The sequence below is a fragment of the Betta splendens genome, chromosome 7 (genome assembly GCF_900634795.4).
Source record: "Betta splendens chromosome 7, fBetSpl5.4, whole genome shotgun sequence".
NCBI lineage: Eukaryota > Metazoa > Chordata > Actinopteri > Anabantiformes > Osphronemidae > Betta > Betta splendens.
In genome coordinates, this window is record NC_040887.2 from 11,407,799 (window position 1) to 11,529,694 (window position 121,896).

The 121,896-nt window shown below is 46.0% G+C and overlaps 9 protein-coding genes across 38 annotated transcripts in view; 4 read left to right on the forward strand and 5 right to left on the reverse strand.

Annotated features, from left to right (window-relative positions):
• Positions 1–23,464, forward strand: part of agrn (agrin) — a 169,615-nt gene extending 146,151 nt beyond the window's left edge. For 5 of the 12 annotated variants that reach the window (XM_029156133.3, XM_029156125.3, XM_029156127.3 and 2 more), the window contains 18 exons: positions 103–222; positions 396–839; positions 1,979–2,171; positions 3,354–3,569; positions 3,691–3,926; positions 5,454–5,588; positions 7,661–7,751; positions 8,053–8,217; positions 8,345–8,456; positions 9,865–9,876; positions 11,441–11,557; positions 12,338–12,521; positions 13,211–13,298; positions 14,251–14,274; positions 15,994–16,026; positions 17,756–17,980; positions 19,078–19,181; positions 20,723–23,464. In XM_029156133.3, coding sequence (XP_029011966.1) covers positions 103–222; positions 396–839; positions 1,979–2,171; positions 3,354–3,569; positions 3,691–3,926; positions 5,454–5,588; positions 7,661–7,751; positions 8,053–8,217; positions 8,345–8,456; positions 9,865–9,876; positions 11,441–11,557; positions 12,338–12,521; positions 13,211–13,298; positions 14,251–14,274; positions 15,994–16,026; positions 17,756–17,980; positions 19,078–19,181; positions 20,723–20,886 — 2,663 coding nt within the window. In that variant the 3' untranslated portion in view covers positions 20,887–23,464. The remainder of the gene's footprint in view (positions 1–102; positions 223–395; positions 840–1,978; positions 2,172–3,353; positions 3,570–3,690; positions 3,927–5,453; positions 5,589–7,660; positions 7,752–8,052; positions 8,218–8,344; positions 8,457–9,864; positions 9,877–11,440; positions 11,558–12,337; positions 12,522–13,210; positions 13,299–14,250; positions 14,275–15,993; positions 16,027–17,755; positions 17,981–19,077; positions 19,182–20,722) is intronic. The other 7 variants (XM_029156131.3, XM_029156134.3, XM_029156136.3 and 4 more) reach the window with 5 other exon arrangements.
• A 2,938-nt stretch (positions 23,465–26,402) lies between these two features.
• ptpn11b (protein tyrosine phosphatase non-receptor type 11b) lies at positions 26,403–48,112 on the forward strand. 6 transcript variants are annotated; one of them, XR_003786422.3, is made up of 17 exons: positions 26,403–26,561; positions 34,916–35,038; positions 38,896–39,090; positions 40,629–40,821; positions 40,899–41,018; positions 41,096–41,209; positions 41,955–42,051; positions 42,239–42,318; positions 42,455–42,610; positions 43,159–43,290; positions 43,495–43,652; positions 44,613–44,680; positions 44,768–44,919; positions 45,004–45,104; positions 45,255–45,376; positions 45,461–45,620; positions 46,034–48,112. XR_003786422.3 is itself a non-coding variant. In XM_029156323.3 (16 exons), the coding sequence occupies exons 1-15, from the start codon at positions 26,548–26,550 to the stop codon at positions 45,340–45,342; spliced, it is 1,791 nt and encodes a 596-aa protein (XP_029012156.1). In that variant the 5' UTR covers positions 26,403–26,547; the 3' UTR covers positions 45,343–45,376; positions 46,034–48,112. The 6 variants fall into 6 exon arrangements, 5 of the variants coding, with proteins under 5 accessions (XP_029012156.1, XP_029012158.1, XP_029012157.1 ...); XM_029156323.3 differs by lacking the exon at positions 45,461–45,620; XM_029156325.3 differs by lacking the exon at positions 45,461–45,620 and having other exon boundaries at positions 43,498–43,652.
• Positions 48,113–48,652: 540 nt separating this feature from the next.
• On the reverse strand, positions 48,653–52,452 carry LOC114858769 (RING finger protein 223). 2 transcript variants are annotated; one of them, XM_029156329.3, is made up of 2 exons: positions 52,123–52,452; positions 48,653–49,919 (listed from the first exon to the last, which is right to left on the reverse strand). In XM_029156329.3, the coding sequence occupies exon 2, from the start codon at positions 49,862–49,864 to the stop codon at positions 49,178–49,180; it is 687 nt and encodes a 228-aa protein (XP_029012162.1). In that variant the 5' UTR covers positions 49,865–49,919; positions 52,123–52,452; the 3' UTR covers positions 48,653–49,177. The 2 variants fall into 2 exon arrangements, with proteins under 2 accessions (XP_029012162.1, XP_055366302.1); XM_055510327.1 differs by lacking the exon at positions 52,123–52,452 and adding an exon at positions 51,251–51,879.
• A 4,897-nt stretch (positions 52,453–57,349) lies between these two features.
• dennd2c (DENN/MADD domain containing 2C) lies at positions 57,350–70,383 on the reverse strand. The gene is made up of 19 exons (XM_029156916.3): positions 70,063–70,383; positions 66,864–67,896; positions 65,457–65,581; positions 65,054–65,136; positions 64,769–64,915; positions 63,931–64,009; positions 63,718–63,762; positions 63,087–63,265; positions 62,527–62,636; positions 62,266–62,335; positions 61,700–61,777; positions 61,257–61,397; positions 60,729–60,877; positions 60,390–60,567; positions 60,250–60,291; positions 59,506–59,614; positions 58,424–58,666; positions 58,164–58,250; positions 57,350–58,081 (listed from the first exon to the last, which is right to left on the reverse strand). Exons 2-19 carry the CDS (start codon positions 67,667–67,669, stop codon positions 58,050–58,052), a joined length of 2,703 nt encoding a protein of 900 aa, XP_029012749.1. The 5' UTR covers positions 67,670–67,896; positions 70,063–70,383; the 3' UTR covers positions 57,350–58,049.
• A 905-nt stretch (positions 70,384–71,288) lies between these two features.
• ampd1 (adenosine monophosphate deaminase 1 (isoform M)) lies at positions 71,289–77,657 on the reverse strand. The gene is made up of 15 exons (XM_055510501.1): positions 77,505–77,657; positions 75,355–75,520; positions 75,119–75,272; positions 74,564–74,729; positions 74,263–74,482; positions 74,039–74,168; positions 73,648–73,842; positions 73,382–73,513; positions 73,071–73,234; positions 72,851–72,977; positions 72,582–72,745; positions 72,352–72,472; positions 72,096–72,269; positions 71,889–71,999; positions 71,289–71,643 (listed from the first exon to the last, which is right to left on the reverse strand). Exons 1-15 carry the CDS (start codon positions 77,524–77,526, stop codon positions 71,488–71,490), a joined length of 2,202 nt encoding a protein of 733 aa, XP_055366476.1. The 5' UTR covers positions 77,527–77,657; the 3' UTR covers positions 71,289–71,487.
• Positions 77,658–79,200: 1,543 nt separating this feature from the next.
• Positions 79,201–81,595, forward strand: rassf11 (Ras association domain family member 11). Its single transcript, XM_029155655.3, has 2 exons — positions 79,201–79,594; positions 79,675–81,595. Exons 1-2 carry the CDS (start codon positions 79,492–79,494, stop codon positions 80,946–80,948), a joined length of 1,377 nt encoding a protein of 458 aa, XP_029011488.1. The 5' UTR covers positions 79,201–79,491; the 3' UTR covers positions 80,949–81,595.
• On the reverse strand, positions 81,297–94,089 carry csde1 (cold shock domain containing E1, RNA-binding). Of its 12 annotated transcripts, none has more exons than XM_029155647.3 (24): positions 93,931–94,089; positions 91,123–91,764; positions 90,078–90,321; positions 88,830–89,018; positions 88,174–88,372; positions 87,930–88,039; positions 87,333–87,419; positions 87,037–87,134; positions 86,871–86,952; positions 86,597–86,725; positions 86,344–86,469; positions 86,019–86,234; positions 85,800–85,940; positions 85,543–85,707; positions 85,372–85,383; positions 85,120–85,137; positions 84,391–84,498; positions 84,134–84,312; positions 83,939–84,051; positions 83,728–83,847; positions 83,443–83,618; positions 83,161–83,324; positions 82,928–83,060; positions 81,297–82,740 (listed from the first exon to the last, which is right to left on the reverse strand). In XM_029155647.3, the coding sequence occupies exons 3-24, from the start codon at positions 90,201–90,203 to the stop codon at positions 82,693–82,695; spliced, it is 2,739 nt and encodes a 912-aa protein (XP_029011480.3). In that variant the 5' UTR covers positions 90,204–90,321; positions 91,123–91,764; positions 93,931–94,089; the 3' UTR covers positions 81,297–82,692. The 12 variants fall into 12 exon arrangements, with proteins under 12 accessions (XP_029011480.3, XP_055366204.1, XP_029011482.1 ...); XM_055510229.1 differs by having other exon boundaries at positions 87,873–88,039; XM_029155649.3 differs by lacking the exon at positions 90,078–90,321 and having other exon boundaries at positions 87,873–88,039.
• Positions 92,999–97,079, forward strand: sike1 (suppressor of IKBKE 1). Of its 2 annotated transcripts, XM_029155656.3 has the most exons (6): positions 92,999–93,682; positions 94,934–95,192; positions 95,309–95,414; positions 95,493–95,635; positions 95,717–95,830; positions 96,056–97,079. In XM_029155656.3, exons 2-6 carry the CDS (start codon positions 95,034–95,036, stop codon positions 96,167–96,169), a joined length of 636 nt encoding a protein of 211 aa, XP_029011489.1. In that variant the 5' UTR covers positions 92,999–93,682; positions 94,934–95,033; the 3' UTR covers positions 96,170–97,079. The 2 variants fall into 2 exon arrangements, with proteins under 2 accessions (XP_029011489.1, XP_055366210.1); XM_055510235.1 differs by lacking the exon at positions 92,999–93,682 and having other exon boundaries at positions 94,712–95,192.
• On the reverse strand, positions 97,014–100,998 carry LOC114858703 (uncharacterized). The gene is made up of 2 exons (XM_055510234.1): positions 100,444–100,998; positions 97,014–100,336 (listed from the first exon to the last, which is right to left on the reverse strand). The coding sequence occupies exons 1-2, from the start codon at positions 100,879–100,881 to the stop codon at positions 99,590–99,592; spliced, it is 1,185 nt and encodes a 394-aa protein (XP_055366209.1). The 5' UTR covers positions 100,882–100,998; the 3' UTR covers positions 97,014–99,589.
• Between the last annotated feature and the right edge of the window lie 20,898 nt (positions 100,999–121,896).

Genomic DNA, 121,896 nt, shown 5'->3' on the forward strand with positions numbered 1-121,896 from the left:
AAATATCCAGTGTACCTCGAAGGAGACTGGAGCTTTAAATGGTGTATTTGTTTTGGAGTGCTTCCTAGAGACCGTCCTGAGTAGCTGTACCTCTTGTTGTAGATACAACGTACACGGTGGAAGACATCCAAGGGTCCCTGCTGAAGCAGCTCAAGGCCTCCAAAGAGACCAGCATTTCCGTGAAGAAGCCAGAGGACAAGAATATTCACTTCACCAATTACGGTAATACAATGTGGACTTAACAAGAGTGTGTGGGGATTAATAAAGTGAAAAGGGGTTTTAAGATATTCATGGGGTGGTTTATCAAAGGTTTTACGGGTCTTGAATAGGATGTTTGAGAACCTGAGGCTCAACGTATTTCAATGTGTCCCTTTCTTTGTCTCTGGTTCTGTCAGGCCTCTCCTCCCTCCCCTTCTTCACCACAACTACCACCACGACGGCAATGGTCACCACAGCCGCTCCCACCACCATCACCACCACCACCACCACCACCACCACCACCACCACCACCAGGCGGCCGCCAACCTCGCCCTTCATCACCCGTCGGCCCCCGGGCACCACCCGCAGGCCCTTCAACAGCAGGCGCACCACCACGACCGCGGCGCCGCCCCCCACCACCCACACCCCCACCCCCCGGGCAGCGTTCACCGAGGCACCTGTCACCACCACGCCGCCGCCCCCCGCCACCACCGCCGCCCACGGCAGGGGCACGCTGCACCGCCTGCCGCAGAAGCCGTGCGACTCCCACCCCTGCATGCACGGCGGCACCTGCGAGGACGACGGCAGCGACTACAGCTGCAGGTGCCCCGCCGGGTGGGGCGGCTCCGTGTGCGAGAAGGGTGAGCCCAGGCTTTTCCATTTCAAGAGCTGTGCCTTATTATGCTTAAATCAACAGTTTCAAAGTCAGAGCTTAGTTCAAACTAATCTAAGAAAATTTGCTTGAAAAGACTTTCCCTATAATTTTAAACGGTTACAATTAGCAATCTCAAAGAAACCACCGAAGGCTGACGTTTACTCTGATTTCAGCAGCGACTCAAAAGGTTTTAGTCTCTGCTCTCCATTGTCCCAATCATGCCTTTAAGCTGCAAACCACGTCCCCAAGTACATTAATATACTGTATTTATGAAATAAAGGAAAAATTATAACATGAAAACATTGAAACATATTCCACATTTCTTCCTCATTGTAGTGTGAGTAATGACTTTGAGCTAGTGAGCTCAAATATTACGTGCTCAAAGTTAACGTGGCAGCAGCAGCCAGTGTCCGCTTCATGGAGTACTTTTTAAAAGGTCGAGGAAAAGAGTTCAACTGTGTCTTGTACTTCAAAAGTATGCACTTCACGCTGTTTGCCAGCTGGTTCAGGCAGGTTCAACTCTCGCCCAACGCAGCCGAGAAGCCAGTCAGCACCGCGAAGAAACTCATAAATCAAGGGGACCTTGTTGAGAACCAAATCTCCTTTGTTTCCTCCCTCTCACCCGACTTTGGGGATTTGGGGGGATGAGGAGTGACCTCACACAGCTGCATCTTAAGATAACTGACTCTAAGTGCTTTGATGGGGATTAGCTGAGAATCAGTGTGTGTCTTTGAGGTAGAGTGGCTAGCTGATGTCATGGCCACACACACACACACACATAGACAGGCACACACACGCACACACTTTCCCCAGATCAATCAAGTCATTAGAAAAGAGCCGGCTCATCAGCTGCCATTCTCCTCAGGGAGATGGACACAAAGACAGATGGACGGAGAGAAACGGAGCCAGAGGGAGAAAATGGATGATAATAATCATAATCGTCGAGTGGCCAAAAAACAAAGGTCTCCATCGTCAACCATCATTTTTTAAATGAACTGGTGTCATGAGCCAGGGAAACGCCACCGACGCTCACGCTTGATTATGCAAACGCCCTTAATGCCACAACTGAGCACGTCCCATAATATTGTAATGACAGGATTGGCTTCTTCTCTTCCCTCCTCACAGTGATCAAGTACTTCATCCCGTCATTCGGGGGCCAGTCCTACTTGGCCTTCGACACCATGAGCGCCTACCACACGGTCCGCATCACCATGGAGTTCAGGGCGTCGGAAATGACCGGGCTCCTGCTCTACAACGGCCAGGCCGGCAAGAAGGACTTCATCTCCCTGGCCCTCGTCAACGGCAGAGTGGAGCTCAGGTGACGGTTGGCTGAAATAACAGAGACGCCGCATTAACTGTCTCAGCCGATGAGCCCGATGAAAGTGTAACGATTCCCAGGACGAAACGGCAACATTCTAGTGGCAGCGTAGGGATGAAAATAAAATAATGAGGCAACAAACCTACTAATTATGGCAGGAACATGTTGAAAGCAGCCTTGCCAGAAAATAATTAAATATACAGAAGCTTCTTGACAGATTTGAGGGTTAAAACTGTACGGACGTGCTTTCAGAAATGTGTTCAAACTTGTAAATAAGCTGTTCATATTATCATTCATTTACAGATGGCACAAACATATGCACATAAATTTGCGCAAGGCGCCCAAAGTTGGCGTTTGTTTGTGATTTTTTATGCAGAGCTAAGTCTCGGCGCACAAACGCCCTGTCTGTGTTTACAGATGGAGACGGAGAAGCGAATCCGGGAACGCTCGTACAGCACTGTAGGTGCGGCGGCTCCTCCGCGGACGTACGTCAGAGCCGCAAAGTCACAGTCGCGCGTAGACGCATCTGGCGTGAGCGCGACGCCTTGTTCCGCTAGCTGTTTAGAAGAGATTTGGGGACCGGTTGTGCTGCCAGACACCTGCAGCACAAAGTGTTTGTCCTTTTCCCAACAGCAGAATGCTATGAATAGGGAATCATGCTGGGAGAGGATACGGGCTAATTAGAGGATCTGCGCTGTGTCTGTTTTGGACCTGTTTCTTCAAGCACCGGCCACATTCTTTATCTTTTGTGCCTCGTGTTTCATCCCGACCTCTCGAAGCCGCCTCGCGTTCGCCCCAACCTGGCCGCCCTACATTCTCCCATTCAAAGTGAAATCAATTGTAAACCAGAGGAGATCATTAGTCAAACCAGGCCCTGTCTCACTTCCAGAAATACAGCGATGAGATTACCTCCCACAGCTCCGCAAATCCAAGATGTGGGGAGGAGAATTATTCGTGGCAGATAATTGCTCTCAGGTTGTGCTAATGCTACCCAACGTGTGGGTGCACGCAACAGATTTTTTTTCCCGTGATGACATGGCCTTTTTCTTCCACAAATCTCATTATGTAAAAGCTAGAATTAAAAAGTGGGCGTGAAAGGTGTGAAACCGAAGCGTGCCATTCCGTATCGTGTGGTCTGAAACCTAAACTGACTGAGCGTTTCTTGTCGCCCCCTGCTCTCAGGTTCAACACCGGGTCCGGTACCGGCACCGTGGTCAGCGAAGTGCAAATCAGCCAGGGCCGCTGGCATCAGCTGGTGGTGAGTCGCAACCGGCGCAACGCCATGCTCAGCGTGGACAAGGAGCCGCACGTGCAGGGGGAGAGTCCCCGCGGCACCGACGGCCTCAACCTCGACACCAACCTGTTCATCGGAGGAGTGCCGGCGGACATGAAACTGGAGTAAGAGCCCTGTCGTCACGCAGACCTCCATTTAGTAAAGCTTTGTTGTGGTCAGTCCATCCACAAGTACACAACCCCCCCCCCCCACACACACACATAAAATGCCTCTTGTCGTCATCAGCGTGCGCGACAGGACGGCGGTGGAGACGGGGCTGGTGGGCTGCATCCGCCTGCTGGATGTCAACAACGGAGGGTACAAGCTGCAGAGCACTCAGAGCGGGGGCGACAGCCTGTCTGGCAGCGGCGTGGGGGAATGCGGCAACAACCCCTGCCAGCCAAACCCCTGCAAGAACGGGGGCGCGTGCCAGGTCAAGGAGGCCGAGATGTTCCACTGCAAGTGCAGCAAAGACTTCTGGGGTAAGACGCCAGCGCCGGGAAACTTCGGAGCTGTCTCTAAGGGTGATGCTGGGAATTCTGGAGAATCGTGTGGCTGGAAAGAGACTCGTTCCCAGACTTTTCCGACTGATTGTAGTTAATTTATGTTTATATGGCTGCTCTGCTTTTCCTTCTCCGCAGGGATTCGCTGTGGTCATGACTTACTCACAAATCCTAAGTAAGCCTGACAGCCTAATTTGACAGCGTAACTCGTGCCCCCAGCAGGAGCACTGGAAGATATTTTGTAAACACCAGCACCATCAAATCTGTGTGTCTAACGTCGAATTGAGAGATTAAACAGCAGCGGCGGCGGAGGAAACATGAAACCTCCACGAACGCTTAGCGATCGGCCTTTGGCCCGAATCTGCTTCCACCCCACTTCCTCCACTTTCCCTGCCTCCAGCAGATGCCAGCTAACAAGCAGCCATAACAGAATCCAGTCAGGAGCAGACAGCGTCAGCGCCCAGCCAAGCATGCCCCTCGCTGCTCGTACCACGGGCTACTGCAAAAAGTTTCACACCACAACCAAATTAATTGTCAGTTATCTTTTATGCTTGAATTGTAAAGGATTTTATCCGCGCATGGGGGCATCGTAGAGAAAACAGCTTTTAGGGCTTTAAGAGATGTTTTCCTTGAAACTCAACATGGATCAATAAGGTACAATACAACATTATTTTATCATAGGAGGCACTTTTATGCTTTGTTGTGTCTGCGAAGGCTGAAATGAAGTTAAGATGTGTCTCTGCTCTGAAGATGCCCTGATGTGATCAAAGTTGCGTCGGCGACGAGGCATGAAATGAATGGTGATAATGAGATTTGGACTGTTGCCTGCGGACCCACATTGGAGTTAATTTTGTCATCATGTCAATTTTGAAAGTGTCTAAGACTGGCGGTCTCCAGGGGAGGGATGGATCACAGAGAGCGCGGGGCGAGAATGAAGGGGTGGGGGAGCGTTGGTAGTTAGAGGCAGGAACGTGTGAGGACGGCTGGAGAGACGGGGGAGGCGAGAAGAGTATTAGAGGTAAAGAGACAGGAGAGGAGGAAGCGCTATCAAAAAAGAGCTGTGGTAGGGAAGAAGCGGGAGCGGAGGATAAAAGGCTGCTTCCAAAAGCGCGTGTGAGCAGAAAACGGGGGGGAACCCTGCGAGCTCAGCAGGGACGGGGTTCATTAAAGCGCTCCGCTCACCACAGGCCCCGACTACTAAAGTAATGATGGGTGAATTCAGATGGGCTGTGGCAGAGGGCAAAGCCATCACCCACCAGACGCTCGCGAGCCTTCCCCACAGTCGGTGTTGGCCCAGAAACATGGCGGCGTGGTGGGGAGGCTCTCCGCTGTTTAATCCGGACATGTGATATTTTCAAATCCTATTAGCAAACGACCTCTATTACAGAAAAATCCTCCCCATCCGCTCATGCCCCCTTTTATTCTCCCAGCCTCAGACGGAATCGAACGGCGAAGGGGCTGAAACGCTCCCGTTCTGATGGATTCGTGTGTCTGTGTGTTGCGCAGGTCCAACTTGCGCCGACGTCCAGGATCCGTGCGAGTCGAGCAGGTGTCATCCCTCGTCGCAGTGCCAGGCCCTGCCCGAGGGAGGCTACAAGTGCGATTGTCCCATGGGGCGTGAAGGAAAGCACTGCGAGAAAGGTAAATCGCTGCAGAGCCGTGCTTAATTATTGCCTTAATTGTTTTCAGAAGCACCTACAGTAGCTTAATGTCAGCCTCTGTCTTCTCTCATTATCTCGCCATCCATCTGGGTGAAACGGGAGGAGGCGGCGCTGCTTTCAGGCTGAGGGCACAGTTGAGTTAGTGGGTTGCAGGACTGAGGCGCTCGATTGGCCCCATCGGGCCGTTCACTCCACGGACTCAGCTATACTTGTTAGCGCGTAGAGGCAGACGCGGCCGCCCTCCTCGTGTGCCTCCCTGCCCACCCGCCCGCAGGTGATGTCTTCAAACGGGTTCGTTGCAGCTGAGCTCCGTTAGGAGGAAGCGGGACGCGGCCGGGGAAGAGACCGCCGCGCCGCTCGGCTGCGTTTGAAGCTCATCATTAGCACTCGGCGGTGTCGCATTCTCGAGTCTGCCCGTGTTTCTCACCACCTTGTCTTTGTTGCCGTGAAAGTTGATTTCTGCCACTGTGAACAAAGTCGCGTATATCATTATTGCACACACATGTAGAGAAGGGGAAAGACGCGGCCTCGTTCCTATTGGAGGCATATAGCCGTTTTCCAAAGCCCAAAATCCCAGCTAGCAGATGATTAAGATAAATTGAGGTGAACCAAAATCAATGTCGTGTGAGTGAAAGCACCTCCCATTCCAAAAGCCTGTTTTTGCACAGGAATCAATGGGATGACTAATCGCATCAGTCCTCCTTGCTCGCGGTGATTAATGAGTGCGTCAGTCAGCCGAAGTGTCAGCCTCCGACGGGAGCTCGCCCTCTGAGACAGGTAGCTTAGAGCCCACTCATCAGAGGCCTGAAGGTGAACCAGTCCTAATATTAAGTGCGTGTGTGTAAACTGTGGTTTCCATTTCAATTCCAGGGTTCATCAGTGCAGGTATCAAGGACTTTTCTCAAGGGTATTCCAGTATTGAATGGCTTTTGCTACAATATAGTTTAAATCATTTAGCGATGAAAGCAGGACATTTCTATTCCACACATTGCTTCATGTCGAGGACTACATGTGACAGAGAGCATGTGTCTGACTCACAGTAGAGGCTACTAAGCTAAACGATCATCGACGGGGTCGCTAGCTTGAGTCGCTAGCTTTGATCGCTAGCTTTGATCGCTCTTTCTATCCAGCAAAACGCTCATTCTCAGCTGCTTTGTTCTTCTCCCGCTTCATATTTTGATGAGTTTCATAGCAAGTACTAATTAGTGAGCGTTTCTCGAATCTCAGCAAGAATTACCTCAGAGCGCGGAATCGACCGAAGCAGTGCATGCGGCGGCTCCGCGCCGTTCGAGCCGAGCAATTAGACGTGGCCGGCTCCTCTCCCCTCCCTCGTGCATCATGTGTGATTTCCCGGTCACGCGGCTCCTACGCGCCGTGCTTCTGGACCCGTGGCCGCGCATCGATCGCGCCGTTTTTATTCTGAGCCGCTGAAAAACCACAGAAAGAGTGGAGTTCAGAGCTGTCCTCCCTCTCCCCGCCGCGGCGCGTGGCATCATCATTAGCGGTCGCCTGCACAATCGTTAATTAGCTTCCTCATCTCCGCCTGCCGTCCCCATCCTGACTCGACTCAGCTAATCCCAGCCAATTACAAATAAAAGCCTTCTTGCTGACTGCGTACTGTAGGTGTGAGCTGGTGCGAATTGCACGTTCCTCCCAATGATGATAACAACGCCGTAAACACGTCCCCCCCGAGTGACACTTGAGTGATTTTTAATGTCAAACCACTTGTTGGGAGGATGGCGCAGCGCCTGCCCTAATCACTGCAGACAGTTAGAACTGGGACAGGCGGACGTGGACCCGTCGCAGAGACACCGATTCGTAAAAACGCCTGCCAAAACACAATGGCCGCATTATTTCACGGGCCCCAGCTGTGCTGCTAAACTCTGCGTGTCTCCCATGGTTCTTTGTCGTAATGTGACGGGCTGTGTAATCAGCCTGGCAGAAGGCTTCTTGACATATTTTGTCTATATGTGTGTCTTAATCCTAAAGGCTATGAATTCATCTCTTTCCATAATATTGACAGGTTCTGTCTGTGTGGTGTTTTTTTTTTAGTTACTGAGCGTAGAGGAGCTTACATGCCGCTGTTCAATGGAGACTCGTACCTGCAGCTCAAGGGGCTCCATCTCTACGGGCACGATCTGCGGTAAGTCTCCGCGTGAAGCTGCCTCAGTCTTGTACAGTGTGTATTAGCGATCACCGGATATCAGTGGCGTTTTTATAAGCCGAGCTTGTTCGGCGCCCAAGGCAGAGCTGCCTTCCTAAAGCCTGCGCTGAATTGGCAATGAGGGTGTTCACAAACAGCGTGTTATCTGGGCTTTAGGATGTAGAATATCCAGCATCTCCCTGCGATTTCCATGTGGTTGAGAGTCGCAGGGAGCGCACTCCGCTCTGTCTCGACTGTGTTTATGAGTGGGTCCTCCGCTTTGCTTGTGTCGCGATTGCAGTCAGAAGCTCAGCATGACAGTGGTCCTCATGGCGAACGACTCCAACGGCTTGATCTTCTACAACGGCCAGAAATCGGACGGAAAGGGAGACTTCATCTCTCTGTCCCTCAATAACGGGATCCTGGAGTTCCGCTACGACCTGGGCAAGGGCCCCGCTATCATCAGGTTAGCTAGTTCCCTAAATGCTACACATACAGGTCACAGCAAGTGATTATACGACAACCAAACAGTAGGGCTGAGTGTTTGTTTCCTAAAGTACGACTCACTTGACGCCCGTGTGTCATATATTCAGGAGCAGGGAACCGGTCCAGCAGAACGCGTGGACCACCGTCAACCTGGAGCGCGCCAACCGCAAAGGAGAGATCACGGTGAACAAGAAGGACGCCGTCCGAGGAGAAGCGCCGGTGAGGGCGGTTGACCTCAGCATGCGCGGCTGACGGGCTTGTGCTTCGCTGAGCCCTGTGTTGTGTGCTACTGTAGACTGCGTTTGTTTGATCATCTGCATATTCTTATCGTGTCATCACCGCAACGTTGGGCATTAACGCAGCGTCGTGCGGATTAGCGCGCCTCTCCAGGCGCGGTACAACCAGTACCCCTCCCCCCTCCCCCCTTTATGTTTTTTTGCTTCATGCCACGTGTGCCTGTCGTTCCTTGCCGCTATCTCCCCACGCCCGTCAAGGTAAGAGGGAGAACTCCAGATGTAGAGGGCCAGTTTGACAGGCTGTCTTAATATTGGAAGCCTTCTAATTCCAGTTAAAAACCTCTCAGCCTTTCAGCTCGCTGACATGCTGTAGATAAAATCTATAGACAGCAAAATCAGCTTTTCACTGGCATGCAGACACTTTTAGAAACCCAGCCTTTGAAGTGGTGCGTGAGCAGGTGGAGACAGATGAAGGAGATACTGCAGGAGTAGCAGGAATGAAGCTCTTGAGCTCCGCATCCAGACCAATAAAGCAGGTACATGTTTCCAAATGAGGGCGATCTGATAGTTTGATCCAGCCTGGAAGTCATCTAATTATATTAAACAGTCTAATTTGTGATTATGAACATGCACCCTGTCAACTCTATCATCATCCTTGAAGACACGACGCACCCCCACCTCTTCCCCCCCCCCCGCTTCCCATCGTCTGTATGGTAATTGTGTTTTACTCCGGCTACGCAGGCAGAAAATCTTATTAAAAGAGGCGAGCGAGGGGGAAAGCGAGGATGGGCGGGGAATTGGACGCTCGCGAAGGATAAACCGAGACTAGTTATAGAGCTCGGCACAGATACCCCATTGAGTGTGGCTGTCAGCTAATTCTCTCCCACTCCTGCTTTTATAACTTGTGAGGAGTTATACTGCGCTTTGCTCAGAGACGCTTACGTCGTAAGAAAGGTGTGTGGATGAAGCTACCGTCAAAATGGCAATTATTCATTCGAGGAAATCAGCATCTCCAGAATCTACTGTACCTACCGGCAGCAGTGGTCACTACGCACCATCATCACTGCACAGCTTTGTCTATAGAAATGCACCAAATAGAGGTTTGACATCATGCATATTGCAGATTTCTGCCCACATTTTGTATTTTTAATGACTGCACTTATCTCAGTAGTAGCTGTGTTTGATGCTCTTGAAGATGTGCCTGTTGTGTGTGTGTGTTGTGTTAGACTTCTACATGCATATGTGTGTGTTGTGTGCTCTTGCACTTGCCTGCTGTGCTGTACTGTAGCTCCGCATGCCTCTCTCTGTGCACAGCCGTCCTAGTCTCCACCTAATAACGCTCTTCCTCCCTATTTTCTGTTCTTCTCAATGATGTGCTGTCTGGAAATAAGAAATCACGCAAGGTAATGAATCAAGTCACACTTTAGCTCATGTTTCATTTGAATCACTCACTGCCCCCTCTCACACCACACCCATGTCTTCATATACAACAGCACAGAGGGAAAAGGTGCCTCCGCAGAGCCGGGGGCAGCTTTTAGGAAAAACTTTGCCATCTTCATGAGCCCGAAGCCGCGCGATGCTCTTAAAGAACGTGGCTTGGCTTCACCTCGGCCCATCTGCTGTGGGGGCGGGCGAGGGTGGCGAGGTGGGCGGCGGGAGGGAGAGGACGCGGCCGCCTTTGTGACGGCCATTGTTTTAAGCAACAAAGACTCGTCTTCATTAGCCCGGCGTAGGTGGGGATATCGCGCCAGCAGCGCGCGGCTGTCGGAAAGTGAGAGCGAAGACGAGGGGGGGGGGGATAAACTGTAGGAGACGGCGAGGTGCCGAGCCAAGCCAGGCTGTTCTTTTGTCATCTGCTGTGGCTTCTTTTGCAAACGCGAACGCGTCCTGGGTAAGATCATCAAAGTTGCTCTCTCCTTCACCCACTCACGCCCCATAACACGAACAACACCCGCCGGGCACCGCGCTTTAGGACGCGCCGGTTTCAATGCACGACATCTCAGTTCGGGAGACGCAGAGCGAGGTGTGCATACTGTACAAGGACCCGAGTGGCTCCACTCAGACTTTGGACTGAGCCTAAAGGCATCGGCCGCAGCCAAGGTCCCCGCCCTGTCTCTGTTGGAAGCAGCTCAAGGTGTGGTGACTCCGCCTCGGGCTCCGGCCGAGTCGCTCCAAGTCCCATCCTAAATAATAGCCGAGCTGGTGCCAGCTTGCCTGCACAAAGCCTGTTTATTTGGCCCCTTCCATCATTATTCCTGCAATTAACTCCACTTTACCCCTCTGGCGATTACTGCCCTACATAAAATAAAGATCATTAATTCCTTCCTTCTGAAGTGGGCCGGCTCTTCCATGCAAAAGCAGGAAGTGGCACCTTGCTAATGCCAAGCAAATGTCCCACAGGTTTGGTGGAAAGAATCGCGTTTCATAGCTGTCTGCAGCACAAACGAATTGCAATTAATGTGTCTCCACGCTGAACCGTTTGAAAGGTCGGTGCTTATAATCAGCAGTTCATTTGAAACGTCTGTAAAGAATCATCCATATCTCAAGCCCAGCCTGCTCCTGATTTTTCTTTTTAGTGTCTTCTATGTCTCACAGATAGAGGATAATTGACCACTCTCTCTGAGAGGCATAGAAATCAATTATGCTGTAATGGATCAAGTGTATTGATGTGGAAGAAAGGCGAGAGAGTGCAGTTAAAACGTGCACCGGCCACAGTATGGATGAATCCTTGTTGTTAGAAGCAGCCGCGTCTGCAAACGCAATATGTTAACCTCGCTCTTTACGGCGCCCATCTAAGAAAATAAATATCTCCCTGCAGATAAACCCATAACTCAACGTACTAAAGTAAAACCAAAACCATTATTTGCTGAAAAGAAAAGTCCAGAGGGACAGAAACGACTTCATGGGGCTTTTTTGGGGGGTTTGTTCAGCTCAAGCTCGTCTGACGCCACTGCGTTGTCTCCTCAGAACGGCCACGTGGACCTCAACCTGAAGGAGTCGCTCTTTGTTGGCGGCGCTCCCGACTACAGCCGCCTGGCGAGGGTCGCCGCCATCACAGACGGCTTCAAGGGAACAATCCAAAAGGTAAATGTTTGCAGGCCGCCGCTCCTCAGAGCTCATTAGCTCTGCTCGTGGACTTCCATCGAGCACCGTTTACACTATGTTGTTTTACAGACTCTGGCCACTTAAGCTCTTCAGACATACAGTTAAAGTTAAATAATTTATTAGCTGTCCAGCTGTCATACGCAGACCCACCCCCACCCCCTTATTACTCATTTTCCATTATAAGCTCAAACTGTGATGGGCAGTGGCTCTGCTCATTTGGATTAGCACGCACTAATAATAGAATGCGCATTTTAAAGTCCCTCCATTCTGACGCTCTCGAATCTTCCCGTGACAGCTTTCCAGTTTTTACTTCACTTTCCAGCAAAAAAAAAAAAAAAAGCTCGTCTCCGCGTGCCAAAAATAACCCGGTAGAACAAAGGCAGGATGTTACTGTTTGCCTAAAGTTGTCACTAGTTCTCCTGTGCAAACTGTCCCCAGACGGTTCTGAGCAAATCAAAAGCTAAATGTGGCGTTTGTCTTGCTCGGCCTGTAGGGAATAGTTAATTATGAGGGAGATGGTGTGTGCTCTCGGTTTGATGTAATGTTTAATTTTACATCAAGCTTCTGAGGCTTCTCCCCGTGCAGTGGGACGGCGAAATTCATGTTTAGAGGCAGAACGCACGGTACGACATAATAAGCAGCTGACAACTACCTAGCGAACGTCCTGCACCAACCGGGGGGGTCAAAAGCACATGATCATGGGCTGGTGCTGTATCCTGAGCGCCGCGTCACCAGCTCACCTTGTCCTCCTGCTTCCAGATGGTGCTGATGGGCACGTCCATCCTGAAAGAGGAGAACGCGCTGCGCTCCACCAACGTGGCCATGTTCCAGGGCCACCCGTGCTCCCAGGAGCCCTGCCTCAACGGCGGACGCTGCAGCCCGCAGCTGGACTCCTACGAGTGCATCTGCCTCAGCGCCTTCTCCGGGAAGCAGTGTCAGAACAGTGAGTACGGCCTGTGAGCGCGCGTCCGACCCCCGGTGGAGATTTACAGTATGGATCCTCGTCTCGGCTCTGAATGCGCGTGCGCGTCGACGCTGCTCTTTCCACCTTCTACACCATTTGGGTTCCACTACGTGGAAATGTTTGGCTTCTTTGAAAGCCTGCAATCAGCGGTGCTTTATGTAACGCAGCTCATTCTTGGCTCGCCTCCGCGGAAGGTGAACCGCTAGGCTAATTCTCCCGCTCCTTTTTCCACCTCTTTCTCCCATTGTGCGCTAGCTAGGCGAGGCAATTACGCCGATATTAGACGTGTGACGTCTCTTTTATGGCGAGTGATGTATTGATTTAAAGCTCAAAAGGCCGCTGGAAAAACGATGAAATGTGTCTGCTGAATATTCATGGGACGCTCTCTTCAGGAGTTGCACATCCCTTTCATCATCTTCATGTCACGCCAGGCATATATTCGCTCTGGCCTGCTCTGTCTTACGCACCCCGTCAGTGTTTTTTGCCATTAACCTTGAGCTCGTGGCCAACTGTCCCTTTCACTTTGATTAAAACCAAGAACACGCCCACCGACCCCCCATCCTCCACCCCGCCCCCTTTGCTCCATTACGTCCAGCTCTGACAACTGAAGCCTCTGTCTCATTGATTGGTGTGATAACCCCCCCCCCTCTACTCCGCTTCCTTCGCAGCCATCTACGAGAAGTCCGCCGGAGAAACCGAGGCCATCGCCTTTGACGGGAGAACATTCATCGAGTACCACAATGCTGTTACAAAGAGGTAAGGAAGAGGACAAGGGGAACATCCTCATCATCCGACACCCCCCACCGTAATAGCTGTTAGCTAAATGACACCTCTGTCTATCCATCTCCTCTCTGGGTAAGCTGCCATGACAGTGTGTGATGATATCATCAGCGCCGGCGCTTTAGGGTGAACCCGGCGCTCGGCTAATAGCTCGTTCCCTCCGTCGACGCTAGCGCTTCTCCACTTCTGACAGGTTTCCACTAATTAGCGCGGCAGCTAACTATCACAGCGTTGCCCCAAGCGCGCTCAGTTTACGCGGCGGTCGACTGCCTAGCGCGCAGACACCGGACGACCGGCGCTCATGCACGAGTCGACTCTCTCTGCCGTTTTCGCTGCGCGTAAGTGACTGTTCTTCAAATTCTGGCACCCAGAGACACGTCGCCTTAAATGCTTTAACACTCCGTAAAAAGGAAAAAGATGGTGACGTAAGTGTAAAATGGTTTTGGGTACGGGTGTAAAAAAAAAAAAAAATCACAAAATCCTTCGCTTTAGGCAGCTTATGAGACATTTTTACTCTTCCATCCATCTACAAGGTTGGCAAGAGTGCGCCTCCAGGTTGGCATAAACAAAAATGTTTATGTGATGAACATGAAAAGACATCAAGCATACGGCTCTATATCTTCGTCTCGCAGCTCTTCGCGCAAACACTTGAAGGTGTAAAAACCGGGGCCAGAGCCTGCGGATCGTCACGATTCGCACGTGCTCGCGAGCAACTGGCTTGAGAACTGATGTCGAGTGTGTGTGTGTGTGTGTGTGTGTGTGTGTGTGTGTGTGTGTTCGTTCGTTCGTTCGTTCGTTCGTTCGTTCGTTTGTCCGTCCGTCCGTGAGCTCAGCGTTTCCCGGTCCCTGTCCTTTAAGTCTGACCTCCCTCTGTCTGTTTGTCCGCACATGCTTTGTCTCATGTAAATGTTTCTCCTTCTCACTCAAGCCAACTGACCAATGAGATCCCAGAGTAAGTAGACGCTTTAAACCGGGTACGTGCCCGGTTCCAAATTCAAGCCCGACTAACAACAGCAAGGGAGCCATGTTTGCTAGTTAACCCGGCTGGAGAGATTCAAGTACATTCAGTTTCCCGTCATAATTTCCACTCCGGAATCATCTTTACCCTCAAAAGTCAGATTTTACATTCAAGCCCATGTTCATAATTTCCTATAATTTGTCATTGGATCCTTTCTTTTGTTCCAGTGCAGAGGGAAGCATGAACGGGTGCATGTTAAGCATTGTGCTCCCCCCTCCCCCCCCAGACAAACACGCTGCATCTCTACTAAGAATGTGAAATATGTCATGCATGGCTGTTCATTAATAAACTGAATTGCCGTGCAGTTTAAGCCAAATGGCGTTGTCTGCTCTGTGAAAAATGAATGAGATCCCTTAAAAGCCATGAGAGAAGACATTAAACACCCCATGACCTTGTTCCTGGTACCTAAGGGGTCTCGGCCTGGGGAAGCCCTCAGTCATGACTTAATTATTAGAGGTTTCTCCTGCTCATTAGCTCGGTAAGTAAATCTAAACATGAAGCACAGTGCGTCTGAGTTTGGAGCGACTACATTTAGCCCAGAGTTCCAATCCACGCCGCGGCTTCTGTCATTTCGCTTTTGCCAGATCTTTAACTGTAATTGTGAATAATTACAGAGTCGGCCGTACAGAGAGGCAGTGACATGTTAATCACAGATTTGTCTCCCTTTGTAGATTAGACCTCCAATTGAGCTCGCGCGCTAGTGTGCAGCCAAGGGCATCAATCTCACTTAGCAGGAGGGGGACAGTGGTCCGTGGAGCCGAGCTGTCAAAAGTGTAATGGATGTCAGATTTACTAAGAGCCACAATCAGGGGGAGTCTAAGTAAACTGGATCCCTGGTGCCGCAGTCCGACGCCGTGCCGATCAATTCAGGACAATTTGATTTTGTAAAGGGAATGAATGCATTTCTCCAGAGGCCATTTAAAGGCTGGATGAGGCCAGAGCGCTCGCCTCGGGTTAATGTTTTTGTTACCATTTACATCACCTCACGTTCGCCCCCGTCCTCACGCCTCCGTCTGTATCTGAAAGCTCAGGTCAATTCGCTCGATCCCCATTATTTCGGCGACAAATCATTTCTGGCCGCGACGCGCGGCTCCTATGACAGTTGACCCCATTTTTTCCACAATTTGCTCGGTTTGCCTCATTCGCCGCTTTCATCTCCAGACAGCAGGTAATTGCCGGTGCACGCCGCAGCGCCGCGCCGTAAATAAAGGGAGCTGTTCAATAATTGGACACTGGCTTAAAGTTGCGCTGGTGTGGACAAAAACCGATTCGCTTAATCCCGATGCTGACTTTTTTTTATACTTTCAAACGCTGGAACCCGGGATCTTCTGGCGCATTAATGATCTATTCAGACCGGAGCGGTTCCCCTGAGAACCCCCTTCTACGCTTGTAGCGAGATCCGGGCTAAGCTACTCACTTCCTATGATCACACAACGGTTGTTATCGACTCCTGCCGTGGTCGATATTGTAGTCGAGTGGATAAGTTATGCTTTTTGCAGCCCCGGGTCTAAAGTAGACCCCTGTGAGTCACCCAGTGGGCTCACAGCATCGTACCCCTCCCCACCCCCCCTTCCCCACTCCCTCCTTTCTCCTTCCTTCTGGCCTCTTGCGCTCACACTGCATGCCCTTGACTCTCTCCCCTGCTCCCCTAAGTCCCGAGTCTCTGGAGAACCCGTCCGATCAGAGGTGAGTGTGCAAACCTTTTGGACTCGCCTCTCCCCACCCCCCATAATCCCCCCCTCCCCGCAGACAACCCCCTCCACGACTCCTCGAAAGGCTCGGCCCTTCTCTGCACAGGGAACGTTGCTTCCATTACTGAGATAGTTAATAATGGGAATCACAAAGAGCCTGCGCGTATGCTTCAATTAATTCCACAGTTTGAGGCTGTGATAACGGCACACACAGCCGAGGCCACAGCCTCTCTGCTGTATCTTCCAACCTCACTGTTGCCTCGTTATTCCAGCCACTACTGCCACCTAGAGGTGGAATGAAGGCACGCATTCAGACAGCCCCTCTGAAAAATGTAATACACACGGGAAGGAGATAAAATCCCTTCAAAATTACAGAAAGAAAATTACATTAGAAATCTGTGAAGGAAGTTCCCTGTATACCAGACATTGGACACTGTGTGGAAGTGCTGTTTTATTCATGATATATGCAGCACTTTTAATAACCTTGACCTTATCAATGAGAAGTTGCTCAGAAAGAGATTTATTGGGCCCTGAAGCTCTTCGAGCGGTTGCCAGGAGAAGGTTCTCTCATACGTTTTTTTTTGCCTCTGGGCAAAAAAAAACCCCAAAACAACTAAATTGATGTTTTTAAATCACTTTCAGTTCCCGTTTACCTCAGCAGATTGAGTTAATCAAGTTTAGGTGTGGTTAGACTTCAAACTGATGCTTGTTTTCCAAGGATAAAATCAGGTTTGATCCTTTAACTGTTCCCTCTTTCTGCTGAGATGAACCTGCATTGTTGTTGACCCCGGATGTCAGCGTTGCCTTAGGTCGGCAGTTAATAAACTCTTGCTCATCTTGAATAGAAAATTGTTGCGGGAAATGAGAAATAAACCCCTTTTAAGAAAAGTTTCTCTTCTCACTTTATCCCCTCCCATTCCCTGTCCTCTTTGTATTCCCATGAGCCCCTGTGTTTGCTATGCTGAGTCCTTTGTCTTGTCATCTGTCTTGTCTAATCTTTATCTCCAGCTCTCTGCTGCTGTTTTTTCTAATCCATGTGTCACTGGGTCTTTGTCATGTGTACCTTCACCTTGTCTTTGTGTTTGTGTTTAAATACCCTCTGAAGAAGAGGGAAGTACAGTCATTTGGAAGATGCACAGGCGCTGATTGAATATGTGCAAATACACTCACACAACCTAAAGGCAGGGCTCCACCGCACCTTCGCTGGCCTCAAGAGCAGAGGGACTTTGCGAAGTGTGTGTGTGTTGCAGGGACGGGTGTGTTTTGTCGCGACGCTGATGTTGAGCGCACACGTACAGTACGGCGCAGGCACGTCCCAGTGTGTGTGTGTGCTTCCCTCACACATCAGCAGCAGTGGCAGTGCAGCTTCTCAAAGATAAATGGAAGTCTGTGCTAGTGTGTGCATCCATATCACCCTCACAGCTGCAGGAGACTGGAGATCAGACAGCTGCACGCACAACCCACGTTCACAACACAGGAAGCCGCGAGCAGCAGTAGTTCGTGCTCAGTAGGATGTAGGAAAGCTAATAGCGAAGCAACCCCTGCTACTCCAGAACTCTGCCTGTATCAATCACTGTAACTACTTAATTAGGAGACTAGAAATGTGCCAGTGAACACACACTAGGACCACCTTGAGACAACAGAGGTCCCTTGCTTCACATGTTCAGCTGCAAATGACACAGGAAGCGAGGCTCCACTAACGGCTGTACTTCCTGTTTGTCTAGTGAGAAGGCTCTCCTGGTGAACAAGTTCGAGCTGAGCATCCGGACGGAGGCGACCCACGGACTGGTCCTGTGGAGCGGGAAGGGAGTGGAGCGCTCGGACTACATCGCTCTGGCCATCGTGGACGGACACGTCCAGATGACGTACGACCTGGGCTCCAAGCCCGTGGTGCTGCGCTCCTCGGTGCGCGTCAACACCAACCGCTGGACACGCATCAAGGCCAGCAGGTGAGGCGGCCGCCCGGGATCAGGAGGCGGAGCCAGGATCAGACTTAATCCATATTCTGCCTGTGTTGGTGCTAAGTGCCTGGCGTCCCGCATGAACCCTCCGCTTCACAGTGATCCCCTGCTCTGAAACGACTGTGATTAGTTTCAGATTAAGGATGTTGTCGTGCTCTGCACATCACGCTTGGGCACATAATGAATGTTTACAACGGAGGAGTACGCGGCAGCTTTCAAGCAAGTTCTGGCACATTATGCAAAAATTACTATGGAAATAAAGAAATAAATTAAATAAAAATCCTTTGTATCAAAACGCAATATACAGTAGGAATGGTTATGATATTATTGTATTTCCATTACATATGTGATTTTGAACATGCTCTTACCACCATGTATATTCAGAATAACCCACATGATGGGGCAGGGTTAGTCAAGCTGGTTTTAACAAGTGAAACTAATGACTCCTTTTTTTTTTAAATGGCCTCTTTTTAAAATGATCCACTTAAACACCTTTTCCTGCAGCCTGCGTCTTTATCGCGGCGCCGCGTTCGCTGCCTGTGAATGTATGGGGCGTAATTAGATTGGCTCCGGCGCGGAAGGCGGGAATAATCGATGGCTGGAAAAGCTGCTGCATCCATTTCAAACGGGGGGGGGATTTGGCCAAATTTCATCCCGGGCCTAACAGAGAGACCGCATGAGCTGCCGAAGATGACATAATTTGGACGGCGATGATGGCGCAAATGGTGCCACGCGCTCGCGCTCACGTAGCTGCCCGTGCGTTGCGGCTCGCCTCTAATGACACGCTCTCGGCTGGAGATCCACTCTGCGTTCAAATTAGCCCCGTCGTCACCATTCTTAAGTGCGCGCTAATGCATAGCACGGAGTCACCTCAAATGAGCAGCGCTGTTACGGCATCTGTTAGCCGGAGTCGGCCGCGTTTCGAACGCTGCTCGGCGGAGGCAGTTATGTGGGTGCTTAGTGTGCCGGCAGTAGGGCAATGTAGCCTTGATGCCTCCGATTAAATGAAACCGCAATTTACAGCTTTTCAGTGGGAGCCGCATGCATCAGGCTAACTTCCCTCTCTCCTCCTTTCTCCTCCTCAGAGCACTTAGAGACGGTTCGCTACAGGTCGGCAACGAGGCCGCGGTGACGGGGTCATCGCCCTTGGCAGCGACACAGCTGGACACAGACGGAGCACTCTGGTTGGGTAGGTACCCGCACGTCCGAAAAGAAAGGCGAGGAGAGGATGGCGGTGCGTTTCCATCTGCCTCGGGTAGAAGGTGGCCAAAAATGAGCAATAAACTCAGCGACATTGCAGAGGATCAGTAGGAAAAAAAGAGAGAAAGTTTGGCCAGAAAAGAAAGCGCCCAGGCCGATTCGGGTATTGAGTTGAGAAATGAAAGGCTATATGACTAATTCAGAAGTTGTCTGCTCACCTGAATCGAAAATGACCAGAGTCGGCCGCTTATCTACCACCAGTTCAATTTGGTCTGAAGTCGGCTCAGAGAAATCGCTTTTGAGCGAGTACACACGGCAGAACAGAACATTCTGAGGAAATAACACCGGGGACGGGTGGTGAAATAAACGCCGGGCTCTTCTTTAAAATGCAAAGCGCGCTGAGAGACAGGCGTGTTTGAGAGGAGAGTCCTCCAGTGACATTTAGACGCAGCGCATGTAGAGGGGCGCTCAGGTACATGTCTGCAAACACACACACACACACACACACACACACACACACACACACACGTGCACTCGGGGGGGCAGCGCAGTGGAACAGGTGCTGAGTGAGTCCTGCAGCAAGAATACATAATCCTCACACAGCCCTCCCATCGAGAGCTCTTCTCCCTTTTAAATCCCCCTTTCACTGTTCATCACTAATTCATCTGTAACTTGCATGAAATTAGCCCCGTCGATCCCCGGTTCGGAGGCCCGCGATCCGATTAAAGGGGCCAGGGACCGGGGATGTAAAGGGTTCCTGGGGGGAGGAGGGGGGTGAACTTAGCTTGAAAGAGAAAACGTGGAGGAGATGGAGTTGGTTTAGCATGAAATGAAGATGCAGGTGTAGGTACAGTAAGAGAGGGCGAAGGGGCGAGAGCGTGAGTGACGGCAAAAGCCGGGGTCAGTCGTGAGAACAGACCTCATGAAATGCAGACTTTCATAAGCGCTTGGAGTCTGCGGGCGAACAAACACAGTCGCCAGCGCCGCAATCAGGTCATCAGTTCTCCGGAAGGAAGATAATGAGAATGTTTAAAACACGGAAAGCGCGAGGGGCTGAAGTGTTTGTTTGAAATGCAAATCCACAATATGCTTTTATTAAATCTGTTCTTGGGTTTTCAGACTTTGTACAGCTGACAGACAGGAGCATCATAAGTGACCGATAGTTCTGCCCGTTGCAGGAGCATTTAAGAATTATTCATTGGAAACACTACACAGAACTGAACACACAAATAATATGGATTGATAGTAATAAATCTATAATCTGTCACTGCCTACATTCAGTCTGTGTCACATTCAAGGACCTCTCTTCAGTCTATGTAATGTAATCTGTTCCCATATCCAAACCAGGTATTTGTTGCTTCCTGGAAAACTGAGCCCTGTGCACAAAAGCTCTAATGGAGCCCTGCTGTGGGTTATTTAATTAGAGCACTACACACACAGTAAGCGTAGCTGCCGCTCTAGTGCACTGAGGAGGTTGTGAGTGAGTCATCGCCGTGCCGTCAGCTTCATATGGGTTCCGTCTCCCCTCAGGTGGTCTGGAGGAGCTGGCGGTGGCCCGTCGCCTGCCCAAAGCCTACAGCACCGGCTTCGTGGGCTGCATCAAGGACGTGGTGGTGGACGGCGTGGAGCTCCATCTGGTGGAGGACGCCTTAAACAGCCCCAAAATCTTACAGTGCGCCGCCGCCGCCGAGTAGCCCGGGCGCGACAAAACACTGAGACCCGCGGAAACATACGACCCCCCCCCCCCCTCCCCTCCACCCCGTCAACCGCTCCCTCCATCGCGCCCATGTCTCCTGCTGTAATTATTTTCTATTTTTGTATACTTTTCATTGCTTTTTATATGAAAAGAACAGAAAAATCATATGTTGATTTCATTTGGGTTCCTATACGTTTTATTGTTCATTTCCAGTCTGCACCTCCATTCACAGAACAAAAGCCTCCTCCTCTTCGCTGCCCCCGGCTCTTTTTTCATTCCGCTCGGCTTTGTTGTTTTAAAACAAGCGCCGGCGTGGATAGAAAAGCCTGCTCCTCTTCCTCGCTCATTACTTGAACAGTGGGGGACCTCGCCGATGACCCCCGGTTACTGCCTCGTCTTGGTGCCATATCTGTCACCCACATTCCCCCAAGCATGGCCTACACACGACCTGGTCGTCCCCCCCATGAGAAGCGGACCCTGTAGCCGAGCTGTGCCGCTCCTCGGCCGTCCACAGACTCTGCATTCAGCCCTTGTAGCCCGCTGTATTTTCCTAATGGGACTTTTCAGATATCTGTCAAGCTGCTACAGTGAGAAAGTACACAGTCTGAACCACTCGATCAACCCTCATCACACTGCGCCAAAAAAGAGAAAACAGAAAAAAGGAAAACTCTCCACTCAATCTGAATCCCATCAGAGCCTTTAGTTTTGAAATATGACTCACTAACAGCGCAAGCCGACATGATGGAGAGAGCGCAGCGTTCCACAATGACTCGCATATCATTAGTCATGAGTCAAGACATGAATCATAGACATTAATAAATGTTATAAATATAGAGTATATAAATAATACCTGAGACTGTGAATATGTAAGATGGGTTCTCTTTGGAGAATTGTGCTTCTCATGTACTATTGTGCGTTCTGTTTTACAATCAGCAGATGAACTAATGATCACCACTATAAATGCATGCACTTCTGCAGTGTTTCTTTATGATTCTTTTCCCTTTTCGTTCCAAAATAACTTCCTAATTTGAAAAATGTCATGTTTTTTTTTCTTCTCTACACGATTTCAGAACCGTGCGAGGTCAGATTCATGTTTGGGTTTTTTTTGCCTGTTCATTCCCTGTGTATTTCCTTTGGTCGGTGTGTTTTTCCTTGGGAGCAGTTTAGTTTTGCAGGATTTTGAAATGGTGCAATACGGGAGAAAATTGTAACCATATCTAACCTTAAGGAGGTGACGAGGGCAGAAGACTGAAGAGAAGGAGTGACAGAATGCAATCGAGGAGCGATTGTGTGATGGGGAGAGGTCCCACTCTGGGGAACGCACTATCAAACAACAGTCACCACGACAACAAAAGCTTCAAAATCCGCTGCCTGGGCTCCAATTTCCTTTTTTGCATTTCACTTAGAGCATTCCTGAAGGAGCCTTTTTTTTTGGCTGTTGCGCGAGACTGTGATGTTGTAACCTTCTGAAGCCATAACAGCCACACACACACACACACACACACACGCACACACACAAAACGGGGAGAGAAAAACAATTATTCCACAGCGCTCGCAAATTAAGAGAGCGACGCATGAACGTGCGTCGCTTGTGCAGATTGGCTGACGTTGAGTGAGCGGATGCAACACGGAGTCAACTGGGCTGAACCACAATAAGCTGAGTTGACTGACTTGAAGACGCTCGTTTTGATATGAGAACCTTGGCAATATTCCAAGCCAAAATCATGCCTGTTCGTGGTTGAGTGTCCAACGGTCTTGTACCTTTTTCTTTCTTTCTCTCTCTTCCTTATTGTGTTGTTTTTTTTTCCAATCATCCATATTTTTTTGTACAGTCCTGCAATTTATACATGTAAATTTAGCAAATGTGTGACGTGTGGAGGTTTGTGTTTATAGTAAGATACACTGGAACCACGTCTGACTTGTCTGTTCACCTACACGATGATGCGCTTGTTCGACGGGGGGGGCTGTAACTCTGTTGTGTGTAACCGAGCTCTCGAGCGTCGGCGTTTAAATTCCAGCATTCGCTCTGTTGACCTCAGACCGGTCGTCCTCCTGCCGCTGTTCTGCGGATCGGGCCCGTGCGGGACAGGATCCTGATCGAGAGCGGCGGAGACGCTCACGGTCTGCGGTTTGAGGGGAAACTTTGAATTGCCTTAAAAACTGGTCGCCTCAGCTTTGAGCAGGTGACAAAGACATCATCCATATAAATGTTTCCTTACTTTAGCCAGTGTAATAGCCTCATCCCCTTAATGTAAATGAGTAATACATAATAATAATGATAAGTATATTAGTAATAATGCTCATACACAAAAAAACCCAGGGGGCCTCTGCAAACATACCCTCTGGCTTTTTACAAAAAATCTTCTATTTACCGTTTTACGAATCTATTTTCTGTTTCTTATTTATGTCTACATGTGGAATACCCTCCATGTCTGGCCTCTGTAAACTACTGTCTGACTGCGCAAACCTCCTCGAAAGGCAGTGCACCAAGTAAGAGTGGCATGACCTGAACATTACTAACTTTATGACCTTTGTCTTGTGTTCCTACCACCATGAAATAAAATATCAACCAACCAGTGCCTGGTTTTGTCAGCTGCTTTGATTTTGATGATGATGTTTGAGCAGGTTTATAGTCATATACTGTATTAGCTATTTAAGTATATGAGACCCTCCTGCTGTAGTTTATCTCAAGAATGAGCTTGTGAGCAGTTTGGTTCAGAGAGTAAACTTAAGCATTCCCTGCGTCTGTCTTCTGTTCATTGTTAGTTTCCAGGCGCCTGCGTATATAGAAGCAATAACAAGTAAGATTTCAATCTGTGTTTCCACTCGCATTTTAATTGAAGCCTCCAAGAGAGAGAACACTATTTTCAAATCACAAGCGATTTCAATTTGAGCCACTGCTCTTGTAAACGGCGTCTCTGGCCACGCCGATATCCGCGTCTTATAATTCACGTCACCTCCCGCGTCTCTGTGTTCCCTGCTGCTAATTGAAAGCCTGGAATTCCAGCGGAAAGCGAGGCGACCGCTGCTCGGCTCCATGCATCATTCAGCAACGGCAGCCCACATTTGTCTCGCGTTTTCATTAAGGCCTGAGATTTAATGGGTTTAATTTATTCCGTGCTAATGACGGAGCGGGACGCTGCATCTTGTGTTGTGTTAATTAAAATTCTATGAACTGCTGTGAATGAAATAGTTTGGCCCAGTGAAGGATCCTTCTGGGGAAAGATGGTTAATAAGTGTAAGTAGTTTGATTAAAAGGTTTCGAGGACCTAAAATCGAGACTGAACGCAGCCTCTATACGACGCGTGCTGTAAATAAAGATCCAAATAAAGAGGAGCAGAGAGTTTAGGCTGTCGCACAGGATTCACCAGAGCCCACTCTGCTCCATCTGTCGAGCGGCTGATTTGCTTTTGCGAGAAGCAGCAGCTCGCAGGCAGACAGAAGTTTCCCACGTTTGGGAATGCACTTTGTTCCGATGTCAGCGTGGGTCTTTTTTTAATTATGCAACACGCCCTGGCCCCTCTCTGGGTTCGGTTTCGTCAAAGCCAATCTGAGCGAAACGCGGGCCCGGGGGACCGACCGACACCGCAAAACATGCGAAGACGTCTCCGGCGATGCAAGAAACTGAAAGATCTTCCAGGAATATTTTGAGAAACATTGAAGAGTTACACCCTTTAAATAAAACACCTCACCCGTTCCATACTACACTTCACCCCAATTTGAAATCTCCACTCACAGCTTTTTTTTTATGTCCAAATGGTTCTAAAAGTTCCTTCTATGTGACAGGGCTCCAGCTGTCCAGCTGCATCACCCTCCGTGTGAGCCCTCTTTGTCTCCCGTTCCAGATTTTTTCAGTCTTTGGACGGACAGATTTGCGAGTCTCAAGGCGATAAGGGTGAAAGGTCGTTGGCTCATGGAAGCAGCCACCTCAGGCTGGATGGGACATCCTGGTTTCCATTCCCTGGGGTGTGAAACTGGCCTTTGTGTTTTTGAGGTTGAGTTGCTCCCTGCAGACTGCACAGGACATCAGTCTGCATCGTGGTGATGCATCTGGTTACACTTGCGCCTTGCTGGACAAGATAATTATAAGAACTGGCACTGGTTAATGTTAATATAAGTATGTGTTGAAATGCATTTACACACAATAATAATTAGAAAGTGCCAGGATGACACCCAACCCAACTGAACCAAAGCCACATCAGAACTTCACCCCAAAGCACCAATAAGGCTGAAGTTGTGGTTAAAGTAATTGCACCGAGATTATTATTATTATTATAACTGAGGCCTCATTTGAGTGCAAGCATAATAAAACTCCTAACACAAGCACATGTTAGCTTTTAAAACACAGCTTTCTTTTTACTTTCAGAGAACTGGAAGTGAGCCAGTCGCCTCCAGTTATCTCTAAAACACGTGCCTGCAGGTGTGTGAGAAATATGTTCCCATCATCCTTTAGACGTACTCATAATATTTGAAGGCAGGTGCAACGACCCATTGATGGTAAATGCGTTGTTGTTTTTGTAAATCTGCCTTTAATTAATCACATTTAGTTTTAAATCAATTTCCGCTAGCAATCAGACATTTGCATGTTCTCACTGTGTAAGAGGTTCATTCTAACTGCAGACCAGAGCCGAACAATGAAGTCTATGTTCAAACTCATCGGTGCAGCCTGAAGCACAGCGCATCTGGCACTCTGACAACAGAGATTCCGCCGAGAAGAGAAATTCCCACTCCATCATCTCGGTGTCGGTAGGCTGCAGCGGCGCACTGGGTCAAACAGTGGAAAAGCAAATCCATAGATGTGGAGCCTGTGGGCTAACAGACAATTGCATAAGCCCATCTATCCCCCAGTAGATTAACCTCCACTGATAACCACAGGCTGGTGACGTCAATGCTGCTCTGCTGCTCCTACCGCCCCCCCTCCCTCCTTCCACCAATGCCAGCCTCCAGAGCCGGGAGGCCGTCCCATCATGACTTTGGGACTGCAGAGGAAGTGAGACCTCCCTTATCACTTACAGTACAATAGCACAGCTTCATAACTGCAACACTCGCCGTGTTCGTTCGCATTTGCTCACTGCTTAAAACTAATGGCTGGGTATAAACGGAGCATTTATTTCCAGCTAGTGTCCCATGAAGAGCAATATTGGACTGTTCTTTTGCAGCTAATCATTGTTGATCATTTGTATAATTAATAAATAGGGTTAGTCAGAACAGAACAGGAAGAGCTGGTGTCTGGTGTGATAATAACCTAGAGCCCAATGCATCTAATCAAACACATAAAAAAGTAACTTGATCAAATTTATAAAGCTGCATAACTCACTTTTTGATTACTCTCCTTATTGCCCGTGCAACAAAATAAAATACAGCAAAACAGCCTAGCTTATGTAGTATCGCTTCTTAAGGGTGCAAACGTCGCATAGTTGCAGCCCACTGCGAAAACAGCTAAAAGACCGCGCAAACATAAACGCTGCGCGTGGCTTGGCGCTAAACCTCCCGTCGCCTCCAAAGCGCCCGTCTTTATTTTGAAGGCGCCAACCGGAAGACGTGTCAGCCGCTGCGCGCGGCACGCGACGCGGACTCGCCCGCTCCGTCAGTGCTCGCGGCGGCTCGGCACAGGCGGCAGGGATCGTTTGAAGACGCTGCGCAGCTCTCACGCGCTGCTATGACATCTCGCAGGTAACGCGGAGCTCGGTCGCCGCGCCGTCGGTGGCGTCGCCGTCCCGTTCGGCCGCTCGGTGACTCCGGTACCGGCTCCGGGGCCGAGGGAGGCCGGGACGCGGGCGCGACGCAACTTTCCAATATCTGCCACAGACCTTTAAACGGAGACACTTGTGTTTTAGTTTTGCGGCTGCTTGGAAACTTTGTTGGAGTCGCGCTGAATTAATGTAACGGTCCGGTCTGTGATTTTTATTACACTCATGACGTCGCTGAGCTTCGACAGAGGTTGAAGTTTCTTTAATTTGTCCAGCTGCTGTTGGAACTAATAAAATTAGAGTAAACACGTCGTTGCGTTTTCACTTTTTTACCTTTATTTTAACCTATTTAATCTGCGTAAAGGATGTTATTAAGTCACGAAGTGCAACTAAAGCCAGACATAAAATTAAATACATTTCCTTTTAAACTTTTTTTTTTTCATATTAACTTATTTCATGCGCTCTTTTTTATTAATTTACCGCTGTGGGGCTTTTGAGTCTGTCCTGTGTCTCCTCTCTTTGTCTGCACATTTCAGGAAGTTTTTTAACGGCTTCCTGATCATCTAATCTGCACACAGAGCGTTAGAGTGAACGTACAGGCCCGCAGGTTTCATTTAGGAGGCGCTTTGCCGTTTCCACCGTTGCGTCAGGCTCGGGCCTCCACTAACACGCTGCGAATCAGCGCTCAACAGTTAAACAACGTGTGTAATTAGGAAGTGCAGCTTGAAAACCAGTGTAAACCTGTGGCCCGTTATTTATAAATATGTACACGTTCTTCCCACCAGCAATAACTCTACTGTGCTTATATTATTAACCAGACGCACCGTGCACTAATTATGTGTAGAGCTCAGGGACACGCTGCCTAGCTTTGTTTGTGCAGCAATGAGCGTGCTGAACGCTTTAATGGACAAATGTTGAACCAGTGGTTTGTATATAACGGGAATACAGCTTTTTATTATTAATTTTTTTTTTAATTTTGGCAGATCTGTCGCTCGTTGTTTGTCGAAGTTGTGCAGGCGTGTCTCTCCGTGCGTGTTTCCATGCCGAGTGACCTCTGAACACGTGACCCTCGTGTCTGACGTGATCTCAGGAAAGTGCAAAGTTGGCATTCAGGGTTTGTGTATGATACAGACGGTCTGCAGCTATATGGGTGGAAACGATGGCAAAAACGAGTTTAGTCCCGCTTCGCCATACACAAGCATGCTTATCTCCCCTCTGAAACAACACAGTTGATTTTTGATCATTTGTAATATAGTTTGTTTTTTGTTTGCTTTACAATTCAGTTTAGCTTTGTGAGGATGATGTGCATTTAAGGAACGTGGGAAATGCCAGGTGTCCTCAAATTATTTTTACAAATTTTGGTAGGGCATTTCCATATTTATAGAGGATTGCCGTTCTGTTTTACTCCAGTTTCCTCTTCATACACTGACACGAATCTGGATCTGTTTGCACATTGTACACAAATTTGTTTAGAGTGAAGCAGTGTGGCTCAGATTTACATGAGCCGTCAGGTAATATCCAAATGTTTGTGAACGTGCTGCGGTGGGTGGTTTCCTATCATTGAAAAGTCTTTTATGTTTATCATGCATGAGACCTGAATTTAAAACAAAAAAAAAAACTGCATAAACAATTCTAAATGGTTGGTGTCCCAGAGGTTCCTGAAGTATGTGGGTCATGTCTGCACAATAAAGCATCAGTCACTCGTCTAATACAGCAGAAATTTGTCGTAATCACCTTAAACTTCACTTTTATTTCCACTTCCAAATACCTTGGGATTACTGGATTAGACCAGACTGGGCTAAAAGCTGTCGCCAGTAGACACAATTGTAAAGGTGTTAAAATGTGGAAGGTCAGCGAGTTGCGTAACATACGGCACAGCACAGTATGTGGCAGCGGCGGTGCCATCGTTTGTTTATCGCTAGGCTTTTCCTCGGGGACCGAAGTCACAGGAGGCCGTGAGGAGCGATGGACTGAAAACACTGAGAAGAGCTAAAAAGGGGGTTTCAGCTGTTCTCCGGTCAGTTTCTCTGTGACCGTCCACCTTCTGATGTGGCAGACCTGCTATCGTGCCATAACGCTCAGGAGGGGTCGTTTCGCCGCGCTGCTGGTGTTTCCACATGTTGTCATTGTATTCGTGGTAAAGACTTGATCACAGAGGAACCGTTTGTCCTGTCCCTCGCTGTAACATGAGCGTCCATGTAACTGTGGCTTCACTGACTGTGAACCGGGGAAGTGCAATATCACCAAGGGTGATATTGCAGCGCTTCACTTTTGGGAACCACCTCTGCTCTGTGTTTATGGAACAGAGCTCATCTGTCACTGAGGCGCGTTTCGACCAGCGACTCCGTTTTCTCGATAAGTCGACAGGAAGAGAGCCCGCGTGGGGGAAGAAGATAACGCCGCCGCCGCTTCCAGAGGGCGCTGGGCAGACCAGCGGTGCATGTTTTACATTTCATTCATTGCATCAGATAGAAAGCGATGCACGTACGTGATAGGAGACATAGTTGAAATCTTTGTCAGCTTTGTCCAAATGGCTAATATTTTTAATTCTTAACAAGTTTCTCCACACGTATGTCAAATATTTAGTGTTTAGTCCAAGTTTTGCACAGTAATGACTCTACAAGCAGTGTTAAAAGTAATAGACAACTTATCCTACTGTTTGTATGTGTCACATTATTTTTATTCTTAAGCAATAAATAATATTAAACTTTTGCAATTGATAATTATTATAAAAAAATTGCCATTAAGTAAAATACAGTAGATGACTAAATATTTCACTTGTGGTTCTATAGTCTGACAAAACCCAATCGTCCTCCCTCTAAGCTGAGGTGACATTTAAAGTAGTATTTTTTTTTTAAGTCAGAGGAAAATCTTAACCTATTCTCATGAGTTGTTTTAATAATAAGATTGTGATCTGTAAGATTTTCCTGTCGGGGGGAACCCAACGCAGTCCTAGTCATCGTCTGTTGTTGAGGACATTTGCTTTGTCTGTGTTTTGGCTGGACATAAAAAAACAATGACACATTTCTTGTTAGTTTTACTACTGTCGACTATTTTCCTTCATTTTATTATTTAATATTACGCATACGTAAAGATCTTTCCCATGTTGGTGAAAGCAGTAAAATAAACCCCTTGTTGTGTGAGCGGCCGCCTGAACGTGTGCGTGGACATCCAGTCATTTATTAACCAGTAATGCCTGGATCCACTTCACCCGTGTGTTTGACCAACCACGAGCCATGGTTACGCTTCACGGTCAGCTGTCCTCCTCCTAAGAACATGCAGGATGAACGCTGGAGGCGGTTTTTGGCCCGTTTCTCAGGTGACTCAGCGTTTGGTGGATTCCGTGCTGCATGGACCCCAGTCATTCGGCCCATTCCACCGACCCGGCCGCCTGCTGGTACGCGGCGAGGTCAAGTATTCAGCCGTGGACGGGTCTGCGCGTGTCGCCCCTCATGTAAATACCCCGGGTCGTCAGCGGCGCTAAAAATATCTGCCACGTCGCCCAAATCCACCCCCCGGGCTCGTCTGGGACCAGTATAGCGCCAGCAGCAGCTTTCATGCTGCGCCCTGGACGCTAAGTATATCACCTTCTTGTCAGCAGGCCGAGACAGGCACACTTTAAATAGCCGACCAGGGCTAAATTGAACTTGAGACGTTATGTAAGTGGGCAGAGCAGAGTCTGGATGCACACGGGGCCTGTTTCCCCTCCACCAGCCAGAGGCCGAGGCTGCAGCAGCCTAAATTACGCCCAGCTTCTTCGCCCTTCTCGCTGCCGGCGTCCTGTCAGATAAAACCGGGCCATTTGGATTCCCCGTCTTTTTGTCTTCCCCCCCCTCTGTGCGTCTCGCTGCCCAAGGCCAGATGCAGGGAAACGGGGCGCCTGGTGCTCGTCAAAGGGAATCCTATTCTTGGAAAGCCGTGAGTCACTCCTGCTTCTGCAGTCGTGATCTGAGGAGGAGGAGGAGGGGGGATAATGGATAGGGCAGTAGAGGAGGATGATGTGGGCTGAACCACACAGACAAGGTGAAGGTAAAAGCAGCACATGGCTTTAGAGACATTAAAACTTTTTTTTTTGGTTTGCATAATTTTGAAAATTAAAATAATTTATACTGCGTCATTGCAATCCTGAAATTGAAACGCACCATTAACCCAGAGTTTGTTTAGAATTGGCTCCCTGCAGCCACGAGGGCAACAGGACACAAGGCAGTTTTTCAGTGAATCAATACTGGAAAAGTTAATGTGCGTTATTTTACACTGGAGCAAAGAATTATTACAAATGCACTAATGGCAAGCATCATATTTGCATGCAGCTCGTTTAAAACGACATTCTATTTCACAGTTTTATAATTATGAAGTCTGTTTCCACAAGCCTTAGTTGGTGACAGATGGCCTTAAAGGTAATCATTAAACGGAGCAGCACACACCGGAAGAGAAAGGGCAAACACGTTGGTCTGCACAGACAGCCAGATTACCAAATAATAGTGTCACTGAGGCTCACAGCGGCCTCCCACCAAAGCCATCGAGGGCCCCGCAGCCGGCCGCGCGTTAGTGACATTTGGGGGAAATGAGTTTCAGAATTAAAAATAAAATTTCTCATTTCGTTCGCCGTCTATGAAAGAGGACAGCGTTGGAGTTGCAGCCAAAATCAGGCTGTACTAGAGAAGTACTGTAATTTACCAACGTGTAAGAAGTCTGTCACCGCGTGGTTATTTGGTTCTGTAGAGATTCTCTTGGGGTGGGGGGGTCAATGCGTGGTGGGAACATGACATGATCCTCCCATCACGGGCGTAAAATAGTTCATTTTATTGTTTATTTTTTTGTATTTACCATATTTATTGTTCCAATGGAACTTAAGTAGATGAAATGAGACCGCGCCTGCCTTTGATGAGGGGGAGATGATGCTCACCTGCTGAATGGATAGCCTAATAGCACAGTGCTGAATTGGCTAGATTGGCGGCTTAGCCCGAGCTAACTATTATCCGGTGTAACTACGCCACGAGCGATTAGGTGTAATCCACATGCTCTGCTAACCAAGCTGTCGCAGTTGGCCCCGGACAGGGACCTAGCGATGCCAGCACCGGCCCGGCCCAGCCCGGACCGGCCGCCGCTCAGTGGGCTCTGGTGGCCGCTGACCTCCTGCAGCGGGTGAGGTGAGGCCGATGGAGGACCGTCTGCCAGCCCCCCCCCCGCAGCAGCAGGGCGCTGATAGCGGCGGCGAGCGCTGGTATCAGCGCCCGCTCACGCTGGTCCAAATCCCAGATTAAAAGGCCTCCGCCCCCTCGCTCGCCCCTGCACACTCTCTCTCTCGCTCTCTCTCTCTCTCTCTCTCTCTAACACTCTTACAAAGCACCCCCTTCGCTTCTCTATCGCTTCTGTCACTGTCTCTGTCTCACTCTATCTGACCCCCCACCCCCCGTCTCTATATCTCCCTCACTCCCTCCCACCCTCCCTTGTGTAACAGTGCCCAGTGGTGGATTACCAAGCTGAGGCTGCTGAAGCGAGGGGCTGAGGCAGGCTTTGACCAGAATGGTGAGGTAGGGCACACGCGATTCCATTCAAACCCACTTCTTTTTTTTTTTTTTTTTCTTTCTGCGTCAATGTTGAACCCCTCCTCTTAGAGTTTGCTTAGTTTAATAAACAGAGCCTTCTGAAAGGTCACGTGAACTAAAAGCAGTGTGTGCGTGGAGACCCGGCTGGAGAAGCAGTAGCAGCCGCTTCAGTCTCAGGCGGCGACGTGTGTGTGTGCTTTTTGTGCATCCACGGCACCGAGGAGAAAGTTCTGCTGCTTTCTGCTTCCTGTGAAGGGAAGAGTTGTGGCTGGAAACCGTCCCGGCGCTGGCATCTGCCTCCAGCCCGCCGCTATTGTCCTGATGATTTGACGAGGGACAGCAGCACTGACGCGGGATTAGATATGGATTAGTGACATAAGGCATTTTGCCCTGCTGTTATTATTTTTCCGTGTGACTGTGTGTAGGATTAAAAACAATACCACAAATAATCTGTCCACCATCTGACACCCGTGACCTATCAGTGGTTCCACAGCACGGCGTGTTGGCCCAGTGACATGCTTTTATTTTTTAAATTGAATCCAAATAGAGACAGTTGAGGTGAAGTATTGTGCTGAATGACGTGTCACCAGGATCCCGAGCCTCATGGATAATACTTTTATCACTCCTTCAGTGTCTTTGAGTCACTTCCTGTCAAGTCCCAAACAGACTTTCAGAGAACTCTCCTGCAGCACAGGCAGGACCGTGTCCACCCCAGCTCTTGGTCGTATTTATGACTAATCCACTTGTAATCAGTTACTATTTACTATGCGAAGATCCTCCACTCATCTGCTCCCGCCTCTTGGCTCTGAGAGAAAGTGCTGCTGATCCGTTCTGGGTCAGAGTTCTCTCCCCTCAGTGAAACCTATATAGAAAAAGAGCTGGCATTGGTGCCGCGACCCTCTGCATCGAGCGTCGCTACGGCGCCCGTCTCCGCGTCCTCCGCTCCCGCGTTTCCTCTCTGTCACAGCAGAGGCGGCGTCACTTTGATTCGCCCGCCGAACGGAACGCGGTGACAGTCGCCTCGTCCCCAAAAAGGCACGCACCGCGCGCCTGACATTTACATTTAGTTCCCGAAAAGCAATTTCGAGCGTTTTTTTCCTTTTTTAGTTTTATTAAATGTCACGTCGGCGTGTGCGCTGAACAAAGTCGCTCTTACGAACACAAAAACCCCGAGCTTCGCTGAGAGGAGCCGCGCGCCTCCGTCTCCTTATTACACAGCGATTATATGAGGAGTTTCCTGCAGAGGTGATTAGCTGGGAGCCGATCCCATCATTCGAACAGCATCCCGGTGTGTGTTCGCTGCGCTGAAGTGACACGAGATCTGCTGCGCTGACACACGAGTCTTATTTTTATCCCACGGTCATGGGTTTGTGTCATCCACCGCACCAAAACAGAAGCGGCTCAACGCTGGGCCGCTGCTGAAGCTTCCAGATATGATCTCCCCGGCTCCGCTGCCTGCTCTCTGGGCCGAGCCGGCGTCTGCTGATCAATATGAGCCTTTGTGGCGTGTGGAGGGGAGCGCTGGTAGAAAAGGCGCCGGTGGCGTGTGTGAAATGCATCATTTCCCCGGTTTGTTTTGATCCATGTGTCAAACAAGGCTGTTTTCCCGTTCTGGTTGAGTCGTTGACATTTACTCTCGTTTTACATTCAAAGTCGAGGGATTCAGCTAAAGGTTATTTTGGTGTTTGAATAATCTGTGGGCTCATTTTTAACTCATTTGTCAAACCAACTGTTGTTTTCTGATCTCTAACACTCTATAGAGCAAACTGAAGGTTTCGTTCTAGTGACAGCGTCTCAGGTTCAGGTCAGTGCCCGTGAGCTGCAGGTGGTTCGTGTTCCTGTCCAATCGGGATCATGCATGATTATATCATCTTTTATTTTGATATTATTGACATGATTATAGTACATACAGTGTTGGCAATTAGAAACCGCAGAACTGGCTAATTTTGCAGTCCCCGTGTGTAAAATCTCATTTGTGTCACTTAGCGTGCAGTCAGGGCTCGTGCACGTCAGTCCCGTCTTGACACAAAGAGGCCCTGAATGGCTAATGGTGCTCCGGATTAGCGAGCAGTGGCGCACGGTAGTTAGGGAGGTTTAACCCAATGATCCCTGCTTAAACATGAGCTCTAAATCCGTGCAGCTGACACAGCCATTGACTGGGCGGGTGCAGCCGCTCACCGCGTCTTTGGGGCTAATGCTGTCCCTCATACGTTAAGCACAGTTTTGACTCCACTCCTTTTTTTTTTTTTTTTTAATCTCTGGTTTGCGTCTTGTGACTGTTTGTGAGACGTCAGCGCAGGTTCTCTCATGTAAGCGGCGGCATTAGAAAACTGGTGTATAACCCAGATCCTGGATGAAGTGAGGGGATAAATATTTGACTGGAGTGTTTTGCAAGAGAGGAAGTAGCGTGCGTTTGTTAGCTTTGGCTTCGTGCTACAAGTACCTGAAGGTACTTCCCAGTCAAAACCGTGACACGCATGTACTTTAGTTTGTATACCAAACAGTGTTTTGTCACTTGGTTTTACTCACGGGAAGTACACAGTGTACCACCACAACCATCGTGACTAATACTCTGCAAATTGATTCTCATGCATGAGAGTGTGGTCACGCATCCACTACTTAATAACTAGTGGGTCTAAATAGTTGTCTCTAAACAAGAGAGAATCTGATGCTACACAAAATGAACCTCTAATATTCCCTCCATCCGGACCGATGCGTATGAAATGACCCAGTTCTGCTCTGTTGTGTAACAGGCCTCTCTCTGTTTTCCGTGTCCACTTCTTTTCAGGTGGTTCCACCCTAACATCACCGGCATCGAGGCAGAGCAGCTCCTGTTGACTCGGGGCGTCCACGGCAGCTTCCTGGCCCGGCCCAGCAAGAGCAACCCAGGGGACTTCACCCTGTCAGTCAGGTGGGTGCCTGGGTCCCCTGCACTGGCATCGTTACACACTGCAGTGGTCCCTCCAGCCATTAGACTGGGTTCATTAGCAGTGGCTGCGCTGTTTGACTAAAGTGGAAAGTTCAGGAGGGAAGGCCTCCGTCCGCACAGGTTCCGCTCTCGTTTCATGGAGTGATGTAACGTTTTCTCTGTGGGTGAACAGGTGCGTTTAAACAGAAGTCGTTTGTGCAAGTATTTCTAGGAACGCGTTGGCCGCCGCGCGGAAAGTGTGATTTTTAGTAGCGTTTTCGCACGAACGGGCTGGAGTAGCGCCGCTAGAAGAGCCCGGCGGCGGCGCCAAGGCCGCCACCGCGTCAAACCGCCGTTCGTTCTGTCCAGACGTGTCTCTCCATCCACCGAGTGCCTGCTGCAGAGGATGAGTGCGTGCTGGACATGTCGGCGGGTAGAGGCGCAGGAAGGGGAGTGTGTGTGTGTGTGTGTGTGTGTGTGTGTGTGTGTGTGTGTGTGTGTGTGTGTGTGTGTGTGTGTGTGTGTGTGTGTGTGTGTGTGTGTGTGTGTGTGTGTGTGTGTGTGTGTGTGAAGGGAAGTGGCTAAGTTATACTTTAGAGTGAGAGCGGTTGAGGCTTTGACCCTGTGTGTGTGTCCGCTGGGGTAAGCTGAAGCCACAGTTTGTGGATTTGACAGACTTAAACACACAGTGAGGTCAAGTGGGCAGAACCTCAGCACCTGCCACGCGAGGAGCGTCGCTTTGAACCGAACAGCGAGCGGAGCGCGGGGTCTGAAACCACAAGACGTCTCGCAGCGTCCTGCCACAGTGTTCAGCTTCACACCTTTCACACCTCGTACACCTTGAGGAACCTATTGAGATTCATTTGCCCTCCACCAAATAGTCCGGACAAGAAACTACAGAAGGTAATTACTGTGGAGGTTATTTTTAGTGGGGCCGTTATTCCACCTCCCCTCGTTCTCTATTACTCTTCACACACAGCGGGCGCGTGCAGATAGGCGGCGTTTTATCAGAACAGAGGGGAGGCTAATTAGCTCGTCATTAGCCAGGTTTCTCCTTTCCAAGGTTGTTATTAGCGAGACCGTCGCGGCGAATGTTCAGACTGCGACGGACGCCCGGGGACCCGGTCGGCGCTCGTTCTCTCCGTCTTATCTCCCCCTCTCGGCGGCTCCACTTCTTATCGGCGGCACCTCTCTGCTCCGCGAGGTGAGGGGGAGGAGGGGGGAGTCGGGCAGAGCTGCTGCTCAAAAGCATCTGAGGACTGAAGTCTGAGATGCTAATAAGAGCTGCTTTTTTTTTTTTTTTGCGGGTTTTGAAAAAGTAATCAACTCGGAGTTTCAGTCGGAAAAAGGGAAGTTGGAGAAAAAGTTTGCCTATAATTTATAACCAAGTCCAGCTTTGTTAAGAGGAGCAGTCTGAACGAGTTTCCCCGTCATTTTTCATGCTCTTTTATACACTTAACAGCCTGGTGAGGATTTTTAAGGGCGAGAGTTACGTGGGGAAAATTGCCAAATGAATTTTCTTCGTATTGAATAATGTCATGATTTACTTAAATGTATTTCCACTGCAGACATTCTATTGTCATCATTGTGGATACATTATTTATATAAATGCATCTGCTAATGGCATAAAAGCATGCGGCTTGTTGACTGCTCTCCCGTTCTGCTTCTTGGAAGTTCTCAGGCTTTTATTTGTCCAGCTCCGCCGACCCCTGACTGTCTGCAGGACTTCTAAACCCAGTTGTTTCTATTAATGCGTTGCCTGTTGCCTTTGAGCCTTTTGAGATGCTTTCGCTGCGCGTGAACACGTTTGTACAGCTGGAAGCACTCGTTCAAGCCGCTCAGCCTTCAGAAGGCAGCGCGTTGACGAAATGATGAACGCGGTCCAAAAAGGCTTTTTTAGCAGATGTCACACTCGGTCTGTGGCTGTTTTTCTTTCCGCGGCTGCTTGAAATGCCCAATGCACTGGCCTGACAGCACGTTTGAAAGGCTCTGTCAGGCTGTGGTGGTTTATTCATACAGCAGACACTTTTATCTGAAGGTTTTACCACTGCTCTTATGGGAGTTGGGTTGAAAAGCAGTCTAGCAGTATGTAGAAATGTAAAAAAAAAAGAGAAATGGAGGCCAGAACTTTATCAAACCGAGGTTGATAAGTCGACTGGAAGCTGTAAAAGGGATTTCTCAGTGGTTTCAGGCTGTTCTGACTCAAACATCTTGCTTGCAATAGCTCCAGGGCAAAACAAGCAATAATTTATACATTGTAGGTTTTGCACATACATATTAATGTGCTTTCTGAACAATATATTCCCCAGTTGTGCATGTGTATCTTAGCGGCGTGAGATTAAACACTGGCCACGGCTTTTTTTTCACAGTTTAATCATAGGAGGTATATGTGAGTATGAGGTTTTTGCTTTGGGTTTCTGTGACACAGTCACCACTGTACAAACAAATCCAAATTGATGTCTTTTAGCCTGTAATCATAAATATTATAATTGTCACAAACCTTTTGGTTTGTGTGTATTGCATTTTTTGGGGCCGTCTGTTATTGAATGTATGTCTAGTTAAAATGAAGCAGTTTCACTCCACCATATTAAGACATTTCATCAATGCTATAAAAGTATTGAGTAGTGTTACTCTGCTCTTCCGCTTTGCATTATTGACCCAGAGGTTGATCGTGGAAACCTGTGCACGGCAGTGAGCATGAGGTCATGAGGATAAATCAGTTGTGATGGCAAATTCCCCGGGAGGCGAATGATTTTTACTGTAAATGCTAGGAAATCATAACAAAAGACGGAGTGATGTCAAATGTTGTGCTGGAACACGAGGAGTGACTCAGAGCGGAGCTGATGCTGAACTTTCTTGAACTCTTATCTTGTATGGTGAAGTATCCATGGAGATGAGGGGTATCTGACACAGGCCGGGTCTGGATGAATGTAAATCTAATAGGACATGTTTGGCTCATTCCAGAGTTAATGGTGTTAAACTCTGAGGGGAAAACGGGGCTTTGGTCTGAGAGTTGAGGGGCCTTTAATGGGGCCAGAGACTGGTAGCCTCTAATAGAGCCATAAAGCAATAACCAGGAAACGCTGCGAGAGATGGATTATGGGACGGATAAGTACGAGAACAGAGCAAAGGATTTACAGTATGTAGAGTGTGAGGACGGACGCGAGCGAGGTGACATTTACGAGGGCCAGAAAGAGCGATGGAGGGAAACGGGATCCGTGGCGCTGCAGTCGAGCGTCGGCTGATCATCGCTTTGCAGAGCGAATTGGCCGACGGACTTTGAATATGCAAACCGGTACCAAATGCTGGCCGGCTTATCGGCGTCGGTTTCTGGTTCCGCTGTTCTGCACTCACGGCACACGGCGGATATGAAAACTACCCAGTGTCAAAAACACGGAGCAGATTGTTTTGTTTTTTTGTTTTTTTTCAAATCATTTGTTGGCACATATGAAAAAGGTTATTTGTTCTTCTGTTTCACCAACAGTTTAATTAATGCGAGGAAATAACAGGAGACGGACGACACGTGTCGACAGGTTGGATAAATCCTCCTTCATTACTTAAAGTTATATAGGAGCTGAGAGCAGATGGCCGGATGAGCCGGACGACGCCGTGTGTATGGTTTTCATTTAGTATTTGTGAGCGTACGTGCACGTGTGGGCGGCTTTTTGCGTCTGTGTGGGTTCAGCGCTCGGATATCTGCAGGGTGCAGGCGAACGACGCACACACACACACACACACACACACACACACACACACACACACACACACACACACACACACAAATCAGAGCGCTTCTTTGGAGCGAGTCCACCTCTGCTCACACATTTCCTCCTTCTTCTTCTTCTTTTTTTTTTTTCCAGGCGCAACGATGAGGTGACGCACATTAAGATCCAGAACTCGGGCGACTACTATGACCTGTACGGGGGGGAGAAGTTCGCGACGCTGGCAGAGCTGGTGCAGTATTACACGGAACAACAGGACCTGCTGCGCGAGCGCAACGGACATGTCATAGAGCTCAAGTACCCACTCAACTGCAAGGACCCCACGTCTGAGAGGTGCCGGCAGACTCACACAGCCACACGCTGAAATAGGCCGCAGGCTATTCCTGCACAGCACTGTGTGGGTAACACAAGTGGACTCATTGAAGGTCACCACAGTATATTGTTGTCTTATTTACTGTACATTTATTCGCAGTCCGTGAAAGTTTCCTCCACATTAGTTATTTTTATTCAGAGGAGCTCGGGGGTGTCGTCCTGTAAAGGTTCATCCCGCCTCGAGAAGCAGTAAACCACCTGAGAAATGCTATTAGCGGGACTCTCTGTGCACTTAGTGTGTCCTGCACGGCCTGATGCTTTTTCACGCTACAGATTGCGGAGCTCGGGGCACGAGTCTGTCCTTGTGATTTCTCGGTCTTGATTCGACTCCCGGCGATAGTTGAAAGCGCTGTTGTGATGCATGTTGAGCCCATTAGGGCCACAGGCAGCATTTGGAGCCGGTGGTAAAACTGCTGATGTCAGACAAAGGTGTGTAATTAACAAGAATCCTTCCCTCGTCTTGGACCACATCGGTGCATGACGGCACTAAGTCACTAACGAAGAGAAGTGTAAAGTCAGATGATAGTGTTGTTTTGTGCATTGCGTGTTAATACGCAACTCAAAGGAAACCTCACTTTTCGTATTTTACATTTACGGACACAAATAGTAGCATTTTCCCAAATGCTGTTCTTATTCATGCTCAAGCATCCACATGCCAACATTTGCACGCACAGATTAGACACAGACGTACACCTCCACACTTTAAAATGAAAGGCAGCAGCTGGTGTGTTAATACCAGGGGTCCGTGCGTGCTCTCGCTCAGAGGAAGCGCATTTGGAAGGCTCCGTTTAATAAAGCATCATTTCTCAGCCGTCCGCACACACAAACGCACCCGTTCTGAGCCAGTTATGTACTTTTTTTTTTTTCTTTTTTTCTAGACATCTGCACATCGAGCTGTGTGTATCTTAGCTTCTATTTAGGTCTTAGAACAACTTGATCTATGGTTTTGGTTCATGTGGTTTTTCCATTCTACATGCGTCTCTTGTCAGAGCCTCCTACATGCTCTTGCTCACCACACAGGAAAAAAAAAAAACAGCAGCAGCTGAGTGAGGCTGCAACAAAACAAGAGGCACTTTAGGTGTCTGTGCTCACAATCACAGGCAGTCATTAAGTTAAAGCATAAAGCTACATTATGGATTTTCCTCCCCTTCAGGCTGGAGGCATAAAGCTCATCTTCCCCCTCATTTGGTCAAGTGTTCGTCTTCGCACTCGTCTTGATAATTCTCTTGCCTTGAAACCTCATTTACCCTGAAGCTGAGCTTCGTATATATTACAGATTGTGATACTCTCAGAAAATGATTTTAACCCTGAATGTCAAACATAATTTAGAATAATGATTTTACCCAAGGCAGGGTCTGCAAACACAGCAAGGTGATTTCTGTAATTATGAGATGTTTAATATAATATACTTCAGTAAAACTTTTTGTACTGTATTGCTCCTCGAGTCATTTGTCATCAACGAGCCCTTTGTCCCTGTCTGCTGTTTCCCGTCCCACCAGGTGGTACCATGGGCACCTCTCTGGGCGAGACGCAGAGAAGCTGCTCACAGAGAAGGGCAAGGCCGGCAGCTTCCTGGTACGGGAGAGCCAAAGTAAGCCGGGCGACTTTGTCCTGTCGGTCCTCACCAACGAGGAGAAGCACGAGTACGTGGACCGCAAGACCAAGGTGACGCACGTCATGATCCGCTATCAGGTAGGAACGCGGGCCCTCGGCCTGTACGGAACCCTTAACCTGACTCCTCCGCTGGACTGAGGCCCGTTTGTCCGCAGCAGGACGGGAAGTACGACGTGGGCGGAGGCGAGCGCTTCGACACGCTGGCCGACCTGGTGGAGCACTACAAGAAGAACCCCATGGTGGAGAAGAGCGGCATCGTCGTGCATCTCAAGCAGGTACTGTACGGAGCGAGCCGCCGGGCGCCGCCGGGCGGAGCGGAGCCGTGCGTGAAGCTGTTTGTGATTCACCGCAGCCCTTCAACGCCACGAGGATCAACGCCGCCAATATCGAGAACCGGGTACGAGAGCTCAACAAAGTAGCGGACAACTCGGAGAAGCCCAAACAAGGCTTCTGGGAGGAATTTGAGGTACGTCGCCTCAGAGTTGTACGTTTCTTCCTTTTGCATTTTAAAAACTATGGGGACACTTACAGTCGGAACAATACGGTGAAGCCGCAATCAATTAGGAACATCTTGGTTTTTAAAGTGATTTTTTTTTTTTTTAAATGAGCCTTCACTGAACAAGTGGATGACTTGAGTCATATGTATGAGACATAATTAGGGAAATGTTGTTATGCAAATTATCATTAAGTGCCATTTTCCCCCATGATGCAGAATTTTTTCCATTGGTGTTTTTTTTTCTTTTACAAACAGATTACGATTCTAATGCCACAGTATTATCCTAAGTAAATACTATTTTCCGCAACAGTAGCTTGTCACATAGCTGCGATCTACAATCTCATCATGTAGGCCGGGCTTCTTAAAGCCTCTATTTATTCATCTGGTTGGCATCGCTTTGCGTAGGCTTACGTCTCTGTTGTTTCCAGTGGGAGAATTCACATTTATTTATGCTTGGTTAATCTTTGAATAATGATGCAGACCAAATCCTGTCCCCTGCTTATTTGTTTGTGTCCATCTGGCATGAATGGGAATAGTTTATATAGTTTTTGTGCATAATGCAAAATGTTTGGTGTTTACAAATACTTTTATGTGTGAGTGGTTATCAGAGCCATAAACCTGCTGACATAAAGCTGCTCTATATACATTACCTTCTTTTTTTTAACTTCCTGCGACTTCTTCTTACACACTTTTTTTTTTTTTTACATCTCATCAGGTACTTCAGCAACAAGAGTGCAAACTGCTGTATCCCCGGAAAGAAGGCCAGAAACCAGAAAACAAGAGTAAAAACCGATACAAGAATATCCTGCCCTGTGAGTCACGCAGCGACCTGCCATTTCCTGCCTCTCCAGCTTCCTGTGGAAACAGTGACATTAATGTACAACGCACAGCGTAGACTGAGCCTCAGAGCAGTGTCACAACTTACTCCACAAACCTGCATCCTCTCAGAAACGTGTCCACGTTACATTGTGCATTGATGATGGCTGATCTTGTTTTCAGTTGACACAACTCGCGTTGAGATCAGGGAAGCTGATCCAGATGTTCTCGGTTCAGATTACATCAATGCTAATTACATCAGGGTGAGTATTTTTAGCGCTGGACAAGATAACGCATCAGCATCATCAAGTACCTGTAATACACAACATGCAGTGTGTGTACTTTCACTGTTCATGGTCACAATGTTGAAACTGTGTGAATGTTTTCGGCCCCACACAGAGCATGCACGAGGAAGGGCGCCACGTGGAGGACGGGAAAGTGTTCATCGCCACCCAGGGCTGCCTCCAGAACACGGTCATCGACTTCTGGAAGATGGTCTATCAGGAGAACACACACGTGATCGTAATGACAACAAAGGAGATGGAGCGAGGACGGGTATAGTTCAGTAGTGTGAAGTGCTGCAGTTGCCTGCTATTAAGATAATTAAATGTTTTGTGTTTTTTGACCCTGTTTTATGTCTTGATTTTTATGCTTTTAAAGCATCCAGTTATTCTTGTTTAAATTTTTGCAGAGTCGACTCAAATTTGGTCTGGCTTTTGTTTCAAACGTTCAGTTTCTGGGTCTGATTGCTTTTTACAGAGCTCCATGAACTACAGGGTGTTCCCTGATTAGCTTCCCGAGGGTTCAGAGAGCGACACATCCTTAAACGTGTAGCAGCGTTCAAGTTGAGAGCAAATGATAAGCGGCACCAACGGCTGAGATTGAGTTTGCTATTTTCAGATGAAAGGACGGCACTTGATGGCATTAAGTGATTCCAAGAGAGCGGTGGATTTTCATAGGGATGTTGGTTCGCGTGGGAGGGGGCAGGCTAACGTGGATAGTATGACGGCTAAGCTGATTGGAAAGCTGCTTGAGAGGAGCTCGCTCCTCGGATTGTCTAACGCTCGCTGCCCTCCCTCCTCCGCTCTCTTCCTCCGGCTTAGAACAAGTGCGTCCGCTACTGGCCGGACCTCCATGCCACTAAAGAGTTCGGGAAGGTACTGGTGAGGAACGTGGACGAGCGGTCGGCACAAGATTATGTCCTGAGGAAGTTGGAGGTGACCCGTCTGGACCGGGTGGGAAGAGCTGATAGTCACACACACACAAACACACACACACACACACACACACACACACACACACACACACACACACACACACACACACACACACACACACACACACACACACACACACACACACACACACACACACAATGTCAAATCCGCTCCGTAAAAGCTAACGTCCTCTGACTGATCTGTTCCGCGGTGTCTTTCCAGCAGAAGGAGCGTCCCAGGTACATCTGGCACTACCAGTACCTGAGCTGGCCAGATCACGGGGTGCCCAACGAGCCCGGTGGCGTCCTCTGGTTCCTGGAGGAGGTCAACCGCACCCAGAGCAGCATTCCAGACACTGGGCCCATTGTCGTCCACTGCAGGTACAGTTCAAGTACAAGGAGACAGCAGAGGGGGTCCGTGTCACCAAGGGCACTGGAGAATGTCATTAGACGCCACTGACCATGCTGTAGTCAGGAAAGCACAGTGAAAGAACTGAGGGAATAATAGTTTAATCGCCTTTAGAATATCAAGTTACAGCACACGCGTCATGCGCTCACACATTTAGAATTTCAGGGGGTTTCCCATTCAACTTAATCTGTGTGTGGGTCATTGTGAGTCTGTGGTGTTTTATTTCGTGAATTTGTTTTCTCATCGGATGATAAAATTCACCAAGTATTCCATAAATTGGAAATTTAAACTGAATTTGACCACTTGGGTGCGCTATACTTAAGGTTATAAACTTGTACTGGACAGAGTCTGGCACCCGTTTGACTGTGAACCTACAAGCGAATGAATGGCACACTTTTTTGCTTCTGCATTAGTGGTTTAGCTTTTGCTGTTGAACTGGGACGACTGTGGCTCCACGCGTCCGCGTCCCCGGCCACAAGACGAGCGTTGGCAGATGGAGGTGACAAGTGTCGCTAAATAACATTCAGTAGCTGTGAACGCCAGTGTTTCAGATTTATCCCAGCGCTGGACAGATTTAGTTCATCATGAATAATTTCTTCCTGGACTGATAAGTGTCAACATATTTTTATATTTTATTCATCATTTGACGTGCTCTGCTCCCCAAGTCGACTACGACTCCATTAGAGCTTTGCAGATCAGGCTGCTGATAAATTATTGTTGTTGTTGTCTTTCAGCTCTTGGAGATCTAACAGCATTTTCTATGTGACACAGCTGCGATTCACGACCTTATGCTTTACAGCCCTCAGCGCTGAACTTATTAATGATTAACTGTATAAAAACAAATAATTTAGATTTTTCTCCTTGACGCTGATGCATAATTTCACCAGTGATTCACCTGCATGTCGTGACTTTCCACTTTGTCTTCCCTGCAGTGCAGGCATCGGCAGAACAGGCACCATCATCGTCATCGACATTCTCATCGACATTATTGGGCGCCAAGGTACGAGTCCGCTCTGTGTATTACTTCACGTCTTTGTACTGCCTCCTTATGTGTGTGTGTGTGTGTGTGTGTGTGTGTGTGTTCTAGGTCTAGACTGTGACATCGACATCCCTAAGACCATCCAGAGGGTGCGGCAGCAGAGGTCGGGCATGGTGCAGACGGAGGCCCAGTATAAGTTCATCTACATGGCTGTGCAGCAGTACATCGACACGGCTCAGAAGAGGCTGGAGGAGGAGCAGGTACCGTAGTCCGCTTCCGGGGGAGACGCGATGCCTCACGGGCTCCTCGAAACTGAGTCTGTTGTTCATGTTGACTCTTTGCAGAGGAATAAAATGAAGGAGAGGGAGTATTCCAATATTAAATATCCCCCGATGACCAACTCAAGGTCCAAACTGAACATGGCATCGTCGCGCTCCTCTTCTGTGTGAGTAGAAGCTCAAGGCGTCTGTTTTAAGTTCAGGTTTATATATTTACATATGGGGTCCTTTTGCTGAATGTGGAAGAATGTCTGATTTGTCAACTCTGTTGTACAAATGAGTCAAACTCAAGAGTGACATTTTCTGTGTTCTTGTAGGATGACGAATGATGACTCATCAAGTGTTTACGAGAACATAAACTTTAAAAGTCCGCAGACGTCATTCAGCAGCAACACAAGGAGGTAAAGCCGCTGGAGCTCCGCCTCTCTGCCTGCCCCTTGTGAGTACTGCCTTCAGTCACACTGCACTGTTTGAATTTGAAAAGGGTGAATAAGAGCGTCCTCCTGTTTGCCTCTGTTCTCAGAGACTGCTGTATTACAGCTGATCCATAAACAACACTGCATGTGTCGCAGCCCACTCAGACTCGGCCCTAAACCCACAGCTTGTGTGGATGGAATACGATTCTATAATAAGAAATACTACAAATGTGCTGATAAAACTTTTCCACACTTCAATTTCTTCCAGTGAGTTAAAATTCATTTTCCACATGTAAGTGGACGGCTGAAGTTCTCTTAAATTGCAGCGTGTCAGCGGCGCTTCCTTTTAAAAGACGCCGTACTGTAGCTCCCCTCAGCAACAAAAGATTCAATTTAGCCTGAAATTCTAATCAAACTGGATTCTCTCCGTCTCCTTGTTTCCTCTCTCCGAGCGATAATTAGAGCAGACGGGGACAAAAAGTGAGTGAATGATTCTGTACCTGTAGTTTGGGGTTATCGCCTAAAGCGTGAGCAGGGTTTTAATGAAAAGCATGTTAAAATAAATTCATATATGGGATCGCGCGTTCGTGTTCACCTTTATTTGTGTATATTTTATATTTTTCACGCGTAATCACGTCAGCTCTTCACACCAGCGTAACTCATCCTGTTTGTGTCGGCAGCTGCAGCGCTGTCACTTCATCGGCGCCTGACGGCCTCCCGCGGGAGGAAGCGGGTGCGCTGATCCCAGGTCAGCCCTCGCTGTCTGGGCCGATGGTGGCGAGTCGACCCCTCTGTCGCTGGCTTTTCCTGTCTGGAGCGAAACCTCGGTAGAGAGGAGCACCGTGCAGCATCGCGCCTGAGCTCAGGGTCTCTGTCCCGCCCTGCCTCTCCTTCCTCCCAGCCTCCAAAGCCTCTCCTGTTCTGAACCAGCACAAGTGCCTTGCCACGGGACGCGTCTCCGTTCCTGCTTTCCAGATCCTGGAAAACAACCGTTTTTGTTTTTAATTTCTATAGGGCGACAGATACTGAAGCCTGTCCTGCCCTGTGATGAACTGAACTGAATGGGACCTATCGAAGTCGAAGCTTGGCTGTTTGTCCGCTCGTTGCCAGAAATCACTCTGTTCGTCTCCGCTCGCCTTCGCTTTTACTTCCTCCTGTGTGTCCAGCTGTGGTCATTATATTGAATTTGGGGGATGGAAAGTTGTTATTTATAAGCAGTATAATAAAGAGAGAGAGTTACTTAATTTAAATAAAATAGTAACTGTCGGTGCTTATGTCACCGGGGAGGATTCCTGAATGGGTGTTTGCAGTCAGACGTGGTTTACTGCCCCCTCGCAGCGACCCGTGACCCGTCCTCCTGGTTCATCGGCAGGTCTGGCGCCGTCCAACATCCGTCGGAGGAGCCCGTCGCAGCGAGACGAGGGGGAGACGGGCCGATTACGGCGGGCCAGATGGCCATCTGCCCGAAATTGAAGAAAAGATTTGTCTCTAAAAAGTAATTTAGAAGATGGCTGTAATCCAGGCTTGATGATAGCGAGGCGAGTAAACTGACGTCGTTGATGCGATAAGCGAGGCTGCGGAGCACTGAGCCCTCGGCGCTGTCTGGCAGATTGTCGACTATTTTTAGCCTGCGGGATCAGCACCGCCCCATCGTGCTCGAATTCAAAATACACTGGTGAAATGTGACGTAGCTTGTTTAAAGCGTTAAAGGTGATTTTTATTTTTATTGGTTGCACAAGCTCCGATCGTCGTGACGCGTTCAGTCCAAAGCAAACAGTCACAGGCTCCACTCTCTTCAGTGGCTGCTGCAGTCTGAGAATGTTTAAAATGTGATATTATTCAGTTAGAATGAATAGTTATTGGCCCCCAGCAGTTTCCACAGAGTTTGTGTGAGCATCTATGCATTCTGGCCGTGAGTCGTTCCCATTGTAAGTTGCTGTCCTGTGTTTTAATGGTTGATTCTGAGTCAAAGCTGTTTTATGAACTGAGTAGTTGCTGGCCTGTGTCCTCGCAGGCCAAATTTGCTGCGCCACGTGATCTTTGAACGTCAGGGAGATTTGAATCCTCTGGTTTTTCCTTTTCTTTTTTTTCCGTTTGTCATCCGAACCGTGATCTTTGTTCGATGAATGAGAAATGACTTCTGCGTATTGTTTCTGAACTATATTGCACTGTGGATGATTCAGAATTATTATTATTTTTTTTGTATTTCACTTTGCCTATTTGGGTCAAATTGTGGATGATGTAGTGAAACATTAATACTTGAAAGTGTGAAACTGCTGAATCTCTGGCCTCAGGCTCTTCAGACGTCCACTGGGAGTGGAATTATTTTTGTTGGTGCACTAGATTTTCGCTATCAGTGTTCTATTTTATTGTTTTTTTTCTAGCTCAATTTTGTTCAAATTGTACATTTTTAATTAATAATTTGCATTGTGTTTTGTCCCATTATTATTGGTGTGACCTCACCATGGATGAGCGATGTGCACAGAGCTGTGCAGCATGAACATGATCACTTCTTTGTGCTTGTCCTTTACATTTACTTGAACACGTTTGGATTCGTTGCTCCCGCCGTTTGCAGGACGCCTGCAGTGACTTGTGCTGCAGAGTCCCCTCGTTGCTCAGTGGAGGTTCTCGCCCCTTCTTCTCTTTCTTGCACTGGCTCTGCCTTGTTGCTGTTGAGGCTGCACCTGCTGATACAATGAGCTGCCACGAATGGCATAAGAATGGTTTATTATATAGTTTAATAAAAGGTTATAACGTTACACATTTTGCCTCTCTTCATTGTGTTTGCCATTTGAAAATGAACTCAAAATGAAAACCGCTGAGAGTGGACCTGCTGGAGCTTGTTTATATTGTTCCAGGCTGTCGTACGTCCAATATAATAGTTCCCGAAGAGATGTTGGGAAGTGGGTCATGGAGGCTTTGTTTTACTTCAGGTAACTGTGACTGAGCATGCCTTTACTGACCGGTCAAAGGCAGCTTCGGGAAGCTGTGCTTTTATTGCAGCCACTCCTTAAAGATTTTAGAAATGTAACTGTCTTATCAGTTCAGGGAAAGCCACACACTCACTCCTCCTCAGTGCAACACACCTAATCCAGTCCGTGATCCATAAACAGACAACTTCCTGTCCAGACTTTGTTTTGGAAGTCAAGGGTTTAAGGTTCAGACGGAGCAAGTGACGAATAATGGTCAGTAAATGGCTTGATTGTTTTACAGCTCGGAATCTAAATACTTCAGGAGCAGTCAGGTATTTGGGCACACACGGGTTTAACGAGCAACTGCCAATGGAAAAAGGATGAACATGATGATTGACATTTTATTAGGCCTGTAAACAAAGCCAAACACAACAAGCGTTTCCTGTTGGCACACGGGCACATCATTTATTCTATTATCACAGACCTGTTACCAGTCAATCTGAACTGATCTGTTGTTTGTTAGATACTGGTAAGGCGTCGTTACCAAGAATTAACAGAAACACGTGATATGTACTCAGTCAAATAAAAGATTAGACTGTCCTGAATCAAACCACTGACGTGTGTTATCTGATCATCTCCAAACTATTCAAGCAAACCAGAACGACCAATTTTACACTGACAGTTGATTGAAGTTAATTAAAGTGCAAAAGCGTTGCTTCTGTCCATGTTTCAGATAAATAAGCCACAGTGTCTGTCAGAGTCCATGTCCCTTCATCAGGTGGATCCTGCTTCGATGGACCCAGTCCAGTAACCACATACTGTTTGTGTAAGAACATTGTAGGGTTGAAAAATTAACTTATTCCTGTTGTTCACTCCTTAACACGGTCGCCTGTCTGGTCAAGTTCACTACACTCAGCCTTGTAGTCCAGTTATAGTGGCGGGGGAGGCGGCGGTGGTGGGGGCGGGTTGCGATGGGTGCATACAGCGCAGGTTCCCGGTGCTGAACACGCACTGCAGCGGCCACAGCACCACCACGATCAGCAGCAGCATGAGCACCACGAACACCAGCACCCTCTTCCAGTGCGACAGGCGCCCCAGCAGGCCGTGCGCGCGGCCCCGCGTCTGGATGGGCGCGTCCAGCGACTTGCTGGAGCCGATGTCGATGCAGATGCAGAAGGGCGCGGGGCTGCTGACGGCGCCGGCGCCGCCCGGCCCGCGCCCCGCGCTCTTGTAGCACAGCTTCTCGCCCTCCAGCCACACCGGCTGCTCCTGCTGCTGGTGGCGCGGCAGCTTGCCCAGGAGCTCGCGGCTGGTGGCCAGCGCCGGGGGCCCCTCCTTGGGCAGGACGGTCAGGTGGCGGCAGAAGGGGCAGGAGAGGGAGGGGCCGGCGCCGGCGCCGGCGTCGGCGCCCTCCGGGTCGGCCGGCGCCAGCGCCATGAGGCGCGACAGGCACTCCAGGCAGAAGGTGTGCGTGCACTCCAGCAGCTTGGGCGTCTTGAAGACGTTGTCGTAGGTGTTGTAGCAGATGGAGCACTCGGGCTGGCTCACCACAGACACCTTCTTGTCCTGGACGTGCCAAATCTGCGGCGTCTGCTCCATGTTCAGCCTTGGACCGGCCTGCGTAAGACGCTCTTTCCTTTTTAATGTCGAGATCCTGAAAGAGATTTTAGGAAACGCGGAGATTAGTTTTTCCATCATCCCAACGAAGTCGCATGAGTTCATTCGGTGCACGTTTGATACAGAATGTGGGAAGGTGAGCTGTTTTTCGGAGCATGCATATTAATACACCCTTGACAAGATTTGGGTCAGTCAATGAGTAATTCAATCACAGGTCAGCTGCAGAAATGGGTCAAATGTGTGAGAGTGGATTTTTAAAAGTGGAGGAGCGAAAACAAACGTGCACACGTGTATAGATTTTAAGCAGCTGCAAACGATGAGTCTTTTACAAACGAGTACGATTTTCCTGTTGCTTTGTGAAGCTGAATGTACAGTACGTGACCCAACTCGATACCAACAGTGGCAGTACAGAAGCTACTACGCCAGGTTCCGGGTCTCTCTGGGTCACCTGAACCAGTCCGGCTTGTTTTAGGCCCGGCACAAACATTACACGTCTGTTAACGGCATTGGAGGCCGCCGACGTGAAGAGCACCGTGTGCGCAGGGGCACAAGGGACCGCTGGAGCACAGGTGTTCTCCTCTCTGCGCCCTCGGGGCCGGTGCTGCCCCGGTCCCTGCGCCCGCACAAAGTCCCCGCTTGTTCTGCGGCTAATCGCTCCATCTGCCCTTGGAAATTCCTGCACCGCCAGGTCTCGCTCTGCATCTCGGCTGAATTCGAACACGCTTTGGCGGGAGGGGGAACACATTTTTCTGTATAATTACACACCTTATCGGTTTAAAGCCTCCTTCCCACTGGCCGTGACTCAGTTTCCTTATTGCTGAGACTCATTATCAGTTGTGGTCACTTACTGGAACAAAAACACGCTTCGGCAAAATTAATTTCCAGGAGGGACATTTTTAGTCATGTAGCTTATTGTGTATAATAATAATAATAATATTAAGTGGAGCTTATAAAAATCTAAAGAATGACCTTAATACAGTATAATAGCTGCAGTATCTAGCATGATGACAGTTTGTCTTAATCGTCTCTTGTAGCTGCTTCGCTTCATAAACAAATGAACTGCGGTCTGGATCTCATCTACCGTCACGTCATTTTCTCTGGTATTATGATGGTTTTGTTGTCGTACTCAGTATTTACGCGACCCTCTCATGCGTGTAAATGCCTTTCACAGGTCAGAGGTCAATCTTAAGGCGCTCTCTTTTCCTGCGATGCTGCACTCAGCGTATTGTAATCAGTAATAACAGAGCTGCGCTCCACTTCCAACGGCGGCGTTGGTTCAGTGCCAGGGAAATAAAAGCTGTGTTTGTCCTTGCGCCGCCATCGGCCCGCGAAGAAGGAAGCGCTTTCTGAGGCCTCGGGCTACGTTACCTGTTACCGGCACTAAGTAAACAGCAAGCAGCTGAGCGACGAGCGGTTTCACGTTCCCAGCGGCCTCGCAGGCGAGAGGAGCCGTCCTTTGTTGTGCCCTTAATGATTCACGGAGCAGCCCTTGAGCAAACGCCAGGACCCGGCGTCTGGACAGAAACCGGGCCAGCGCCGAACGGTGTTTACTGCTCGTCCGCCTGAACTTTGTCTTACAAGGAAAGCGGTGAGATTAAATTTCAACCTCGAAACCCAGATCCAGTCCAGCCCACACGTGCTCAGCTGTAGCTTTCATCTCTGTCCAGCGACCCGGTTGAAACATTTAAATAAGGTCCAGGTTCGCAGTGCAGCGTGTGGCGGGTCCAGAAGAACCGGGGGGCAGAGGATGGAAAAGATCCTTTTACAAAGCGAATAAGCCGCTGGTTTATGGTGGTGTCTCAGTGGGTCACACCTCACCTGCCCCACTGCCCCCATTACTACACAAAGCAGCTGATTTGCCAGTCAAACGGCGCCTTCTGGCCCCTTTGTGCCTTTTGTCTATCGGTTAAACGGTCGCCTCAACCGCCGTCCGCGAATGCTGCCCTACCTGTTGAAACTGGATCTACGCGCTGTTTGGCTGCAGGGTGTGTGTGTGTGTGTGTGTGTGTATGTGTGTGTATGTGTGTAGGGGGTGCTGCTGCGGTGGCGAACCGTTTAACTGAAGCAGGCAGCACGTGTGTAAACACAGCAGACAATGCAGGCGAGCGTCCACAGCCGAACTGCAGGTGAGACAAAGGCGAGAGCCGCGTCGTCGCAGTTCGGTGCCTGCTGATGCTTCAGTAAAGACGTCCCGGCCTGAGACTGAACGGAGCAGCTTTCAGAGTACAGGTTCAGTTTACCTGTGAGCTGAAGGTGTCAGATGATCCTCCTCTTTATTCCTCCGGGTCCCGCTTCCTTCACTCCCTTTGCTCTTGAAGCTGCATTTTCTCCCTGATGTCGACTCGCAGTCCGGTCGGACGTGTGGGATCCCAGCGGGGGGCCGAGGGGTCTTCCTCCTCTGGAGCCACAGGTGTGTGTGAGTGTGTGTGTCAGAGCGCGCTGTGTCAGAGTCCTCCTCCCTCTGCGTCCGTTGGCCGGTATCACCTGCCCCGCTCTCGCTCCCTCTCTCTCTCTCTCTCTCTCTCTCTCTCTCAGCTCGCCTTAAAGTCCTTCATGCAAATGAAGTCATTCTGGGCCCCGGGGGGGGGGGGGCTGAAGCTTTCAAGGAGACTGATACACACTGGCCCTTCCCTGCCTCTTTATATGCTGATATCTTCCTTCTCACCTGTATTACAGTCAGTCTCGCCCCTCCCACAAAACACACACACACACACACACACACACACACACACACACACACACACACACACACACACACACACACACACACACACACACACTCAATGTAAATCCAGCAGGTTTTTGGTCAAACACATGCACATGAAGAACGAGCAAATGCAAACTGAAGACGTATGAAGCCGCAGAGCCGGATGTTAAACGTTAGGAACGATCTCCGCCACCGGTCAGCAGCTACGAGGAGGACTCATTTCCATTCAGCTGCTCGATAAGGCAGCAGGTGCTGATAGAGGTCTATGTTCCCACTGACGCAGCAGCAGGAGCCCGGCTGCTCCCACAAGCTTCACTTTAATTACTCACTGTGTCAAACCTTGTTAGATACACTTACACAACTTTGTTCCACCAAGTAAACTTGGCTATTAAAATAACATGGGGGTACTTTTATTCTAAGGAGGACATGACAGGACCATTATCTTTAAATACGTCACTCATCTCCCATGTGAATTGGAAAGAACACGTATCAGTATCAGGAAGAGGCCACTCTTATTAGATTACTTTCCTCATTTGTGGTCTTGACTAATATCTCCAGTCCATTAGCATAGCATGCGTCTGCAACGACAGCCGCCTGACTGACTCAGTTATTTAGTAACCCAACGGCAAATACGGCTCAATCGTATCAGCGCAGTCATTTATTGGCCGTGGAGTCGTGAGGGCTTTGAGGAGGAGACTGTACACGATCAAAGCTGTTTTACTCCCATGCCTGGAATAATAAACGTGAGTGATCCGGTGCTCGGCGAGGCCAAAGTAATAAGCTGCGGCAGGTTCTTGTAGAGGAGGCCCGGGTGGAGGCGATGGGGGGGGGGTCCAGACTAAAAGATGATGCTGATGCTCAAGCATTGGGGAGAGGAGCTCATATCCTCAAGTTGTGTTGTCAAATCACACCCGATGGCCAGCGTTGGGACGGGGTGTTTATGATGGAGGCGCTGGAGCAATAAAAGGATTAAGTCATGGACTGATTTTAAATCCGAAGACTGACGTGCGCGGAGGCTCGTGACACCCAGCCTTTTTTTTTTTACGAATGACTGGTTTCTCAACACACTTACTGCGTTGACCAACACTGGGAAATGTCTCCAGTCATTTACGACACTCCGTAAACTCCCTGTACCAATGACACGGGTGCACATCCATGATAACGCGACGGGCCGAGCACGTGCACTTATAAACCAACAACGTTGTCATTGTGTGGTTCTAGTTTACATCAGACGACGGATGTGTCGCATTTTACACCATCTCTGTATTCGCATGGGCCAAATACCCACTGTCGTGTTGTTTCCACGCTCGAAACCCCCGCTCTCAGCTGATCCAGGGACGGCGGAGTCGCCGTGAGGAAACCGGACACCTGCTGGTGCCCTTTCACCTTCTTTTTCAGCGCCCATCTGCTTCTCCACGCCTCGGCCCGCCACCGGCAGCATGACGTCACTCCTACCAGCATCGCAGGCGGAACGTGACGGCGGCGCAGGATTTGAAGCTCGAACGCGACAGTGTAGCGGCGCGTGATTATCGCACTTCCTGCCGGCGTCCGCTCTTTACTGTCAACAGGCGACGGGCCGGAGCTCTCATCCAGGTGGAAAGTTCAAATGATCTCACTAAAAAAAACAATATCATGTTTTTTACTGTAATTGTACAGACTATAAATAACTATTAGTGTTTTTTTAACCACCACTTCAAATCATTATTAGAAAAAAACGCGAACTAAAGCTGTGGGTAAAAAAACCTCCCGCTGCTGCCGATTCCGAGAACCGCTTCCCACAACAAAGATCTGAAGCGAGTTCAAGCAATATCCGTGTGTTTGGTGTGAGATTAGCATTTTCCAACACACCGACCTTCACTGTCAACACGTGGCTTTAATGGATGTGTTTACGCTGTGTCTATTATATTCATAAACACAAACCCTCGGAAAACGATGACGCGCCGTAAAAAAGCGCCTGTTGTCGCACTTCCACAGTCGCGGTGGGTGTAAAACCTCGGTGCCACGTCTGGAAGCCATTTATCATCTGTCAGTACGCGTTGACTTTAATAAAAATGTCACCCTTGACTTTCTTTCCTCAGAAATGAAAGTTTTGCCGTGACAGACGAGTTGTTAAAGGACAGGCTGACTATCGCACTGTTCTGTCCCACCGGAGGAGCTGGAGCAGAGCCACGGTGTTCTGCTTAAACACACACGGTGTTCAGGAGAAGTTAATTGGAGACTACGAGAATGCCACTCGGTCACTTATGCTGTAGATCTGTGGGCCTGAGACGGGAACGGGCCTTAGCTGAGGTTGAGGGACAACATGAGAACAATGCCTCGAGTCTCCTATGAACCTCTGAGCTCCTCACAGTGTTTTTGAACAGTCCATAAATTAATAATAACCACTGGGTCAAAGCGTGAAGCTTTCAGGCCGTGAGAATGATTGAATCTTGCAGTAAGGTCTCAGCAGGTCACGTGTGCGACGAGGCTCCAGGTTCCTCTGATGCTCTGACCTCAGGTGTGTTCAGGTGTTCGTGCCTCCCCAGTCGCAGCGTCTTCTTCATTTGCGTTTTCCTTCTTCACTGCTAAGTTACCATAGTTGTGCGAATTATGGTCTGCTTCACAGAGTTCGCTTTAAAGTGACCTGAACAATCTTGAAGGTTTCAAGCCTCTGCTTTGTAAAGAAAAACTTCCTGTAGGAGAAGTGGGATCTCTCTGAGACTAAATTAGAAATGGCTTCAAATTAACATCAGGCTTTTAAAGAGTTAATGCAACACTCATACTATGTTACGACCCCTTTATTCACTGCATAAGGCATATTTTCATCACGCACTTTACTAAAACAAACCAAATAAGGTTGCGTCATGTCAGAAGGACTTATTGTTTTTCAGTAGAAATGCTTCACCACCTATCCAGGTACTTTGGCTTGAGGCCACACATTAACTCACAGTGAGGTTTCACTTCTGACCCGTAAACCATGGGCTCGTTGTGTGAACAAAGGGCTGGGCGTAGTGAGTAGGCGTAAACTGTTAACTACTTGGGCCCTCTTCCACCATCACAAGGTTGTTGGGTGTTGGGTGTGTCCTTCGTGTTGGACTTGTGATGTGGCCTTGTGTTAGGATGTGCTGAAAACAAAGCCTTGATGAGAAATGTGCTTTGCTCTAGTATGTGATGAAAAGTATGCCTTAGAAAAGTATGTGGAGAAAAAATGTTGTTGATCATGGGGTCCTCAGCTTTTATAGTATGTGGTGAAAAATAGGCCTTAGTGTAGTATGTGTTGAAAATAGGTATAATATAGAATGTGATGAAAAAGTGTCATAGTGTGGTATGTGGTGAAAAATGGTCATATATATATATAATATAATATAACTCTGACCTCATCTAGGACAGAAAAATACTCATAAATGCACAGTAGTTTTTGTGACATTCAATCTGGGAAACCCGTTAACTGTTTTATTTAGTCTCTGGGTTTTTATATCCAACCTGGCTGTGGCTCACAGCGTCAGACCCAAGTCCCTATCGGGGATATTTTAAATGCCACAGACGGTTTCCAGCTGTGCATCAGTTCACACCCAGCACGTTTATCCTTAAACTGACGGACAAGTTTAGGTTTTTTATAACCGCTCACATGTGATCCTTTGGCAGTTTTATAGCTAACAATGTTACGTGATTTATTGTGGTGTACACATGAGGGCAAGAGTTTTCAACTGACAGGCACTTCTTCCAAAATAGTCGTTGTTTATAATGCAAGCATTACATCTGTGATGCTGATGTTGACGCATGAAACACTGATGTACAATAAAGACTAAACGCTTTGACGGTGAGCGGATTAACGTGGAAACAGCGCCCCCATGTGGACACAGTGCTGACACGCAGCTGTCTGCACAGAGCTGCTCAGCTCAGTCGATCTAAATTATTTAGGTAAAACCTTTTTGGTGTCTGTTAGTCTATGAACTGGAAATAATGAAAAGTAAATTACACTTCAATTGTAATGCAGTGAATGTCTCACACGCACCAAGACTTCTGACCAGAAATGTTTGTGTTGCAGAATCGTATTTAAATAGATAACGCTGACATTTTGTCCATCAATTTGGTAGCAACGTCGTATAAGGATAAATAATTTTGTAGGTTTTGCATATTCATATAAAAATAAATATTAGAAGTGTTTTCAGTGTCTGTTTTCTTGCACTGAATTAACTGGTCCTGATTTGACAGGAGCGAAGATAAAGCCACAAAAAGTCAGTACAAGTAAAAGTTAGTACAGAAACCAGCTGAGGGCCAAGAAACTCATGAATCTGCATGATAAGTGAGAGATTTTAGTTGTTTTTAATATATGTTTTCATGAAGTCAGTGTTTAAACTAAAAATGTAACTAAAATACAAATATTAATATTTTTATAATAGGGTACAATTCCAACAAAGGAAACAAATTGATTTTTAACATGGACATTCTCTCACGGCAAAAGAAACAGGAACGATTCCATAATCATAGATCATAGATTGTAAACATGTCAGGTGCTTCTGATCTGTCAGTCAGGTTCGGCTTGCTCTAACACTTCTTCCTGTCCAGACCTGCCATGAGCTTAATTCCGTTAAAGCCCACAGTTCACTGCATAAAACCTATTTGAACTACTTTTTACTAAAGAACTCTATCATCATTCACAGGGTCCATTTTGAGGTAGAATAAACAACAGCAACCTGTTACAGAGCTATGGGTGCCTGAATTATGTTTCAATGCAACAGAATCATGCAGCCTCTTTTATAAAGTCGCAAACAAAGTACTGTCCTGTAAACCCATTTATTTTAAAAAGTACAAAAGACATCATGCTTTAATACAAAAATATTCCCAATAGCGTACAAGAGTGACAAAGATTGTGCAAAATATAAAATGTACAACTCCAGTTAAGAGAGAAACAAAAGTTTTACAACATGTTAAATACTCATTTTAACCGAGGTTCAAACACTGATCACAGATCAGACGTTCTGATCAGAGTTGATAAACCTCAACTTAATTCTATATGCCAACACATAAAAGCACAGTAAACATTTTTTACAGTTTGACAAGATGTGATTTGTTTTAATATTCAAAATGTAAAACATGCATCAGGTTGCAACCTTATATTCAGTTAATACGAAACATTGAAATTTGACATAAAAATTGCACTGAATCCAACTTAGAAAATAATGTTTCTGTACAATAACAAACAGTTACATTGATACTGAGGTTAATTAGACGGAATGTATTCGATCTCTCCCCAACATGGCTCTTCTGTACATGTAAGTGTGTCCAGCTTTTATCCAATGAAACGTACGAACGTGGCTGGAAGACGAGACTGGTCTCGTGTCCGATTCTTCACCGTCTCATTCACATCCAGACACAAACGGACCTACATTCATTCCTCTGCCGCTGCGCAGCGACAAGTGTTCTGTTATTTATAAGTCAGTCTCTTATGGACGAGAGCAAGGACCGTTGGCGCGGTTTTCATTTCATTTGTAGGAGTTTCATCTTGTTTCCTTTAGAAACAGGGAGGGACAATCAGCTGCTGAGAATTCCGATTTAAAAGTGAAAGGTTTTGGCAATTAGAACGAAGCTTACCCAGTCCTTTAAGAAATTTGTTTACACCACTTGACTCCGGCTCCTGGTACGAGCCCAGATACTCGTTCACTCTGACTTCAAAAAGACCTGAGAGAAAAGAGCAAATGTTCCTTCACTCATCCAGAATATGTGCAGGAGCAGGAAAAACTGGTTTAATGTGCTCTACTGTGGAAATCTTTTCAATTGTCTTAATAGACTATGTTTAAAGAGAAAGGGGTTCCACTCAGCAGTAAATGTGATAGGCTGCCGTGTCTCGTTACCTCGGCCTCCTCCTTTTTGCAGCTCCTTGTCCTGGATGAAGCCGGCAAACATCTGGGTGTCCATGAAAAGCTGCAGGAACTGGCGCACGCCGCGGGACGGATGGCTTTTCCGGAAGTTGTCCCGCTGCAGCTCCTTGCTCCCGTTGGGAAACTCGACCATGTGGAAGGGGTAGTGGCCCACCAGCTCCACGAAGAAACGCACGAAGGCCTCCGACAGCAAGGCGCTCAGGTCGCTCTGCTGGCCTGGACGCAGAGATGGTGGAGGTAGAATGTTAATCCTAGCGCAGTGCGACAATAGGATCTGTTCATTTAACAACTAGTTCTACAGAAAACAAGGAGTGTTGCAACATGAACAGTTTGTTCCCAACCTGGTTTTACGGTGTAATTAGACTAGATTAATAAAAAGAATGTTACATGTTAAGAAAATCTAATGGCCAAAGGGTACATTTCAAAATGGACAGAAACCTTCAAGATAGAAATGTTTCAGTTTAGTGGGACTCCTGAAGCCTCAGGTCAACTGATACAGATGTGGAGACCGTGTCAATAAACCCTTTTTAATCTGCAACTTAACATTCTGGGGCAGTAATAAGAGAAGAGCTGAGAGTTCAGGAGTCCCACTGCCTCTCTCCAGTCACAGCTGTGAAGTCAATTTAACTTTCTTGGCACCGTTTAAACAATAACACATGCTCTGTAACACAGATGTTCTTCCTGCGGCGGCGGATGGAGCTACACCACAACTGTCTGCAAGCACGCAGCCACCAAGCGAGACAGTGAGAGGCAGTGCATGGTCCACTCAGCTGAGTAGGTCACTGGCTGCAAACTTTCCCATCACTGATTGTCTCTGACCTGTCGTGCCTTAGTCACTCAGGCTTTGAAACACTTCTTACCATTATTTGCTTCCATCTTTGTTGCCAGAAATATGTCAGATATGTAGCAAATACAGTAAGTACATACATGATGCTTTCTCCTTTTAAAACTGTGAATTTGGAGTGATAAATCCAAGAACAGGTAATGAGACTGATTCTGAAACACTAGACTAAAATATGGTCATTAGTTGTGTGCAACAGCTGTTTCATAGCAACCTCCACATCTGTCTCCAGCCTCCTGTTTCAGGATTTCTCCTCTCTCCTCCAAGATCTGCTGCAGGGCTGCTTGAAGTTTGCTGGGCAGGATGCAGTCCTCATCACCCAGCTGTCAAATATGATGATAGAAAAGGTCAGAAGCAGCCACGGTGCCATTCGTAAGCAGTTTCCTATTAATCTGTCCTCTGTGGCCTCGTTGGAGATGCTTGTCATAGCTGGGTCTAACAAATGTGCTTCTGACTGAAAGGTGATCAGTTGTCTATGCGCTGATGAATAAATCAACCCTGCTCCTCCAGGGCTCTAGACTGTGCCGCCCTCCATGCTGCTGTAGGCCTCATGTTTGGACAACAAGCAAGGCTGCGGCTCTGGAGGATCAGGGTTAGTCACCCTTGCCCTAGAGAGAAATGAACAAAGGCTTCGGCTGCCCACGCCCACGGGCCGCACTTTGTTACATACTGTACCATCGCGGTGAGTCAATTTCATGCAAAAATAGAACAGCAAATTGAAATCAAGTCAAACCTGAAGATTAGTCAGCTGCAGCACAGCCTTAAGTTTACAGCATGACTTGAAGGCACCTTCCCTCCTAAACCGTGTAACATCTGCTGTGCATGTCTGTTTAACTACACTGTGCTGATATTAAGGACACAAACAACAGTCTCTTGCAAATAAGTGACAAGTGTGGGCAAAGCCATCTCTCCCACTGAGGCCACGCCTGTCATTCCCAATCTGGCTATGTGTACAAACCTGAATGACAAACTTGTCGGCACACAAATCCACTATGAGCACCTGAGAAGACAGGGAGAAGAAACGGTGACAGTTACTGCCTGTTTCGCAACCAACCGCGAGCTGCTTCCACAGACTCCTCTGATAGAACCCGTGCTGACCTCCTCGATGGGCAGCTCCAGCAGCTGTGGCAGGCAGGGGGCCAGCACCCCGATGAGGAAGGGCGTGGGGGAGCAGCTGACGTCCAGCATGCTGGCTGGCAGCACGGGCACGAACGTGTGCTGCCAGGTGAAAGGGTAGAGCAGCGCCAGTGCTGCGTGGCCACAGCGAGACAAGACGCTGCGGCGCCGACAGCAGGACAGACAAAAAACAGTTCAGTTCTCACACAGATCGGATGACAGCGTTCAATCGTGACGCTTGTCGTTTATCAGCAGACGTTGTTACTGTACCTGTGAAGTCGAAGCGACTTTTAACCGCTTAGTGTAGTGAGTGTTTTGTACCTGAGCTTATCGGCGATGAAGATGACTCTTCTCTCCAGTAAAAGGGAGGCGAACACCTGCAGGAGCTTCCCGACACTGAGACACTGCAGGAGACTGTCAAAGTCCACATGCTCCAATCTGGAGTCCACGGGTCGACACAGAGTGAGCACCTGTTGGCAGCAGAGGAGGGCGGGTGTCATTTACCCCTTGAAGCTCAGCAAAAACACAAGCTGGTTACATGCACTGATGTAAATGTTGCTGAAGAAGGACATAAAAAAATGTAAAAAACGTACAAGTGAAACCCTGAGAAGGAACCAATCACTTCGGAGCATTTCCTCTGAAGTTTTATGGGAGGGGTAATTACTTTACTTATCTGGTGCCGGTAAACAGCAATGCAATGATTGAACTGATGACTGTTACAACAGGCAGCATACAGCTGTCCTAACATGAACCCTTCAAAGCTGGAGCAGACAAGCCCCGTCTGTGGAAAGCACTGCTTAGGAGGAACCAAACTACTCATTAACGTTTCCTCTTTGTTTCCAGGGTTACCTCATTCCCAGAGCCGGGGAGGAAGGTTTTGATAGTGACTGTCCGTCCCGGGGCTGGAAACGGGGCCTCCATCACGCTACGCATGAAAGGGTAAACCAGCGCCGTGGAAATCTCCCTGCGCCTCTCAACCTCCTCCAGAATCTGCACATATGAAGCAACATCTGTGTGTCCTGAATGAACTTACGCTGATCGCAGTCCGAACAGTAGAGCAGAGGCAGCTCTGTATGTAAATGCACTTCTCCTCCTGGACCTATTCACACTTAACTTGGCTGACTGTAAAACGGGTGGGTCCCTGCTACATGAATTCAACTTCACCCGGTGAAGATTATCTTTAAGTGGAGCCTCATTCCATCCAGCGGTACAGGAGGATTAGCGCTGCGTCTTAGTAAACCCAACTCATTCCTTTCATGTCCCTATAATAGAGGTCGGTGTGGTTACCTTACCTTTGCAAACAGGTTGAAACAGCCCAGCTTGCTGACAATACAGTGCACCTCGGGAAGCCTCTTCCCCTTTCCACTGGGCTTGAAAGCGAGCACAGTTTCATATGTCACACACAAGTAACAACAGAGGTGACGCCATTAAATACTGTAATACATAATACTGCACACACAAAACATTTAAAATGCTTTTATATGATTACATTGGCCAGAGTCTAAAGTTCATACTGAACAGCTTATCTATCAAATAAATGGGCTCTGGCCAAGTACCACAGGACAACAATGACACAAACACAAACAAAACATGCAGATATGGATCATAACTAAAACCTAGAAAGTGTGTTGTAAATAAAAGATCTGAGGCAGCGCTCCCTGTGAGGCCAAAGAAAGGGGGGAGAAGGAAAACCATGACATTCTTGCTGCGCTCTGTCACAGAATCTGAAGTGGTATGGTCTGTGAGTCACATCTCCTCAGAGATGTTGAGTAAGCACGTGGCCAGCTGCCATGTCGTCACGCACACAAACACAAGCTCTCCAGTAAGTGACTCAAATGTTTGACTTGTCCACACTCACCAGGATCTTACGGCAATAACAAAACCACCGGCTGCCGTCTTCTCCCGTCAGGACGAAGGAGAAGGTCTCACTGTCATCCAGAGCGATGCAGAGGAGAGCACGCGGCATTTAAACAGAAAAATCCACCGTTACTGTCAGTTTCGGGCAGCTGATGTCTGCTGAACAGCATCCAACCAAATTAAATCTATCTCTAGATAACCTATGAAACAATTTTACAACTGATTTGAGGAACAAATCGAAAAATGTATATATTTCACTGACCTTGGCATGTGTGCGGTAGGCCTCCAGTCCTCTGAGTCGGGGAAACAGAACCTTGGAATGACCTTAAGCTGATCCTCAGCTTCTCTGGAGAGACGGGAGGACTTCTCAAACTGAAAAAGTGGGACTCTAGCTAAGTAAAGCAACCGTTCTCCAACTGGCATTCTTTAATGGTTCCAACAAACCCAGCTGCAATAACTGATGCTTCAATTGCTTTTAAATACAAATCTGTACTAATATAATTTCCCACAACCACCTCATAATAAGACAAACAATATTTGTCATAGACTTTCTTTTTTTTTTTTTTTTTTTTCAAAAAAGCTGAATTCTTTACATCGGATTAGTAGGTTCTTAGTTATACTGTAATTACACAATATTATAGTCTCTGAATAATAGAAATACATGAAAAATATATATAATACTGTGAAAAGCCTTGTATATGTCCAGCTATACATGATGGTAATCAAGTTCCTTTAACATCGTTAAATTAGATTAACTTAAATCCACAGCCTTAGAGTGGAGTTAGGAAAGGAGCTATGTTGACTGCACAGCGTGTGTCTCACCATTTTGGGAAACTGCTGTGTAATTTCTGGGGAATACGTGTTTCCTGATGAGCCTTTTCTCAGCGACACCACTACGAAGATCTGCAGGAGCTGCTGCTGCTGCAGCTGGATCAGGTCTCTCTCTAGGGTGCGGTAGCCCGGTCGGCGCTTGAGCGTGGACTGGATGTAAACTGATCTGCCTGTTGGACCACAAACAGCGAGATGAGACACGGCTTGACAATAAGCGTTAGCAGAATAAACATCTGAGTAGCCTGATGACGAACGTTACTAATAGCTGAACCCGTCACCCTCCACTAGCACCATCAATAAGTTTTAGAGGGCATTATTTCAATCCTGTGGTCTTGTTTCAATCATTACATTGTTTTTAAAATATTATAATTGTGTTCCCTTTTGTTGATTTTGTCTGATTTAAATTATAGAAAAAGATAAACAAAGTCACAACTCATCAGGGCCGTTGTAGCTGTATGTCACATGATTACACAGAAATATATGAGAAACAGGTGCACAGAAGATCATTTACGCTTCAGGGCTGCTATATATTCCTGTTTGCCTTTCTGCCATGCAGCTCTGTGTTGTTTAACCTCAGACATAACATGAGACATTACAGATGGTTCTAACTTCAGATCAATACCTTTGGTGTTGTCCTCTGGGTCACTTTCGGTCCCACTGGTCTCCTCTGATATGAATTAGGGGGAATCAGAAGAATGAAAGCAGACAGTCAGTCTTTGTTTCATGCTTTATGGAGCTAGCCTTGTGTGTAGCATCAGAAGCTGGGTATTTCCACCAAGAGGCTAAACTTAATCCTACTGACGTGTTGATGTGTGTTTGTGTGTGTGTGTTTTACCTCGAGCTGACAATCCCTGGTTCTTTGCTCTCTTCCTCCCAAGCTTGTCGTCGAAGACGCTTTCAATCTTGTTAACATACTGCATTGTACAACACACAATTGTCAGCGCCATACTTTAATATCTATTACATAATCAGGAATACAGGTTCGTAACAGCCGATAAGCAGATAATTGTGTCATATTTTCAGCCGTTTTAACCCTCACATTCCTTTGTTCTGCTAGAATATCTGACAGGAGGATAATCAGGAAGCCCAGGCTTATCTTTAAGAGACACACAAACTATTTCTGCTAAGAAAATACTACTGCCACTAACTAGACATACATAATGAGGTGTTATGCCTGTGACGACTTTAATGAGCTACTGTGTCCAAGTTTAAGTCAAACGTTAACAAGACAACTTGTTGAACTACAGTCTAAAAATACACTCCACTGGTATTTGTTAATGCTGTGAGCAGATACTGTACAAGCATTAGGTGTCAATAAGCCAGTTTGGTTACTGTACCTTATTGGTAAAGTTCCTCCCTGTCCAAATTCCCACTGCCATTTATTTTTATTTTAAATTCATGCGATTCGTCTCAGCTCTCAAGAAACTGTTGTACATGTTGCGCTGCCACTATCATTTTTTTTCCGGTGTCCTCTTTCCTGCTCAACAAGTCACCGCCTCCTTAAGTTCCAACGTAACGCACAACAGTGCATTTACATAAGCTCTACCTGGACGTAGCCGTCATGTCAACACTGAGCATGAAATGATTTCTCTGTGCTGGGTCAGTCCTGACTGTACATCACACTGGCTCCAGATGATGATCTTTGAAAACAAATGACGCTCTCCATCATATACCTGGGGTGTCTTCTGAATGCTGGCGCGCCGGGGTGCCGCTGGCTTGGACGCATCGGCTAGCGTGAATCTCGAAGGTGTGAGGGACTGGAATCTCTTCCTCTCCCCTTTGCTAGCGTAGCCGTGCAACGTTTGAGGTTTAGGAGACAGCTGCAAAGGAAAAGTGGAGGAGTTATAGATTATCAATTAAATGGATGTCTGCAATATCAGCTTTGGGCTTAAATAACTTTGATCATATTTTTATAGTAGTAAATAAAGGAGGTCCATAAATGACATATCCTTGATTACCTTCAGGACCTGAGGCCTGGAAATTGGGAGGCACATGGGCGACAGCTTAACGTCCTCGTAGGGGCTGTCTCTGCTCGCCTCACCTCAGGAATGAGAGGAAGAGGGGAACGTTCAGACCAGGGATGGTTTATACCGTGTACACAGGGTAAACTTTATACTACAGCCCGAAGCCTTTTACCTGGGGTAACACCAGATAAGTGGGGTGTAATTATTTACTTTTAAACATAGATATTATACTATAACTATTAATTGTCCACATTATATCAGGAAGTGTTTTTCCCTTACTGCACTTACATGATGATACACACCAGCCATTAACATTAGTTCATGTTTCTAAAGCTAATGCTTATGTAATGCTGGGGGATGAAGTCAGCTTTTTTATGATGATGGAAATTCGACTTACAGACGATGTCCTCATAAATATTATCATCAGAGTACGCATGGTACAGCCCCGAGTCCCCGGCCTCGCCACCGGAAGGGTCTTCCTTCACTGTGAGACGCGCCGCATCCTCGTACTCAAAAGATTTCCTGCAGCAGTGAGGGAGGAGAAAGCAGTAAGGCTGCCGTCCTAAAGATAGCTACCATCACTTATTTTTTTTCATTCTATTGTCTCGAGTTGAGTCCACAAGTCACCACAAAATTCCTCATGTTGGTCTCAAACACATGGGCAGAGAGAGGCCGATTGCCATGAAAGGAAATGACTGAGCATTTTAACACAGACACTAAAAAACATGGAGCGTGACAGAAGCTATGACAATGTTTGTCACAGCAAAGATGAAGTTAACGTGACGCTTTCCTCCTCTGAAGGCCTAAAAAAGGAAGCTGCACCTATTATCTAGTTTTCCACTTAACAGATAAGTCGAACAATGAGACGAGTTTCTGTTTTTAAACAGGCACTTGATTTGATTAGCTTCCAAAATGCTTGCAACGAACAGAAACTGTGGAGTCACAATATGTGTGATGTCATGACACGGAGGAATTTCATAATGCACAAGAATGATTGACGGTAAATAAAGTCCTCTGAAGGAGCCTCGAGCAAGTATGTTATCTGTGTGGCAATCTGACAGAATATGAACAGTAACTGTCTGCACAGGCGACGTACAGCATGGAACGTTAGCTTAGACACATCCCACTACTACAGGATAACAGCACAGGAAGCCCAGCCCAACCCAATTAATATCCTGTGTTTGGTACAATGAGTTAAAATCATTATTTACTGTGACCTCTGACATGTCACAGATCTAACTACACCACAAGAAAGCAAGTGGAAGTTGAGCATCAGACCTGAGAAAATAAGCCACTATAAAACTGATCATGACCCACACAAAGGGGTGAAGCTACTAGAACTACGCATCTGAGTATTATGTAGATTTCCCCTTCACCCTGTAAGTGAGAACCATGTCAGCTCACTGGTCGAAGGCTGAATATGTGCAGGACCACAGTTGTGTCTTGTTTTGTTTGGCCTTGAGTAAATGGGACAGGGAGTGTGTGTGCATGCCTGTAGCTCATGACCCCGGACCCCCGGCCGCTGAGGAACTAGGCCATGTCCAGACAATGGAGAACAATACGAACAGATGTCATGTGACATTGCAACTGGGCCCCGGCCAACAATTAGAACCAGTGCCCTCCCCAAAACCGCCCTAAATACATTTCAGGTTACAATGCGTGTATTTAGGGCGATTTGAAGCAGGAGACATTAATCGCATCCAATCATTTAGATGAAGGGAAGCAATAAGCTTCTGATTTCCAACTCTGGGACTGATAAATACAGTTTTAACCCCTAAAGTGCCCAGTGCTCACATCTTCCTACCTGTTCTTGTTGTGTCTTGACAGCCCCTGGCTCTTTCCAACCGGACATGGAGGAGGTGGGAAACTGGGAGGGTGGGCCCTTCTGCTTTTCCCGGTGGAGTGGTTGGTATGAGGAGACTTGCCCTCCCACTGCACGCTGCCTCCCCGGTACTGAAATGTGCGCTGAGGCTTGGGGGGCGGCTGAGCGTCACCCGAGGACCCCCTGCCCTTCTCCCAGAGCAGCCGGTCCCCCTCAAGCTTTCGCCAGAAACCCCGCGAGGTGTAGAAGTTCCCAGCAGGCATGTCTTCGTGGTCATCGTCCGATAGAGGTAGAGGCTTAAAGAAGATGTCACCGGACACGATGCGATTAGGTTTTTGGTCACCGTTGGCGGTGGAGTTCTGTGCTGCAGGTTTATTTTCTGAAGACTGGGCTGAGAATTCAGTGGAATATGTCTGCAAAGGTTCTGACTTTCTACCACCCGTGCCGTGTGCAGTTTTTCCAGGAGATTGCTGTAAATCTATGCTGTGGCCATTGGCCTTTGTGAGCTTGGCTTTTGTGTGAAGTCCTCCTCTCGCCGCATCATCGGAGCATGCCCTGCTCAAGAGGTCCCCGGACAGAGTACGGGATACGGTCGGGGGGTGTGCTTTCACGCCGGCATCCTGACTGCGACCTTCCCACTGGGAGATTTTCTCCCTGATGCTAAGACTCTGCTCGTGAGAAGGCGGCCTCCCCGGCTGCCGACGCTGCCAGGCCACGCTGGGCCCTTTCTGCAGGCGATCGATCTCACCACCCCCTCGCCTGCCCTGCTCCACCGTCAGAGCCAGCATTCTGAGAGGGGGCAAGTACCAGCTCTGCCTCAGTCCTCCATCAATACATGCAACGGTGAGCTCCTTTCAAAGATGAACAGAAAAATCCACACGATCCCTGGTATTAATAAATCCGCAGATGATCAGCAAAAACGGCGGCACCACAGTGCTTCTCCCTAAATCTGCCTTGGTCCGTGTCCACGTGGCAGCAGAGTGTCATTTCCACCTCTCTTCCTGCTGTAAACAACCTGAAAGAAGACAAAACACAAAAAATGCTCATCAGCCATTCTGCATTGGTGAGCATGAACGGACTGCATGCTTGGACAGAGAGATGCTCAGGAAGGACAGGCTTCTGTCAATAAAAAGGAATCACTGACAGATAACAGCTTAGTGCAGCCTTTTGCTGCTCTGTACTGTGTTTGTGATTAAATAAATTACCAATAATGCAAAACAGCTTCACATACTCTACAATGTTGTGTTCTTGTAGAAGCATCCTTCTACTACTATGCTGCAGTACATCGGAACGCCCAGTCACTGCTCCAACACTGACCAACTTCATTAAATCAGGTTAAATTCTGCAGCAGCTTCTACGCGTACTCCCCGAGTCGATCGATGCAGTGACTGTGCACTCTGCAACAGCAACTCCTGGGGACACCGTGCACATCAGGGCCGGAGGCTCTGAAGAATCTGGACCCGGACAGACATAGTAAAATTCCACTGCACAGCTCAAGATTCTAATAACTCTGCATTCCTACAGAGCAGTATAAAGAGGGGGGGGGTGTTTAACCAGAGACAGAGACTTTTGTTTGGTTTGACCTCAATCAAATGTGTCCTAATGTGAAGTGGAACGCTGCTCAATGGCACAGCCACCACGCTGTGACGATGCCACTGCCAAACGCACCCACTGGCATTGTCTGTGTGCGCTACGTCGTACAGGAAGGCATGAGTTGCGTTTCCTGAGCTGCAGGAAGACGGATCAGCAGACTGTCCATAATTATGGTGCAGAGAGATTTGCTGCAACCACTGATTTAAACTATGTATAGATGAACTAGATTCAACCTCACTTATGGCAATTCAAACGGCCCCTTAGAAATATAGCAAATTCAAAAATATGCCCCCAACATTTAAAAAGAGATGCAAAACCGTCAGCTCCGTCTGTGTACGGTACAGTTAAAATTATATGCTGTTGTTGCAAGTGACGCAAACTGTGAGGCGTTGCAATATCAAGTGACGACGCCGGGAGAGCCGCAGTAAACCCCAACAAGGTTCCTTTGGGCCGTCAGCTATGGAGGAACGCATCATTTTGAGTGAAAAGTCGGGGGATCAGGCCTCTAGAATCTAGACGGACAGGCTGTGAATCTAGTTCTTGGCAGCAACATTAAATTACACAACAAACCGCCCTCTGAGCAAAGTGTGCGACATGACACAACACGTTGTACCGTAGGTGAGGTATACCCCTGTGGTTAGTCATCAAAAGTGACAGTTGAAGCCATGATAAAGGAAAATTGTGGGTTTGGTAAAAGCCAGAATAAAGGGATGAACACTAAAATGAGCCATTAAACAACTGGTGCATCATCAGCCACGTCTGGAGCCATCAATTTACAGAGATATAGTGAAGTAGTGACAGCAGGTTTCATCATTCGGTGTAATTTACGGTTGGGGGAGTTGGGAATGAAAAGGGCTTCACCAACTAATGCAATGATTCCATTTGTTTTGAACCCGACACTAAATGTATTAAACTCCTTTTGCTCCTGGTGTGAATGTGACTGGGAATTATCGTTTGAGTTGTAGTGCAGTTACTCATTAACTCGGCTGCTTTCTGCTCACGTTGATAAAACCCCGTTTCCTTGATGGACTATAATAAACGGACATGTGAGAAGCTCGGTGTGATATGACGAAAACATTCTGCTAAACTCACATAGGTGTTGGTTTAGGCGTAATTAACCGTTTCAGTGACTAACGCTGAGTAACACGCACGTCAATCCCACGGAGATTTATTCATCTGAGAGTCCACGAACTACTCTTTAATTCGGCTCTGACAAAATGCCTAAATAAGATAAAGCAGCTGTTTTGTCCCCACAACGAAACGTCTTTTATCGTACCGTAACGCAGAAGAAGAACGGTGAAGCTAACCGAACGTTAGCCAGGCTACAGGTTGGCTGTTAAAGTTAATACTGGTCCGCAAAGCATCGTAAAGTTAAATGAGTGTGCGCCGATTTGAAGAACTGAAATTGATAATACGGAAATAAGTTTTATTCTCTTATAAAAGCGTCAAAATAGTTGCTCTTATTAAAGTGAGTCTAAACTGCTTATATTGTCGCTTCAGTTTGGCGGTGGTTTTTCACGCAATTTAAACAAGATACCGTTTGAATAACACAGAGAAAGGGCCACAGTCCACGCTTCTCGTGACTCACCCCTCGTAGTTTCAGACGGTGACACAGATTCATGATCGCTCCCCGTGGTCCTTCAGATAAAGTGGAAAAACACAGATTAAGTCCGAATCCGCTCAGATCATCGTTCCGTCTGGAGAAGTTAGCGGTTAGGCAAAAAAGTTTAAGATAACGCCAATTCACCCAATGTAGCAAGTTGCTAAACTGTTAAAACAACCACGATGCATGGTGCAAAAATGTGTTGTCTATTTTGATAAGTGCACACAACATCAACAAAGAAAAGAGACCAAAGGACGGCGCAGCGGCAGCCCTCGTCCTCTCTATCTGGACGATGAACGTCAAGATCGACAAAAAAACATCACTTCCGGTGTGATCTTCCAAAGTAAAGCTGTCGTTATCCACCTCAATTTTTGGCGTTCACAGTATTTAGTATCACACCTTTAGTTACAAACTAAATACCAACATTTTCATTTTAAGTGATAATGAATGAGGGCTGGAGGTTAAATACTAATAATACATTATTAATTTGTAGTATCTAGCAGTTTCTCTTGATTGCTAATAACCATTTGCGTATGTTTTTGTGAGATTCAACATTGTTCTAAAAGACAGAGCATTTTTTTACTTATATGGAGATGGAGAAATGTTGTAATTGCCAACAACGCAACCTAAAACCATTTACTGCGTGAATCACGTCCGGTTACACACTGGCGTTTTTTGCCGAACTTGGCGAATCCGCGACTGTGAGAAAATTTCGCGATCCAGCGAGGGTGACGTCATCGCACCGACTGCTGCAGCTGTCAACGGTGAATAAACGCTGTTGTCTTCAAGTGTCCTGGGAAATATGGCCACCGCGTTATGAGCTGCACCTGCGCCACTGCACGAGTGGCGCAACCGAGGGGTGTATGTGCTAGATATCTTCGAAATTGATATGAAAACACATGGAATAATAACAATATGTTTATAAAGATGTGTATTTTTAGGTACCACTTCTAAATGAACATCAGACTATATATATATTATGTAAACTCTGCCATAAACTGGTTGTGGATCAACTTGGGATAATCCTAATTAAATTTGCATGAGTAATTTACACTTTTCAGTTGACTAAGTCAATTGTGCAAAAAGTCAGTTAAGATAAACTGGACAGAAGCATAGCTCTACAAGATTCTACTGTCAATTAAAAGCCATAGCAATGAGGAACATTTTAAATGAGAAATTAATGTGTTAAGCAGCTTAAAGCAGAAAAGGAAACTTGTTAACATTGTCTTTATTGTCATTCTTATACACGATGCTTCCCCACATTTAAATACAATGATCAAATATTTTTAGTTTGTAGAGAGGACATCAGTGTCTGAAAAGGCTTCTATATTATTCACTCGTTTACGCGTTACCATGAAAACAAATGTAGGAACACGTCTTTGACACAAGTTACGCTGGACTTGAGTGTGTTCAGTCAATCTTCATTCCGTCCTTGATGAGATTGAGCTCATAGCACAGCGTCTCGCAGCGATACGCCATTCGGATTTGGGCCAAATTGGTCTTGCGGATGTCGTTGCCCTCCGGACCCTCCTTCAGGTAGTCTTTACCCAGGAAGTGGACCTTCTCCTGGTGCACAGAGAGTCAGCAGCATTTAGTTAGTGTGAGTTTAAAGGACCTCTGCTTCTTCCACGACGCATAATCATTACGATCGAGAGAACAGAAATACATCAGAGCGCAAAACGAACTTCCAACAGCTCCCAGAGGGAAACTGATTACGCATTTATTACAGTCTATCAGGATGCATTCCTGTAACGATGCACGTGCAACTCCTGAGCCAATCTGGACTTGATTTATCAGTGTTCTCCGCTCACCTCATGAGACAGGCCGCTCTGCAGCACGCTGTTCCTGGCGATCTCACACATGTCACAGGTGCTGAGCTTGAAGACCTGCGCTGCAATAGCGTACTCCTCCATCAGAGGTTCCTGTGGTCGGCAGGGACAGGAATTAGATGCTCTCAAGAGAAACAGTTGTACAAAAACTAATTGTTTTAATTATACTTCTAATTAAATAACGCAGACCTTAGTGTAGTGGAACTGCATGGGGTCGTCAGTGGACAGAGAAACCACCAGGCCTTTCTTATGGAACTCCAGCAGCGGGTTCTTGGCGTACTCCAGGAACAGGCTGTTATTGCTGAGGGGGGACATGGCGATGGGGATCTGGGTCAGGAAATACAGGTACTGCAGCACGGGGCCCTGAATCAAACAGAATCAGACTCTGAGACCACGCGTTCTACCCCGGTGGTGACGTGTTACACATGCAGGACGATGCTCTGACCTTCTTGAGGTTGAGGCCGTGAGAAATGTTGTCGGCGGTCATGAAGCAGGCCAGCAGATGCGTGATGGCGCCGGCCTCGCCGCAGTGAGGCCTGAACAGGAACGTGTTCATTCCTCTCTGTCTAGAGCGCAGAAGACAAGACAAGTCTCGGGACTTGTTCTAGAGAAGGTCCGAAGAAACGCCGGCAACGTTCAACATTCATGCACCTGTATTTAAAGAGCACGACTCACTTTCGGAGCTGGTTGAGGACAGCGATGTTGGCATACATGTAGTAGATGTAGTACGTGTAGGACGGGTTCTTGGCAATGTCCCACTCCTCGGGTTTGGGGCTCTTAGTGGAGAACATGTGACCACTGTGCTTGGACTCGTCGTCCACACTGTCGAAACCTGTCACCTACACATAAAGTGGGAAGGATTTTCATTCATCTGGTTTCTTCAGCACTTTATCATTTATAATAGATTAATAGTGTCTGTTGGAAACTTGTAGTTTGGGACCCACATGCTTGAGGAAGATGCTGAGATCTGGGTTGGACTGTGGGTCGATGGTGGCCTGGAATATGGGAAGGAAAATGTTCTCCAGCATCTTTCCAAAGTGTGGCACAAAGTTCCTTCCTCTAAAGATGTCACTGAGGCACGAGAGGGACAAGAAGCATTCAGTTACACCCAAACTTTAGCCAGCGTTTTTTTCACGTTGTAGATACAGGAACTCAAACACCTACTAGATCCTGGGAACTTGAATCATCCATTTGAGGTTCGGGGAGAAGACCCTGTGCTTGACAAACCAGCTGGACAGCTTGTTCCACTCGTTGGCGTTGCAGCCGTAGATGGACAGACGAGGCTCCGCGTACTGATACTTGGCATCCTCCAGGTCACTGGCTACTTCCTGGTGCACAATTCAGTACAGAATCGCATGACAGGAAGTACAGATTAAAGAATACTGATCTTCTGCTGCAGAATAATACATAATATATTAACTATTTCTAACTATTTTTACTCCAATGTTTTCCTGACCTGTTTTCATGAGACAAACCTTGATGATAGTGGCAAAGTACTCTCCATTGATATGGTTCTCTGTTTTCAGGTACAGGTCACGCAGCTCACTGGCTCCCACAGGATTGTACTTGGCGTTGAACTTATCAAAGCGCTGGAAGGTTTGTCTACCCTGGAGAGAAACACCAGAGAAACAGGAAACGAGAGACTGAGTGAAATTGAAAAATTAGCCAATGGGGCGTTTGTTTCTGTGCTGTATTCAAACTGAGACTGTAACTTCGCAGATCTGGCGTTTTGGTAACATACAGCGTGCACGTCCAGTGAGTCCACGGTGAGGTCATATGGGTGCAGGTTGAGGGACTCAAAGAGCTCCTTCATGGTGACCTCACGACCCTTGAGGTTGTGCACGACCCGGTCGGCGTCCACGCGGTACGACTTCTTGATGAAGCGAAGCAGGTGCTTCTGGTTCATGCAGGCGGCCGCGTGGATGTGAGTGTCCACCTGGAAAAAGAGGATTTAGTGAATGTGATGTAGTAACGTGACCTGACCACCAGAGGGGGATAAAGACAGGGACTCAACAAAGAAATTAAAATGTGTACGTTACCAAAGATGATGTAATTTATAAATAAATGATGATAACACGACTACTGTCAAAACCGGAAATCCACTTTTAAGAGTATCTGTATGTGAACGTTACCTTCCTACAGTTGTAGAAGTCCCTGTGGGGATTCATCTTCAGCTCCTTCAGCTCCTCCATCTCATTCAGCATCTCATGCACGTTGAACTTGGACATGAGGAACTTCAGACGGCGATGAGTGTAGGTTTTACTGCAAAGGACCACATGCTTAAAGATAAGATATAATTCAGGATTATTGCGATTATTAGTCATGTAGGTATTTAGGTAGAATCGAAAACCCTCACGTTGGGCCCTGTGCGATGAGAGCGATGAGGAAGTTCATGTCGTCGATGAAGGTGGCGTAGTCGGGGCAGGGCAGGTCCTTGGGCTGGTGCTTGTCGGCGGCGGCGGCGTCGTTGTACACGTAGATGACCCCGTCCTTCATGCGAGCCACGTAGCCCAGATTCTTTGGCAGGTCCTTGGCATCAAAGGGGTCTTCCCCGCTCTTCGGAGGAGGTGTGAAAACTGGGGATAGGTGCAAAATAACATCAGAGAAACCAAGCGGGGCGTTTGGACTTCAAGGCAATCGCCCGCCTCCCTCCTCACCCGGCTGCAGCTGATCCTCGGGTTTGAAGGTCCCGCCCTCGATCTCGCGCAGGTACTGTGAGGCGGTGCGCGGGAAGCGCTGGTAGGCCAGCCTCATGTACTTCTCCCTGATGGTCAGGGCGCGGTACAGGCCTTTGCAGGACAGCTCGAAGTCATCCATGGTCACCTGGGTGGACATGGACACCGGCAGGACATGTAGGTGCCTCCAACGTGCAAAACGTCCTAAGTACAGGACTAAATATGGCTTACATCCTTTTTTTTTGCATTACATAAGTAGTTCATTTTAGTTTGGGTATGCTTTTTTAGGCATTTTGATAGGAAGTTAACTGTGGCATAATCTGTAATGCATTCATAAAATGTGAGGTTATACAGTGAGTAAACAGAGAGAAACAGCTGAGAGAGAGCTCCCCTGCTTATATAAATGTCAAACCGTCGGCGGTGAAACCTAAACCCCGGCCTCTGTTAGCGAGTGACGGGGAGTCCTGGGCTCCTGAGCCACAGACGCCTCCAGTGCAAAGCAAACCCAGAGTCTGGTTCTCAGACCGGCCTCTTTACCCCGGCGGCGTAGTCTCCGACGATGGCCACTCTCTGGAAGTCGGGCACTTCCAGGTACGTGGGGGTGTCCACCTCCACGGACACCACGGGGGCCGCGGCCACCTGGACGGCGGCCGTGGGCACGGTCATGGTGCGGCAGCGCAGGTGCCGCTTGCTGTGGAGTGGACAAGACGGCCGGTATGTGTTAACGAGGGGATTTCACCGCAGCGCGAGATCACGCGTGACATCATCCCCACCGTCGCTCGGCATCATCCTCCGTGTGCAGGTGATGGGCCATCTCATGGTGGAGGATGGGGCAGTCCTCAGCCACGTCAAAGATGGAGATCTCGTCCCGGATGTTCTCATCTTTGGTCTCGGATGCGAAGACCTTTTCCGCGAAGGCACGTATCTTATCATCGGTCTCTGTGGTGTGAGACGAAGAATATTTTGTAGGTGATGATGCGAGCAGGGCTTTCTGAGTTCTACTTCACACTGCATGAACGCGTTCTGGTTCGTACATGGTCCACGTCCAGGATGGTGCATGAGCGACATACTAAACATGAACCTTAACCAGCCTGATGTGCACAGACGCCAACACATGCACATGACCACAGAGAGACTCAGCCACTGCAGGTCTGCAGCCCTGACCTCCAGTTTGGGCTGCAAACACAAGGTCCCATGCACAGATACAATATATAAAAGAGACATTCAGCCGACTCAGCTTTTCGGGATCACTTTTCTTGTCACCTTTCATTGTCTGTGTCACGTTTATTCATTATTTGTGTGTGAAAATGAGCCAATTCTGATCACGCCCCTCAAGTTTAGGCTGCAAAGAATGACAGGAAAAGAGTGAATGGAGCCGTAAAGCAAGCCGCCGCCAACTACAGGGACGTGTCACAATCAACAGAACGGCTGCCTGCAGACACGCTGTCCCTTCGTACTTACTCTGCGGACCTGATGATGCAGCAAGAGGGAAGCAACATCCAGAGTAAAACCCCAAAAGGAAAAGTTACAGGGAAACAAGGGTTAAAACATTATATGAGCTACTAGATTCATTAGATTGTACAGATTGAGTTGGAAGTCCATACTATTATAAAATACACAGAGAATATTTGTGCACTCGCAGATGTTGCAAATATATGAAAGATATGAAATGAATGAACCAATGCAAACACATAACAGTAGAGTGATAAGTGGGATAAAGGAAACCGACACTGTGAGGGAGGATGATGACAGAAGAGTTAAAGTTAAAGTACAAAGTGGTGGTGACGGCATCTTCATGACAGACGTGGGGAGTTTCTGGCCTAAAGCATGTAGGAAGTCCAAGATATTAAATGTTCCATCCCTGTGCATATGAAGATGCATTAAACGTGTCTCATTCAACCTACTGGTACATCAAACAAGTCTAAGGGGCTTTTTGGGCTCTGGGACCCGGAAGAAGACATTTATTAATTCAAATGTTCACTTTCAGTTCAGCTTTAAATCCTGTATATCGACTTTATTTTAGAAAATCTCCGTATCGAACTGACTTTGAATGTGAACAGTCTATTAATAAATGGTGTCTGTTTCCACAGTTCATTGCACATTATTCATCTACCAGGACCCTGATGCTTGGGTTGCATTCAGGTGCATGTCAAGGACATACAGTATACTGGCTGATGTGACTGACTCACATCTGCCCTGTAAACCATGCTGTGTCAATGCTTCACATCCTCCACAAGCGCCTACGGTGTGTCCCAGCTCCATACTTACTTCCACCCTCAGCTGCGTTAGCATAAAGTTCCCAGTCAGGGTGGGACGGTCCGGGATGGAGGGAAACAAGACAGGTGCGGTTATGTGTCAAAGAACAGTTGGAATCCCGTGACCTGATGACATAAGCTGGAAGCTGAAACTAAAACCAGCCGTGTGGTCAGATACTTTTTGAAGCGAGGACGTTACTTGTGCTTCTGACAGCTCACTGCTCCCACTAATGCAGAAAGTCACAACCGAGTGCAAACACTCCCGGACCGTACCTGCGAAATGTTCACAACCCGATCTATCAGTCAGCAGCCGGATGCTATTTTTCACCCTCTTAAGGCGTAACGAGACTTGCCAGTGGATGGAGGCTATAATTAGCAACCATTAAACAGCATTTGGAGCTCGAAAGACGGGAGCCGCTGAAGCAAAGCGGCCGATCGACGTCGGGCTCGAACCCGGGGAATCTGCTGGCGGGTTCTGTTGCCATGGTAACCCGCTGAAGCTGAACCGCAGGGAAAAAGCTGTTTGCGCGGATGAGTTTTAATCATGCCGGCTGCGAGGCTTCGGCGCAGGTCAGCGGCTCAGGCCTTCGCACAGTTAAACACTGTCAGAGCAAATCCATCCCCACTGTCTGTCTATTCTCAGGCCCAGAGTCAGTGGCCAAACTCACCTGGCACTAAGGTTTTAGGCATGGTGACGCTCTCCTAGCACAACGCTCCCAGGACCGGAACAGCCACTGGACCAGTGTAGTGGACGAGAGTGGAGCCCTGAGCTCGGCCTGTGTAATATTAAGCCCCTGCCGCCTCACGTGTAACCAAATCTGCTGGGTCCACGCGGACATGCATAGACGTAGGAGCTCATGCGTGTCCAGCTCTATTTTAGGGGTTTGTACCGACGGCCACGGTGTTTAGACAAACACAACTGACAGTTGTGTGAAGTTCTTTCTGCGCGTCGGAAGCGACTGCTGGTGGTGTCGGTGGGTCGATCACGGTGAACTCACTAAATCGAACGTTTCTGATCAGACAACAGGCGAGTCCTGCAGAAAAAACAAGCCTTCGACCTTTTGTCGAGCAGGAGAGACCCACATTCTGTCATGTATAAGCTGTGTAGGTTGGACACAGTCTCTGCCTCGGTACCAGGACACTGGGCAGTGAGAACGCGCATCTATTTTTAGGGAACGTGACCCTAAATGTCAGCGTTCCTCCTGAGGAGCCACCGGTTCAACCGATCGGGTTAGAAAATGCAGCAAGTCAGTTCATTCCTGACATAAAAAAGGCCAACGACGACTGAGTTTCTGAAAGGTTTGAAAAGAGAGACATTTGTAAACATCCTACATCCTACAAACTGAGCTTTCTGACAAATGAACCTGAAGCCGCTTGTTACACAAGAATCTCACACTGGATCTTCTGATCGTCATAAATATTAAATGTGGTGTCAATAAACATTAATGTAAGATTTCTTCTTCATGAACCCATCTGACTATTTCTAACCTCTAACCTCTAACTGGTGGTTTACACGGGCGTGTGGGGACAGAAAGTCCAAGTTTCCCTGTCTCATATTACTCCTGTCATCATTACTTGAACTGTCAGACTCTACCGAATTACAACAGGTGTCGCCCCGTCCGGCTCCAAGCCCGGGTCTAGTTGGGCTAGTTGGTCGGAGGCTTTGGAGCAGCAGACGGAGCAATGAGGCGCTGTGAGCTCCACGCTGCCCAGTTCACCGTGTTTACATGTTCTGACTGTAATCTGTCTTCCTGTTGCAAAGATTAGGAGGAACACCCAGATCTAAAAACAGCACGGCTGCAGAGTCCACTGCCGTCTGCACAGAGAGCTTGCCTTTATGTCAAATAGGGGGAAACTGTGGAGTTACAGACATTGTGCGCTGCCTCAAATAGCAAAGGAATATACTGCTAAATGTATTTTAAAAGTTAAGTAAACTGATTTGTTCTGATTCTTTACACCCTTCCACATATAACAGATTTGTCTCAGTGTTGGTGTAATTTTGTTGTTACAGCTGAGATTAGACATGAACTCAATATTAGCAATTAGTTCAAGGCTCCTTTTTGAATTTTAAATTACCCAACATAAAAAATAACTAGTTTCAAATGGATCCACTATTTACCATTTCCCAATTTCACTGATTTTCTAACCGAACCTTCCAAACAGCCCAGTTCCCTGTAACATAGTGGAACGTTGCCAGTTTGAGTAAAACTTTTCTTTCTCTTCTGTCATATCTACTGTACGTTGCTGTTTATTCAGGCAAAATGGAAGGAATGCACGCTGGGCGGGCTCATGAACCGTCCTCCAGTGGTGGATGCCTCCAGGAATTTTAATTGGACTCAATTGCTCCACTGTTCCTTTCAACCACAGAAGACACATTTGAACATTTGTACAACAGAGAAAAAAAAGCTACGTCCTATAAATATATAGCAACGAATATTCTTCAGTAAAAGCTGTTCTTAAGGTTCATCTCTCTGTTGAGCCTTTGTCGGATGAATATTCAGACATGGTTAACTGCCCCCTGGCTTGTGCCACACAAACAGATTACAGAGATAATGATAAAAGGCTATTTAGCTGTCTGCTTCACTTCCGCTTACAGAGACAGCGAGAGCCCCTTCACAGCGCACTCCATCTCACTCTCAACACAGACTGGGTGCGATGGAGGTGAAGGTGTTTGTGGACGAGGTCCCACGCGTGGTCTGTGGTGTTACAGAGGACACAACCTGCCAAGAAGTGGTCATAGCGCTGGCTCAGGCTCTGGGTATGTGCTGTACTCGGCTCTATGATAAATAAAACTATGTCCTGATCTGAAAGGGAGCTCACCCTCTTATGTCTCTCCAGGCCAGTCCGGACGCTACACATTACGGGAGAAATTCAAGGACTTTGAACGATGCATGACTCCCAGCGAACACCTCCTGGAGACTCTGGAGAGGTACGGCGAGCAGGCTAAGGAGGTTCAGCTCACCCTCATCCACAACGGGCCCTCGGTCTGTGATGAGATGAGCAGGACCAAAGTAGGCAGGTACCAGCCGTGCCCCCCGCTGAGAAGGAAAGACGCAGGCCCTCGACTGTGGCGGGGCAGCAGCTCACGAAGTCTGCATCGCCAGAGCCTGCCACCTCTGTCCTGCTCCAGGCAAGAGGCAGAGCGGCAGAAAGATGACCTGAAGAAACCCAAAAGGAAGTCTCTGACCCTGATGGAGGAGGCCCGGGAGTGGCTGGAGAGCCTGGGGAAAGGCAACGTCTATAGCACCGCCTCGGAGAAAGAAGGCAGCAAGAAGGCCGAGAAAAGGAACCGTACCTCTTTGAACGTTTGTCTCAGTGTGGATAAAGGTACAACAGGTCGGAGCAACAAAGGCAAAGCAAGAGGAAGAGAGAAAACCCCCAAGTCAGACTTAGACCATCAAACGTCGTGCTGCATTGGGAATCAGACAAAAGACAAAGGAAGCAAACACAAGAACAGTCAGGAGGCGAATCCTGACGACCTGATGTGTTCAAAGTGTTCTTTAACTGAGGAGGAGAAAAACAGACTGAGAGCCACTATAATGCATCAGCTGAGTTGCTTGCAGGATTTACAGGCCCAGATCGCAGCCATGGACACACAGATTTCTGAGCTCGAAGAAAAGCAGAGAGCCCACGAAGCTGAGCAGGAAGAGCAACAGAGAAAGGTCGAAGAGGAAATGGAACAAATGAGGTTTTGGGAAAATGAACTAAAGGGAGAGGAAGGTTACGAGAAAGAGTTGCAACGACAGTTCCTGGAGATGAGGACGAAGGCAGCGGAGTGTAAGGCGCAGCTGGAGGTTTACATCAGCAAAAAGCACGTCGCTCATGACAGTTCAAAGGTGGGCGCAAGCGTTGGCGTGAACGCTGCTACCGAGATCACGACAAAGGATGCGAATCAAGGACCCGATCCAGAGGACGTAAGTGTTGGCAGGCAGCCTCCTCCTCAGGCTCTGGTGCCTCCACAGCAGCTCAAGGAGCGGAGGCTGACCGGACCCACTGAGCTGAGGGAGTGGTGGACACGCTGGTCCGAAGCCCAGAGGTGCCAGTCACAGACCAGAGCCAAGGTGGTTCACCGCTCGGAGCTTACGATATATCTGGGAAGCAGCAGGGTTTAAATTTGAATCATGTCAAAGTATGTTCTTTGTGTAATTCAATAAAAGTCTTAAAAAACGTGGTCAGCAGCCGGGAAACGAGAGAAGAAATCAGCTGAGGACGTCAAACTGGCTTCGTTTTTACATGCCACCAGATGCCAGACAGTTTAACCTTTGATAGTTTATAATGTACAGGACATAAAACCTATTTATACGTATATGAATAACTGTTATTGACTGTAAAGTTTCCTAATCACAGTTGATGTACATATTGTAACAACTTTTTCCTGCTCGTTTTTTATGCCTTGAACCCTTTTACACCAAGTCTCAACACAGACTTGCAGACTGCCATTGAATTAAATACCAAACAGCTTGTGATTTTCATAAAACTTTAATTCAATTGTTTCATTCAAGACCATTAACAAAAGTACATGAGAACCTCTGTACGTGGTTCAACTGAAACCCGGTGATCCAAAGTTGAAATAATGTTGACTGTAACTTAATGTGCAGAGGCACAACAGCTCATCCACCAGTTCTCCATAACACTGGAAGTGATGTTGAGTCTTAATGCATGTTTTTAAACAGAATTATTGTTACATTACCTTTTTTTCATTCTTTAAGTTTTTTTTTTATTATATCTGAGATTCGGACTTTCACTAAGAAAAAGAAAGCACACATACATTATACAGTATAATTCAGTTCAACCCACAGGTCTGGGATGCATATCAGTATTATTTCTATTAGAAAAAGCCACCATAGGATTGTTCAGTATTTCGGTGGTTGGCTGAAAACAGGATTCATTTAATTTGTTGACCCACCCCCTTTTATTTTCGTTGTAGCTTTTTAGGCACCTTATTCTTACTTCAATATTAGCAGATTGCGTTTCAATGGAAAAACAAAAGAGCAAAGTTGTGTGCAAGGGAAAAAAAACAATATAAAAAGAACTGCAGATTTAAGATGCCACAAGGAATTCTGCACCTGGGAAAATTGCTTACATGGAGCGTGCGAATACCAAAAAGGTATCTAAAGGCTCCAGATTGGGAAATCCCATTAGAATAACTACTTTGACATTCACATCACACACCATGCTTCCACTTCAGCGCTTCAATAAAGCATTTTAAAACTGCTCAAAAAACCGAGCAGAGAAGAATCCTCAGTTTAAGCTTGCACATGAGAAATATGATCCTCCTTATGGAGGGAACTTTGCTTTATGCGTTTTGTAGGAAAGCATACGGTCGTGGAAACTTAGCTGTGAAATCATTTTCAGTTTCCAAGGATAAAGGAGCAAATATGAGGAAAGAAAGAGCAGAAAGCTCAGAGACATGCTAACAGTCACACTCATTCACCCAGGCAAACTACTGGACAGGTTACAGGTGCAGAATTCCAGTCAAAGCAGATTCAAAAGAAACGACGTAGACAACCACACAGTCACTCATTTAGAGGAACATGGTCCTCAGAAACAATTACCTCAGTACATACTATAGTCACTTCTAGATACATGACACACGCACACACGCTCAGAGATCCCATGTTCCTTAAAGTGTGAAACTTTAGCACATGGGAGGCAGAAAACTGTGGAATGGTGGAAAAGTTCCCTTTCCATGTATTAACAGGGACGAAGATTCCACATGTCAAATACTGTACGTGTGCACATGTTTTAATGTATGAGCTTGTGTTAACAAGCATGTGTCATATCTAATTCCCTTTTCCCCTGCTCTCGTATTCTGGGACATCTCACGAACACCAAATGGGGCAGACTCTGTATTGCTCAGTCAATGACGCCAGGTTGACGAGTCTTGCGCTCCACACTGAAGCCCTATGGAGGAAAAGACAAACTTTAGCTTCATGCTGCTGTGGGCTGCTTGTTTAAGGGCATATGTGTCTTAGGTAGAAGTGAAGAAGGCTGGGTGTAGCAACGTTTACATCTCAAAGAGAGAAAGCACTTTCATACACAACATAAACCAGTAAATAATCCCAAACCGTCATTTGAAAATCAGTTGCACCTTTGTATTGTCGGGACCGCGAGGCTGTCTTAGAACAACCAAGCGAGGAGCACTGGCGTCGTCAAGAGTGATGCTCTTCAGTCGGTTCACCAGACGGTCAGGACGAGGAGTCGCCACAGGTTTGGGTCCCTCGCTGTAAAGGTCCAGCCAGAATAAAAACACAGCAAATGTTTACATCTACGCCACCTTAAACGGACAGATTTTCAGTCCATGTGATTAACTAGAGTCTGTACCTGACTCTGCGTACGTTGCAGGCACTACATTTTCCTGTGCGTTGATTGAGAACAACCGAGAACTCCACCTCATCCCCAGTCTGGAGCTCCAAGCCATCTTGCACTTCTTTTACATGGAAGAACAGTTTCTTGCTCTCACCAACTTCATATGTTATAAAACCAAACTGGGGAAAACAAAAAAATATTTCAAATTGAGAAGGCAAATCCCTCCTGCTAATATGGCATAAATATAACAGCTGTCATGTATTAAGAGTTAAAATGTTGACAAAAACTGATTCCTACCTGGTCTTTGACACACTCCACCATAGCTCTACGCTGAGGAACTACATTATACGCCATCTTCTGTCCAGTTTGAGCTATTGTGCAAACCTGAAACTTCACAAGTTCTCCTTTCTGTAGACAGTCTGCCTTATTTGACATACCCATGATGCCAAAAGGATATGTCTGGCCTTTACCACCTGAAAAAAATAAAAGAATAAGATACTGTCATCCTAACCCACAGCGAGGAGTCAATAAGGTTTAAAAGATGAGGAAAAAGGGGAAGGCCTATAATAACCCAGTACCAACCTTCCTCTGTCAGCTCAATAAGCCCTTGGTATTCAGTTTGTGAGGGGTCCACACTGCGTAAGGGACGAATGACTTTCCCCATGATCACCGTTGTACTGATATCCTCTGCAATGTTATTTACTAGAAGTAGAAAAAAGTGGCATCACTTCAAGAAATGTTTACATGTTTTCTAAATGAGATTAAAAGACAAAAAAAGTCACTTAGACGCTACCTGCCGCCACTTTGGTAACCTTCTCAGCGCTGACTTTGTTTCCTTTACCCTTAGACAGCGTGTACTCCACAGTGTCTCCCAGCTCAAAGTTGTCCAGGTCCCCACACGCTTCACTGAAGGGAAAACATACACTTATGCGTAAGCTGTAAGACATTAACCCATCCTCAAAGGTTACTGCAGAACATGATGCTCTACCTGTAATGAAAGAAAATCTCCTGGTCATGATTTGCAGTCTCAATGAAGCCGAAGTTGTCCTTAAGTGTAGCAACAAATCCATGCAGTCTTTTGGGGTTGGAGATGTTACGATTGAGAAGCCTGATAGAGACTGCACTCTGCTGGCCAGTTCGCTTCACCTCACTGATTGAGAACTCCACCTGGCAGAACAATGTTTCTTTATATTGACTGTGCCTGTGCTCTGTCTAACTTTAAGCAGAGTGAAGACATTCACATACCTTGTCCCCGACCTGTGGGTGAGACGCTCCCTCCAGATCCTTGATGTAGTATGGCACAGTGAGCTTCTCTCCACAGTCTTCATATGCAATCACACCTTCCTCACATTCCTGCAGAGACGACAACAGTCACAAAATAAATTCAGTCACCACAACTACCAAGAGAAAAGGTAGGATGCCAGGCATCACTCTGCATTTGTTAGCATTAACCTAGACTACAGTAGCAGCTGTGAGTTACAGCCCATTTCTACCCAACCTATTGTTTGTTCTGCGGTTTAAACTATTTGAGAACAGCTCTGTAATACAAATACTTACTGTAATTGATTAGATAAAGCAATTTGAAAATAATTAAACGGTCTGACTCTAATTGAATAAGTTCAATTAGTTCAATTAATAAGTTTGCTTCATAATCTGAAAAAAGTCAGTTGTTTTGAGGAGGAAGAACATGACACAAATAGCACAAGCAAAACCTCATTGATTCCATCTCGTTTAATGAAATTGAATCAAATTTATTACATGTCCATGTTTGTCTTATGGACATAATCCATTATATACCATTATTAAAGATGGTCAACAGGCTGTTCTCAATGATATTAGTAATTGGGATTAGTTTTTCGTCACTAGATGTGCAGCGCTACTACTGATACGTTTCTATATTCAAGGGTCAACTGGTGACCACCTCAAAAGATGTAATCAAGGCAATCAGTGGATCAGCAGCCTGCAAGCACTAACCTTTCCTACAACTTTACCCTTGAAAAATAAAAGAGAAAGATTCCCATTAGTCAGAGGAGCTTCTCCGTTAAATCACGTCAAGTCGTACGCTGAAATATCTGCCAATTGTCTAACATTGGAAATATAATAGATATAATAAGGAATAATAAATTCCTTGCTCAATAATTTGTTAGTGACATCTATGTGCTATTGTAAAATAGAAAATAATTTGTGAGCCACTCATGTGCTTCATGCAGTAGGTCTTACTCCTACCTTGTCTTTTTTCTAACCAAAAGGAGCATAACCAGGAGGTGGTCATTGGAAAAGAAGGCAAAGATAATAATTAGAACTAAAAAACCTTTGGAAGAGGGAATCGATTGGATCGGCTAGGGCTAGTATTACTTTTCTAAAGGGGGTGGATTTGTATTGTGTTTGGTGGCCTACCTTCTCTTTGCCCTTGGTAGGACTTGCATTCTTTGTATTGACTGACACAATTTCCTTCTCCACCACACCCATAAAGCGTTGCTCAGACTGCGTATGGAAACACACTGTGCCCTTGGGAAGCTTCTTGATGCGCACTGCATGATTTCTCTGCGCCGACAGCATATCCTAGCATAAAAAACATTTGGCATTAACAACTGAAATGTACAATTACATGACGGCCATATATTTTTTTTTATAAAACATTTTAGAGAACCTACAGGTACGACCGTAAATTCCACTTCATCTGAGATGTGCAGTTGGCTCTCCTCTAGTACTTCACTGAAGTGAAAGAACATCCTAGCATCTCGATCAACACACTTAATGAAGCCAAACCCATCGCGCATCGCTGCAATCACCCCCTGAAAGAAGAGAAGTATCTGAATGCCTAATTCACTGCATCGCATCACATCACTGACGCGTGCTTTTGCAACACTCACCATTTCACGAGTCTCCTTGGTGAAGTTGAACGTGTCTGGTAGGAGGTCGATGTTGGTAGCCCTCTCTAGCTTGTCTCTGCGGTCCGTGGAAATGTTAAACTGAATGTGGTCTCCCTCCAAAAGGGTCACCTTGGACTTCGTGTCCTTTTCACCAAATGGCAGATCCTTGTCGGCGAAACCAATGCGGGCACTGATACGGCCTGGTAGAGGGTCATTCTGTGAAAGTGAGAAGCAAAGGTTTTGTTAGCGATTACTAAGATACTTGATTGTTGATTTAAAGACACTCACTTAAAGCCTACAGTAATGCTGTGGTTGTAAAACTTGCCTGGTTTTTGGTGGGAACCTTGGGAATGACTTTGATGACAGTGCCTTCGAACTGCTCAATGCTGATGTCCTCAAAAATGACAGTTCCTTGGGGGAGAAGCCTCACGTCTGTGGCTACTTCTTTACCCTGGAAAACGTATAGAAGCAGAACATGTCTCACACACAAAAGTGGCATCACAGGTCTTATCAAAGAAATCTATCCACTGCTTAGTGCTCAGTTAGCTGTTTAAGGAGGATACGCTCAAAACACTTACATTTCTATCTCTGATGGTGAACTCAACATCATCTCCAGCCTGCAGAGCTTCCAGGTCACCCTTGAACTCACTGTAGTGAAAGAATATCTCTTTCACAACGTCAGCCCTTTCAATGAATCCAAAGGCCTCCTGAAATCAATGGCATATGCAGACGCAGTTAACAACTTTTAGTTAGGTAGTTCGTTGGAAATGATGACCCATCATTTTGTCAATATTCTGGATAAAAAGGTTAGATCACTAGCAGACTTTCTCAAAATTAAACAATTGACCTTACCTTTGTAGCACACACAACACCCTGGCACCTCGTCTGCTTTTTCTTCACAAGTTGAATGTTCCGAGCGCTGACGGCACCAGTACTAAAACACAACAGTGACACCTTTTGTTACAAACGCCAAATGGGGAACTGTTATGCAATACTGACATTGTGTTTGGAGCCTTACTGCTTGTTAGTTTCCATGTAAAAGGTGACTTTGTCACCCGTGTCCAGGTGGATATTACCCTCCACATCATCAGGAGTATAGGTAAGGTAGAAGACTTCCTGTAAAAATGTCAAACCAGTGGTAAAGGTTTAATGTTTAACTGTGTTAACTCAAAAAGCGGACAGGCAGACACATGGACACGCTGAGGCTTTCACATCACTGACATTATGTTATAATAAAATTAGAGGTAGCTATGAACAGACATTTTACACACACACTTCAGTGTAGAATGAATGCTGTAAGAAAAGCTTCCTTACCCCGTTCCTTTCATAACAAACGCTGCCAGTAGGCATCTGGCCGGGAGCACTCTTTCCATCCAAATGTAGTGGTATGGATGACACAACCTACAGAAAAGGAGGAAATTACAGGAAGGTATTAGTAGACGCTTGTACAGCACTTGTTTTCATACAGTATAATTATTATTATTTCACAACATGTGATGAATGGAATGGCTGAATTTAAATTTTCACAGAGAGGTATGTATACCAAGGTTCACGTGGCAACTGAGCAACCAGTTACCAGTTGCATGTACATGATTGTTCTGTGTCAAGTAAGCCAACACAATCATATAAATTACTGAGTGTATATTAAACAGAGGCAACAGATGTAATCCTTCCACTGGAGAACTACACTGATGCATGCATACATGCACATTACCAACACCTTATTCAAGCCTATGTATAGACTATGCATCAAGTTAGAAGAGAGAACTCTGAATATGAAAACACACAGCGGGCATATAAAACGTTACTTTGACAAACAAGGACAGAACCAAAAATAAAATGGTATTCCTTAACTGGATGAATATAACCATGCAGCACAGTAAAGGGATAGGCGTGCAGGTCTGGCCCCACCTGGCCCGAGATGCGCTCCTCTGGCAGCACCTCTGGCTTTATCTTAAGCAGCTTCACTGCTATGGGCTTGCCAGTGCGCCTGTCAGAGGATACCTCAAACTCTACATCATCTGTGGAGCAAAGCAAAGAAAACTGTCAACATTATAAAAAAAAATAAAATTTACTTCGTTTTTCACTTTTTTTTTTTTTTTTTTAAACTAAGGGGTTCAACATTTGTGCTGTGCATTTGTATCCAAGGCCTCACCTCCTATTTTAAGCTCCTGCAGGTTGCCATTGTACTGGGAGCAGTGGAAGAAGAGACGAGCCTGACGTTCAGAGCACTGGATGAACCCATAGGAAGTCAGAAGTTTTTCTACCACACCAGTCTCTCGGATACCAGGCCCTGTGCCGTTGGCATATGCAGTGTGGCCATTGTTATGGAGCATGCCTGGGTCAAAACTCATCTGGAGAGGAGATTGAGCACATGTTAAAATCCATCTTTTGGTCACAATAAAGCAAAAAAATAAATAAAATAATTAAACAAACAAACATGCATGCAGATAGAAGCACACTTCTGAGGTAGTGGGGTAGGAAAAAAAGCAAAGTAAAAAGTAAAGTAGTGTCCCAGGGCTACTTGGGCATCAAACGCTCATACTCTACAAGCCCTCAATACAGTTCTTGACAAATGACTGATGATTTGAGCCAATATTTCATGCAATTGTTTTTATTCTCCCAACAGATCAGCTCCTACCAACCAAACCTGTGACTTTAGTGGAACAACCACAGTAACTGCCAATACACCGTTGTTAAATTTGTATTTCCGAGGTGAATGCACACCATGCGGTTAGCAGTGACATGACCAAACAGCATCCCACTGGGCTGGTTAGGTCAGTATGGGCACAACTGAACATGCCCTCTTACGGATCTCTGATACAAGGGGGTTCGCTTGTGTTTTTTACTTCCTGGGTGGACACGGCAAGACAAAGAAGAGGAGCGGGGGATAGGCATGGAACCGGTGGAGGCAGATGGGGCAGAGCCAGTGCTGCGAGCCACTGGAGGTTCAGAGGAGCCCCGTTCCATTTTTGACACTGGGGATATGGCTTGGATGTGCTGTGGGAGGAGGCAACAACTTTGACAACGAGCAGTCATGGACAGTGTTACCTTTATTCAGAGGTTTTAGGATGTTACGCAAACCAGTTATTCAGCAATAAGGTGTATTGTATGTTCTGACGCTGAAAGTCTGATTTTTTTTTCCTTTTAATACATCAGGTTAGGTGACAAGACTAAAGACGTCTCCAAAGCCACATTGTTATACTTTATCACATCCACCACTAAAACTCCAGACCTGTAGGAAAACCTGACAAACGATCTACCACCAAACCAATGTCACAGCATGAATAAAGAGCAATAAAAGGCCAAAAAAGGAAATAAACTGTGCATTCCAACAGAAATGGGAGTGCAGAGAACACAGACTTAACACTAAAAGAAACCAAATGCTTTAAAACAGCCGGGTACAGTGGAAGGGGGGGGCTACTGAAAGTAGATAATCAGGAGACGCAGAGACAGGTCAAATAGCGGTGCAGTGAACAGAGGTGATGGTTATGAGAGGGATCCCAGGGCAGCCTCTTTCTCTGTGTTCTGTACTGCACATCCTAATGAGCTAGTCTTTTCACCCAATAATAAACACCTGAGAACAGAATAATCAGTCAAGTTCTATATAATGATGCAGTATTATTGATAACTGACATTCTAGGTCTTGAACCAATGTTTAAGTATTTTATAATACCAATCTTCCTATCATTTTCATTCATCTCGTGTCCTTTTGCATTGACATGGGAAATAATGTTGGAAAGCTTGTGCCCACCCAATTAACCCACCCAACTTTGAAACAAAGTTCAAATGGGGGGAGTCCCTAAAGGATTTCTCAAAAAACAAACAAAAAAAAAACAAAAAAAACAAAACCAAAAACGCAGATTTAATTTTCGCAAGTTACTTCTCAGAACACCCCACACCCTGCAGTGATAAAATCAAGTAGAGGCTAGTCTCAGGAGCCCGTAAAAGGATGAAAGAGGTTAGGCCATTCACAGCAGAGAAATGCAGGGCAGAGTGGGTGGATGGGTGTTCGATGGGGTGGGGCACGTAGAAAGGAGGCGGGATGGTGAAACTTACGGATCGGCCATATGGTGACAGGCTGAGTCCGACAGGGGAGGTGCTGCTCAGGTCAGCGCTAACAAACGCGGTGGGTGGCGACGCAGGCAAGGTAAATTCAACAAAGCCTTTCCAGGGGCTGCCCATATTTTCCCAAAAACCCGGAGCACACTTGCTTGAGCACTTGCTGAACTTGATTAATATGTTTCTGCTTGATTTTTAATGACTATTCTATGCAACAACCCAATGATACACCGCTGGAGGTCTGCAAGGGTGGAGAAAGGAACAAACATAACGGGTAAGGCAAACAGGTCAGCCAGTGTGCCGTGTGTCACAAACAAAGGAAAATAGCAGTGGGCTCTAATTTCCAGGGAGTGAGCTGAAAAGACAAACATAGTGGGGGGTGGGCTCGAAAAATCAAGAGTGGCTAAAAAGGTGTGGGCTGGGTGTGAAAAGGAAACAACTAAAACAACCAATTCCACTTTTTGGAGGTGGTGGCTTAAGAGCTACTTTATCAAACTGCAACAGAAAGGTCATTGACGTGACAACACAGTATCACATCCTCGACAGTCATTCCACATTATGTAGGCGTTCAAGATTGTGAAGAGAGTGAATTGTCTAACCGAGCTGTTTCCACTGGTTAGAGGTTTTGTAACCGGCAAAGACAGCAGCTTCATTTAATTGGTAATAGTAACCATGTAGGCCACATATCCAGATATAGAAGCATCAGGAATACACTTTTCTTTTCCAAATTCTTCAACACTTTCAGGAAACATTTCCAATTGCAAGAAACCCTCTGCATTGCTGCCCATGATCAGTGATGCTAGCCAGACTAAATCAGAACCAAGTTAGACAGCCAGCACATGCACATCAGGTCATTGTATAACGTGCAAATTTACCATTTACACTCTGATTGAATCCAACTTATAGCTTAGCTTCTTGAACCATTTCAGCATTCTAGGAATAGGAAGTTCTTTCAAACACATGAAAGAAAGTGACCTAAATATGAAAGGGCAGTTTCTGTTAACCACATAGGTCATATATTTGAACTACAACTGAGACCCACCTTTATTTGCAGTCTTGAATGTTTTCTGAATCTCTGCTTATGCAGATCTTGTAGTTCTCTTCACGCGCGCACACACACACCTGTTACAGGTTTCTGGCACAACTTCTAGATGGTTGCATAAAAGGAAAAAAACGGGGACAAAACTAGCGCAAAAAGGCAAATGCAGGTGTAAATACGCTGCTTGGAAAAAAGCTACAATGAAAACAGTGGGGCGAGAATAGGTGAGGGGACTATGGGGAGGAACAACTAGCAGATAGCAGCCCACTCCACACCCCAGTGGTGAGTCAGTGGTGTGGTGAGGATGAGGAGGGCTAGGAGCAGCGTTGGGACGTGTGCTTTGTCAAAGCTGTTGAGTAGGCACAAACTTCTGGTTTCAGATCAGTTGACTTCTCCGAATATGCTTGGGCATAGAATTGCTTCTTGTCGGTGTTTCAATAGGGTAGATGTGCGTCGTCTTTGGTCGTTTGAGGATTTGGTTACTTCTTGCGTTTTAAACTCTTGAAGTTATCCTTTTTTCTCCCCCACACATCTTCAGTGTTGCAACGTTGCTTGTTTTGGAATCTTATCTTCAGTTTCTTTGTTATGATCTGAACTTGAAGCAGTTGCGGATGGTACAAAAATTGAGTTCCGTTTCACTTCATACTGTAGGCGGAAACAAAGATTTGGTTGGTTAGGCAAACCTTAGCACTTCACCTTACAGAAAATGGATCAGGAGACAAAAGCAGTTATACAATAAGTTAAATAAATTGCAGACAAGTATCAAAACAAAAAGAAAAACAGTAATGTCTAAACCAGTGACATGATGTTTTGAGAACACTGGATACTTTAGTCCCAGAGTCACAGTATAAAAATAGGCTTTCCTCAAATGCCTCTAGATACAGTCCACGATGTCAAGCAGCTGACTAGCAAACAAGGGCTGTGGATCAACAAATCCTTCTGCATACCTTCAGCTCAGGCTATGATATTTATGGAACAACTGCTGACCAGGGCCCTGTGTTTTGTCATTCAAATAACTGTTGAGGTGAGGCTTGCCTTATAAACAAGATGAATACCACTTGTGTTTGAAAGTATATACACAAGAGAGTCCTTTTAGAAGCTCAGAAAGTGATCTCTATCTGCAGGTTAGAGCACAGTGTTGTTGACCTAAATACACTGGTTTCAAAACAAGCTTGGTGAGCCAGCCTAGGGACACATGATATCTATTCTGCTGTGGCTGTGTTGCAATGACTTCGTGATTCCTGGAAGGTTAATTTATAACATTGGGCCTATTTTTTTTCTTCCATTTTTCAGAACAAGGTTTTCCTTAAAAAAATAAATAAAAAAAATGAGATGCACCTCACTCACAAACGTCAAGTGTAGATTACAACAACAGGGTGCTGTATGTATACCAGAACTACAGGAAATAGAGCTGTAGAAATAAAAAAGGGGATTTTGCTAAAGGAACTGGATAAGTGGGTTAGAGGTGAAGAGCAATGGCTGACATTAAACAATTCTTGAGGCGTTTGTAACAATATTGCCTAACAAGCAGCTGTTTAGTAGAACCTTTGCACTTTCAGGACTGTTATTAGACAAAATAGAAAAAACAGAACACAGTTCAAATACAGCTCTGTCCTAGAAGCTTTAGCCACATGGGGCTAGCCTGGTGTGGGCCCGAACAACAACCATTCTGAGCAGACCATGTGACTTCCTAGCAATCCACCATCCTCAGCTGGAATAACTAATAAGGCCTGATACGCGTTGCGTACTCAATGCAAGGCCACGTCAGATGTACCCCCCCCCAAAAAAAAAAATCGCACGTGGGCTACGATTCTGATTTTACAGCATATTTTATACCGAACCGCCATAATAGAAGGTAGCTATACAATTAACTCAACCTAATGACCCTGTGTTGACACATCTGGCGAAGCAAACCAACAGCGCCGATGCATGTCCGGCACTGGAAATTGCGATTGAATAATTCACAAGACAGCTCAAATAGTTAGCACATTAAATGTTTAGAGCTATTTGAGAAACTTGACCGAAAGTAAGAGCTAAGCATCGGAATTAATCTGCTCCTAGGCAAACTCCGTTCGTAAAACTGAGTGTGACTTCGAGTGTTTATTTGTCTGTATAAACTTGTGTGTTCTTACAACAGTTCCTTTTGTCGACAAATTGGGTGATCAGTATTTAATATGTTTTAAAAGTGGATTCCTGCCTATTGCTAACGCTATGCTAATAAATTGAACCGTCTGGTGGTTCTAAAATTAGGTGGAGATGGAAACACGTTACGATAACAACTTACAAATTCATTTAATTTAGTAGAAGAGTAAATTTGTTCGTTTCATAACGGCAGGTTAACGTTTTGAGCTAACGGCACGCGGATGAGATAACAAAGAAGCTAACTGTTAGCCACGCACAACAAGCTTTCGTGTGCTACAGCGCAGATCTACTCAATTATCGCGTCCTCCGTTTTGTTCTACACAACAGTTTCACACAAGTGCCAAGTACTTGTACACCAGGACCCGTTTTGGAAAGACAGTGCTGTTGTTTTATCAGGCGCCAATGTAGCAAGGACGTTGCGGTGAGTACGGCAAGTTGCTATGAGCCGCTACGTTTAGCTAGCATGCTGCTTAGTGCTTGTGTGGTGATTTACGATGAGAAAAAACACGGCTGCCCCCACCCAGGCCCGAGCTCTGCGTACGACCAAGCGTTGATTAAAGCGTGAACTTCTACAAAGCCACCGGATGGATAAAATAATATGTCCTAATCTTACATTACATAAAAATGGTCGAATTGTGATATAAATGAAGGAAAATATTAAAAACTCACCCCAACAGCTTTCAGCACTGTCACCAGCGCCGCTAGAAGCAGCACGGCACATTACGTAGTGAATAGGGAGGCGGCTATCGCGAGATTTGACGTCACGTTAAGCGTCTAAATAAAACAGTATCCCGCTGTGTAACCGTACAGTTGGACCCGCGGTGAGAGACCTTGTAAACAGTTGCGTAATAGCTCTTTCTTTACCAACAATTTTATTACCCGACCTAGAAACGAGCAATCATAAAAGTCAGGAAGTTCAAGACAAATGAACACGTCACGTGGCCGTCGTTACATTTCGCCACTTCTTGTCACCAGTGTCCAGAAGTCAGACAATATGGTCTGAAGGTCTTTAAATACACAACACAGTCACACAGTCATTGTTGTTAGGTGCTGCTGTGACATAGAAGACCAAACATCAACATGAACTGTTGATACATACTGGAGATAGCGATAGACTTGAGCTTTGCCAAATCCATCATGGCAAAAGCCTAGACAGCAAGGCTGATGACTGGCCTTTTTTGTATTAACTTAAGGCAATTTCAAGATACTAGCTGTTATTGTTTCTTCTTGATTTCTTATTTCTCTTTTGTAGTGCTGGATAAGTACAACTACATAAATCCTCTATATAAAGTAATCCATCTTCCATTAAAAAACAATTTTCTATTTTCTCTTTCTTCTTGCTTTAAACTACATTTCACAGACAGAACAATGATAACATCGATTACAGCGTAATCATACGACTTGATATATAATTTACAAGGTAACCAAAAAAATAAAATAAAATAAATAGAAGTTCTCCAGTAGGGGGCGTTAAAAGCAAACGTGTTTTACATTGAGAAGAAGAAGAAGATGCGGAAGCGACGTCATGAACTGTCTCATACGGAAGTGATAGGCTTGATAACAACATTTTGTGTTCTTCTAATTGTATCTTTTAAACAGTAGATCTAAAGCCTCACACTAGTATGTGCACTTTGTTTTAAATGTGACGTTGGATCTGTCTTGGCTGTTTAAGGTTAAATAACCCGTGTAACCTAACAGTGCGAGGCCTTTTGGCTAGCTGCTACAGTGGGGTATCGTCTACGTTGCATACCGGGGTCGTCAGCTCACCGTAAATGGCCTGCACTTTAGAGAAAGTATTGGGCGACGCTCTGACCCTCCTCGAGAGGCTTAAAGAGCACGATGCGGCCGCCGAGGGACTCATAGAGCAAACCGGGGCCCTCGGTCAGAGAGTACAGAGCATGAGAGAGGTGGGGAATGCCCTCCCAGACAAGGTAGGAGCACCTGAACACGTTTACAGACAAATTGAATGCATATAAACTGGTGTTAATGCTGGTGGATTTACTTACTTACATTTATGTCCCTTTGTCATTTCTCTTTGTCCCTTTAGCATATAGAAGACAGCTCTGAGATTCATGAGCTAACCAAATACAAACCTCATGTCCTCTTGACCCAAGAAAACACTCAAATCAAGGAGCTACAGCATGAGAACAAAGGTTTAATACAGCTTAGTTAATTCTGTTAATTGTATGATTAGTGTTCTATCTCTAATTCACCTTTTACTGGCTTTGCAGAGCTATGGTTATCTCTTGAAGAACACCAGTACACACTAGAGCTGATCATGGGCCGATACCGCAAGCAGATGCTCCAACTGATGATGGCGAAAAAAGAGATGGACACCAAACCTGTGCTTACCCTCCACGAAGACCATGCAAAAGTACGCTAGTCATTAACATTTTTTTAAACATTTCAATTAGTCATTTATGGGGCACGATAACGGTGATTTGCTTTGTTGTAGGAAGTGCAGAGCCAGTTGGAGCGGATATGCGAGATGGGCCAGGTGATGAGAAGAGCGGTGCAGGTAGATGATCAACGCTACTGCACTGTTCAAGAGAGGCTTGCTCAACTAGAGGTGAAAATTACAGTTGTTTTTTTTAAACTATTCCATGATTCTGAAATTTGTTTCTGAAAATTGCATGCTATATATATGTGTGTGTGTGTGTGTGTGTGTGTGTGTGTGTGTGTGTGTGTGTGTGTGTGTGTGTGTGTGTACGTACACTGGTATAACCTTGCAGCTTACCATTCTGATTTACAACTGAACACTACCCTAAATGTGTAACTATGCTGTCACGTACAGACTGAGAATAAAGAGCTTCGAGACCTCCTGGCCATCAGCAAGAGCTCCGTGAGGACAGTGAGAGAAGAAACAAACTACCCAGCAACAGCAGCGCAGTCAGGGTCTAATGAATGATCAGAACAGTGTCGGAGTGAACTATGATGGGGATACAAGTCCACCAGGACCAGAGGACAGGGTTGATGATCTCTTCAGCTGTGTTGACCACATCACTCTTTTTTTACGAGGTTGAATGCAGTCAGGCCACAGCATAGTTTTGTAGCAAAGATCACTTAAAAACAGCATCATGGCTGTCACGCTGTACTTGTCCATATTTCTTGATGGTAACTGTTTTATGCTTCATATGTACAATCTATGTAACACCACTTCTACTGAGCTGGAGTGACTTCAGCATAAGTCGTTTTAATGAGGTGTATGGGAAATCACTGAGTAATTCAGTGGGTGCTAAGGTGTATATGTGTACTGTTGTAAAGAAAGCGAAGCAAAGGGGATTAATTTTGATTTTGGCCAAAGATATTGCTCTTTAATTACACAGTTGCTACCTCTTTGGTTCATCTTTGCTGTTCACTTACACTCAATGTGTCGTAACCACCCCAGATAAGAGTTCATCTGAAGTCTATTAACAATATTGTAGGCTACAACACATCATGTTCAATCACTTTGCCAATGTAATGAGTGTGTCTGTTTCACCCAATTTGTCTGCTGTGAAGTGGCGATAGATCAATTTTATGTTAATACCACTGAAAATGTGATTGTTGTACAATCCATGTATAGCAATTTCCACATTTACTAGGTTTTAGATATGTTCTGGATGTAGAGTCAATTATTCCAGCCGAAGTTACACCATCCGTTAATGTCAATATGCCAAGTTTTGTGTGTAAATGTTTGCAAACTGTTAGCTCTCAGAAATTATATATTGTCATCTCAGGAAAGCAGTGTTAACTTCATGGCAGTGTATTGATTTGAGTCAAACAAATTTTAATTCAGCACTTGAAAAATACTTTCTCAATAAAACTATTAAAACTCATTGAACGAATGTTCAGTTTTACTATTTTTTACCACACGATGGAGACGTTGAGCCGCGTTGCGTTTGTCGGTTTATAAGTGGCTGCTAAAGTTCCCATTATCGCTTGACTTGGTGTTTTTCCTTCTAAACACTGAGCAGCGCGGATCCTCCATTTCATGATCGTAATGGGCTCTACAGATCCGTGCTGGAGCTAAGCCCAACACGAGCAGGAATTTCCACCGCTTCCTCGGTCCTCACAGACCAGGAGACCAGACGAACTCCATCACGTGCGCTGAGACAGCAGCTTCCTACTTCCCGATCAGCTGCTTCCGGACCTGCTCCATCTGCGGGATGTGTTCTGCCCTCAACGTTCTCCGCAACCCAGGAGGGTCTCCGCCACATACAGTAGCAGCAGGAGGCTCGTCCCACTGTGACCACGGTGCTGAGGAAACCTTATATTACTGCTGAAGTGGCTGCAAATTTTGTTGTATTTCTTGGTGACTTTCCACTTGGTATTTTACCTTCTTCCTGTGATATTATGATATATTCAACACTAGAATTAAAACTATTCTTGACACTGTAGCCCCAATAAAACAAAGTAGAGCTACTGCAAATATAATAACACAAAACTAAAGTGAAGAAACTAAAAAGCGAAAAAGAAAGCAAATAACAGAAAAATAAAGGAGAAGTAAACTGATTTTACTTTTTCATGTAAGAAAACACTAGAGAGATTTGTCCTGGTTGATGCTGAGATGCTTTTTAGTTGACAATGTTGTTAATATTGTAAAATATTCTCTTCAGACAAGTGTTCATTCCTGCTGCACTTAAAACTGCGGTGGTTGAGCCCCTCCTGAAGAGAAATAATTTAGATGCCTCACTCCCCAGTAACTAAGGACCAGTGTCCAACCTGACATTTTTACATTAAATTTCAAAAAAGATTGTTTTCAACCAACTATATAATATTATGATTTTAAATAATATCTTTAAACCATACCAGTCTGGATTTCGGGCTGGTCACAGTACAAAGACAGGTCTGTTGAGGGTTTTAAATGATCTTGAAGAAAATCTGTTCTAGTTTTATTGGATCTTACTGCTGCCTTTGACACAGTAGATTACAGAATTCTTTTAGGCAGACAGTCAAGCGTGTTGGCCTCGCTGAAACTGTTTTCAATTGGTTCAAATCAAACCTGTTAGACACAACTTTCTCTATAAGAATGGATGAATGCTCATCATAAAACTATAAGGTAGAATGTGGAGTGCCTCAAGGTTTAATGTTGGGTCCGACGCTTTTTAATCTTTACATGCTCCTGCTTGATGATGACATCATGGAGATGCAGCATTAGCTTTCATAGCAGTGCTACTCAACTTTACACTGGCGTGTCTCATGATGACCCAGGACCCATCGACACACTGTTAAAATCATAGATATCACAGCATGGATGTCAGAGAACTTCTTCAGCTAAACCAGGACAAAACCAAAGTCTTAATCATTGGTCCTAAGACACAGAAAGAGAAATTAATGTCACAACTTCAAACATTTTTAGTAAATCACAGCAAATGTGTAAAAAAACTACCCCCCTTAAAAACATTGCAAGAGTTTGCCCATTTTTCTCCTGCATTAATTACCAGCAGAGTTGACCACTGCAATGCTCTTTTTTGTGGTTTTCCCAAGAAGAACATTTTGCAGGTCATTTACATCTGCTACAAAACTCAGCAGCCAGAGTATTGGCAAAGACCAGAAAGAGAGAACACCTCACTCCAGTTTCAAAGTCTCTGCATTGACTGCTGTGTAAGAAGTTAGTTTGTCACTTAATCCGTTTGGCTGACTTGCCAATATTAGCTGGTTGTGCCATCAGCTTGCTTGCTACATAGTAGTGAACTTTAACTGGGCAGACACTAAATTAAAAGAGTTTTTGGTGGACGTCACTGTTGCCTCACAGCCTGAATGTTGTGGATTTATTGACAAATACTCGCTTATCAAAATAATCGTAAGTTATAGCTTTAGTGTTTTTATGTATTTTCTCATTTCTCACTTTATAACCTTTTTTTAGCCTTTTTTTCCTTTTAACCATTGGGAGGGAGTTTGTTTTACCATTGTTTTAGTTACAGTTCAGACAGGAAGGAACAGACTACAGATAACATATGAATTATACAAAAAGAAGTTTCAGTGAGTGGGAGGAGAACCAGGCACGAGTCCTCATCACAGACACTGTGGAACCTGTGTTAAATAAATGTTACATCTTACACATTCAGGGCAGAGCCCACAAGTACAGAGGGACTTTGGGAACCAAGCGTGGTTGGGAGCATGTGGAGCCATGAGGTTTTTAAAATTGATTCCTTTTTTAATGAAATGTGGTTTTCCATGATAGGAATGAGAAGCAATTGAATAAAAGAAGTAACAAACACATTCATAGACTGATTGTTACAGTGTGTTCTGTAATATAAGATATTAAATCTTGATGCTCAGTCACAGTTGAATCATCCAAAAACATTGATCATATTTACTGTCAAACTCCAGCCCTTCTCCCCTTTCACCCCTCCCTCCCTGCTTCTCCTCCAATCTGCTCTCCATCTCCTCCTCCTCCTCCTTCTCCAACACTCCCTCTATCTCCTTCTCTTTCTCCAACCCCGATTCTATCGCAGTCTCCTCCTCCTCCAACCATCCCTCCATCTCCTCCTTCAGCCCTCTCTCCATCTCCTCCTTCTCCCCCCTCTCCTCTTTTTCCTTCACATCTTCCTTCTCCATCCAGTTTTGGTTTTTTTTGTTCCTTTATCAGACTTTTAGCAACATCAAAACATTCAGTCCATTGTTCACCACAGATTTTTCCCTTGATTCCTTCAGTCAACTGACTCTTTGATGACTCTCTCAGTATCTCTTTTAGTACCTTTTCCTCCTCTTTCAATATCATTTTGTAATATATATTTTTGTTTCTTGAGGAGATTGATTCTTCTTTTTTACAACAATTTGATCCTTCTCTGTAACAGCAAATTAATTTCTCAAAGCGTTGAGATCCTTCTGCATTAGAGCATTTAGATCCTTCTGTGTTACAGCATTTTGACCCTTCTGTGTTACAGCATTTAGATCCTTCGGTTTCACTGCATTTTGATCCTTCTGTCTTGCAGCATTTTGATCCTTCTGTGTTACAGCATTTTGATGGTAGACAGCATCCTTCTCTTTTACGTTTTGGTGCTTCCCTTTGACATAATCTACGCCATTCAAACCAAGACATTATAGCTGCTAGACCAACTATGGCAGCCAACAAACTAATTCCAAGGATCTGAAAAATAAATCATCCATATAATTTTGTTATTACACTTCACTGTAATCTGTTGTTTCCTATAGTCTAGTTTATAGAATGTTTTTAAAGCAGAAATAAACACTCACCCTGGATTTATTTTTCAGTTCAGCAATGATGACTCTGTCTTCATACGTCAGGTCTGCCGGTGTTTTGCAGGACAGCTGTGCCTGTTGTGTGGAGTGATCATTCCAACAGCAGACATACCAGTCTCCATCAATCAATACAAAAGCGACCCACAGCAGACCAATGAGCAGTGACTTAAAAATGTCTTTACACAAAAAACAAAAAAACTTGCAGCAGTAGCACTTTCTGCAGATCTGCAGAAAAGTCTTTCGTGTCCAGAGCATTAAGACCCAGATTAGACAACCTGGGACAAACAGGTATACATAACACAGATTGTCTTGCTGTTTACAGGTGCAGTCAATGTCCCGGTCCAGCAAAATACTGTAGGTAAACATCACAACAATGGCCCCAAATGTGCCAAGGTTCTGTGGAATAAGTTGTTTGCTTAGTAGCTTCTCCATCTTCAGCTGAAATTCCTGACAAGCTGCAGCTTGAATCCTCCGCCTGTAATTTATACCCCACAAAACTGTACTTCTGTTTTTGATTCAAGGTGGTGATGAATGATTCTATACTGTTTTTAAACCGTCTTGGCCTGCGGTGATGGGACATGGCAGGGTTGGTTTGGTTAATGGGAGGGGCTGTCCTGGTTGCGGTTAGGTCTATCCGGGTTTGTGCACAGTATGTGTATAAGACAGAGCGGAAGACACGGAGCGAGCACGAGCACGAGCACGAGCACAAGCACGAGCACGAGCACGAGCACGCTTGAGTGAGAGAACGTGCATGTGTGACAGAGGAGGGAGGGTGGTTCTGGCTGCGCTGCTTGTGATGTCCCAGGCAGTAGTGGTCCCTGAGTCGTGCTGGTCTGTTTCTGTCTGGGGCTGGCAGGGGGTGGTGAGATGGGTAGAGGAGCTAGTCTGGAACCCCGGTGTATTGCTTCCCAACTACATTGCTCCATACGTCCTAGTGGTGGAGGGACTGGGGAGCTACTGGGAAGAGGTTTCGCCCCTGTCCCTCCCAAAGTAATATGCTCCTCAGTTTTAACTGCATTAGTCATAAACACCCATCCAGGACTCTGGAGGCTGTCTCCCTGGGGGACCAGTGGATAGAATCCTCGCTTTGATGACTCTGTCTGCTGGACCACTCAGGGAACTGGTGACCTTCCAAAGCTCCTCATACCTAAGAACATACACATACATTTAGGGCCTGGGAGTGGACTGTTTCACTGGGGCCTGGAGGTGGGGGCCAGCTTGCATCACCCACTTGCCCCGATATAGAGGATCACCACCCAGTTTTAACTACATTATAGAGTTGGGGGCCACTGTTCAGGAAGCAAGCCGTCAGACAGCGGTTGTGCCCCTGGAATTCTCCCCCTTCAGTGCCATTACATTAGGTAAATATCCCCAAGCCCTAAGCGCAAGGCGACGTTATTACGTTAAATAACGGTGAAGTATGCAATTTATTTTTTATTTATTATGTTACAATTTTATTACCAATCTTATAGATTTGCCAATAAAATGACTCTGTCTGAGAATACATCACTTTTATATGAATACCATTATCAATTTAAAATGTTTGCCAGTTCGTTTGTAGAATTCATTTAAATTACAGATTTTTTTTAAACGATTTTTATGATTCTGAAATTTGATTCTGAAAATTAAATGCTATATATCTGTGTGTGTGTGTGTGTGTGTGTGTGTGTGTGTGTGTGTGTGTGTGTGTGTGTGTGTGTGTGTGTGTACGTACACTGGTATAACCTTGCAGCTTACCATTCTGATTTACAACTGAACACTACCCTAAATGTGTAATTATGCTGTCACGTACAGACTGAGAATAAAGAGCTTCGGCCCAGCAACAGCAGCGCAGTCAGGGTCTAATGAGTGATCAGTACAGTGTCGGAGTGAACTGTGATGGGGATACAAGTCCACCAGGACCAGAAGACAGGGTTGATGATCTCTTCAGCTGTGTTCACCACATCACTCTTTTTTTACGAGGTTGAATGCAGTCAGGCCACAGCATAGTTTTGTAGCAAAGGTCACTTAAACACAGCATCATGGCTGTCACGCTGTACTTGTCCATATTTCTTGATGGTAACTGTTTTATGCTTCATATGTACAATATATGTAACACCACTTCTACTGAGCTGGAGTGACTTCAGCATAAGTCGTTTTAATGAGGTGTATGGGAAATCACTGAGTAATTCAGTGGGTGCTAAGGTGTATATGTGTACTGTTGTAAAGAAAGCGAAGCAAAGGGGATTAATTTTGATTTTGGCCAAAGATATTGCTCTTTAATTACACAGTTGCTACCTCTTTGGTTCATCTTTGCTGTTCACTTACACTCAATGTGTCGTAACCACCCCAGATAAGAGTTCATCTGAAGTCTATTAACAATATTGTAGGCTACAACACATCATGTTCAATCACTTTGCCAATGTAATGAGTGTGTCTGTTTCACCCAAATTGTCTGCTGTGAAGTGACGATAGATCAATTTTATGTTAATACCACTGAAAATGTGATTGTTGTACAATCCATGTATAGCAATTTCCACATTTACTAGGTTTTAGATATGTTCTGGATGTAGAGTCAAATATTCCAGCTGAAGTCACACCATCCGTTAATGTCAATATGCCAAGTTTTGTGTGTAAATGTTTGCAAACTCTTAGCTCTCAGAAATTATATATTGTCATCTCAGGAAAGCAGTGTTAACTTCATGGCAGTGTATTGATTTGAGTCAAACAAATTTTAATCCAGCACTTGAAAAATACTTTCTCAATAAAACTATTAAAACTCATTGAATGAATATTCACTTTTACTGTTGTTTACCACACGATGGAGACGTTGAGCCGTGTTGCGTTTGTCGGTTTATAAATGGCTGCTTAAGTTCCCATCATCGCTTAGCTTGGTATTTTTGCTCCTAAACACTGAGCAGCGCGGATCCTCCATTTCATGATCGTATTGGCTTCTACAGATCCGTGCTGGAGCTAAGCCCAACACGAGCAGGAATTTCCACCGCTTGGTCCTCATAGACCAGGAGACCAGACAAACTCCATCACGTGCGCTGAGACAGCAGCTTCCTCGTCCCGCATCTCTCACCTTTACTTCCTGATCAGCTGCTTCCGGACCTTCTCCATCTGCGGGACGTGTTCTGCCCTCAACGTTCTCCGCATTCCAGGAGGGTCTCCGCCACATACAGTAGCAGCAGGAGGCTCATCCCACTGTGACCACGGTGCTGAGGAAACGTTATATCACTGCTGAAGTGGCTGCAAATTTTGTTGTATTTCTTGGTGACTTTCCACTTGGTATTTTATCCTATTCCTGCGATATTATAGTAGATGGTTTAACACTAGAATTAAAACTATTCTTGACACTGTAGCCCCAATAAAACAAAGTAGCACCACTGCAAATAAAATAACACAAAACTAAAATGAAGAAACTAAACAGCTAAAAAGCTAAAAAAAACTGGGTGTTACTTTTGACTTTGATTTAATCATGAACCACTTATCAGGACCTTAAGCAAAAAAGCATTCCACCCCCTTAATTACCAGCAGAGTTGACCACTGCAATGCTCTTTTTTGTGGTTTTCCCAAGAAGAACATTGGTCATTTATCCATCCATCCATTTTCTAAACCGCTCACTCCCTAATGCGGGGTCACGGGGGTGCTGGAGCCTATCCCAGCTGGCTATGGGTGAGAGGCAGGGTACACCCTGGACGGGTCGCCAGTCCATCGCAGGGCAACACATAGACAGACAACCATTCACTCACACACTCACACCTACGGGCAATGAAGAGAAGATTGGTCATTTACATCTGCTACAAAACAGCAGCCAGAGTATTGACAAAGACCAGAACGAGAGAACACCTCACTCCAGTTTCAAAGTCTCTGCATTGACTGCTGTGTAAGAAGTTAGTTTGTCACTTAATCCGTTTGGCTGACTTGCCAACATCAGCTGGTTGTGCCACCAGCTTGCTTGCTAGTGAACTTTAACTGGGCAGACACTAAATTAAAAGAGTTTTTGGTGGACGTCACTGTTGCCTCACAGCCTGAATGTTGTGGATTTATTGACAAATACTCGCTTATCAAAATAATCGTAAGTTATAGCTTTAGTGTTTTTATGTATTTTCTCATTTCTCACTTTATAACCTTTTTTTTAGCCTTTTTTTCCTTTTAACCAGTGGGAGGGAGTTTGTTTTATCATTGTTTTAGTTACAGTTCAGACAGGAAGGAACAGACTTCAGATAACATATGAATTATACAAAAAGAAGTTTCAGTGAGTGGGAGGAGAACCAGGCACGAGTCCTCATCACAGACACTGTGGAACCTGTGTTAAATAAATGTTACATCTTACACATTCAGGGCAGAGCCCACAAGTAGAGTGGGACTTTGGGAACCAAGCGTGGTTGGGAGCATGTGGAGCCATGAGGTTTTTAAAATTGATTCCTTTTTAATGAAATGTGGTTTTACATGATAAGAATGAGAAGCAATTGAATAAAAGAAGTAATAAACACATTCATGGACTCATTGTTACAGTGTGTTCTGTAATATAAGATATTAAATCTTGATGCTCAGTCACAGTTGAATCATCCAAAAACATTGATCATATTTACTGTCAAACTCCAGCCCTTCTCCCCCTTCACCCCTCCCTCCCTGCTTCTCCTCCAATCTGCTCTCCATCTCCCCCTCCTCCAACCCTCCCTCCATCTTCTCCCCCTTCTCCTTCTCCAACACTCCCTCTATCTCTTTCTCTTTCTCCAACCCCGCTTCTATCACAGTCTCCTCCTCCCCCAACCATCCCACCATCTCCTCCTCCTCCAACCCTCTCTCCATCTTCTCCCCCTCCATCACTCCCTCTATCTTCTCCTCCTCCTCCAACCCTCCCTCCATCTCCCCCTTCAACCCTCCGATCCCCTCCTCCTTCTCCAACCCTGCTTCTATCGCCTTCTCCCCCTCCTCCCCCTTCTCCTCTTTTTCCTTCCAGTCTTGGTTTTGTTTGATCCTTTATCAGATTTTCAGCAACATCAAAACATTCTGTCCATTGTTCACCACAGATTTTTTCCTTGATTCCTTCAGTCAACTGTCTCTTTAATGACTCTCTCAGTATCTCTTTCAGTACCTTTGGCTCCTCTTTCAATATCATTTTGTAATATATATTTTTGTTGCCTAAGAAGATTGATGCTTCTTTCTTACAGCATTTTGATCCTTCTGTGTTACAGCATTTTGATCCTTCTGTGTTACAGCATTTTGATCGTTCTGTGTTACAGCATTTTGAAGTTAGACGGCATTCTTGTCTTGTACATTTTGGTGCTTTCCTTTGACATATTCTAGGCCATTCAAACCATGACATTAGAGCTGCTAGACCAACTATGGCAGCCAACAAACTAATTCCAAAGATCTGAAAAATAAACCATTCAAATAATTTTGTTATTACACTTCACTGTAATCTGTTATTTCCTACAGTTTAGTTTATAGAATGTTTTTAAAGCAGAAATAAACACTCACCCTGGATTTATTTTTCAGCTCAGCAATGATGACTCTGTCTTCATAGGTCAGGTTCGCCGGTGTTTTGCAGGCCAGCTGTGCCTGTTGTGTGGAGTGATCATTCCAACAGCAGACATACCAGTCTCCATCAAGCCATACAAAAGCGATCCACAGCAGACCAATGAGGAGTGACTTAAAAATGTCTTTACACAAAAAACAACAAAACGTCCCGATGTAGCACTTTCTGCAGATTAGCAGAAATGATTTCCGTGTCCAGAGTATTAAGACAAAGATTACAAAAACTGGCATAGACATGAATACACAACAGTCTGTGACTTGCTGTTTACATGTGCAGGTAAGGTCCCGGTCCAGCAAAATACTGTAGGTAAAGATCACAACAATGGCCCCAAATGTACCAAGGTTCTGCAGAATAAATTGTTTGCTTAGTAGCTTCTCCATCTTCAGCTGGTGTCTGTAAGGTGCAACTCATAGCCTCTTCCTTTAATTTATACCACACAACTGTACTTCTGCTTTTTTCCTTCTGGGCATGGTTCAAGTTGGTATTATATGTATTGATGAATTCATTAAATTTATAAATTAGGTGTTATTGTATCCTGATGGATGTTATTTACCAGTAATAACCGCAACAGCTGTTTGTTACCCTGTAATCCTCTATACAACGGACAAGGTCGGCCTCACACATTAAAGTGGTTAACTTGTCAGCCTGCTTGTGGTGTGAAGGTTTCTAACAGGTTTCTAACTGAGGCTGAAGCAAATTAATTCATCCAGCTCATTTACTGCTCCTGATGTCCAGCCCACTTCACACTCAGTAGCACCTGTACAGACCAGAATATTACAGATACCAAGGAGTCACAAAATAGTTATAACAACTTCATGCTTACATGTAAATGTTGTTGTGGTTGGTGGAACAGGTGTTATGGGAAAAATTGTGTCTTCCTTACTGTATGCGGTTATTATATGATTTATGATTTATGACTTATGTTCTGCAATTAATATCTCACGTTTTGTCTTACATCTGTTTTATGTATTCAAAATTTCACCTAGTTTGTTCAATGTTTGTCTCTTCCTGATAGACTCTGGACTCTAGCTCCCAAACCCAAGGCCGGGGAGTTGTGTCTCTGTCCGTTGAGACTTAGTGCTCCGTCCTCTCTGATAGTCAGACGCCAGCAATGCAGGTGTGAGAATGTAAACATCTCCACACTCACAGCGACAGGGATGAGATGGTGCATGCAGTCTGATTGGGCTACACAGACATTCCACCGTGGTCGGACAGAGGGGTTAAAAGGCAGAAGTGACTAGAGGATCGTGGGCTTTTTGTGGTGAATGCACTGATCTCCCCAGCTGGTTTTTAGTTTGTTAATGTGCACGATCAACAACCATGTTTTTGATTTGCTTTCCCCAGCTAGTAACAATGATCAGCATCAAAAATCAAAAAATTTAACTCAATACAGTCAAAAACATTATTCAGTCTTTGAGTGATTTACTGGTTTACTCATAACCCCTTTATTGTTGGTAGTTTGGGCGTCGACTTGAAAGCCATTGAGTTGGAGATGATGTGGATAATTTGTCTCCGTCCCGTCCACTGCAGTTTTGAACTTGATTCTCCCTGGGATGCTTGATCTTGTCCAGATGAAGAAGCTCCGCTGCCTGAAAGCAGATGCCCTTGATGATTTCTATTTCCTAGCTTTGTTCCTCAATTTGATTCGTCCTTTCTTTGTTCCTCAATTTTGTCCAGAGTGTTCCCCAGCCACGGCATCTTCTGCTCAACCAGCCTAAACATCACCCTACACACTCATTAGTGTATAGGGTGTAACATCTTTTAACCAGTCACAACCTACTAAGTACACTTCAACAGTCATGACCTGAACTTCACTTCGTACCTGGAAACTTGACATAATTTGGGTACTTCTCATTTTGACTTCTGGGTACTTTCCACCCCCACTGCAAAAACCTAGACTGAGCACACGGGATTGCAAAAAACTCAGCTTGCACATTGTCATGAATCTGCAGTTTTGGTTATTGTTTTCGGACAGTTCCTGTTTTATTTTGGGTTCATTTCCAGTTTTAGTTCAACCATGTTTAGTTTCAGGTTGTCAGGTAGTCTTGTGACTTTATCAGCTGTTTCTTATCTGTCATTAGTCTCAATATTTAGTCTTCAGAACTCATCTGTTCCAGTTGCCAGATTGTTGCGTGTTGTCACCACTATCCAGCATTCATCTTGATTTCCAGTCTGTGTAAGATCTACCTCCGTTCTCATTGTTGTCTTTGCCTATTCCCTGTTGGTACCTCTGCCTATGTTTTTGGATCTTCTGTTTTTGGTCATTGCCTGTCTGACGTATTGGACTAGTCTAAATTAAAGACTTTTTACTCAAGTTATGCCTAAAGAGCTGTGCATTTGGGTCCTTCACTCTTGCTCACTCCAGCCGGTTGTGATAAAACAATCTGGCCAAGCTTGGACACAGCCAGCCCCAGCCTGTCGGTGATTTTAGTCAGGGTATTTGGTGCCTTGTGGAGTACGTTTTTTCGTAGTTTTTTTTGTATGTATTTCACATGGCCTGTGATTTATTATAAAAATAAAGGAAAACACAAAAACTGGGGAAAGCAAATCAAAAACATGGATGTTGATCGTGCACATCAACAAATCAAAAAACGGCAGGGGAGATCAGTGCACACACCACGAAGGTGTGACGCAAAAAGCCCACAATCCTCAAGCTGCTTCTGCCTTTTAACCTCTCTGACCGACTACGTCTGTGTAGCCCAATCAGACTGCATGCATCCCATCCCTGTGGAGATGTTTATATTCTCACACCTGCATCACTGGTGTTTGGGAGCTAGAGTCCAGAGTCTATCAGGCAAAGACAACCATTGAACAATCTAGGTGAAATGTTGAATACATAAAATAAATAAATGTAAGACAAAACATGAGATATTAATGGCAGAACATAAGTCATAAATCATATAATAACCGTATAGAATAAGGAAGGAACACATTTTCCATTAAAGTTCCCCTTTTGATTAGACATTAATCAAACACTAAAAGAATAAAAATAGTCAAACATTTTATTTTGTAATAACAAAAGACCCTTGCAAATGAAACAATGAGTGTATTAAGTCATCAAGATTTAAAAATACACCTTCACATAAAATGCAAGTAACTTAGGGATAAAGGTTCAGAGTTGTTTTTGCTGTGGCCTACATGCCATCATCTGTAACATTAATGAAACGCCATCAATTGTCCATTCATCTTCTATTCCGCTTAATTCCATTCGTGGGGTTGCAGGGGAGCTGGAGCCTATCCCAGCTGGGTATGGGCAAGAGGCAGGGTACACACTGTACAGGTCGCCAGACAGACAACCATTCACACACGCACTCACACCTATGGGCAATGGAGAGAGTCCAATCAACCTAATGCATGTTTTTGGACAGTGGGAGGAAGCCGTAGAACCCGAAGAGAACCCAAGCAAACTCCACACAGAAAGGCACCCGGGCCGCCTCCGGGAATCGAACCCAAGTACTGGACAAAAGAACAGAAGTTGTACAACCTGATTTCTCATCCACTGTTTGAGTGAAAGGTCGCGTAGGGTCAGATCAGGAAAACCCAAAGTAGGAGCAGACTGAAGAGCAAGTTTGAGGGCAGTGAACGCCGTTAGCCGCAAACGTCCACGTGAGAGAAGAAGTGGACGATGAAGACGTCTGCATCAGAACCCTGAGTGGGGGCTCAAAGACTCCAGTGAAGGTACAGGCGGTGACAAGGCAGAGGCACGGTCAAACAACAGGTAGGTAACTTGTACATGGCTAGACTTACGGAGAGATGCTGGAGAGTTGTCATGGGTGAATGAACAAACAATCTGGCAATGGGCTATGGCAGAAACGATGATTAAATACAAGACGAGGTGAGTAATGGGAAACAGCTGAGAGACCACATGACTGGAACGTAAAACCGGAGGAAATCAGAGCCAAACAGGAACAAAACAGGAAGTTTAAAAATAAAACCGGAAAAGAGCATGAGCACAGGACATGACACTGAAACCATGACACCTGTAAGGCTGATTGTACGGTCAGAGTGTCCTCTGCAAAAACTTAAATATATAAAAGAAACAAAAACATGTAATGTGTGTCATTAGAATGCTGAGTTACCAAGCTCACTGTAGCGCATGACAGGCAGATCAAAAAAAGTTTTCTAAAAACATGCAAAGTAGGTGAATGCGTCACATGGGGTCAGAAGTCGTTCACCAGTCTCCACCCTGTTGACATCTGTTCACGAAAGGACCCACGTCCTGTCATTAGTCTCCATCATGTTTTCACAGAGGGACGTGTGGAACTGTAGAATAAAAATAAAAAACCTGATTGTTCGTTAGTAAAAGAAAACAAACGCAGACCTGTGTTCTTTCCAAAAGATGGAAGTTGACGTGTGTGTGTGAAATCATAACTCTTCAAACCTCTCATCAGGACCAGAAGACACGTGCTGCACAGGACAGGTCAGATGCATCTCTGGAGGTCGTATCACATGGAAACAAGCTGTCATGCAGGCTGCATGAGGTCTTTGTTTTCCTATAGTCTGAACAGACAAACCTATAGTGCGCACAAATCTTTTTAGAAACATGGAGAATTTTATTACTGAATTTGTTGCAAATTGAAATTGTTTAAACCCATCAGACTGCAAAGTCATGCAGCAGTTGTCATTTAACTGGTTGTTATCATTTTAAAATTACTGGGATGTTTTGAGCAAAAAGCGATTCTTCATTGTGATAAGCAGATAAGCATAAATTTGGATCAATTGAGCAAAGATGTAGATCAATTGAGCGTGTATCATCTGTAAGCGAATTTCTTCATTGCGTGCGTGGAAATGTGCGTGTGTGTGTTTGCGGTACAATCTTCTACATCACGTGAAAAGGAACCGTCACCTTCCTCCTTTCTCAACCATCAGTCTGATGTGAGACCTGACGTAGCAGGGCCAGTTCTTCTTCCAATGCCCCTCCTGACCACAGCCATGACAGACGTTTCCTGGATCCCTGGATGCAGCTCTATTGGGTCATTCACGTCTGAAGCCTCTCATGTTGTTTCAACCGGTGTCTGTGTCAGACACACACGCTTGTATGACAGTTTCACGGCCTCTGAAGCTTCAGACACAGTCCTTTCATGCTGGTGCAGGGCTTGTAGTAGCTGGTGAGTCTGAGTGGAAAACCCGTCGCACAGATTTATCATGGTCGTCGTTCACTCCCAGTTGAGTGTTTTTATTGTCATGAGCAAGGGCATCTCAGCACTGTCTGTCCCACTCTTAGAAGAAAAAATCCATTAAGCCTTCTTCTAGCCTTTTTTGCTTTTAACCTTTGGAAGGGGCTTTGTTTTATCATTGTTTTAGTTACAGTTCAGACAGGAAGGAACAGACTACAGATAACATATGAATTATACAAAAAAGAAGTAACAAACACATTCATGGACTGATTGTTACAGTGTGTTCTGTAATATGATATATTAAATCTTGATGCTCAGTCACAGTTGAATCATCCAAAAACATTGATCCTGTTCACTGTCAACCCCCCCCCTGCTTCTCCTCCAATCTGCCCTCCATCTCCTCCTTCTCCTCGTCCTCCAACACCCCCTCTATTTCCTCCTCCTCCAACTCTTTTTCCATTTTCTCCTCCTCCTCCAACACTCCCATCCCCTCCTCCTTCTCGCAACCTCATCCTCCTTCAACCCTCTCTCCATCTCTTCCTTCAACCCCTGCTCAGGCCAGGTATGAGGAGGCGGTGGACCGCAAGCATTCTCTCGAGCCTGAGTATGCCGTGTGGCTGTCTACCAAGGACCTCCAGTTATGGGTGGAGTCACGTAAGTTGGCACAAAGATTTCTTGGGCCATTTACTGTAACCAAGGTCCTTAATCTGGTGTCAGGCTTGCCTTGTCTAGGTCCATGCAGATTCACCCTACATTCCATGTCAGCCGTCTCAAGCCCGTCTTCTCCAGTTCGTTGGTTTCTCCGGCTTCTTCTCAGCCTCCTCCTCGGGTCAGTGATGGTGGGCCTGCATACACGTTCAGGGCCCTCCTGGCTTGCTGACGACGAGGTCGGGGCCGCCAGTACCTCGTTGACTGGGAAGGGTACGGTCCGGAGGAGTACTCATGGGTCCCGGCCAGTTACATTTTGAACGCCAGCCTAATCACGAATTTCCACCGGGCTCATCTGGACCTCCCCGGTCCGTCTAGATGTTGATGTGGACCTTTTGGGGGTGTGGGGTGATTTTGTTCGGCAGTTCAATCCCCTACCTCCAACATTATTTATAGTAATGTTTTCATGAGTATTAAAGAAAAGTTCTTTGCCTTTTATATGGATATTGTGTAACTGCCCTTTTTTGTTTTGGGCCATTGCCCTTAAAAATGTCTGTGCAGGAGCTGGTACCTGTGTTGAATGAATGTTACATGTTAAATGCCACATACACATTCAGGGCAGGAACCACATGTAGAGCAGGACTCTGAAAACCAAGTGTTTTGTTGGGAGCATGTGGAACCATGAGGTTTTTAAAATATGATGCATCTTGATCACAAAGTTTAGTTTATTTTTATTTGTTAGTTGAATATGCTTTTCCATCATAAGAATGATAAACAATTGACACAAAAAAGTAACAAATACATTCATGGACTCATTGTTACAGTGTGTTCTGCAATATTAAATATTGAACCTTTATCAAAGCAGAGTTTAGTTAATTAAACTTGTTTCTAGCTGCACAATGTTTTCAAAACAATCAGCAAAGAAAATTAAAGCAACCCTATAATATAATCACTCATTGATCACTTAATCAATTAATCTACTGTTATATAGAAAATAATGCAGCTGCTGACTCAAGACACCAAAGGAACGCTGTCTCCTGCCCCTTCTCCTCTATCTTCTTCATTTATTCCTTCTCCATCCAGTCTTGGTCTTGTTTGTTCGTTTATCAGATTTTCAGCAACATCAAAACAGTCTGTCCAATGTCCTTGTTCACTATTTATTTTTTCCTTGATTCTTTCAGTCAACTCTCTCTTTGATGACTCTCTCAGTATCTCTTTCAGTATATTTTGCTCCTCTTTCAAAATAATTTTGTAATATATTTTTGCTTTGCTTGACTCAGACCACGAACATAATCCTTTAACCCACACGATTATAACTGGCAGACAAATTATGATTGCCAACAAACTAATTCCAATGATCTGAAAAATAAATCATCCAAATAATTTTGTTATTACACTTCACTGTAATCTGGTATTTCCTACAGTTTAGTTTATAGAATGTTTTTAAAACAGAAATAAACACTCACCCTGGATTCATTTTTTAGCTCAGCAATGATGACTCTGTCTTCATAGGTCAGGTTTGCCTTTGTTTTGCAGGCCAGCTGTGCCTGTTGTATGGAGTGGTCATTCCAACAGCAGACATACCAGTCTCCATCAAGCCATACAAAAGCGACCCACAGCAGACCAATGAGCAGTGACTTAAAAAGTGACTTAAAAATGTCTTTACACAAAAAAAAAAAAACCTTGCGGCAAAAAGGTTTTCTGCAGAATAGCAGAAAAGTTTTTTGTATCCAGAGAATTAAGATGCAGATTAGAAAACATGGGACAATCAGGTATACATAACACGGTCCAGTTTGCTGTTTACAGGTGCACTCCAGGTCCCGGTCGAGCAAAATACTGTAGGTAAAGATCACAACAATGGCCCCAAATGGGCCAAGGTTTTTTAGAATATATTGTTTGCTTAGTAGCCTCTCCATCTTCAGCTGGAATTCCTGACAAGCTGTAGCTCGTAGCCTCTGCCTGTAATTTATACCACACAAAACTGTACTTTTTTTTTTCATTCTCGTCATGGTTCAAGGTGGTGATGAATGATTCTATACTATTTTTAAACTGTCTCGGCCTGTGGCGATGGGACATGCTGGGGCTGGTTTGGTTAATGGGAGGGGCTATCCGGGTTGCTGTTAGGTCTATCCAGGTACAGTATGTGCACACTATGTGTATAAGACAGAGTGGAAGACACAAAGCGAGCACGAGCACGCTTGAGTGAGAGAACGTGCACATGTGACAGAGGAGGGAGGGTGGTTCTGGCTGTGCTGCTTGTGAGGCAGTAGTGGTCCTTCAGTCTGGCTTGTCTGTTTCTGACTGGGGCTGGCAGGGGGTAGTGGGATGGGTAGCAGAGCTACTCTGGAACCCCTGTGTATTGCTTCCCAACTACATTGCTCCATACGTCCTACTGGTGGAGGGACTGAGGAGCTACTGGGAAGTGGTCTCTCCACTGTCCCTCCCAAAGTAATATGCTCCAGTAACTGCATTAGTCATAAACACCCATCCAGGACTTTGGAGGCTGTGTCCCTGGGGGACCAGTGGATAGAATCCTCGCTTTGATGACTCTGTCTGCTGGACCACTCAGGGAACTGGTGACCTTCCAAAGTTCCTCATACTTAAAAGCATACACATACATTTAGGGCCTGGGGGTGAACTATTTCACTGGGGCCTGGAGGTGGGGGCCCGCTCGCATAACCCACTTGCCCTGATATGGAAGGTTATCATCCAGTTTTAACTACATAATAGGGTTGGGGGCCACTGTTCAGGAGGCAAGGCAGTCAGCCAGCGGTTGTGCCCCTGGAATTCTCCCCCTTAGGTAATGCACTCTAATTCCATTAATTAAAGATATTGCTCTTTAAATATACAGTCGCTACCTCTTTGGTTCATCTTTGCTGTTCACTTACACTCAATGTGTCATAACCACCCAAGAGTTCACCTGAAGTCTAATTAACAATATTGTTGTTGAAAAATACTGCATGTATCATTGAAACATTGTTGGAATTATTTTGCTGATGTGCTGAAGCCTCGTTAGCTGTGCTATAGCTGAAGTTTCCTCCCTTCTGCTCTGCAAGAAATAGGGAGTACCTGTGTGTAGCATCAGTATGTGATGAGCCCAATGCTTGCTTTGTGCAGAAAATATTTCCCATGTACTGTGTGACTATGCACCTCCCAGAATGCAATACATATTATAAGCGGAATCCTTGTCTTCTCTTCAGTGAGAGGAAGTTGCCTTTCCTGTAAACTGCTCACTCCTTGCAAGTAAAATCCTGAAGAAGGACTCAAATGATTGTGTCTGCTTTATTTAAGATTTACAAAGGGAACTAACAATTTCAGGTTACAACATATCATGTTCAACCACTACCAATATAATAACTTTGTCTGCTGTGAAGTGACAATACATCAATTTTATGTATGTATACCACTTTAAACAGATGATCTGGACACCGAGTAAAAAGTATTCCAGCTGAAGTCACACCATTCGTTAATGGTAACTGTTTTCAAAATATTAGATTAGAGATTAGATTAAATAGACCTTTATTAGTCCCACAGCGGGGAAATTTCCATCAGCAGGCACCTTGACCGGCACTAGTCCGACAGTGGAAGCAAGTTGCAGTACAAAACCAAAAACAAACGCACATATAGTGAACCTTGCTGGAATTTTTTCTCGGGTACATCAGGACAGATAGATAAGGTCAGAGAGCAGACAGTGAGATTGTAAGGTGGGGGGGGGGGGGGGGGGGGGGTGGGGGGGTGTATCTGAATCAGTGAAGTGTTGTTTATAGAAGTATGACCGAGGCCGACCAAGATCTTATTAGTCAGTCCTGCAATCTGGGCATCCAAAAAGGGCTCAGATCTTACTAATTAGTCCCTCCATCTGGGGCCATCCTCTGGTGTAATTCCGTCAGCCGAGTAACCATGGCCCCCATCGGCGTTTGTAGCTCCATGGCTGGTGGATATGCCAACATATACATTTAACATTTAGACTTTTGCACATTCAACTAAGTGTGAGAAAACATGTGTCATTTAGTTAAATGTGAGAAAACTAGTTATAGTTGCTCCTTTTACATTCATTAAATTATGCCATCATGCCATTAAATTAGGTAAATATCCCCAAGCCCTAAGTGCAAGGCGACGTTACTACGTTAAATAACGGCGAAGTATGTAATTTTTTTATTTATTATGTTACAATTTTATTACCAATCTTATAGATTACAACAGATCATACTCAATCACTTTGCCAATAAAATGACTCTGTCTGTTTCACCAAATTTGTCTGAGAATACATTACTTTTATGTCAGAGCGGCAAAGGCGGCGGACCCACATGCACGGCACAGACAGACTGAGATATGAAAACAAAGGAATTCATTCCGAAGCTCTCAGGCAGAATCAGTGTCAGGGACAGGCAAGGTTCGTAAACAAGAGTCTGGATTACAATACCGTTCCGTCAGGCGTAAGATCGTGGTCAGGGTAGCAGGCAAGATCAAAATCCAAGGCATACAAGACAGACAGGGACTAGACAGGCTCGGCGTCAGTGGTCAAAACAAGGTTCCCAAAACAAGACTGGGCTAGGCTACGGAACACTGGAAGGTGGTGACTAACACACAACACGCGCTAACAATCTGGCAAGGTACTGGGGTGAGAGGTGGTGCTTAAGTAGAAGGTGAACTGATTACTGATGACGTGCAGGTGTGGATAATGACCGGTAATGGCAGGGAACAGCTGTGGAGTGATTATGGCAGGAAGTCCTTCAAAATAAAACCAGAGATCAGAACCAAAGCCTGACAGACAGGAAAGACTTCAAAATAAAACCAGGGAACGGAACCAGACACCACCGAAAGTAAGGAACTCAAAATAAAACAAGGGACAGGACCAGAGACTGTGACACTTTTATATGAATACCATTATCAATTTTAAATGTAGGCCAGTTCGTTTGTAGAACCCATTTAAAACTTTACTTTTTTAATGTAGGCAAGAATTTATCTTCTTTCTTTACAGGAGCATTAGCTTGGTGATCTTGGGACTGTCTCTTTTATTACTAGTTATTCTTGTTTTGGGTTTGGCTCTGTGTAGAGCATAGCAGCATTTGCACTGTTCTACAGCTAGATTCATGTCTCACTGTTCCAGTATGGCTCTGTATGATGTGCATGTGCCTACTTAGGACAGTCTGTCTTTATTTAATAAACATACACACAAAAAATGATGGCCCAGTGATTGTCACGGTTCCACTGTCATCAGTTTGCCTGACGTTTGGATCAGTCGTCATTAAAATAACCTTTTACTCAACCCTGTCTCCGAGCTGTGAGTTTGGGTCCTTCATCCCCAGCAGTTCATGACAGTGATTTATTATTCTTTCTGGCTTGACTTGACTAGAGTTTGATGTTTCGGTGAGTGGGAGAAGAACCAGGCATGAGTCCTCATCACACTACTGACACTAAGGAGCAGGTACCTGTGTTAAGTATATCAGTAAATTACTTAGTTGCATGTTACAACACATTCAGGTCAGGAACCACATGTAGAGAAGGATTCCAAACCAAGTGTTTTGTTGGGATCATGTGGAATCATGAGGTTTTTAAAATGAGGGTGGGTGGCTCCTTTCCTTGTTCCAGACTTGGTTTTGTTGTTCCATTATCAGATTTTCAGCAACATTAAAACATTCTGCCCATTGTTCACCTCTGAGTTTTTCCTTGATTCCTTTAGTCAACTGACTTTTTGACGACTCTCCCAGTAACTCTTTCAGTACATTTTGCTCCTCTTTCAATATCATTTTGTAATATGTATTTTTGTTGGCGATACAAAATTCTGAGTTTGGACAGCATTTGTCTTTTTTACATATTGGTGCTTCCCTTTGAAATAATCTATGCCATTCAAACCATGACATTAGAGCTGCCACAACAACTATGGCAGCCAATAAAAAAATTCCAATCATCTAAAAAATAAATCTTCCAAATGATTTTGTTATTACACTTCACTGTGATCTGTCTCTTGTGTGGAGTGATCATTCCAACAGCAGACAAACCAGTCTCCATCAATCCATACAAAAGCGACCCTCAGCGCACCAATGAGCAGTGACTTAAAAATGTCTTTACAAGAAAACCAAAGAAGCTTGCAGCAGTAGCACTTTCTGCAGATTAGCAGAAAAGTTTTCCGTGTCCAGAGTATTAAGACCCAGATTAGACAAGGTGGCACAAGCAGGTATACAAAACAGTGCCCTTTTTGCTTTTTACAGGTGCAGGCAAGGTCCCGGTCCAGCAAAATACTGAAGGTTCTGCAGAATAAATTGTTTGCTTAGTAGCTTCTCCATCTTCAGCTGGAATTCCTGACAAGCTGTAGCTCGTAGCCTCTGCCTGTAATTTATACCACACAAAACTGTACTTCTTTTTTTTTCATTCTTGTCATGGTTCAAGGTGGTGATGAATGATTCGATACTGTTTTTGAACCGTCTTGGCCTGTGGCGATGGGACATGCTGGGGCTGGTTTGCTTAATGGGAGGGGCTGTCTGGGTTGCAGTTGGGTCTATCCAGGTATGTGCACAGTATGTGTATAAACCTGAGTGGAAGCTAGCAGAGCTACTCCGGAACCTGGTGTGGTGGAAATTTTCCATAAAGAAGCAGATGAGAGAGTTGTCCTTTTGTGCGATTTATTGAAATAATAAAGAAAATAAAAATAATGGGGAAAGCAAATAAAAAGCATGGATGTTGATCGTAAACACATCAACAAACCAAAAACCAGCTGGGGAGATCAGTGCACACACCACGAAGGTGTGATGCAAAGAGCCCACGATCCTCAAGTTGTCTCTGCCTTTTAACCCCTTTCTCTGGCTCTGGTGGAACGTCTCTGCAGCAATGGAATTTTTTGTGCCAGCTTATCTCGCTATGAGTGAGAATGTTTGCTTTCTCACTTCTGCATCGTCATGTCTTGTTATCCAAAGGAAGGAACACCGAGCTTCCAAGACAAGATGCATTCGCTTTAACAGCCTTGGGTCTGGTGGGGAGTCAGATAGGAAGGAGCCAGAGTCCGTGGGTAAAAGACAAACATATATCATAAATTATTAGTCAGTCAAATGGAGCATCAGATGTTTAGACTTGATGTACGTCAGGGCACAAGAGATTATTTGTTTGTGTAAGACTGTTCAGTATTGCACCTAACCAGCACATGACGAGTGTGTTGGATAAGAAATAACACAAAGGCAAAATCTTTCCATTACACCTGGCTCTGCAGATCCCGGTGTATTGCTTCCCAACTACGTTACTCCACAATCATCCACTTAGGTCTGTGAGGGGCGTCCAATCGACCTAACTGCATGTCTCTGGACCATGAGAGGAAGCCAGAGAACCCAGAGAGAACCCACGAGAACACGGGGAGAACATGCAAACTCCACACAGAGAGGGACCAGGCTGCCCCGGGAATCAAAACCCACACCCTCCTTGCTGTAAGGAGACAGCTCTACCCACTGCACCACCATGTGGTCTGATCATTAAAACTCTGAATCAAAAAAAAAGTCTGATCATTAAAACCCAATTTTGTAGGCCTCTCTCTGGCCACCCCATTGAAAATTTTCTTGGGGTGCCACCTCTCTTTCTTTTTTACCTCTCAACCTCCCTCCACTGAGAGGAAAGGAGGGCTGGAGGAAAAAAACAACAACACCAAAAAACACAGGAGTGATTTCCTCTTGATCTGGGGGCCACAACTGCCCAGGGTCCCAGGATGGTGATCAATGGGGACTCCATCATCAGATATGTAAAATAGAACTTAACATTTGAGAGAGTCAGAAATTATTCTGTACTCTGACAAACATATGTCTGGGCCACACTTCTATTGACCCCTGTGGTCTATGTTTCAACCTGTTCACCCACCTGTACATCTGTGTCTCCCATCTTAATGGAATGGATACCATGAACATAAATGTATAGTATTATTATCTAGAACTGTGTTTATAAACAAGGTCTTCCAGTTTTAGAACTGGAGGAGCTGTTAATGTGTCTGTACACGTTGGCAGCACGTGGTTGTTTGGGTTGGCTGCCGTTGCAGCAACTTCTAAGAAACAATGCAAACGCTTTGATTCTTTAATCAAAGGCCAAGTGTGCCTTTTCAATATATGCACACAAATTCCCCCTAGTGTACTGAATAAGGAAATGCAGTCTGTCATTATCATCATCGGTTTTACTTTCTTTGACGTATTCAAAAGAATAGATGAATTCTCTGTACTGCAGGATGTCTCTATTAAAAACTGGAATCTCTCCCGTTGGTAAAGTAGAAAGAACTTGTTGTTTCACAAGCATACTGTATTTGTCAGGGTGTTCTGAAGAATTGTAGCAAGATCAGGTTTAATCACTAATCACTTATCACTATCACTTATCACGTCTGCACCCTCCTCAGCTCCTCCCTGTTCCCTGATTTAAACGCTCTCTTCTTCTCATTTAACAGAGCTTTAATATCAGGGATGACCCACAGCTCATTATCGGCGAAACCCCGTACCAGCCTGGAGGGTTTTCACAGCAGACGTTGGTGTGACCCGTAACACAGTCTGTGATGGCGTTCATGCCCTTGCCATGTGGATGACAGAGCTCCATTCACACGGTGGTGTTGAAAGAGTCCCTGAGAGCCTTTTTGTTTTCAGCCGTCCACCTCTTCAATGTGCGGGGCACCACCGGCTGCCTGTGTACCGCTTATATTAAAGAAATGGGGTTCAGGTTTGTAAGGTATATTTGATTGTCTTTTAATAAAGTGACTTTTTTATTAATAATAATGTTAAGAGGGATGTTGATTGGCTCCCGAGTTTGAAGACGAGATACGAGTGAGGAGAAAAAGTCAAGAACGTCTTTTAATGAAAAAAAAATAGCTTCGTAGCCACGGCGGTGAAAAGTTGGCAGGGCCATATTCAAGGCTCCTATGCCGTGGAGAGATAAGGTGGTGAACAAACTTTGGTGTTGGCATAGAATGGGTCCAGTGTTTTATTCTCTCTGGTGGTGTCACAGTCTAGATCATTTAGTCACTGTAATCACTCATTTCCGGTTTTATTTTGTCACCACTTCCTGTCGCAGTCATTGTTAGTTTCAGTCAGCCTTGCTCCCGGTTCTAATCTACTCACCTGTCTGTCATTTAGTCATTACCATTTAGTATTTAAGCACCACCTCTAAGCCCAGCGCCTTGCCAGATTGTCTCTATGTGTATTAGTCAGCAATCCAGCGTGTATTTTCATGATCCAGAATCCGTGTATGACCTCGCTTCTCCTGACCCTGATTCTCGTCTCATCTATGATCCTGCCTTGCCGTGAGTTTGATCCTAGCCTGCCTTGTGACCACCGCTTGTCTAAACCCTGTCTGTACTGAACCTGCCTGATCTGTGTATCGACCCTTGCCTGCCTGACCACGAGCTTGAATAAACCCTGTTGTGCACTGAGCCTTGTCTCCGCTGTGCGTGTGGGTCCGCTACCTCGGAGTCCGTGACAGTACAATCTGGCCACACTCGGACCCAGCCGGCGTCTTGCATCGGTTTAAGGGCTGCAAGGGATTTTGTTTTGTGTACTCAGACAACGCAGAGTCGCTATGGTGTTTACCTGCTCGAGTCTGCCGGAGGACCTCCGCTGGTGCTTCGGGGAGCTCGCGAGGAATTACGCGGAAGCCCCCAGTCTGAAGGCGCAGCTCCGCGTGATAAAACAGGCGATCGCTATCCTGGAGGAGGAATTTTGGTGGCTTGACTACCCGGGAGTGCAGACGCTTTTTGAGAAACTCCAGGCAGTGCGGAGGGATTTGGCACGCGCTCTGCGCGCGGCGCCCGCCAGCGTCTCATCAGCTGTTCCTGCTGCACCGGAAAGCGCTCCTGTCGCTGCTCAGTCGAGTCAAGCTCACGTTCCTGTCGTCGCTCAGTCAAGCCAAGCTCACGTTCCTGTCGTCACTCAGTCAAGCCAAGCTCACGTTCCTGTCGCTGCTCAGTCGAACCCAGCTCACGTTCCTGTCGCTGCTCAGTCGAACCCAGCTCACGTTCCTGTCGCTGCTCAGTCGAACCCAGCTCACGTTCCTGTCGCGGCTCAGTCGAGTCAAGCTCGCTCCCCTCCAGATCCAGTCCGTACCGTGGTCCCAGCCCCTGCTTCAGCCCTGGCAGAAGAGAAGCCCACAGCTAGCCGTCGGAGGTCCAGACGGCGTCGACGACAGCCGGTTTCCCCTGTCCAG

What these genes read in the sequence shown, in the direction of transcription:
- ptpn11b (XM_029156323.3), top strand. An exon ending in AGGTGACCCGTCTGGACCGG is followed by an intron (nt 43,291 to 43,494) that starts GTGGGAAGAGCT and finishes GTGTCTTTCCAG; the next exon opens with CAGAAGGAGCGTCCCAGGTA. An exon ending in TCGTCGCGCTCCTCTTCTGT is followed by an intron (nt 45,105 to 45,254) that starts GTGAGTAGAAGC and finishes GTGTTCTTGTAG; the next exon opens with GATGACGAATGATGACTCAT.
- LOC114858769 (XM_029156329.3), bottom strand. Translation starts at nt 49,864, where the DNA reads ATGGAGCAGACGCCGCAGATTTGGCACGTCCAGGACAAGAAGGTGTCT.
- dennd2c (XM_029156916.3), bottom strand. Translation starts at nt 67,669, where the DNA reads ATGCTGGCTCTGACGGTGGAGCAGGGCAGGCGAGGGGGTGGTGAGATC. An exon ending in CCAGGCCTCAGGTCCTGAAG is followed by an intron (nt 64,916 to 65,053) that starts GTAATCAAGGAT and finishes TTTCCTTTGCAG; the next exon opens with CTGTCTCCTAAACCTCAAAC. An exon ending in TCCCCGGCTCTGGGAATGAG is followed by an intron (nt 60,878 to 61,256) that starts GTAACCCTGGAA and finishes TGCTGCCAACAG; the next exon opens with GTGCTCACTCTGTGTCGACC.
- ampd1 (XM_055510501.1), bottom strand. Translation starts at nt 77,526, where the DNA reads ATGCCTAAAACCTTAGTGCCAG. An exon ending in CGAGGATCAGCTGCAGCCGG is followed by an intron (nt 74,483 to 74,563) that starts GTGAGGAGGGAG and finishes ACCTATCCCCAG; the next exon opens with TTTTCACACCTCCTCCGAAG. An exon ending in CTCATCGCACAGGGCCCAAC is followed by an intron (nt 74,169 to 74,262) that starts GTGAGGGTTTTC and finishes GGTCCTTTGCAG; the next exon opens with TAAAACCTACACTCATCGCC.
- rassf11 (XM_029155655.3), top strand. Translation starts at nt 79,492, where the DNA reads ATGGAGGTGAAGGTGTTTGTGGACGAGGTCCCACGCGTGGTCTGTGGT. An exon ending in AGCGCTGGCTCAGGCTCTGG is followed by an intron (nt 79,595 to 79,674) that starts GTATGTGCTGTA and finishes ATGTCTCTCCAG; the next exon opens with GCCAGTCCGGACGCTACACA.
- csde1 (XM_055510229.1), bottom strand. Translation starts at nt 90,203, where the DNA reads ATGGGCAGCCCCTGGAAAGGCTTTGTTGAATTTACCTTGCCTGCGTCG. An exon ending in CCAAGGAGACTCGTGAAATG is followed by an intron (nt 85,941 to 86,018) that starts GTGAGTGTTGCA and finishes CTCTTCTTTCAG; the next exon opens with GGGGTGATTGCAGCGATGCG. An exon ending in GAGATTTTCTTTCATTACAG is followed by an intron (nt 84,052 to 84,133) that starts GTAGAGCATCAT and finishes TTTTCCCTTCAG; the next exon opens with TGAAGCGTGTGGGGACCTGG.
- sike1 (XM_029155656.3), top strand. Translation starts at nt 95,034, where the DNA reads ATGGCCTGCACTTTAGAGAAAGTATTGGGCGACGCTCTGACCCTCCTC. An exon ending in TCCACGAAGACCATGCAAAA is followed by an intron (nt 95,636 to 95,716) that starts GTACGCTAGTCA and finishes GCTTTGTTGTAG; the next exon opens with GAAGTGCAGAGCCAGTTGGA. An exon ending in AGAGGCTTGCTCAACTAGAG is followed by an intron (nt 95,831 to 96,055) that starts GTGAAAATTACA and finishes TGTCACGTACAG; the next exon opens with ACTGAGAATAAAGAGCTTCG.
- LOC114858703 (XM_055510234.1), bottom strand. Translation starts at nt 100,881, where the DNA reads ATGGAGAAGCTACTAAGCAAACAACTTATTCCACAGAACCTTGGCACA. An exon ending in AACTGAAAAATAAATCCAGG is followed by an intron (nt 100,337 to 100,443) that starts GTGAGTGTTTAT and finishes TTTATTTTTCAG; the next exon opens with ATCCTTGGAATTAGTTTGTT.